This window comes from Rosa chinensis, chromosome 7 (assembly GCF_002994745.2).
Source record: "Rosa chinensis cultivar Old Blush chromosome 7, RchiOBHm-V2, whole genome shotgun sequence".
Taxonomy (NCBI): Eukaryota; Viridiplantae; Streptophyta; class Magnoliopsida; order Rosales; family Rosaceae; genus Rosa; species Rosa chinensis.
In genome coordinates this window covers 43344297-43488475 of record NC_037094.1, presented here as the reverse complement: position 1 = coordinate 43488475, position 144179 = coordinate 43344297, and the positions used below count along the sequence as shown (strand labels likewise).

Here is a 144179-nt window from a genome sequence, read left to right as displayed (position 1 = left end):
TTTTTTTTTTAAATTTGGGGTTATTTGGCCAGATTTTACATGATCTTCTGACAGGGTGGGTGACACGTGGGACTTGTTGATAGGGATGGCGTGCGTGGAAACGTTGCTGCGCAGCCGTTGTAGCTTCATCATAAATGTTGCATTTATGAACACGTCGTTTTTCCCGAAGCGTCGTCTCGGTTAGTGGGAGTACGTGTCGTGATCCTGGGGGGTGGTTATTTTGCGGCAACGGTCTTGATTTATCACAAGAGTTTGTATTTAAGGGGGAAATGAAGTTGAGTTTCTCCCTCTTTGCTCTATTTTGTGTATTCGCCTTCTTCGCAGAGTGAGAGAGAACCAGAGAGAAGAGATATGAAAATATCGTTGGTAGAGTAGAGGAAAGAAGGAAGAGAAGAATTCCGAGGGGATCAAAGATAATCGACTTCGTTTTGTGATTGGTCTGCCTTGCTGTTCTTTGGTGTTTGCTTCGGCGAGTTTAAGGTATGTTCCTGCTGCTTCTGTGATTGTGTTCTTGTTTTGGTCTATTCGTGTTATGAATGCATGTGCTTCATATGTGTCTTAGAGATATGCCTGGGATTTTGTGTCGTTTTGGTGTTTGAGGGTCTGAAGATATCTGGGTTTCTGGGATATTGGTGGATTTGATGTTTTCTGGGTTTTTTTGTTTGAATAGATGTTCTTGGATGAATTCCTGTGGTTAATTGTATAGGGTAGGTTTAGATCTAACTTGACTGCTAACCTCTAGGTTTAGAGTGTTTGTGGGGCATGCTGACCGTTATCGATATCTCAAGTATTGAAGAATAGGACGTGTCGTTGCTTAATTTGTCGGAGGGGGGTTTTATTGATTCGTTGCGTCGTCCTGCTTCTATAGGAGGTAGCTTGGAGGAACCGCTAGATATTATCCCTCTGCGAACCATTTCTCTGCCACCTATGGCATCACGCCGAAATGAGGACCATGAATTTGTTCGTCATACTAGAGAGGAGAAGGTGTCTGACAGTAGTGAAGAAAGTGTCGGCGCCTCTGGACAAAGTGATGACTGGGTTGAAATCGGGGAGGAAGGTCAGAGCTTTGGACCTACCAACTTTTTGTGGGTTCTTAGTGATAGTGTCGACGTAGATGAACCTTCCTCCATCATGTCGTGGTGAAAAATACAGCAGATGAAAGATAGGTTTCATCTGCCCGGCGTTGTGAAGTTGCGGCCGCTAGAGAAAGGCGAAAAAGCTACAGATTTAGCGGAAGGTCATGCCGCTATCCACGAAGCCAGACTACAACATGGTGTGAAACTGCCACTACTTCCGAGTCTGTAGTACTTGTTGCATGAGCTGAATGTTGCGGTAGGTCAAGTATCCATAAACATGTGGAAAATGTTAATCTTTTACGAGTTGACGTATAACGAGAGGAAAAAATGTGGCGGAACCGTCAAGTTGACTCGTCGACCTGGAGGCCCAAAACTTCTGGAACTTACCGCCGATTTCTCTACAACATGGCGGGCCACCGTGTGCGTTGCCACAGAAGGCTGGGAATACGATACCAGGCCAGAGGGGGCAAAGGCTCTGCGGTTCCGGGTTCCCTAGAAGTTTCAAGCAATAAAAGGTTGTTGTCTACGTGCTTGAGGCTTGATTTTTGTATTTAGTGTTATATTTGCTGCTTTGTTTATTTTCTATGCCGCCATGTTGTGTCATTGTGCCTGCTCCGTTATGTGATATCTTATCTCTATTTGCAGAGGGTTGGAGACTGAAATTGACGGATATCAAACGACAGCGGGTGTGTCGGGTGCATTACTGTTGGACGAACAAGAGCTGTTTGGATCTTTGCGTCCTGTCACACTGGTCGCTGCTTATTCACCTGCGCCTAACTTGCGAGCCTAGTAAGTGAAACTTGCTATGAGAACTGTGTGATATGTTGTTGTTGTCTGAAATGTGACGGTATATATATTTTGTAGCGGTAATTCTAACGAACAAGAGGACAAACGAAGTTCTGAAAAAGGTGATGGCGGATATTGGCAGCATCAAAGACTACATCAATTTTATGATTGATGAGGTGGCCAAGGTGCGGAAACAGACTGTTGATCCCCAAACAAAGGAGGTAACGACGGACGGAAAGGCAAAACTTCTGGCGGCTCCTCTGCACTCTAATCGTGCCAAATTGAAGAAGAAGAAGGCAGGTGGCAAAGAGAAAGATGCGGAGGACGAGGGTGAGCAGGAAAATGAAGAGACGGAGTTTGTTCTTGAGGTTCCTACTGATAAATCTCAGGAGAAATCTACACCCGTTGTTGGAGAGGCGGATGTGGCGGGGGAAGATGCTGAGAGGGAGAAGAGGAAAAAAACTGTGGCGGATAAAGGAGGAGCCAAGCATGGCGAGCAAAAGGGTGTCGACGATTCTGGTTTGGATACCGAGGGCCATCATGCTGAGCAGGCCGCTGCGCCGCAGAAAAGGAAAATTTTTGCCTCCGCCGTTTCTCCAGATCCTTTGAAGAAGATGAAGATTGTGGAGAAGAATGTGGCGGTTGGTCACAAGATGTTGGGGGAGGTAGGTTTGTCTCCGACAACCCTGTCGTCGGGCTGGTGCAAAGTGCGCCCACTTGTCAATAAGCCTTTTTAGGTGTGTAAGCGCTTGGGCTTTGGCGGCGAGGGGAGAATTTCCGGCCAGCAGCGACGTCAAAGTTGGAGACATCCCTCGACTTGATTTTGAAGGGTGCCCACGATCTTTATCTTCACCAAGGCTCGTCATAAGAGCGTAAGCTGAAGGAAGAACTTCTGTAAGCACAATGTGACTTGGCGGTAGAGAGGGAGAAGAGTAAGGTCACCGCGGGTGGACATTGCCAAGCTTGACGGTGCCCTTCTCAACGTGAAGGAGAAATTCAAGCGTGCGATGGATAAAAGTATCGCTGACACCACCACTATCAGCAACCTGAATGCCGAGTTGGCGGCCTAAGAAAGGAGAAGGCTGAGAGAGAAGATACCATCACCCAGTTGCAGGAGGCGCTTACCGCCAAAGAGAAAGAGTTGGTGGACTTCCAGTCTGCTAGGCAGGAAGAGATGGCGAAGATGGCTGAGGAGGAGAAGGCCAAGATTAGCTGGGAAACGGTGGAAGCTTTTAAGAAGTCTTCTGCTTTCTTGAAGCTTCTTACCAAGGCAAGTAGGTAAGGTGTTGCCGCCAACTTTGTGGAGCTCAAGAACAAAGGATAACTGAACTATGACAAGATCATTGCTGATCGAGCCCCGCTAAGTCCTAAGTTGGAAGATGCCAAGGAATCCGGGGATGATGAATTGTCAGGTGGCGGGTCCTCTGGAGAGGGTAGTTCTTCTGGAGAGGGTGATAGTCAATCAGATGGCAATCCTGAGACTCCAACGCCGACAAGTAAGGCTGAGAAGAAAAAAATAGGTACTCGTCAGCCTGTCAAAATGCGTCGTCGTGGTGATCGTACGTCGGGATCCTCCTCCCATGCTGGACAAGACTAGGATATGTTGACATTGAATTTTCATTGTCGTTGCTTTCTTTTGTATTGTGGCAGTTTAGGCACGTTTTTTGTAATCAGAATATTCAACTTTGGCTGGGGAGTCCTAACTTCTTAAATATGGCGTTTATTTCTTTTTCCTGTGTTGTGATGAATGTTTGCCTGCTAAGTCCTTTGGGATTTGTGGTGGAAAATATTTTTGTACGTCAATGAAACATGAAAGGGATTAAGATTGGCCCGTTAAATTAATGCACATATATCGCCTTTGTCTCTTACTGAGGAGCAAAGGTGTTGGCTTGGCCAGACTTGATATATTTGACTTGTTATTATGTTTTTTTTTTTTTTTTTTTTGTGCATGTGTGGGGCAATGGTTTGAATAATTCCTCATTTCATTGACGACTGGGCGGGACCCAGCTTCTTACAAAAAATTTGTACCCGTAGGGTAGCTTTTCTTAGCTAAGCTTTGCAAAAATTAGCTAAGTGAAGATGCTCGTGGGCATGTTGCGGCGCTACTTGTAGTAGTAGCGGAGATGTTGAGTATTCCATGGGTGAGTAGATGTGACGCCTTCCTTGTTTTTCAAGTAAAATGTGCCGGGGCTCGCTACTTTTACAATTTGATAAGGTCATTCCCAAGTTGGGCGAAATGCTTTTGGCTGTGATATGATTTCTTTCATTACCCAGTCGCCAAGTTGGAGGTTTCTGGCTTTCACACGGTTGTTGTAAAAACGGGACACCCGCTGCTTGTTTTGCAAGTTGTGTAGGTGTGCCTTGTCTTGTTTTTCCTCCAGCAGGTCCTTGTCGAGATTGACGCCGGCGACATTTGTTGTGGCATCATGCCCTTCAATCCTAGCTGTTGGTTGGGTTACCTCAATGGGGAGGACTGCTTCTGTGCCAAACATCAGGCAGAATGGAGTTTCGCCGTTGGCGGATGTTGGTGTTATCCGGATGGCCCAAAGAACCTCCTGGAGTTTCTCAGCCCATAAGCCTTTTTTGTCTTCCAATTTCTTTTTGAGTAGCTTCTTGATGATTTTGTTGGCGGCTTCAACTTGGCTGTTGGTTTGGGGGTGTCCCACTGAAGCGAAACGCATCTTGGTGCCTAGTTTGGCGATGAAGCTGATGAGCTCTTTATTGTTAAATTGCATTCCGTTATCGGTAATGATTGTGTTGGGAACCCAATAACCACAGTAGATATTCTTCCATAGGAAGTGCTGGACCTTAGCGGTTGTGATGGCCGTTAATGGCTCAGCTTTGATCCATTTGCTGTATTTGAACTGACCCTTGGTGGTTGGGAGTTTTCCTACAATGTCCAACCCCTACATAGAGTGGATCTAGGGTGCAATAATGATGGATAGCGGTTCTGCTGGTGCATGTGGGAGGTCTGCATATTGCTGGCACTTGTGACATGATTATGATATCTCTTTGGCGTTATCTCTTAATGTCGGCCAAAAATAGCCTTGGCGCATGGTACGGTTGGCTAATAACCTAGGTCCTAAGTGATTGCCGCACTCTCCAGCGTGTATCTTTGTTAAGACTTGTTTTCCCTCCTCAGCGTTAAGCATTTCAAGTTGGGATGTGTGAACCCTTGGCGGTTGAGCCTGCCATTTTGGATGTTGTAACGTGTTGCCCTTTATACTAGTCGTCTTGCTTCGACTTTGTCAGATGGCAGTGTGTCGTCACGTTTGTACTTTAGTATCTCATCCATCCAATTTGGGCTTACTTCAATGGTGTAGATTTCCTCCAGAGTTTTTGTGATGCTGGGCTTGTCAAGGGTCTCCACCCTAGTGTCGGTAGGACTATGATGTGGTTGAGTTGTTGCCAGTTATGCTAGGGAGTTGGCTTTTGCATTCTTTTTCTGGGTATTTATGTAATGTTGAAGAAACTGAACTTGCCGAGCAGGGTCTTGCCGTACCCCAGGTATGCCGTAAGTTGCTTGTCTTTAACTTGGAAAGTACAGTTGACTTGATTAACCACTAACTATGAGTCACTGATATGTTGACACTTTCTGCTCCACAATCGATGGCCAACAATAATCCTGCGATAAGTGCTTCGTATTCCGCCATATTGTTGGAGGCCTTGAAGTCAAACTTGAGGGCATATTCTACGATAAGTCCCCCTAGTCCTGTGAGGATGATACCGGCACCGGAAGCCTTGGTGCGGAACCATCTACATAGAGATTCCTCTGTGATGGTGTCTTTGCTTGAGTGGTTTCAGGGTGCGGATTACTGCCCTCCGACATTGCATCGGTGGTATGTTCCGCCTGTGGTTCAGTTAGTTCTGCTATGAAATCAGCAATGGCATGTCCCCTGATGGCGGTTCTTGGCTTATATTCGATGTCGAATTCGCTGAGTTCTATTGCCCATTTGCTAAGGCGTGTATCCTGAGTGTTCCGGACTTTGAAGTACTTGCTTTAGCGGTTGATTTGTGAGAACATAGATTGTATGTGCTTGGAAATATTGACGCAACCTCATAGAGGCCATTATGATTGTTAGCGCAAGTTGCTCAAGTGGCGGTTACCTTGTTTCCTCTCCATTCATGCCTCTGCCGGGTAGAATACCGACAGCTCTTCTGATGCTTTCCTATGGACAATTGTGCAGCTGATGGCGGACTTGGATACAGCTAGGTAGATGTATAGTATTTCACCCTGTACTGGAGTTGAGAGTAGCGGAACGGAAGCCAAGTATTCCTTGAGGCCCTGAAATGCCGCTTCACAATCAGGCGTCCAGTCAACCACTTTGCAATAGGACCGCTTCATTACTTTGAAGAAGGGTAGGCATTTGTCAGTAAGCCTGGAGATGAACCGGGAAAGAGCCGTTAACTTTCCCAGTAGACTTTGCACCTCAACTTTTTTCTCCGGAGGTTTCATGTTTATGACCGCCTGTACTTTGTCGGGGTTAACCTCGATTCCTTGCTCACTAACTATGTATCCAAAGAACTTGTTGGTGGTGACGCTGAAGAAACACTTTTCCGGATTCAAGAGCATTCCATATGCCAGCAATATGGCAAATATGATATGGAGGTTGGCTATGTGACCGCCAGCTTTTACCCTTTTGACGAGCATGTCATCGACATATACTTCAAATGATCTTACCCAAGTGTTTAGCAAACATTGCGTTCATCAACCGTTGGTACATGACACCTGCATTCTTGAGGCCAAATGGCATGACATTATAGCAGTATAAACCCTTGTCGGTGGTAACTGTTGTGCACTCCTGATCATCGGGGTGCATCTTTATCTGGTTGTAGCCAGAAAAGGCATCCATCATGCTGAGTAGCTCATGTCCTGTTGTCGCGTCAACTAACTGGTCGATGTGGGGTAGCGGGAAACTATCCTTGGGGCATGCCTTATTCAAACCTTTGAAGTCGACACACATCCATCATTTCCCATTAGGTTTTTACCATTACCACGTTGGAGATCCATTGTGGATAATGTACATGGCGGATTAAGTCTATGTCCCACAACCTGGTTACTTCTTTCCTGATGGCTCGATATCTTTCTTCGTCAAATGCCCGTCGCTTCTATTTGACAGGGTAAAAGGATGGCCTGATGCTGAGCTTATGCTGAATTATGTCGGGAGAGATTCCTGGCATGTCGGCATACGACCATGCAAAGACTGCAGCGTTTTCTTTTAGAAACTTGGTGAGTTCAGCTCTAGCTCAAGGGAGAGTTGGGCTCCGATATGCACAGTCCTTTCTGGGTGCTCGTCAGAGATGCTTACAATGCGGAGGGATGATTATGGGTTGACGGGCTCCTTTTTATAGTATTTTTCCTCGTCATCTCTGGGGTTGTCAATTTTGTCCGTCAACTATGGTGTATTGGCTACTGTTAAAATTTCATGGCGGCCTCTTGACCTCAACACCGTTGTTGAATAACACTCTCGTGCAATTGATTAGATTCCCCTGACGGAACCAGTGCCATTAGGTGTTGGGAACTTTATGAGTAGCATGTACCCGACATGCACTTGAGTTTGTTGAGAGCTGGGCGACCGATAATGGCATTGTATGAGCTAAAGCAATCTACCACAATGAATTCAGTATGTATTTTTGCCGTACAAGGTACTGTCCCAATGGATAAGGGCATATAATCTGACCCCAGAGGGGTAGCGATAGTCTTGTCCTGGGGCTCGATACCCTTGGAAAGGTAGTCGATAAATGGGTCCATCTATGAAGGCGGACGCTCGCTCTCGGTCAAGAATATTTCCAAGAATGGCTTATCGATACTTGGCTTGTCTAAGATTTCCAGCTTGAGGTCTCCCATATCGGTGTTTAGGGGCGATGTTGCCAACCTGGCGACAGCGTCTGCCTTGCTGTTCTGTGCTCGGGGGATCAGGGAGATTGTATGGTTGGTGAGACATCGCTGGAGTAAAGCCTTGGCGAGGGATTAGTAGTGGGATAAATGTGGCTCCTTGGCTTGGAAATCGCCGTCGACTTGGTTAACGACGAGTTGGGCATCACAAAAGATTGCCAGTCTCGTGACTCCTAACTCCTTGACCAACTGGATGCCAGCAATCAGCGATTCGTACTCGGCTGTGTTGTTTGAGGCCTTGAACTTGAATTGTAGTGCATACTCGTATCTGTTCCTTTCTGGGTCAGACAAGACTACCCCGGCGCCACTGAGCTTACTGTTGGAGTATCCGTCGACATGAAGAGTCCATGTGGGGGTAGTATGGGGTTCCGAGACAATCTTGTCTGAGGGTTCGGCATCTTCTTGGGGTATGAACTCAGCAATGAAAACTGCAGCGGCTTGCTCTTTAATGGCCGTACGTAGCGTGTAATGAATGTCGAACTCGCCGAGTTCGATGGACCATTTTATCAACCTTCTTGAAGATTCCGGTTTCTGGAGAACTTGTTTCAAAGGCTAGTTGGTCAAAACATGTATGGTGTGTTCTTGGAAATATTGTCGTAATCGTCGGGCGGCTGTGAGGAGTACGAGGATGAATTTCTCAATATCAGAGTACCTGGATTCGGCATCGTTGAACCCCTTGCCGGTGTAATAGACTGGAAGTTCATTGTTGTCCTCTCGTTTGACCAAGGCAGCGCTGATCGCGGTGATTGATACTGTGAAGTAGATATACAGGACCTCTCCTGGGATAGGTTTGGAAAGAGTGGGTACTGATGCCAGATAGTCTCGGAGGCCTTGGAAAGCTTTGTCATGGGGAGCACTTGTTGGTTAAGAGCAATATGAATCGGGCGAGAGCGATAACCTTCCCAGTGAGGGACTGGACTTCATTCCTTGTCTTTGGTGGTGCCATATCGAGGATTGCCTGCACCTTCTCGGGATTGTCCTCAATGCCCCCCTCGCTGACTACAAAACCCAAGAATTTGCCGCCCAGTACTCCAAACACTCACTTGTCTGGGTTGAGTCGCATACCGTATTGGAGTAGGATGTCAAAAACGATGCCCAGATTCTTGATGTGATCTTCAATTGTGACGCTTTTGACGAGCATGGGGTCCACATATACCTCCATTATCTTTCCGATACGATCTGCGAACATGGTGTTAACCAATCTCTGGTACGTGGCCCCGACGTTCTTTAGACCAAATGACATTACCTTATAATAGTACAAACCCTTATCGGTGGTGAAAGATGTGTGCTCTTGATCGGGGGGTTCAATGGCGATTTGGTTGTAACCCGAGAAGGCGTCCATGAAGCTTAGGAGCTTGTGGCCTACAGTGGAGTCGACCAACTGGTCGATTCCCGGTAGGGGAAAGTTGTCCTTTGGGCAGGCCTTGTTCAAGTTGGTGTAATCGAGACACATGCTCCATTTTTCGTTGGGCTTCTTTACCATTACAACATTGGAGAGCCATGTCGGGTAGGAGACTTCCCTGACAAACCCGATGTCTTGGAGTTTCTTAACCTCAGCCTGGATGGCTTTGTATTTTTCTTCTGTGAACGCCCTTATTTTCTGTCAGATTGAGGAAACATCTGGTGAGATGGTGAGTTTGTGGGTCAGCAGGTCTGGCGATATTCCTGGCATATCGGTGTACGACCATGCGAACACTTCATGTCGGGTCTTGAGGAAGGAGATTAACTTCACTTGGAACTGTGGATCTATTCTGGACCCGATCTTAACTTTTCTTTCTGGGTGTGTATCGAATATGGAGATTGTTAATGTTTAAAGTTCAACGGTAGCTAAACCTTTGCTAACGTTGGTCCGGTGGGCGGACCGCTACCTATGATACTCTCAGAGCTGCCGCTACCTGTCAAATGACATACAGAGGGCGTCAGAGGGAGACCGCGCTGGGCGGTCTTCTCTTCTCCGATGCCTAAGTTAGGCGATGTGTTTATGTTGACAAAGTAACAGTAGGTAAGTATTAAATGCGTAATTAATGAGGAGAGAAAAGAGAATGTACCTACATGTGCATTTGCAAGCATAATTAGCTATAATGAGCCACGCTCATTGTACCGCCAGAGGTACCAACTCCCACCATAGGAGTGACCTACCAAAGCACGGCTAGGTGGGCTACCGCCTGAGCCCCGGATCATCCCCAGGTCACTGTTGACACGCCTCCACGCGCCGCGCCAAGATAACATCAGAAGCTCAAGACGCTCGGAATCAAAGCACATCAGTCCCACATCGAAAACAAGAAGAAGATCAGTCTTCTCCTCACCTATAAAAGGTCCTCTCCTCTCTCCTAATTAATTACGCATTTACTACTCATTTATTGTTATGCTGCCTGTGTGCATTGACTGACTTAGGCATCGGAGAAGTGAAGACCGCCCAACGCGGTCTCCCTCTGACGCCCTGTCTCTCGTGTGACAGCTAGTGAAGGCCATCAAGTCCTCAGAGTAGCAGTCCACCAACCGGACCCTCGTTAAACGAAAGATCGGCTACCGCCAGACTTTGAACATTAACATTGGCACTGTCTATGGGAACCCTTGAATAAAAGGTCATCCCGCCACAATCACTATGACTAACGGTAGCGGGGGAAACGCTGAAGAGCAGGCAGACCAGTCAACCATTCCCCAACCCACCAACCCGGCGGTAAACATCAACCGCACACTATTCAGCACCTCGGTAAACCCCGGCGGTGAGACAAACCCAGGTAGCAGCCGCCTACCAGGCCAAGAGCTCACCTCTCTATATGAGCTGGCACTGGCGGATCTTCATAAGGCAAACAGAGAACGTGAACAAGAGCGCAAAGAAAAAGCCGAGGCCCAAAAGCAGGTGGCCACGCTGGTGTCACGTTTTGATGAACTAAAAAGAACGCTGGAGGCAACCGCCAACCCGGCACGGAGCGAACAATCACGGAGCACCAGGCACAGCCGGCCTGGTACCGGCGCATTGGTACCGATACCAGTCATGCATTTGTAGGTCCCGCTGGACCCACCAGAGCTATTGGGAGCGGGGCCACCCCCCGTGCCCCAATTAATGTTGGAACAGGAAGCAGAATCATCGCTGCACACCCACCGCTCGAGGGCTAGGACAAGAACCGAGGGAAATCCACCTGCCCCCAGGCGAGGGTCGGTCTAGCGGAGTGGCCGGCCAGGCCCCGCTGGCGACGCAACGGCTCAAATACTGGAAAGGATGCTGCAGTTGGAATGAAGGTTAGTCCAGGCGGAATCAGGCGCCTCGGCGCCAATTTCAAATCCACTTTTCGAGTCTAGGCCAGGACCATTCACCGCGGTGATCCTGCAGGCTGTCAGACTGGCATACGCAAAGACTCCAAAAATGTCACATTATAGCGGTAAGACTGATCCCTTTGTCCATATGGACACCTTCAAGAAGGTCACCAACAACAAGGGATTCGATGACGCCACCCCGTGCCACTTGTTCAGCGAAACGCTGGACAATGAGGCAATGAACTGGTTCTTCGAGTGCCCGCCAGGATCCATTGACTCATTCCAGGCATTATCACATGCTTTCCTTTCTCGGTTCATCCTACTGTCCGCCGGACACCACAATACAAACCAGCTGTTCAACGTCAAACAGGGTACGGAAGAAACACTAAAGGCATTCGTCACGAGGTGGCAGGCGACAGCATCTCAATGCCGTGGTCTTGATAAAACAATGGCTTCGGCGGCTTTCAAGCAGGGACTCCTGAAGGGGCCATTCCTCTATCACCTCAACTACAATCATCCAAATGCGGTGTACGACCACCTCATGAGTGAAGCGGTCATTCATGCCCAGGAAGAATTCATCACATATGGAGCAACCCCACCGCCACCAGCAACACCAACAAAATCAGCACAACCCTCCTCCAGTCATCAGGAGACCGCTAACAAAACATCCGCCACACCGCAAACTGACAAGAAGAGGGAGTGGCAACAGGGCCATTACCAGAACAAGCGACTGAAGGACCAACACTACAAGGGAAACCGCCCATCCCATGGGGACAACCACAACAAACCAACGGAGTCCTCTCAGTGGTATGCGGTATTTACAGTCCTCACAGCTTCGCGTGAGGAAATATACAATCAGTGCAAGGATCAGATCCCAAAGCTACCCTAGGAAGATACCCAAAAAGGGGAAAACCAAGAAACACCAGTAGGTGGTACAAATACCAGGAGGACAGCGGTCACAATACCAACAGCTGCAATGCTCTCAAAACGGCCATTGAAACCTTGTACCGTGATGGCAAGATGGAACAATTCAAGGTGCGCCAACCGCCACCTGTGATCGCCAACATCGAGCCCTTGGGCCGCATCAACACTATCGACGGCGGTGCTCCAATCACCAACATGTCTCACAGGGCAAGAAAGCGTTATGCACGGGTAAATCACCCAAAGGAGATCTGCAATATCCGCTACGAAAGATCCGCCAAACTTCCAAAGTCTGGTTGGGAGCCCATTACCTTCTCAGAGGAGGAGGAACGCGGAGTACATCTGCCCCATGACAACCCGTTCTTGATCGACGCCATTCTCGACAAATAGTTAGTGGGAAGAATCCTGGTGGACAGCGGGTCTGCTGTCAATGTCATATTCAGCGATTGTTACAACAACCTTAAGCAGAACAGAAAACTACTCCAAGATCATGAGCCACTGCTTAGCTTCTCTGGTGACATCACACAACCGCTGGATTCTGACTATATGCGACTAGTTATTGGTGCTAGTCCATGTATGGCGAAGGTACATACAGAGTTCATAATTGTCGATTGCTTCAGCTCATATAACGCCATCATTGGCCGGCCAGCACTCAACAAGCTCAAGTGCATCATCGCCGGATACATGCTTCTCATGAAGTTCCCCACACCCAACGGCACAGGCTGTGTCAAGGGAAGTCAGCAGTTGGCACGAGAATGTTATTCAACTACCATAGCACGGTCAACCCACAGCCGTGAGATCCTAGCAGTTGGCGGTCAGGCACCGCCACCTAATATCTTTGAGGATCCTAGGGATGACGAGAAGAAGTATGTAAAAAAGGAACCAGTCAATCCTGAAACGTCATTAAAGGTTGTCAGCATTTCTGACGAGCACCCTGGGCGGACATTCCGCATAGGCGCTAAACTAGACCCAGAGGTAGCGGCGGAACTCATTCAGTTCTTACGTGACAACGCTGCGGTCTTTGCCTGGTCATACGCAGACACGTCGGGTATCTCCCCTGAAATCATCACACACAAGTTGAGCATCAAACCATCCTTCTATCCTATCAAACAGAAGCGGAGAGCCTTCGACGAAGAGAAATACCATGCAATAGGAGAGGAGGTGGCCAAGCTCCAGGGCATTGGGTTCATCCGCCAGGTCATCTATCCCCAGTGGATTTCCAATCTGGTTATGGTCAAGAAGCCTACCGGCAAGTGGCGGATGTGTGTCGACTTCAAAAATCTTAACAAGGCATGCCCAAAAGACAGTTTCCCGCTACCCCGCATTGATCAACTGGTTGATGCAACCGCCGGACATGAGCTCCTCAGCATGATGGACGCTTTCTCCAACTATAATCAAATCAAGATGCATCCCGACGACCAGGAGTGCACCACCGACAAGGGCTTATATTGCTACAATGTTATGCCTTTCGGTCTGAAGAACGCAGGCGCTACCTATCAGCGACTGATGAACGCCATGTTCGCGGAACACCTGGGCAAGATAATCGAGGTCTACGTAGACGACATGTTGGTCAAGAGTAAAGGCCAGCGGACACGTGGCAAACCTCAAAATCATAGTAACAATCCTCTTGGCCTATGGTATGCGCCTCAACCTAGAAAAATGCTTCTTTGGCGTCACCGCCAGCAAATTTCTAGGTTATATTGTCAGTGAATGAGGCATCGAGGCTAACCCTGACAAGGTGCAAGCCATCCTCGACCTGAAGGACCCGGAATGGAAGGTACACGTCCAATGCCTCCAGGGCAAGCTAACCCGGAGTGCCAGGCGGCTTTCCAGGGCTTAAAGGAGTACCTGGTGGCAGTTCCACTCCTTTCCATTCCTGTGCAAGGAGAAACTTTATACATATACCTAGCGGTATCACAATCAGCAGTGAGCTGCGCCATCGTCCTGCAGGAAGGCCAGGATGAGCTCCCAGTGTTTTATGCCAGCAGGGGCATGAACGGAGCAGAAACTAGGTACCCTCCCTTAGAACAACTTGCTCTCGCACTGATCGTTGCCGCCAGACGCCTCTGCCAATACTTCCAAGCCCACACAATCCATGTGTTAACCAATCAACTGCTGAGATAAGTAATGCAGAACCCTGAACATTCGGGGCACCTCAGCAAGTAGGCCATTGAGCTCAGCGAATTTGACATTGATTACAAACCAAGAACCGCCATGAAGGGCCAGGCGGTGGCAGACTTCATTGCTGAGCTCACTGAGCGTTAGCCAGAATCCAAAGTCGGAGCACAACCAGGAATGGAGATGGTGGTATCTGAGGAACAATCTCCCCGACAGTCAGACTGGAACCTGTATGTGGACGGCTCCTCTTGTCCCAAGGCCAGCGGTGCCGGAATCATCTTAACAGGTCCTGGGGGCTGAACGCGGAGTACGCGTTGAAATTCAACTTCAAGGCTTCCAACAACATGGCAGAGTATGAAGCACTCATTGCCGGCCTACTCCTTGCCATCGATTCAGGGGCCGACAGTGTCAACATCTTCAGCGACTCTCAATTAGTCATTAACCAGGTCAACGACAGCTTTCAGGCCAAGCACCAGCAATTGGCAGCATACTTAGGGTACGTCAAGACACTGCTTAAAAAATTCAAATTTCACACCATCACATAGATCCCCAGGGAAAAGAACGCCAAGGCTGATTCACTAGCAAGACTGGCAACCGCCCAGCCACACTAGAGTCCAGCGGACACAAGGGTAGAGTGTCTCGACAAGCCAAGTATCACAAAAACCCTGGCGGAGATCTTCAACATTGAGGTTAATCCTAGCTGGATGGACGAGATTATTAAGTACAAGCGCAACGGGGCATTGCCAAAGGACAAGGTCAAGGCGCGACAGCTCCAGCGGAGAGCAACCCGCTACAACATCCAGAACTGCAAACTTTACCGTCAGGGATTCACTCACCCCAACCTCCGCTGTCTAACCCCAGAGGAGGGAAAGGTCGTGCTGGCAACGATACACGGCGGAGAATGTGGAAACCACTCGGGCGCTAGATCCTTGGCCAATCGCATAATGCGACAGGGTTAGTTTTGGCCCACACTCGGTGACGACACCCGGCAGATATCAAGATCTTGTCACAAATGCCAACAATATGCCGATCTCCCACATGCCCCAGCGGAACCACTGTTGGTCATCATCGGTACATGGATTCACTCAACATGGGGCCTGGACTTGATGGGAAAATTCCAAACCGCAAAGGGTCAGTTCAAATACATCATCATTACTATTGACTACAACAACAAATGGATTGAGGCGGAGCCCCTGATGGCAATAACTACCGCCAAGGTAATTCACTGCCTCTGGAAGAACATCTACTGTCGCTACGGTGTCCTGCACACAATCATCACAGACAACGGCACACAGTTTAATAACAAGGAACTCATCTCTTTTACCGCCAACCTGGGTACCAAGTTGCGTTTTGCATCTGTCACTCACCCCCAAACCAACGGCCAGGTCGAAGCAGCAAACAAGATAATCAAGAAGCTGCTAAAGAAGAAGCTCGACAAGGCCAAGGGTTTGTGGGCGGAGAAACTCCCGGAAGTTCTATGGGCCATCAGAACGACCCCAACTTCCGCCACTAGTGAAACTCCCTTTTGTATGATGTTCGGAACTGAGGCCGTCCTGCCTATCGAGGTAACTCAACCAACCGCTAGGGTCGAAGGCTACTGCCCAGAGACCAACAGCGACGGCGTCAACCTTGACAAGGATCTCCTAGAGGAAAAACGACATAAAGCCCATCTGCACAACCTGCAAAACAAGCAGCGGGTATCGCGTTTCTACAACGCCAGGGTCAAAGCCTGCAACCTCCAACTGGGGGACTGGGTAATGAGGGAAGTCATACCACCACCAACAAAACTCCGCCCAACTTGGGAAGGCTCGTACAAAATTGTAGAAGTCGTTAGCCCAGGCACCTTCTACTTAATGGACAAGGATGGCGTCATAATGACCCACCCTTGGAATACCGAGCACCTTCGGTATTACTACAAATAGTCATGCCGCTACCCAAGAGCATCTTGACTTAGCTAAATTTTTGTTCAATATTTAGCTAAGGGAAGCTACCCAATGGGTACGACCCCGCTTTTGTAAAACGCTGATCAGTCAGCTATCAATGAAACGAGGAATTATTCAAACCATTGTTACCAAGTCTAGCACTAAGGGCAACTGGCAACGCCAGTCAGCGGACCACGTCCGCTACATTGTGCACTTGGACCAATTTTAATTCCTTTAATGTTTCATTCGTTGGCAAAAACAAAATTGTCAAAACTCTAGCGGTATAGACATAAAAAAAAACAAATTCTGAAATTTCATGTATTTAGGGCTGGGACTCCCTACCCAAAAGAGTTCATTACATCAAACAATTACGCCTCAGCGGCTACAAAAAAAAAAGACTTCTATTTTTCAAGGGTTGGCTGGGTTGGCTCGGCTTCCTTCGACATCTCCACCTTCGGCATGTAGCGGTGGATGGAGGTGGCTTGTTTGGTCAGACCCGCGGGCAGTAGTACTTGGGGTCTCTATTGTACCATCCGCCCTGGTATGGGCCGCCAAGAACCCAGCAAGGGTTTCCTCCGACTGGGTAGGATTCTGCTGGGAGTCATCGGCCAGGTATGCGCCACTTTCCCCACTACCCGAGCGGGCACCATCAACCTGAGAGGGGGCAGTACCCTTTGCCGGCGGAGCATCCTTAGCTAGCGGCACGAGAGGCATGGATGCCTTCGCCCAGTCAATGGCGCCTTTCTGCTTCAACATCTCCACATTGGCTAGGGCACCAGCCTTCGTCGCCTCAGTCAGCCCCTTCTTATATTCTGCCGACTGCTTGAATGACTCCACAGCGGCGGCCACAGCACGGCTCCCCTCAGCCCCCAGGCGAGCGACTTCACCCTCCAATCGTTTCACCTCGGCCAGCCTAGCGGCAGACTTCCGCTGAAGGATCTCAACCTTCTTATCCTTGGCGGCCACCCGATCTTGCAGCAGGGACATATCTTGCTCCAACTTGGAGATTTGATCTTTCTGCTCCAGGTCCCGCTCAATGGCGATGGCCAACTTGCCACGGGTATCCGCTGCATCACAGTCGGCCTTTGTCAGGCATTGCTCCACGTTCGCCAACCTGTCCTGGGCCTCCCCTAATTCCCTCTGCAGGCCCGTCACCTCCTCCCTGAGCTCCCGCTCAACCCGAGGCTGTTTCGACGCCGCCAAAAACATCTCGTGCAGCCCAACAGAGAAGTGCCCAAACGTCGTGCTGAAGGGCGATTGGTCAACGGCGGTCGAGCGTACAATCCCCTCCAGGCCGCCAAACCCCAGCCGCTGGCAGAAGTGGTAAAGAAACTCTCACTCACCGTCATTTAGGAACTCGGCGTACGTGGCAAAGGAGTCTAGGTCACTCTCGGGAACCTCTTTCGCCACGTCCGCAGGAGCCTTGGGCGGAACCTGTCGTGCCTTCTTCTGCTGGCGGGCCCCAGTGATCTCCACAGCATCCTCCTCATCCCCGTCAGAGTCATTTTGACGGCGTTTTAGCTGAAGCACCAGTGTGCTTCCAGCGGGAGCAGGCCTCGATCCCCTCATCGGCGGCTCCAACCCCGCAATGGTGACTGCCTCCGCCGGGGGCACTGTTTTCTCCTTGTGCACCCTGCGTCGGGTGGCAGGTGCTCTCTCTTTCTGCGGTACCGCCTCACTAACCACACCAGTCCCCGCCTGAAATGCAAGCAGCCCGTCACTGCTAAGATGGGAGTGGTGCGGCATAGGTAGCACCACGGGAACCTCGGACGGGCTTATCGCCAGCGTTTTCGGGTTCACAACAGTCTGCTGAGCCACCAGCCCGGAAGCGTACATGGTCTCCAAGAAGTTGTCGATCTCGACATGGTCCATGGCTTTGGCAAAGGCGTCACGGCTTGCTTTGTTACCCGACGGAGTTTCTACAAAAAAAATAGCAAACCAGTAAGCCTGGGACAATTTCATCAAAGGTGCGGTATGGCGGAGATTGCTTACCAACAACACGAGTCAGTTGTTGATCGACCAACAACTCCCAGCTAGTAAGGAGACGAAAATCCAGCAAGTTGCGATTCCGCCAGCAACCTCTGATACGTGCCATGCGGCACTCTTCTTCGCGAGTCAGGTTATAGCGCAACCCCGCTGCACAAAAAAGGTAATTGTCAATACAAAGTACAAGGCTATATATAAAAAAAAAAACCCACCAGTCATGTTCAGAGGAGACCGACAAACAACCTCGGATAGGCTGAAACTCCGACTTAATCCTAAACGTCGGCTCCCCCTCGTTTGACCCCGCTTGATATTCCCACCCCATCGTGGCAACACAGAAGGTCCCCCGCCAGTAAGACATGGAATCTCGCAAGTTCTCGATCAGCTTGGGCCCTCCCTGGAGGCGGCTGAAGTTTACCTGCCCTCTGCAACCTTGGCGCTTAACGTACACCAGTTCGTAGAAGTACAGCACCTCCGCCACAGTTGGTCCCTCGCAACCAGACAACCACCATAGTGAGTTCAGCGCCAGCATCAACCGCCACATGTTGGGGCAGATTTGCCCAAAGGCAACGCCAAACTCACACACCAAAATTTGAAGTTTGTACCAGTGGGAAAGTCACTCCCTAGCAGAATGTCGCCTCGTGCACAGCGGTAAACCCCGCTGGAAGAATCGAGGCCTTCTCGTCCACCGTCGGCGGATGCAGCTTCACCACGCCTGGCAACCGAAACATCCGCTTCAGCCGATTGACGGCGATAACAGTCATCCTACCTCTCGCCTCATCAATAGGGGTGCCGTCATGGAGGACCCACGTTGACTCAGCATCCTCCCCCGCCACCTCTCCCCCGTCAGTAGAACCACTGGTAGCACTATTACTCGCTAACCGCTCATCACGCATATTTTGGGCAGCGGCAGCCTCCCCTGCCCTAGAACTCTCTGGATGCGAAGCATGACCCATAGCTATGTCCCAAGGTATAGTTTTTAGCGGCTCAACCTCTAACGGTTCTGGCAGTGAGGTTCCTGCACGAGTAGACGGACGCAACGAGTCAATAAAAATTCTATCCGCCACGCTGAACGACACTTTGGACCCGGAACCCTCACTGCTTGAAATCTCTATGACGTCGGCCATCCCAAACCCTAAAACCCTAATCAGTCAGCTCACACAAGATCTAACTTATCCCTATATCAGTTATACCCAAGAACGTCAAGAACAGTCACCCAGAAAATGCCAAAACAAGAACAAACACACTCAACCCAGATTCGACCATCTACCAAATCCCTAAGCCCTAACTCTGTCAAACACCATAACCCAACCCCAAGACACACTTTACACCCTCAGAACACATCGGGGAAGAACATATCACACAAAAATACCCAAAACCCAGAAACTGGCAATAGCAAAGATCCATTGAAACAGGGATGAGGTTCAGGGTACCTACCTCAAAGGTGAAGTCTCGGGTGAGATCGTGAGCACCTCTCTTCGATGCAGGAAATCGTCGTCTTTCCAGATGTGATAACTCCACGAAATCGCCGCAATTTTCTTCTCGAATCTCAGACAAGCAGAGCTTGAAGACGAAGAGTGGAGTTTGAAGCTTTAGCCAAGTGTCAAATCTCGCTAACTTCCCCCCCCCCCCCTTTTATGTCAACGTCAAACAATTCCAGGCCGTCCACTAAAAAACGACATCACGTACAAACCGTACACGTGTCCCACAACTCCACTTACTCTCCGGACGCCTCGGTTACAAAATCCATCATTTCTCACATTAATGGCGAAGAGACGGCTACGCTGAGGAGACACGCCTCCACACGCTAACCCTCTAGAGGTTACCCATGTGTCGACCACCATCAGATGAAGCGTCTAGAGAAGGTAACCGCTGGGAAGAGATTGCCAATCGTTGGAAGTCCCCGCTGAGTGAAAACTCGCCAGCGGAACTTCTCACTTGTCACCTTCCAAGTGGGGAAGTCCCCGCTAAGCGAAACCTTCTAGCGGAACTTCTCACTTGTCACCTTCCAAGTGAGGAAGTCCCCACTTAGCGAAACCCCGCCAGTGGAACTTCTCACTTGTCACCCTCCAAGTGAGGAAGTCCCCGCTGAGTGAAACCCCGCTAGCGGAACTTCTCACTTGTCACCCTCCTAGTGACGAGGTCCCCGCTGAGTTAAACCCCGCGAGCGAAACTTCCGCTCGTCAACTAGCAGGAAAGGCAACCTCTGCAACACGCAACACCGCCGGCAGAGCTCCCTTTCCATCTTGCAAACAGCGTACTTTGCCGAGCGCAACAGCGCTCAGTAAAATACCGCCAGCCACGTCTACGTGACGCTGGTTCCTGCTACAACCAGGGGGAATATTCACCAGCGGCGAATCCCGAGGCTATGCCTCACTCTGACAACGACCGCCACTCGGCGTTACGGTCAGATCATCCCTACGGGACACGGGGACTTGTCAACAGTCTACGACGGCCCTGATCAGGTACGTTGACCCCCGTCACCTGGGTACTAAAGATTGGGCTCGTTACCTAACACCCTCTACTCCGAGCAGCTCCCGCTTAACAAACAATTTGCCAACCATCCGGAGGACCGTCTTGGCTAGGGAGTGGGGGACTCCCTGGCGGGCCTAGCAGGGGCCCACCCTAAAGGGTATAAAGCGTTCGCTCAATAAATTTATGGTGGACAACGCACTGATGCTAATTATGCTTTTGCAAGTCTAGCGGAGGTAACGCTTCACACTGCCGATCAACTCCCCAACCAAGATTGCCCTCCTTGACTGGGCACTTGGGGGACTTGTACCTACATGTGCATTTGCAAGCATAATTAGCTATAATGAGCAACGTTCATTGTACCGCCAGAGGTACCAACTCCCACCAGAGGAGTGACCTACCAAAGCACAGCCAGGCGGGCTACCACCTGAGGCCCGGATCACCCCCAGGTCACTGCTGACGGGCCGCCACGTGCCGCGCCAAGATAGCATCAGAGGCTCAAGACGCTAGGAATCAAAGCACATCAGTCCCACATCAAAAACAAGAAGAAGATCAGTCTTCTCCTCACCTATAAAAGGTCCTCTCCTCTCTCCTCATTAATTACACATTTACTACTCATTTATTGTTATGCTGCCTGTGTGCATTGACTGACTTAGGCATCGGAGAAGTGAAGACCGCCCAACGTAGTCTCCCTCTGACGCCCTGTCTCTCGTGTGACAGCTAGTGAAGGCCATCAAGTCCTCAGAGTAGCGGTCCGCCCACCGGACCTTCGTTAAACAAAAGATCGGCTATCGCCGGACTTTGAGCATTAACAGAAAACTTTTTATAGGTGAGGAAGGAGCTGATCTTGTTCATGTTTTCGATGTGGGACTGATATGCTTCATTCCCCAGCTTCTAGAGCTTCTGATACTGTCTCGGAGCGGCGCGTGGCGGAGCGTCAGCGGTGATTTGGGGGCAAGCCGGGGTTCAGGCGGTAGCCTGCTTGGCTGTGTTCCCGAATGTCACTCCTTTGGCTGGAGTCGGTACCGCTGACGGTAGCATAAGCGTGGCTCATTATAGCTAATTATGCTTGCAAATTCCTATGTAAGTACAAGTCCCCCAAGTCCCCAGTCAAGGAGGGCAATCTTGGTTGGGGAGTTGCCTAGTGGTTGGAAGCGTTGCTTCCGCCAGTCTTGCAAAAGCATAATTAGCGTCAGTGCATTGTCAACCATGGACTTACTGAACAAAACTTTATACCCTTTCGGGTGGGCCCCTGCTAGGCCCCCTAGGGAGTCCCCCACTCCTCGGCTAAGATAGACCTCTGTTTGGCTGGTGTATTGTTTGTTGAGGGGAGCTACGCTGAGCAGAGGCTGTTGGGTAGCGAACCCACTCTTTGATACCCAAGTGGCGGGGGTCAACATGCCTGATCAGGGCCGTCGAAGACTGTGTTAATGTGTCCCCCATCTGTCCCGGAGGACCATGTTTTGATTGCAACGCCGCGTTGCAGTCGTTGTGAAAGTGAGGCGTTGCCTCGGGAATTGTCGTTGGCCGGAGTCCCTCCGCTGACTATCAGTGACAGGCCATATTGGGAGGACCGGCTTGGCGGCAGCCTGGTGAATGGCGTTGAGGTCAGCGGTGACAGTCTTACGTCCAAGGTGCCGAGGGAGAAGTCTCGCTAGCGGCATTGCGCTTAGCGGAAACTAGCTCGCTTGCAAGATGGAAAGAGAAGTTCCGCTAGCGGATTTGCGCTTAGCGTAGACTAGCTCGCTTGCAAGATGGAAAGAGAGAAGTTCCGCTAGCGGAGTTGCACTTAGCGGAGACTAGCTCTCTTGCAAGATGGAAAGAGAGAAGTTCCGCTAGCGGAGTTGCGCTTAGCGGAGACTCTGTCGATTCGTAGTCTTCCTCGTCAGTGGTTACTTCGGGTAGATGCTTCGTTTAACAATGCCTGACACGTGGCCGTCATAGATTGGGTTAGCGTGTGTGATAACGTCTTTTTAGTACGCCCGTCGCCTCATCATTAATGCGAGTAATTATTGATTTTGTAAGTGCATTTGTGGGGCACGTGTACGATTGTGGTACGATGTCGTTTTTTTAGCAGACGGCGTAGATTAGTTTGATGTTGACTTAAAAGAGAGGGAAACCTGGAGGTTTGACACTTCGTACATTTTACCTAGTGTCATCGTCTTCAAGCTTCGCCCTGCGTTCAGAGAAGAAGATTGCTATGATTCCGTGAAGTTGTCGATTTTTGAAGCACGAAGATCTTCTGCAGTGAAGAGAAGTGTCTTCGATTGCACTAAAGCTTTCACCTTTAAGGTTTGTACTTTGAATCCCATCCCTGTTTTATTGGAATTCTGTGTTTACTTTTGTCAGTTTCTGGGTTTTAGGATTTTGGGGTACTATCCGTTCCTCCCCGGTGTGCTCTGAGGGTGTAAAGTGAGTTTTGGGGATGGCTTTTGATGTTGGATAGAGAATTGGGGTTTTGGGATTTGCTGGATGGTCGAATCTGGGTCGAGTATATGGGTGCGTTTTGTTTTTGTTTTGGTATTTTCTAGGCAATTGTTCTTGATGCTCCTGGATGCAACCGATAAAGGGATAGCTTAGATCTTGTGCGAACTGACTGGTTTGGGTTTTAGGGTTGTGGGATGGCTAGCGTCGTAGATATCTCGAGCGGTGAGGATTCCGGGTCTGACGAGTCGCTCAACGTGGCGGATAGGGTGTTTATTGACTCGTTGCGTCCGTCTACCCCTGCAGGAACCTCCTGGTCTGAACTGCTAGACATTGCACCGCTACAGACCATACCATGGGAAGTTCCATAGGTCGTGCTGGTCGTCCTGAGAGTTCTAGGGCAGGAGAGGATGCCGGTACTCGCAAAAGGAGGGAGGATAGGCTGGCGAGCAATAGCGCCGCTAGCGGCTCCGCTGATGGGGTGAGAGAGGCAGGCGAGGAAGAGGTTGAGTCCGCCTGGGTTCTCTGTGACGGTACAGCGGTTGACGAGGCGGGAGGGCCGATGACGATGGCTGCGGACGACAGTGTGAAGTGGGTGTTCCGCCTGCCAGGCGTTGTGAAGCTGTGACCGCCGCTTAAGGATGAGAGAGATCAGTCTTGCCAGCCGCTCATGCTGCCGTGCACGAGGCTATTTTCCGCCAGGGAGTGACATTCCCGCTACTGCCAAATCTCCAGATTTTGGTTTGCGAATTTGGCCTCACTTTTGGGCAGATTTGCCCTAACATGTGGTGGTTGCTCATGGCGCTCAACTAGCTATGGCGCCTATCTGGTTGCGAGGGTCCAACCGTGGCGGAGGTGCTGCACTTCTACGAGTTGGTGTACGTGAAGCGCCAAGGATGCGGCGGGCAAGTGAATCTGAGTCGGCGCCAGGGGGCACCCAAGCTAATAGAGAATTTGAAGGATTCCATGTCACCTTGGCGGGGAACCTTCTGTGTTGCCACCGCCGGATGGGAATATCAGGTGGGGTCTAATGATGGAGAGCCGACCTTCAAGATTAAGTCGAAATTCCAACCTATCCAATGTTATCAGTCTGCCGCCGTTTAGAGTTGATTTTCGTTGCGTAATAATTCCCTGTTGTAATGACCGCTTCGTTGTTGTTTGTTTGTTTGTTTTTTTTTTTTTTTTCTAGTGGGCCTGCACTATAACCTGACGCGCGAAGAAGAGTGTCGCTTGGCAAGGATCCGCAGCTGCTGGCAGAACCGTAATTTCCTAGATCTCTGCCTACTTACTGGCTGGGAGTTGTTGGTCGATCAACAGTTGACACGAGCCCTTGGTAAGTATCTTCTGTTGATGTGTGCTTTAGTTCGATTATCGTCAAGCTAACCCGTTGTTTTTGTATAGACTCTCCGCCGGGTAACAAAGCGAGCCGCGAGGCATTTGATAAAGCCATGGACCGTGCTAAGATCAACAACTTCTTAGAGTTTATTCCATCGGTACGTAGCATGAAACGAGCCACAAATTTGTCTACAAGTTCCTTGAAACTCCCTACAGAACTAGCTGGTAGCTTGTAAAACCAACTCAAAGCCTCACCGGACAATGTCTCATGGAACATGTTGCAATAGACCTCATCTGTGTACCCTTTGGGGCTCGTCTTCTAGCGAAAGGCCTGCAAATGTTGATATGGGTCCCTGATACCCATGTAATCAATCTTGAGCAATCTTGAAGCATTTGAATGTACTGCGCCTCGGACCTCCTGGTGAAGGGCCCCGGTCGGTCTTCAAAAGTTGTCAGAGGACTCCACGTGTCCCGGTTCTCTGCTGCCTCCACCCTTGCTTAAAGGGCACTCAGCGAGTTACCTATTTGTATGAGTAGTGCCGTGTTTGCGTCGACCACTGGCCGCTCAATTTGCGGCAGTCTGGGTAGAGGTGGGGGTCTCATATACCTCAGGCTTTCTGGGTACAGATCGACAGGTATTTGATTGACCCGCTGGCCGGTACCGCTGACCGTAGAGGGCCCGGTACTAGTTAGGCCTACCATTATTGTTACCGGGGCAGCTGTCAATTCCATCGTAGTGATTTGAGAAGCCCTAGAGAGAGCTTGAGTAAAAGCTTCATTATGTTGGTGTCGTCTATCTAACGCCCGGGCGAGCGCGGTGTTCTCGTCTTCTAACTCTTGTAGTCTCTACTGCGAGAGAAGGTTAGTTTCTCTATCGATTCTCTGCTGTTCCCAGTCGATCCTGCTTTGTTCATTGAAGGCTGCAATCTCCGCTTCCATGGCTTCCAACTCTGAAGCCGGGGCCAGAGGGTCAGGGACGACTGGCGGGTTGTTTGCTCCTAGTAGGTCCAAAGATCCTGAACCGTGTGTTTCAATCCCGGTGCTCGATGCCTCCAGTGCCGAAGTGCCGAGAGTGAATATTATTGCCCGGGCAACATTCCTGCCCGCACTAGCCGCTTCTTCCAGTTCTACCATGATTATGATCCCTTATCTGGCACGACAATGTTCCTGGTGGATTTCTCCGGGTACGTCACACAGAATGCTATACCACGGCCGGGTACCGATATAACTCCGAGACCCTGTTTGAATAGAACACACAACGTTAGAGGAATAAACCATACCAGACTGTTCATGACTCTCCAATGCACGAGTAAGGTTCTATATATATTTGGACAGTAATAGTAAGGGAAAGAAGTTATTACCCTCTTGAAGGTGGTTGGGTTTGACTTAAATACTTGCACATGGGAAAGGTGTTTCCCATCTCTTCGATGTGGGATGCAATTCATCCCTGTGGTTATAACAGTTTTTGGTGTATTCTTCAATGAGCTCCAGTAGGTAGGCCCCATGCCTTAGTTACCCAAGGTGTCGCCCTTTGTGAAGACCGACCTGGTGGTTACTGAACTCGGCCCCTGATATGGCATCTGGGAAGCCCTGCAGGATCTGGTGATGGTACCAAACCTTGTGGCAGTCAAGTAACTGCTGGTATGTACAACATGATCTATGCTTGACTATATGTGTGCACATAGCCTATGTTTAGGTTGGTTTATCATAATTAGAGAAGCATGTAGATGATTTGATTGACTTGCATGCCCTTATTTGTGAGCTTTTGTGCTATATCAATAGTGTATACATCGTTCATTCACTTATTCTTTCATGTGTGTACAATTTCATGATATTGCATATCTAGAACTTGCTTGAGACCTCTCGAGGCTATTTGTTAGCTTACGACGGGATGGAAAGGATTGAGGCATTAGGGTTAATTACCACCACGGTCAAAGAAGCATTTACCTAAAAATATTTACCACCAGATTGCCACTTTGATCTTATTTATATTTTTAGCCTTTTTGTTCATTTGCACCACAAATTCTTAGCTAGCCTATACACTTTTATCCAACCCTACCATGGTAGTTGATGAAGCGATTTGAAAGAATGACTTTATGTTTGAGTGCTTCAACAGAAAAGAAAAAAAGTCAAAAGTGTGAGGTTACAAAAGAATAAGTGTGGGGGTGAGTGATGTGCTTAGAAAAAAGTTCGCAAAAAAAAAAAAAAAAAAAAAAGAGTAAGTGTTGAAAAAGAAAAGAAAAGGAAAAAAAAAGTATTACATAGTTTAGTTAGGTTTAGAGTAAGTGAGTTAGCATTCGAAAGCAGAAGTCAAATATCTCTACATGCAAGTTAGAGTTGCTTCACGGGTTTCCATGGACTTTGTATTTCCCTATCCTTCATTTCTATTAGCCACTTTCCCATAACCCCATTACAACCAAATAAAGACCTCTTGATCTTGAATGTTGTGGGCTACCTAACGGAGATGAGATATAAGACCAAGCACATCGCAGCGCATGTTGTGAAATTGCTTTGAGTGAAACACATATAGCCCCTAAACACTTAAGCGGTAATATTTAGTGAACCTATTTGAGTTTAGTGGGTTATATTGGGTCTTCTGATTACACATATTTCTATGCACGTAATTACATTCTAAATACTAGAATTAAGCTACTCTTCAAGTCAATTAAATATCTAATTAATCTATTTTTATTTATTTTGTAGGAAATAAGCAGAGTTGCAGAAACGAGAAAAAATGGTGCGAAAATGAAGCAACTTCAGATTTTTGACAAAAGAAGAGTTAGTGGATATTTTAATTAAACAATTAAGCTTAATTGCTTAATTGTTTAATTAGCAAAAACGTGCTGCAACTATTGTTGTTTAATTGACCAATCTCACACTCAAGCCACCTGCACGTGACCTGATCATTTTTCAATTTTTATTTAAGTTAAATTCTTTTATTTTCTCTCTTGAGCCTCTCACATGCTGCCATTTCACCCATTGTTTTTTATCTTTTCCTATCTCTCACCACACCACTGAGGCCACATGATTGATTGGCATATATATATATATATATATATATATATATATAGGAATTTTCTCAGCTGCTGCATCGACGTCTGCACTTTAGCGATGGTGCGGACGTTCGTCTGTGATCCAGCCTATATATATATCACCTATCCCATCAATTCGAGAACATCAACCTACAGCGCCGCACCAAAAATAGGGTAGCCCTTTGTCTCTTCTCCACCTTCCTCCTCTATTTTTTTCATATTTTCTTTAGTTTTATTTTAGGAATTTGAAGGATTCAATCACCCAAAGCTTCAAGGATTCATCAAAAGTTTCAATCTCTACAAGATTCAAGATTTGAGTAATTGTGGGAGTTGTAATTCAAGACTAGTCATGCTAGCTTTTTAGCTATTTGTGACTATTCTCGTTTCTTCTACAGTTCTCTTCTCTTTTGTAATTTTGATGTTTATGATTATGGGTTGTGAGAAATTTCCTTGTCGGGGGTTAGGGTTGTGTGCCCTAGCCCAAATTTTGTATAAAAGATGTTTAATTTAATGTAGTGATGCAATTTTCATATAATGGATGCTTATTTTAATTATTGTTGGGTTAAAATGTATGTCTAGGAGCCTAGTCAACTCTAGGGTGTATTTTTTTAGCATGTTTAGGACGGAGTTAGAGGCTTGACCCCCTTTAATTCCAAAGCTAGAAACCTTCAATTTGGTATTCGAGAGGTTATAAGCATGGTGATTTACACCCGTTGCGTGATTGCTCGGGCGGGTCGCTTATATAACGTCCCGAACCTGAATATACCAATTTACTAGTCATTTGGACGGTAAACGACCCTTACTTTCACTTTTACTGTCGTTTTAGTACTTTTAGTGGCCCTAAAAGTTGACTTTTTATTTGGGTCAAAATTTGAGAAAATGTTCTTCATGAAAGTTGTAGAGGACGTTAAATCGAGCGCGTGGATATGTGGTACGTAAAAATCGGAGTTCGTATACGAAAGTTATAAGCAAAAGACGAAAGTTACTGTTCATGTAGTAAGTTTCTATAAATAGCCGAGTTACTGTGGTAAGTTGCCATTTTTGGAAACTTGCCCAGTTTTTCTCTCTCTTCTCCCCGACCTTTTCTTCCTCTTCAGCCCGATTCTTCCTCCTTCGATTTCTTCCTCCTCCGGCCACCCCACGATGGAATCTGGACATCAGCTGGCTCGTCTCCTCACCCTGGTCACGTCTGTGGTGGTGTTTTGTAGCAATTTGGCCGGAAGAGCTCGATTGGGAGCTGTGAAGGTTACTGTAGCAGATCGGGATTTCAGTCGATTTCCGGCGATTCCGGCCGTCTCCGGCCACCAAACCGGCGTCGAAGGTTCGGTTTTTGACATAGATCATTTCCCCTAAGGTCTTTCGTTTCAATTTGCAGTGTAGAGGTCGAATTAACGATTTGCAATTTCTAGGGTTCTTGGAGTTTTCTGGAAAAATTTCACTGCCCAATTTGGAGCCCTTCAAGGTAAAATTGGAACTTGTTGTAGTTATGAAAAATGTTGGATCTGTTGTGTAGGTGGTGCTGCCAAAATTTGGTGGCCATTGGTGGTGGTTGCCGGTGGCGCGTGTGGCCCACGTGCCGCCACTGTGGACGGCGTATGGTGGCGCGTAGAGTGGAGCTTTAAGCCCAAATTTAGTTGTTTTAAATAGCATTTGAATTATAGAGGCTATAATTGTGATTTTGGTGAAAATTGGAAGAGTTGGGATTGGGTTTTGAATTGTTGGAAAACTATAATACCAGTTATTGAATATCGAGAATCCGACGATCGGATTTCTCTTGTATAATACCTAGAAATTATATATCCACGAATTGGACTCTATGGTAGTTTGGAGGGAATCCGAGAGGGATTGAAAGAGTTCGGTTTAAGGGGATGATTAGGATTTTTCATTAACTAATTATCGTAAATTTAATTTCCGTCCTGTAATTACGTTTTTACGAGTATTATTAGTACATGACGAGAGGAGTCTTCATACGAGGAGGATACCGATCGTCGACTGGACTAGCTAAATACTGTGAGTGGACTTTTTTTTTTAAGTAAATGATGCATGCATTTATTTCTTTGAATATGTTCTATTTAGTTATCAATTTACATTTCGAGCGTGTGATTTAGTCTCAGAGATTGATTTCGCTTTATCTCATATAAGTGCTTTCGATAATGATTTGTTTCCGAAGTTGATTATGATTTATAATCTTATTTGACGAATTATATATTTCCGAGGTGATTTCCGGAATTATACTTTTAATTATATTCTATTTCGATTTGAGACTTTTAAAGGATTTTCGAAATGGGATTTCGATGGAGTTATATTCCTTATTTATTTATCGACTTCGGTTTTGGCATTGGGAATGCCTTGATGATGATTTTGAAATTGGTTTTGTTTCGGTTTACGGAAAACATGTTTATTTTTATTTCTTCCTATTTATTTTAAACTCGAGATTATCTTGGCGTGTGGGACACGTCATTGGAAATTCTTTTATGAGAGATGGGGAAGCCTTATGTTTTATGGATTTATGAGGTTTTCGGATTTTCTTTTGCCATACTTTGGGTGACTTATCATTGCTAGCATTGATCTTCCACCTTTGTGGCGAGGTGATGGGATCACCGAAGCCCTCCGCCTTTGTGGCGTTGGTTACTGTCTCTGTGACAGTAATTCTCAAGCCCAGTATCCTATCGCTACACATAGTGGCGTAAGGGTATATTACGGGAGTAATGGGAGTACTTTAGCCTGGGAGGCTATCACCCGAGCCTGGGAGGCTCACTTAAATGGCTATTGTCTTCCCCTACTCATTATACTATTTTCGACTAGCGGGGCTGGTTTTATTTCCTTCAGTATCAGAGTTTCAACATTTTTTTTTAATCGTTTGTGACTAGCGGGGCTAGTCGGTTTTCATGAGCGGACCTCCTCATGTTTTATTTTCGTTAATCTTTGCATGCATCGGGAATTTTTTTAAGAAATAAATGTGGGAAAGTATAAAATCCCTTTTGTTTGAAATTGTTTATTTTTGTCCACTGACACTAACGTTTTTATGTACTTTCTCCTGGGCTCTTCAGTTTCAAATGCCCAGTTTGCAGGCGAATTAGTGGAGGTCGGGCGTACATGACATTTGAGGCATAATTGTCACCACTTTCGCATTGTAGGATCCCTTGATCCTTTACTCTACTTTTTATTTCCTTGTGTATTAGTATTGCTCTGATAACCTTTGGGATTGGTATTGTTAAGTTGAGTTTTGTGTTTTGCGAGTTGGGGAATGTTGTGAAATGGGGAGCAGGGTGGGTCCAGGAGTATAAGGTTGGTTTGCTTGAAGTGCTTTGTGTGTTTCTACAGGTTTTGGGTAGTCCATTTTTAAGGGATTGCCAAATTTTTGGTAGAATTTCTTCTAAGGTGGGCCCCGCAGGACTACTTCGGATTTTGGGGTGAAATTCGGGACGGGTCCTGTCAGTTGGTATCAGAGCATTAGGTTGTCAGATTCTGTAGACTTGTTCATATCTTGTTACCGTATATGCTTGACGTTACTCAGTACCTCCCGAGTGATGGCCCGACTGCAGCGGTTCCCCATCATATACTCTTCGGGAAAAGAAATAAATTGAAAGAAAGGAAAATTACAACCTTAATTAACCATTAGTTTTAATTAATTAAGGCCAATCGTGTGTTGCATGCTTAGCTTAATTAAATGGGCTTAAAACTGAATGTCTTCTTTTAGGCTTAATTATGTGCTGCACGTGATGGCATGGTGGTTTAAATAAGATGGCTTCCAACTCCTTTCATTTCCAAAACGCACAGCAGCAACTGTGGGAACACGTGCCCATTACTTGGAGGAGCTCCAATCTCTTGACCTCATCCTAGCTCTTCTTTTTCTCGTGAAGATATCCAGCCACCCATTTCTTGATGACTCTCATATATACCACTGCCACCACATTCATTAAATGGGTACAGAGACCAACGCCACACAGCAGCTTTTGGGGGGGGGGGGAGGGGGGGGGGCTAAAGGTGGGTTCGGTTCCAAACGGTTCGGTTTTGAGCCTAAACCGAAAATCGAACCGTACTAAGACTCGGTTTGGCTCGGTTTTGTTTCGGTCCTGTCCAATTTGGTTTTTTTTTTTTTTTTTTTTAAGGATTACAAATTTCTTACCGCTTCTACCTCCTTAGACCATAAACCTACTCTGTTGAATCTTCTTTAGTCTTTTTTTTTTTTGACACAACAATTGCAGACTGTTAAGGTATAACTTATAACTAGCATAATTCAACACAAACCACCAACAGCCAGCAACACCTAAATCCAAAATCTAGCAAAAATGATTATCTACAATGACCAACATATATAGATTACAATTAATCAAATGAATGCTTGGAAGTTAAAAATCCATTAACACCACTTCATTGATCATATCTTAGAGCTCAGCCTCCGTTGGGTTCTGTCCCATTGCTGCTGAACCGTAATCTATCAACAGAGTTAGCAAAGGCCTGCATCGCAAGATTACATCAGATTGAACTTGAGTGGATAATGAGTTGAGATTAGATAAGTTGAGCAAACTGATTGAATACTAAACAACTTACCAGTAACAAAAACAAAAACCATTAGTGGTTGCATCATTTTTCACCTGCAAAAGCATAAAGATTTACAGAAGAAAAGCCTAAATTAGCATAGATGTGTTTTTGCTTCAGATTGAGTACACTAAAACATTATCTTGTGGATCAATATTTGATGCAACTTTTTGAGGCATGAGGTTGTCTTTCTATCACAGTTTAGTTTATGAGTTAAAAGAACGTATTAGATTAGTAAAATATTATCTTTTTCCCTACCCCCTCTTTCTGTCCTATTTTATTTTTCGTTAACATGGCATGCAAGACGTTACTTCATCTCTCTATGAGTACATTCACATTTTCTTTTTGTAGATATCTTTTTACTTTTGGCCAAAAGAAAATATGATTTCTTTTGAGCATTATGATCTGATGAATGATGATGCTAGATGAGATCTCATTATGATGACATATCTGCCTTGGCAAATGAACTTTGAATGCTAAATATGCTGGATGGCACTACAAAGGTACTGATAGTAGTTAATTAGTTTTCACAATTGTAGGATTTGCAAGTTAAGTCTCCCACACCTGCAGAAAGAGAAGAACAGATTCACAATGATGATCCTGCCATTATACATGTATTGAATACTCATGTAAAAGTATTAGGGGTTCTATAAGATCAGGAGTTAACATAAGCCATAATTTTAACATAAACAAATGCACCTTCCATAGATTTAAAAATGAACCGACACAACATCTAGTAATATATTCACCAATATAGATACAAATAAATATAAACACATTTTTCTGCATAGATATGCTATTGAATTAATGTAAACATGCACAGGAAGACTGAGGAATTAATACATATTCTTATATCAGATCATATCATCGGTAAGAAAATGAGTAAAGGCCAGGGAGGATTCTCACTTTTTCTCAGGTACAAGAGAATCCATCTGTTTGTACTAAAAAGATCTCTGCTTTCTTTCTTGACTGCACCTTTACAACCCCAGATTCCCTGCCATTAAGTTCATACCAGCAAAAAATCAAAACGAACCCAGAAGAAAATTGAAACCAAATATTCATCAAAAGCAAATACCCAAAATTACAGAATAGAAAAAACTGTTGTTAAGATTCAAAATTCGAAAGCCACGTGGTAAAGCAGAAATACAGAGCATGAATTTACAGATCAATAGCAGTAATCGATTATAAACCCACAAACTTTGGCCATATGTTCACCCACACAATAAGCAAATTAATCATAGAAAGCAAAACGTACCGGGGCTGCTTGATGTTTTCAGCAGTAAAGCTGGATCTGCAGCAAACACCTTCATCTCAATTTTTACTAATTACAAAACTATTAATATCAATTAGAATCAAATAGAGGTAGAAAGATCTATAGATATATACAGATATAGAGATAGAGAGAGAGAGGCTCTGGATCTGCAGAAGTGCAGAGTATGAAGAAGAATAAAGGTGCGGGTAAAGCGGCGGTCCCGCTCAGGTCCTCATTGTCAGCTTGCCGCTGTGCTTGATGTTCTAGACCTTGAGGTCGCGATCTAGCTCTTTGAGGGCCTAGATGACCAGAGCAGCGGCGGAGACTAGAGACGACGAGAAAACTGAGAGGACTGACGACCCTTCCAGTCCTTGGCAGTCTTCTTGACAATCTCGAATTCTCGATGACGAAGAGAAAACTGAGAAGATTGACGAAGAGAAGAAAGAGAGAGACTGAAATGATAGGTATTAGGTCGAGAGAAGAAAAGAGAGGCGATAGGCTGAAGTCGTGGAACCCCTTTAGGGTTTCTGACTTTCAAAATGAAGTAAAACGACGTCGTTTTTGACAGATTCGATTTTTTCGGTTCAGTTCGGTGGTTGACACCCGAAAACCTAACCGAACCGGTTCGGTTCAGTTCGGTTTTTACATTTCGGTGCGGTTTTTGTTCGGTTCGGTGTTTTTCGGCTTCGGTTCAACTTTCGGCTCGGTTTTTTTCGGTTTCCGGTTTCGCGAACCCACCCCTAGGGAGGGTTGCTGCCCTTTCCGTTCTCCCCTTTCACTTTTTCTCATTTCTTTACTTTTCTTTTGGGCATTTGGAGAACTATTCACACAAACTTCAAGAAATCCATCAAAGTCTACAAAATTCAAGATTTAGGTATTTGTGGAAATTGTAATTCAAGGATAGTCATGTTAGCTTTCTAGCTAATTGTAGCTACCCTTATTTTCTCCTACACTTCTATACTCTTTTCTCTTTGAATTTTGTATATTTGATGTTCATAATTATGGATTGTGAGTAATTTCCTTGTTGGGGGTTAGGGTTGTGTGTCCTAGCCCAAATTTTGTGTAAAAGATGCTTTTTTAATGTAATGATGCAATTTTCATATGATGGATACTTATATATATTTTTGTTGGGTTAAAATGCATGTTTAGGAGCCTAGTGAACTCTAGGGTGTGAATTTTTAAACATGTCTAGGACGGAGTTAGAGGCTTGACCCCCTCTTCATCCTAAGCTAGAAACCTTCAATTTCATATTCGATGGGTTATAAGCATGGTGATTTACACCTGTTGTGTGATTGAGCGGGCGAGTCACTTAGTAGTCTAATTCCTCGATCTCTAGGCCTCTTGATGTGATTTAGAGATCCTTGATCTGGCTTTAATTCATGTCAAGTGAGTTCCTACGGCCCTTGAAACAGAGTAAGAATACCATGAAAGGGAATTTCGTTTCTTAAGCCTTGAACCACCTTGGATACGACTACTGCCAAAGTAGGAAATTTGTATCTACATTAGATTAACTTCCGACACATATGATTTGGGTGAAGGAGTCTCTCTAGCACCCGACATTCCTATTTACTTGGTTACACTTTTATTCATTTCTTTGCATTTTTATTAATTGCTTTACATCTCATTACATTTTGTTAATCTAAAATCCTCTCTCAAAATATTGAACGTTGACTCATTGTAAATAATCATCACTAGACTCTTAGTTTTTTATTAGGCTTTGGTGAAAACCAAAGCCGAGCATTGCTAGGTTTGGTGCCTTAGATTAGCTTTTTTATTTGTTTTATTTCCTTTGTTTTCTTAGTGACTTTAGATCCAACTACCCAAGAATTGTGGATTAGCCACTAATCCCCGAGGTACGATAATTTTGGGCTTAATACTTCCCTATCTTGACTACGATACGTACGCTTGCAAGATTTTATACATCAAGTCAGTGGATTTGGTCTATTGCAATATTGAAGACCAGGTTGTAGATATCTTCATCAAAGCACTGCCAAGAGAGAGGTTTGAATAACTTATAGGCCTACTTGGAATGAAGAAGCAAAGCATTAAGAGAAAGCATTGAAATTAATGCTTTCTTAGTCCAACTAGGAAACTTTTGAAGACTTTGAAGCAGCCACTTTCATTATTGTTTTCTTCACTATTTTGTAGCTAGATATTTTGTGTAAATTATATTATAATGTAGTTAATTATCTCTTTCATTTCATCCATAATTTTTTGAAAGAGGGCCAGAAACGGCTGCCTTTAAGCCTTGATCATTAATGAAACTTCAGAATACATGGGGGGAACATGACACCTGAACCCCAACTGACAATAAGTATAAAGAGAACATCCCGAGATAATAACAGGAGTCTCAACAAAAAGTATGTATTCCAACATGCACCAATTAGCGAAAAATGTACTTTTGGCTACTCTATTCGCTTTACAAAGGTGGTGATATACTGAAAAGTAAATGCTTACTCGAAGCCACAATTTACTAATAAAATCAGGTTTCCCACTATGTTGCCACCGGAAAACAAACTCGATGACACTTAGTTTCATCCTGCCACTAGAAGGTTGCGACCATTTGGCAAAGCAAGGAACTCGTAGCCGAACTAGCGCAAATCAGGCACACAAGGTGTGTAGTCCGGAACAGAGCCCACGTCGCCCTACTGTAAAACGGTAGGGACTTATTACTGGCAAAAAGCCATATTTAATTATACAAACAAAACCATATAAATAAAAGATAAGAGAAACTAGGCCTAAAGCAGAAGCCCAGACCCACTTAATTATTGAGGAAAATAGAAAATAAGCCCACCATAGCAGGCTTAGAAGAAGCCCAGGACCGATCCAAAATAAGCCCACCATCAGCACCAACAAGGTTGCCGCGCACAGCTGAGCACCACCAGTGTTGCCGGAACAGCACCTCCACCTCCCACAGAATGCATTGCTTCATCCAGGCACGGAACCAGGAATTAAATTTGAGGTGTGCTAAATTTACCTTATGCTGGCAAGAAAAATTATTCTTAAAAATTTGGCAGATTCTACTTTGTTTTTATGGTATATCTCAATTGCATAACACTTGTCAAATGATCTAAGAGCTTTAGAAGCACCCAAACCTCTCCACATATTTTTTCCATTGAGTCCATTATCTATCATGTTTTTCAAGACTGAACAAGTTGAGTTGTACAATTTCATCAAGTTCTTGATAGAATAATACCTTGAACTCCACTGATTAGCTCCAGCTCTTTGCAAATTGCATGTCTGGTTAGCTCACTTTCCAGTTTCAAGTTCCCCAATAGCAATTTGTTCCACAACTTCAACTTCTTGAATAGATTTTAACTCAGAAACATGCTTAGAAGATGAGTCAACAATATTAATGATCCCTTACATCAACAAAACTAGAAATACCTAAATTCTAACCTAAATTGTAAGACCCCATACCTTAACATCTTTATGAAGTGCGTTTTTATCGGTTTTGACCGAGGAGTTGACTTTCTATTGTTGTCTGTTACGTCGGAATATTCCTTGAGTACGTCGTAGGTTACGAAAAATTTAGTTCGTGGACACGCAATTTGTATCGATCGGAGTTTTTACGGGAAAGTGTGATTTAAGTGTTGGAAGGCACTATTCCTTATTAAAATATTGGTTTGTTTGTTTTTTTTTTTTTAAAAAAAAAAGGGAATTTAGTTAATTAAAAGGGAGAGAGAGAGAGAATCGGACAGAGCCGACCTCCCGAGCCCTCCTCCTTGCGTTTTCTTCTTCTCCCCGAACAGGACTCGTTTTCCGGCGATTCACCTCGGCCGGACCTCGTTGGACTCGCCTCCGGCCACCACAGCTTCCTCTCTTCACTCTCTTTCATCTCAGGTACGTAATTTTAGCCGGGTAGCTTTGATTTGAACGATTTTGGGGGAAGATTGCCGATCGGGTTTGAGAACCTCTGGCTGGGTTTTCGATTTCCGGCGGTCTTCGGCCAAAAATCCTTGTGATTTTGGTTCTCTGTGAAGGTTGAACACTTTTCCAACCTCCTTGTAGCTTGATTTGGCCGGAGGAAGTGGTAGTGATGATGAACAGTGGTGTTGAACAGTGGCTGTCGGATTTTTCCGATTTTGGGTTGAATTTTCGACCACTTCTGCTTAGTTTTAGCTGTTATTGCAGGTTTAAAGACTGTTGGGTTTACTGTAGTGACGCATTTAGGCTAGTTGGGTTGGCCGGAGATGGGGTTTGGTGTGATGGCACGTGAAACCACGCGCCGCCACTGGTGGTGGCATGTTGAGTTATTATCAGGCTAGTTAACTGCTTTGTGAGGTGTTGTTGTTGTTGGAAATTGTTGGCTGTTGCAGGTATATTTTTGATTCTTGGCTGGTTTTGGAGGTTGTTTTGTAAAAAATAGCTTGACCGGTTGTGGTGGTTTGTGCGGTTGTGGTGGTTTGTGCGGTTGTGGTGGTTTGGGGCGCCGGCAGCTCTATGAAAACATCTATTTTGTGTGTTATTGGAGAAGTTCAATTCATTTTTATGATTTGGATATTAAGTTGAGCTTTTGGAAATTGTGGTAATTAGTTATAGTGGTTGGTTTTGGTTAAGTTGGTCATGGCAATCGGTGTTGTGATTTTGTGGTAGCTGCGATTGTGGGAACATTCGGAAAATGAAATGGATCAAAGGAAGTTAAGAGAGAATTTGAGGAACTTGATAGGGAGAATTTATTCTTTATTTATTGGTTAAAATTGTAGTTGGGATATTGAAAGTTATTGTTTGAGAAGTTACAAAGGCTAAAAAGAAATTAGAGGATGTTGAGTTTTAATTCTTTACTGATTTCCTTTGTGAGGTTAATTTTATCATGCCCAACTATTACAGGACGTACTGAGCCCTCGAGCGAGGAGGACACGGGCAGGCAGCAGGATTAGCTACGGGACTTACTTGTGAGTGGACTTTTATTTTGTTTAAATAATGCATGCAGCATGGTATTAAGTTTTCAGTTGGTTTAGTATTTGAGTAAATGCGACTCTGTGGAAAGTGAAGGTTTTAAAAAAAAAAAAAAAAAGCAGTTGACAAGGAGGCCAGTTTTGGCGCATGCGTATCTTACCTAGTTGGCAGTCCCTTCTAGGTAATAGTCTGGTTGGCAGTCCCTTCCAGACTACAGGCCGGTTGGCAGTCCTATCTGATGCGTCATTTGGTTGGCAGTCCTTTCCAGATGACATGAGGAAGTTAGTTGGCAGTCCCTTCTAACTACCTGTGGCTAGTTGGCAGTCCCAACTAACTACCGCCTCCTATTCCTGTTGGCAGTCCCTTCCGATGCGTCATCTGGGTGGCAGTCCCTCCCAGATGGCATGAGATGCCTATGAAGCAGTCCTTCCTAGTCATCAAATGAGTTTTCTTGGAAAAGGATTGAGTTGGAATTATTATGGAGTCTCGCTGCATGTTGGTTTTGTTGAAAAGAGAAAAGGGGAAGCATTCCATTAATTGTTTCAGATTTTGTTTCGGTTTTGTCCACTCACTCTAATAGATTTTAAACGTTTTCCCCTGGGCCCTTCGTTTTCAAATGCCCAGATTTCAGATTTGCCTAGATCGCGTCCAGGCTCTAGAGACTTTGGAATCAGCGCTTCCGTTTTGTCCGTAGGTTATTACTTAACCTACCTTGTATGGTATCGGCTTAGTTATTAGTGTTGCTCTGATAACTCTTTTTAATTTGGTGGATGTTTTTGTTCGAATTGATGTTATTTACGGAGAATGCGTTGGGATATGAACTTTCCGAATGTAATATATATGCTTGGAATGTAAATATGGTATTGTGGGTTGAGTAGAAGTTAAAGTTTTAATCATGTCCAGGTTTGTGAACTTTTTGGGTAGCCCATATTTAGGGGAGGTTCTGCCAATTTTTCGGTAGGATTTCACTTAACGTGGGCCCCGCAGACTCGTATCCAGGAATACGGGGTGTTTCTTGGGTCGGGTCCTGTCATAAATCACATTCTAATTTCATCAATTCGTACCTCAATAAAGTGGAGAGAATGAGAGCAGAGTGCTAAGGAGAGGAGTGAGTGACTTGGTAGAGAGAGGTGAGAGACCGACGCTGATGTGCAGAGAGAGGTGAGGAGAGGACGACAAAAAAGAGGAGAAAAAGGGGAGAAAAGACAGAAAGGAGGAGAAAATGGGAGAAAAGGTGAGGAGGGGAGTCACATAAGAGGGGAGAAAAGACAGAAAAGAGGAGAGAAGGGGAGAAAAGGTGAGGAGGGGACAACAGACAAGGAGAAAAAGGGAGAAAAAAAGAGAGTTTTTGGCTTGTTGCAGCATATATATATATAATCATTTTTTTCTCTCCAAATGGTTGAGGTGTGCTGCAGCATACCTCAGCCCACCCCTGGTTCCGTGCCTGGCTTCATCGAAACCTTATCACTGACTAACAGCGTCGGCCAGATCGCCCAAGATCCCGATTTCAATCCTAAACCAGATCGAAACAAGGAATGATCCCTACGACCTCCATTAGTTTTCCACAATCTCGACACCGGGGAACAAGCCGCGACCGCCTCTCTGGGAACCTGAGACCGTCCCCATCTGACGCCAAATCCACTCCATCGTCCCTCGACCCTTCCTCTCGTCCTCCGCCTTTGTACAGATCGGAGGTGCAGCACCGCCTACCGAACTCTCCTAGTAGGCGTTCTCAAGCGCTTGATCTGGCCCCAAAACCACTGTCCCGATCCGGTGGACTCACAAAACCAAGTTGCCTATCCGACGATGACGTCGCAAATACAGGGCATTGAAATGCGACGTCATCGTCGGACAGGGCATTGAAATTAGTCAGCCTTTGCACTAGGGTTTTATGCTCTGACTTTCTTGGAGCTAGAGATCGAGAGGTTTTTTTGGGACGAAACAAGAGTGGTGATTTCCTAGCAAAGCCTTTTCAGCCACAAATTTGGTTAACTAGATTTTCTCTTGTACCCTATATAGGGGTTAAGTTTGTTGATGTAATGTAAGAATTGTAAATATGAGTTTCTAAGCACTCAAGTTTGTAGTAAACTTTGCTACTGTTCTTGCTTCATTTGCCACTGCAAATTCAATCTAAAACATTCAAGTTGTGTTTACGATTGTTGGTGTGTTATAAATAATACATATCAGAAACTCAAATTCTAACATTAGAGACGACAAATGTACAAATGTTATCCAAACACCATCAATTCTCTATTTCCTGCTCACTACGTGAAGGAAGAGAGGGACAAGGGAAAGAATTAAGTTGATGAGTTGTCAATAGTGCAATACTCATGGTATCAAATTGCCTTCCCCAGGCAAGGCGCTCTGAACAATTGATTTCACAGTTTCCAATTATTATAAGGTGGAGAAACGTTTTTACAATTAACCTTAATGTTTTTACTCTCCGAACAAAACAAAAAACTTGAGTGGAAGTAGAAATGGTTTGTAAATGTCTTTTTGAAGCAATGGTTTAGCTACACTGACAACCCATGAGGACAGTTTGCTAAGGTCGTTAATTTCTGTTCTCCCAGTAATCTGAATGAGGATTGATTGGACAGTGATCTTGAAAAGATGTTGGTGAAGTGCATCCCCCTTCGATTGACATCGCTTGTCTCTGAGAACTCTCACCGATGGTTTCCGATGAGTAAATGGATTCAAAATGTTTCCTCATTTCACTGATCTCATCAGATGAGTCACATGAATCTAAGACTAACACCTCAACAGGAGCCCTGCCTTCAAGCATGCTCACCACTGAAGACATGGCAGGCCTAAGTGCTGCAGAGACATTACAGCAAAGGAGAGCCACATTGATGGTAATCATTACGTCTTCCTTGTTAAAATCTGATTCCAACCTTGGATCGACTAGGTCTAGCAAACTTCCTTTCTCTTTCAGAAGAAGTGCCTAGAAACAGAAAAGCACGAACAACAGTATATAATTAAGTTTTCTATGTGATTATGTTAAAAAAAATTCACTGATTAAACGTGGTAGGGGACAGAGAGCCTCTTTTTTTCCGAGGAGAAGATATAACAAGTAAGATCTTTTGGTTTTGTTGAGGTTGTATACAAACATCTCCAAGAGTGAAATTGGTAACTAAGATCTGATTATGAAAGATGGATGGCAATTAAGCTGCAGACACGTTTAAAACTAATAAGTAGAAAATGAAGCTGGAGTATTAGATATTGGTTCCTGATGAAAATAAAAAAGCAAATGTGTAGAATATAATCTAAATGGTAATAAATAGCGTACCAATAAAATTCGAGTTAAATAAGGAGCTAGCCAGAACATTAATTTATGTTACGTACCCAATCAAGAATGTAAAAGCACTCTCCCTTGGAACAGTAAGTTGTGTTGCATCTTCCACTGACCATTTCCAATACAAGAATTCCGAAACTATACACATCTGCTTTATTAGTTAGATGACCTCGCATTGCATATTCAGGTGCCATATATCCACTGTCAAATCATGAAATCACACATGAATTGAACTCATCGCCTCAAGCTTTTTTTTTTGAAAGAATTCCTCACCACGGGTTTAAAGTAATCGTAAAAGTTTCTTTAAAAAATAATAATAATTAAAAAAAAAAACCGTAAAAGTTGTAAGCATGTGAGAGTAGGATTTTCTAATGGAATGCTTAAGATGAAATGTAGCAACAAAGAGAACTCTCACCTTGTTTTTTTTTTTTTTTTTTTTTTTTTGCATATATTGGGGTGGATTAAAGACCAGAAGGAACTTAATATTTATATTTTGATCTGAATAAGAAAATAAGTTGAAGAAAGGGACTCACTAAGTTCCAGCAATCCTAGTGCTTATATGGGTACTATCATCTTCATTAAGCTTGGCTAGGCCAAAGTCAGATATCTTCGGGAAAAGATTTTTATCAAGCAGCACATTAGCAGCTTTGATGTCTCTATGAACGATCTTCAACCGTGATTCTTCATGGAGGTAAGCCAAACCTTTTGCAATACCAACACAAATCCTGTGCCTTGTTGGCCAATTTAACTTCAACTGACTTTCTTTTGCACCTTCAATATAACAAATGAATAAAATGTAGTTATAAGAAACTACTAGATCTATCTTACTATAAAATCTTTGAATAATGACTTGCATGAGGAGGAAATAAAAATAAAAAATTTAAGTTTGGAAAAGATTATGCTAGAGAAATACTAACCAAACAAAGCGCGTCCAACATTGTTATTTTCCATGTACTCGTAGACAAGCAACAACTGATTTCCTTCAATGCAGCATCCATAGAGCTTGACAAGATGAGGGTGTTGCAGAGCAGAAATCATGCCAATCTCATTCAGAAATTCGCGATTTCCTTGCTTTGATTTGGCAGAAAGCTGCTTAACAGCAATTGCGGTGCCATCTGATAGTTGCCCCTGCATTCATAAAACATGGTCAAAAGTCCCTTGACTAGGAGAAAAGAAGCTTCAATAATCAAACAAGCTTAGATGTAATAAAATAATAGAAATTATTGGTTCAGAGGTATACCTTGAAAACAGGACCAAAACCACCTTCTCCAATCTTGTTGGCTCTATCAAAGTTGTTTGTGGCATCTTTGATTTGCCTCAAGCTAAATTTACCCGTTTGCAGGTCAAGACCTTTTAAATCTGTGTAAGAAGAAATTTCTTAGAAATTGTTCCCAAAAACTTTAGGACGATGGCGTTCTTAGATTTTGATATCTTGGTTGATTTTGGCCATAAAGTTCACTAAATTCTTAACAAGATCATAGCATAAAATATGTAAGATTTTAATTGTTTACATATTGAAAGATCAATATCTACACCATTACAGTGCACGGGTTATGTCTGATGTATAGCCATACAGACCAATGTATATAATCATCTCATCAATGAAAAAGTAGCATTTATAACCATTATAACAAAATCAACCGCAGATACCTTGCTCCAAAGTCCTTTCTCGTCTTAGCTAGCCTCTCAACCAAAGAATACCGAAAATCAGTAATACAAGGAATATTCCCCCAGCCATAATTCCAACTACTTCGCCTATAGATAAACTCCTTGACATGGGTTCTGACGAGGTTTCTGCCGGGGGTTCAAAGTCTGGAAGAAATAGCAAAGAACTTTAGGACCGGATACCCTTTGGAGTCTTTGGTGGAACCTTGATATAAGTAGGTAATGAGTAAAATGTAATGAAGGATGGGAGAAAATCACCTGGATCTACACTAATAGCGGAGACAAGAGGACCATAGATTGCTCTTACTGGGATACCTGTGGTTCCTTTCCCAGCCCAAAAGAAACGGATTTCCAAATTATTAGTAGTTACAGCAGCAGTAAAGTTTTTTATGACTGCCTTAGCAGCCCCACCTGCTTCCTTGGCAATATTGAAATCCTGCAGCACTCGAATCCCCTGCAATATTCTGTGTACAGTTACTAACATTTCAGATACTTATACCGTTGATTTAAATAAAAAATAAAGAGAGAGAGAGCTTAGAATAAGTGTGTGTAAGTAGCAACCTGAATATAAACATCAAATATACGCCTTCCCAAGCTTTTATATGTTGGACCATTTGTAAACATTATCTCTGCAAAATGGAGGTTTACTGTGTAGTTTCCATTTAGCAGGCAAAACCCATAATAAGTTAGAGAGATGGGAGAAAGGCGCGCAGTCGTGTATAGTTGACGATTGGCCATAGAGAGTGTAGATGAATCAGCAGACCAAGTAAAGTGGTCTGTAGAACTATCATCATCAAGGAAGTAACCAGTGCTGCTTAACGCCCAATTTGTGCTGCTGAGATAATATGATGAAGGTCCATTTGCAACTGTATCCTCATCATATGTTGTTCCATTAATTGTCACTCCACTACCGCCGCAATTTATATTGAGAGAGTGCCAACCTGTACAACAAGCAATTAGAGCCAAACATGAGAACTTTAATTCCACCTCCCTCGTGCATTATGAATTTATAATAGGAAAATGATTCCTAAGATTTATGGCCTCAATATTAGGTGTCATGCCATGTCACCTACACACATCACCTATTTGTCAAATCATGCAATGTAATTATTGAGAAAAATACAATTTTAGCCTTCCAAAATCTAATAACTCCAAGTTATTTTGATTTTTTTTCTAAAAGAAAAAATTATTTTGTCTTTTTTTTTTTCTTTTCATTACACTCATGCTTAGATTTAAATAACAATGTCAAGAATAGAAAAAATTTCATGTAATTCAATCAATAGATTTGCACATACATTTGATCAATAGATTTGCATAATACATGTATATGAGTTCAACCTTTATTGCATTTTTGTAAATTTTGAAAATATAATGTGAAAAATGCATAGTTATATCATTATATATGTTCTTATGTTCATTCTTTTCTCTTTATGTAGCTAGGGTTTAAACGTTATATTTTAGTTTATTATTTTCTGTTTGTTTATTTTTCTTATATTTAGATTGTAGATGATAATTAATGAATGCTACTAACATGAATTTTTTTTTCTTACCTCTTAATTTAGACATATGTATTTTCCAAATTCAATTTCTTAATGCTATTTTTTTTGGATGAAATTAATCAATAAAGTTATTACCTATTTCTTGACACCTAATTCAATATATTTATGCTATTTGGAAAGAAAAATTATAGGAAAGAATTTAAATAAATGAAGAAAAATATTGGTTAAAGAATTTGTTGACATATCTCTTAAATTAATGCATAATTAATAGCTGAATTTTTTTTTCGTCACCTAATTAAATTCATTAATGTAATTCATTCACCCCTAACATCTAAAAGGAAATATAAAAGGGTAACGTTGGTGTTGCAATAGTATGATGTGGCAAGATATATTATGTGAAATTGAAAATAAAATTAGTATTTGCTTACATGGCATGACACCTAGGATTTGAGGCCATAAATCTTAGGTCTCATTGAGGCCCTATATCATTGCCCGCCCTTTATAATATTATCCCGAAGGTAGCATTAAGATATCATCTATCTATCTTCTATCTATAAAGCTAAGGCAAGAGTTTTGGTGTCAAAAACTTCACTAAAATTTGAGTTGTCTATAATATCCTTTTGTAACATATGTCAAAAACAATTTAATGAAAACATAAAGGGATAAAAGTGTAAAATAGAAATAGAAACCAAAAATGACATTATCCACTTACTTCATCTCAATTTGGAACTGGTTTTGTAAATCCTAAAAGCGGTGTTCAAATTTGGCAAGTGTTTTTAAACGAGAAATAACTCGTCAAGTGCTTCTCAAAACCACTTGACAATTGCTTTTTTTTTTTTTTTTTGACTTGTCAAGGGGAACCCAAAGTCTTTCTAGGCCCAAGATAAACCCCTTCGGTGCATGTGAAATGCTCCAACTGTGCATTGCAGCACAATGCCTGGCCACTTTGACAGCTTCGGGGTTTGAACTTAGGTTAGGGAGCACACCCAATTAGGCAAGAACCACTAGGCCACTTGACAATTGTTTTTAAAACAACCCAAGACACATCTATATATTTTTATATTTATAACTAATTTTCTTTATTAATTCAACACCGCTTCTGGCCATTTGATAAGCAATCCCAAATAGAACGAACATAGACCCACGAAAAATGAGGGCACGATTGCTATTGATTTAAAATCAAGTCCCTTACAACTGTAACTTACTAAAAGTTGGACGCACACTTTCCCTCAATGTAAACAGTTACACCATACTACAACCGTCATCATCAAGTAACAGTCACACCAATTTATCCACAACAAAAGCCCAAATCATAAATCTACTAATCGCTTGCAACCCTATAATGAACCTCATAGAGTACAAAGAACATATTTTCAAAAAAAAAAAAAAAAGGTTTAAAAACACAAATTTATATTTGAAAAAACTTTCGGATTAGCTCAAATGGTGAGAGAGTGTTGAGAATTAGATTAGGACATGCTAGTTCAAGGATTTGATTCCCTTCTAAGGCTCTAATGTAACCAAAATTAAATTTATATTTGAAAGTTTGTACCAACCTCTGAGCACGTGTAATGGCCTAGAACCAAGGGTTCGCAAATTTTAATATGCCAAAATTGATAAATAAAATGTAAAAATCTATGATACATAATTCTAGGCAGAAAAGAAAATTTCCAAGGAGGTAGGGATGGAAGTCAATTCTATGTACTATTCCTTCTTGGCATGGGAAGTTTCGAGGGAGCATTGATGAGCAATTGCAAATTCTAGTCGATGGAATTTCTAATTCAATCATAAAGAGGAAAGGTACTCTTTGAAGTATACAGTAAAAAGCACTGAAAAGAGATTGCCAAAAATACTCTGCATAAACCGATAGGAGCATTTTAATGCTAATAGTTATTTCCTCATATTTTACTTAGTTATTTCGTTAAAAAAAATCAATTTCAATCAAGTTTCTATTTTTAGGTACCAAGCAAATGGAGAAGAAATGAGCTTAAAGGCAAAGAAAAAGCAAGGGAACGTTGAAAATAACAAAAGCAAGGCACGAGGGCTGCATAAATGAGCTGAAATGAAGAAATAAAGTTTTCTTGGTCTAGCCAGGAAATCTTGATCCAACCAGGAAATCCTAGTCCGACTAGGAAACCCAGTCAAAGTAGGTGTCTTGGGTCAACTAGGAAACATGATAAGAGAAATGAAGAAAAATGGCGAAAAATGCGGAGTCCTAGTATGACTAGGAAACCTACTCCTGCCAGGAAAAGGAAACCTAATGACACAAGGAGTCTCAGTTGAACTAGGAAAGTAACAGAAGATTCCAGAAAGATCAAGAACGTTTCATATGAAGAATCCTTGTTTGACTAGGAGCCCCGAAGACATGAGGAGTCCTAATAGGGCTAGGATACCTGAAGGCACTAGGAGACCATGTGGCTTCAAGAAGACTCAAGAAAGCTCAAAATCCTTCTAGATATTTTGTGAATTTGGCAAAAGCAAAAAACCTAGTCTTTTTGGGTTTCTTTGACGTCAAAAGAGAAATCCTAGCTAAATATTTAGATGTTTTTCCGTTCTATATAGAAGGATCTAGAGAATAATGATGCCATGGAGAGTTTTAAGGAATTGCAAAGTGTGTGCAACAAGAAAAAGGTGAAAATAGGTCCAGATACATTTCTGATTTCACTTAAGCTTCTTTGGCCTCAAATTGGAGAGAAAAATCATATTATTTCTTTATTAATTCGGCAAATATATCTCTTTGAAGTTTCATGGTCTCTCTTTACTTAAATTTGGAGGCTTCTCATTGGTTGGATGACATAGCAAAGCTGACGTAGAATTAATTGATTGGTTGAAGCTATGTGGCGCAAGCAGATAATTCTTAAGAAATAAAAAGAAGGATCCAGAACCTTGGAGACTAAGAAGCCGTCCCCTATATATAGCCTTACTCCTTGGACGTCATTCACACCTCTTCTCCCATAAAATTCCAACGCCAAAATTCTCTCCATTCGCTAGTTTTCAAGGTTCTACGTTCTCAAGCAAAGAGAAGAAGAAGAAGAAGCCAGGAAGCCTTCTTGGCCACCATATCTCCACCTTGTGCCCTGATAGTGAAGCGTTGCTTTCAAGATTCAAGATCAACATCACAAGCTCTTCATCATTCATTCCATTCACAGTGTAATTACATCTTATCCCTTGTAACCTATTTTGGTTTTCTTTGTTTGATTTCGAATGAACCATGAATTCTAGTTAACACATACGTTAAGGGGAAAGTTTAAAACCCGTCTTTATGATTTGAATAAATTTTGATTTCTATTGTTGTGATTTCTAAGTTTCTTTTGTGAGTTTGTTCAATTGGTTTTGCATGATTGAAATCTTTTATGTGTTAATCTTGATTGGTTCGAAACTTTTAGGATTTGCATGTAATTGGTGCTAGATTTAGATTAACAATTCACCTAATAGTTTTGTAACCTTAAAGCAAAAGTAGTAAAGGCTTTGGACAAAAGTCGAAACCAATTGAGGAGGATTGCAAGTTGATGAACTTATTCATACTTGGTTGTGCACTCAAGTTGACATCCTTTCTTTGTACTTCATGCATTGAACATGTTTTGATTAGCTAACTTTTTAGACTATGATTGCATGTTTGATAGGATTAATTTAGGTGCTTTCTCTTACATTAATTATCAAGGAAAGTAAAATATGGGAAATTGTTTGCTTTTAACATTTCACATGGTCAACTTCTCTCTCATGACTTAGGTAATCAACTATAGGAATTGTAATTGAATTCAATCATATGAGTTTGGTTTTAATCTTTGTACCTAACGTCCACCTTATCATGTATATGTATATTTTCATTTTATTTCTTTTTAATTTCTGATTTTCTAATACCAAAGTCTCCTTTTTGATTCTTTATTTATTTTGTACAAATTTCGTAAAGGGTAGCTGTTTCAGTCCCATTACACATCAAGACTCCCTGTTCCCGTACCTAAGTGTTGAAAATAAATTGAACTCTCGTCTCTAAATAAAAATAAATTAATAAATCTTTTCTTGTGTAAATAATTGTCGTGTACATTGTATGAGTAAATTGTTATGGATAATAATGGTCTATGAGAGTTTGAGTTTGATTATGAGTCTTTAACCATAACGGAATAGGTGAAGGACTCTATCTTTAACGTTAGTCATCCAACCCTTCTCTCTCATCTGGTGCACCTTAGTAGCACTGGGTGTCTAATGTCTAGTTTGGATCTGAGAAGTGCAATCAACTGGGTCTTGAGCCCCGCCAAAATCGGTCATCTCTTCACCTGGCTTGGTGTGAAAAGAGTTACCAAAAGATTGAGAAGGGCGACTAGTGTTAAGGATAGAACCCTTGGGCTGTACTTCTAAATCTTGGTTGGAGGCTTATAATTGAATTTAAGCTTTTGTTGACTATTTGTTCCAAGTTTTACATTACCATACAAAAACTATACAATATATACTTGTAAAACATTGTTACATTTTATATTTGTACACTTGTGACTTGTGTGAAAATAATGTACAATATACTTAACATTATACTTGTTATTCATTAATTTATTGTAAATACTAACTTTTATTTAATTACTGTTTTTAGATCCTCCATGAATGACCAAGTCTTCTAGTCATACTCCATTCTCTGTGATTGCTGCAAGAATCGAAAGACTTAAGAATCCGAATTACTGGGACCCTCCAACAAGTCCTTTGAAATCATTGCAACTCGATCCACAAGAAGTGGAATCTGAAGGATCATCATCACCACCATCACAAGCATTTTCTGAAGAAGATGATGACATGGCAGGAAACGAAAATCAATCCATTAGGCAACTTTCTACATCCGTGGTTCAAGGAGGGATCCCTACGAGCATTGTGTACCCTACTGCTACTGAAGGCAGGTCTGCAGAACTTGCCCTTCTTGTGAAGCAAGTTGTGAGCACCAAAGGACAAGGTACAATGTTGGCTTGTGGGATGTGCTCTATGCAAGGGCACATGACTGACCAATGTCCCCAACTCATAGACAATGGAGGATGGGAGTCCCTGAATGCCATAGGAGGATACCAATGGGGTCCCCAACGTCCAAGGTATGACCCATACTCAAATATATATAACCCTGGATGGAGGGACCACCCCAACTTCAAGTGGACCAATAATGACAACATTCAGAACCCTCTTGGTGGTAACTTCCAACGTCCTCAAGGGATCTTTCAAAGGCCCTACCAAACTCCTCAACAAGCCTCAGGTAATTCATATTCCAATTATGATAAGACGTTTGAGGCACTAACCAGTTCCATGCATGCCTTGATCTAAGGACAACAGACCCATACAAAGGACAGTCCAAACCTTAAGAAGTAAATGGGTCAAGTTGTGGATTTCATGAGCAAGATCCATGAGACTAGGAAACTCCCTAGTAACACTATACCAAACCCAAAAGGTAATGTTGAGAATGCATCTGTTGTGACTACTAGGAGTGGAAGAGTTTTTGTGGATCAACCTAAGAGATCCAAGGAAGCCCACATGGACATTGAGGCTGAGAAGGAGCAAGAGCCCACCAAATTGGGACTTGAGAAAGACCCTGCAACTTCTAGGGTATAGGCAAAGACGTTCCCACCTTCTAAGGCAATTTCGGAAAACAAAGGTAAACATTTTGACTTGTCCAATTCGGTTATTGCTAACCCTTCTTCCTCTTGCATGCCCTTTCCACACAGATTTGCAAAATCAAAGAAGGATGAGAGCGACCAAGTTATCTTGGAAACTTTCAAAAAGATGCAAGTGAACCTACCCCTCCTTGAGGCCATCAAGCAAGTACCCAAGTATGCCAAGCTTCTAAAAGAGCTTCGTACCACAAGGAGGTGGTAAAGATAAGTGAGAACATCTCTGCCCTTATTCAGAGGAAGCTCCCTCCCAAATGCAAGGATCCTGGCAGCTTCACTATTCCCTACATCATTGGTAACTCTAGATTTAAGAATGCTATGCTTAACCTAGGAGCATCTGTTAATGTTATGCCTTATTTTATGTATGAAACCTTAGGTCTAGGAGAACTTAAATCTGACAATGTTGTCATTCAATTAGCTGACAGATCTAACGCATACCCTAGAGGTCTGTTGGAAGATGTGCTTATGCAGGTTAACCATCTTACATTTCTAGCTGACTTCTATGTGTTGGAGATGGAAGACTCTCCTATGAGTTCAACGCCATTGCTTTTGGGCCGCCCTTTCCTAAGGACGGGTAGGACAAAGATAGACGTGTACGCCGAATCTCTCACCATGGAATTTGATGGTGACGTTATTGGCTTCAATATTTTTGAAGCCATGAGGTATCCTCTTGATGTTCATGATTGTTTTTCTATTGATATTCTAGATGACCTTGGGCAGAAAATGTTTGACATCATGAATGAGGACACTTTGGTCACTACACTCGAGCAAGGAGTGGGCTACACCAAGAATGGTGCCACCATTCAAGAGGACAAGCTTAGGGACACTTGAGAGGACAAGATTATTGCAAATATTTTCTTCCTCAAGGCATCACCCTTTATAGGTAAGTCTACTCCACCCTTGTCCATTCAGTCATCTGCTAATAAGCCTCTTCCTTCAGTGGTCCAGGCCCCAGTACTTGAGCTAAAACCTCTTTCAGACCATTTGAAGTATGTCTACTTAGGGGACAAGGAGACTTTGCCAGTAATTGTGTCATCCGCACTTACGTCTTCACAAGAGGAAAGATTGGTGGAGATGCTTAAGGAGCACAAGACTGCCATAGAATGGACATTGGTGGATATCAATGGAATCAGCCCTACTACCTGCATCCATAGGATACTTCTAGAGGAGGGGTCCAAACCCACTAGAGAGGCTCAACGCTGTCTCAACCCTCCAATGATGGAGGTTGTGAAGAAGGAGGTCATCAAACTCCTAGATTGTGGCGTGATCTACCCCATTTCAGACTCCAAATGGGTGTCCTCAGTTCAAGTCGTACCCAAGAAGTCTGGAGTGTGATGACCTGGATTTTCGTTATGTAATTTTGGTAATTAATAATGGACCAGTTGTACAAATAATTGTTATTATGCTTTATTCGTAGGTTGTTTGTGAAGTGGTATGGTTTTCGTACCTATAATTATTCGAATTTCACAGTTTAGGGGGTGGTGTGATGTTTGACTTTTTATACGTTTTGATTTTCGGAAAACTTCCTTCACGAAAGTTGTAGAGCGTGTCGATACGAGTTTGTGGACATGCGGAACGCGTCAATCGGAGTTTGTGTGAGGAAGTTATGGCTATTGGAAGATGTTTCCATTTTAGTATAAATAGGGAAAATCTGAAATTTATTTTCATTTTTCCCTTTCCTTTGGCGGAAACCCTCTCCTCTCTCTCTCTTCTCTCTCGGTCGATACCTTCAGTATCAAACATTTTAGACTGACCCGACCTGGACCCGGCCGACCCGGACCCGGCTTTTCCGACGACCTCTAGCCGTGAAACCTACACAGAACGACTCATCTCCTCCTTCTGGTCGTCTCTATGGCATCCTCTTGTGGCGATAACCACCGTGTACGGCGCAGAAAGGTGGTGCAGCTTGGTGTTTTCGGACCCGACCGGAAAACACAGTTCTGGCGACGTCAAGGCTTCAGGCTTCCATCTTTGGGTTCGTGGGAGGCTCCTTGATCGATCTATGGTGTTTGTTTCGATCGGTTCACGTAAAACTTGGTTAAACTCAATCTGGATTAATGTTCACGGTTTGTGAGGTAGTTTTCGACCCTTTATGCTTGTTTTCTGACTTCGAGCTAGTTATGAAAGTTCACAAGCATGCTTAGATGAAGAACTTTGATGTTGGGAGTTTTGTGAAATATTGAGTTTTGGCCGCCGGCGGTGCGCCACCGCCTATGGAGGCGTTCCGGCAGTGTTCCGGCCATATAAGGGACTGTTTGTGGTATTATATATGTTCTAGTCGTTGATACGAGCGTTTCGATATATAATATACAAATTTTGGAGTTCGTATGAAATTGTTATGATTTTTACAGTTTCATACCGATCGATTTATTCGATCCGTGAGGATTCGAGCGTCCGATCGACTTGTGGTTTGGTCACATCGATCGTGGATGTATTCCAGAGACTTTGGGAGGTCTCAGATGTGGTTTTGCCTCGATTGGCGCCACTTTGGGGTTTTTAGTTCAAAACAGAGGTTTCGAACTTGAATCAAATGTGAATCGTCACTAAGTTGGAACCGTATGTGATTAGGTACTTGACGAAATACAGTGGGTTTTTATTTGTGAATTGGCGGCTTTGTGCTTTATTGAAGACACAGCAGGAGTTCGAGGTGAGTAATCTCACAAGGTTCTTTATGAACAGAATTACCATTATTGTTTTGGCGTTAATCATTTAACTGCAAACTATAGTTGGTATTAGTAGGCATTCCTGAGCGAATGGCTACGTATATATATATTTACGTGAAATATATATATCCTTGTGGATGATTGTGATGAATAATAATATGCATGATGATGTTCATATTATTGTTGAATGTGACTTTTCAGGAAACAATATTGTGGAAAAAGATGTTTTCTATTGTTTGAAAAGTATTAAGCTTGATGTTACATTTTTGAGTCAAGCGTGACTCATTTTAGATGTATTGGTCTTTGTACCAAGAGTCACAGATGGTGAGCAGGGATTAGGAAAGCCGAAACTAGATGTTTGTGACTTTTTTAGGTAGGATGCGACTTACTTAACGTCGACCTTAAGACCAGATAGGGTCTAAGAAGATCTTATGTCACAGATGGTGATGGATCACAGATAGTAACAGGTTGCAGACGGTGACCTTGATGTTTGATTTCATGACCAGATGGGGTCTGAAGATCATGTGTCACAGATGGTGACAAGGCACAGATGGTGACCTTAATGTTGATTTTGAGACCAAACGGGGTCTGAAACCACATGTCACAGATGGTGATAGGTCGCAGATGGTGACCAAGGCAGGAAATAGGTAATCACGTCCGTAGCCGGACGAGTGGTTACGATTTCAATAGAGCTATAGTCTGTCTGCCATGATAGCTTATGGGAGTAACGGTCGAGGTTGCTGGAGACTCATAGGTATGTAGTTTAAAGGAGAGTTCCGATGGTATTCTTCTTTAATTGTCTAGATGAGACTTGAATTGCTACTTTATGGTTAAGTTAGCAAATAGAACATTGTCACAGCGGTGACTCATGTTGTCCTTCAGTGGAAAGGATATAGCATGTTAGAAGGAATCATGGTTGCATGTGTTCATTAAGTAGATTGATGTGAGTTGTTGATTGATGTTCATGAGTTACTCATACGGGCTTGCAAAAGCTTACCGGGTTTGTTGTTTGGCAACCCCGGTGCACCATTCAAACTGTGTAGGGGTTAATCCTGCAGGTCAGGAAAATCGTGGCTGAAGCTGAGGTAGCTTATTAGCAGTAGAACGGATAGGAAACAAATTTTGTTGGCTTTGCCATTGTTATGACTTCCGCTATGTAGTAGGCTCTGAGGAGAATTTACGTTTTATTTTGTGATGACAATTTAATTCGTAAGTTTTGTAATATATTACTCTGTGGAGCGGGTCAATATTTGAAATTGTGGGTTCAGGGCATCAATATGTACTTGCTGTAAAGGGAAGATGTCTCCATGTACCTTGTATTGATGACTGAACAATCGCGCATGTATAATTATGGGATTATATATCTATTTTCATGTGTGTAAAATCAGGGGCATGACACGGAGTGACTGTTGTGAAAAATGCTGAGAACGAACTGGTGCCCTAGAGGACAGTTATAGGCCACAGGGTTTGTATTGACTACCGAAAGCTCAATGCTACCACCAGAAAGACCAGTTTCCCCTTCCATTCATTGACCAGATGCTTGAGCGACTAGCTGGATGATTATTACTGCTTCTTGGATGGCTACTCTAGCTACAATCAGATTGCCATAGCAAATGAGGATCAAGGGAAGATGACATTCACCTACCCCTTTGGAACATTTGCATATCGTCGCATGCCTTTTGGACTCTGCAACGCACCAGGTACCTTTCAGAGGTGTATGGTAAGTATTTTTTCAGATTATATTGAGAAAATCATTGAGGTATTCATGGATGATTTTTTAGTTTTTGGAAAAAGTTTTGATGATTGTCTCAATAATATGGAATTAATTTTAAAACATTGCATGGAAACTAACCTTGTATTAAACTGGGAAAAATGTCATTTTATGGTTAGGCAAGGTATAGTTCTAGGACACATTGTCTCTTCTAGGGGTATAGAGGTAGATAAAGCTAAGGTAGACCTTGTACGTTACTTACCCTCTCCCACTTTTGTGAGAGAGGTTCGATCTTTCCTTGGTCATGCAGGTTTCTAAAGGCGTTTTATCAAGGACTTCTCAAAGATATCAAGACCTCTATACCGCCTACTCCAAAAGGATGAGACGTTTGACTTTGACAATGAGTGCCAGGGAGCTTTTGAGCAGCTCAAGGAGCTTTTGACGTAAGCCCCTATCATGTTACCTCTAGATTGGTCCTTGCCTTTTGAGCTAATGTGTGATGCCTCTGACTACACAGTTGGAGCTGTTTTAGGGCAATGCAAGGACAAGAGACCTTATGCCATTTATTATGCCTCAAGAACTCTTAATGACGCACAATTGAATTACTCAACTACTGAAAATGAGCTTCTTGCAGTTGTTTTTGCACTTAAAAAATTTCATTCTTACTTACTTGGCACTAAAGTTATTATTTATACTGATCATGCAGCTCTCAAGTACTTGATGTCCAAGAAGGAGGCGAAACCAAAGCTGATTACATCGGTCCTACTTTTACAAGAATTCAATGTGGAGATCAAGGATAAGAAGGGTAGTGAGAACATGGTACCTGACCACTTGAGTCGTTTGGTGTACGCAGAAGACCCTCTCCCTCTGGTAGAGACATTTCCTGATGAGCAGCTCTTTAGACTCCAGGTAAGTGAACCATGGTATGCAGACATTGTTAATTATATTGTTTCTAAAAAGATTTCTGATACCATGTCACGTGCTCATAAGGATAGGCTTAAGAAAAATGTGAAACAATATGTTTGGGATGAACCTTATCTGTTCAGATCAATTGATTAGGAGATGCATACCTGAACATGAACAACATGCTATACTTCATTTTTGCCATTCTAAAGCATGTGGGGGTCACTTTGGGTCAAAGAAAACTGTGTTTAAGGTGTTGGAATCAAGGTTCTATTGGCCAACGTTATTTAGGGATGCATATGCCTACTGTTTGACTTGTAATAGGTGCCAGAGAACCAGGAATCTAGGTCCTAGAGATCAAATGCCATTGTCTAATATCATAACTGTTGAAATATTTGATATCTGGGGTATTGATTTCATGGGTCCTTTTCCTTCATCTTTTGGATTACTTTATATCTTACTTGTTCTGGATTATGTCTATAAATGGGTGGATGCAAAGGCCACCCGAACTAATGACTCTAAGGTTGTTGCAGATTTTATCAAGTCTAACATCTTTAGCAGGTTTGGAATGCCAAGAGCCATTATTAGTGATGGTGGATCTGACTTCTGCAATCGGACGATTGAGGCTTTGTTGAGGAAATATGACATCACACATAAGGTCTCATCGCCTTACCACCCCTAGACAAGTAGGCAAGCTGAAGTCTCTAATCGTGAGATCAAGAGGATATTAGAGAAGACCATGAACCCAAACAGAAAGATTGGTCCCAACGTTTGGAGGATGCTTTATGGGCCTATAGGACTGCTTACAAGACTCCCATTGGAATGTCACCTTATCGGGATAATGTATGGCAAGCCTTGCCATTTGCCCGTGGAGTTGGAACACAAAGCTTGGTGGGCCGTGAAGCAGTTTAACATGGACCATGATGAAGCCAGGCTTCATAAGAAGTTGTAATTGCAAGAGCTTGAGGAGATAAGGAATGATGCATTCGAAAGTGCAAGGATATATAAGGAGAAAACAAAGTCTTCCATGATAAAATGATTCGTGGAAAGACTTTTGTTGTGGCCAGAAAGTTCTTCTATTCCCTTCTCGTCTCAAACTCTTCCTAGGTAAGCTTAGAACTCGTTGGATTGGGCCTTTCACTATTACACATGTGTTTTCTCATGGAGCTATATAGATCAAAAGTGAAAAGACCGGAACGAGTTCAAGGTAAATGGCCACCGCCTAAAGCCCTATTATGAAGCGTATGTGGAGCATGAAGTGGAGGCTGTACCCCTCCAAAGCGCCCCACAACCGGAGGATTGAAAGGAAGTAGCGTCTAGCTAAAAGACGTTAAATACAAGCGGTGCTTGGGAGGCAACCCAATTCAGAAGTAGCTGTGAAGGAGTCTACAAACACATATTTGCTTTCTCTTTCCCTATTTCTTTTATTTTTCAATTTTTCTCTTTGTTTTTATTTTAGAATTTATTTTCATAAATGCCTTCTATTTATGCTTACTTGTTTCGTTGCATGCTTTTAATTGATTACATTGAGGACAATGCAATATTTAAGTGTGGGGGAAGGGATTTATATTTTTACCTTTTGTTTTGAGTCATGTATATTGAAAAATACAAAAAAAAAGTCCAAAAAAAAAAATTTGTTTTTGTTTCTAGTTTTTTGAGTCTTAGGATGCCCTTTCAACAGTCTAGAATGAGCTTATATCTCTGAAATTATGTCTAAAAGATGATCACAATATTGAGATGATTTTAAATGTTATTCTTTGGCCAATTGAGATGTATGAAAAGCATATGCATGTGTAGTGGATATGGATTTCGTGACCATGTTAAGTTGAGTTTTGATTCATAAAAGCCCATGTGAGATATTTGAGCCTATGTCCCTTTTTCTTGGAGTGATAAATGAAAAATATATTCTTATTTTCTTGGCAATGTTTTGATGATCTCATTATTCTTTCATTTGATTGATTGCTTGGCATAGATTAAGTTTAATGGACTAGAGAATGCTAGAATTCATTCTTATGCTTGTTGAGACTTTTATCAATACATGTCCCTGATTCTAGAAAGGATAAAATCACCCTAGGAATTACCACCATTGCCAAATAAGCCTATGTCCATAATTGTGTATACGAGATGTGCAACCCCCTAGATAAAACCCTTTGAGCCTAAATTATAAGCATTTTCTTTCATCACCCTTAAAATCCTTAACCCTGAACCTTAGTATAGTTACAATCATACCCTTTGTTCTAAAAACTTAGTGGAGCTATCTTTTGGGACTTACTATATGATGGCGGCAAGGATGGAGATTGAGAAGAGGTGAAAGTTCAAGTGTAAGGGTAGACTTGTCTATGAAAAGAAAATATTATGTGAATGACGAAATATATATATATATATATATATATATATTGTATACGGCAAAAGAAAAGAAAAAGAAAAATGTTTATGGATTTTAGTCCCCCATACTTTGTGTATTTGAAGTTTACTTTGAATTGAAGGCTCATTTTGGTCTTTGTCCAATTCACGAGAGTTCAAAGGAAGTTTACAATGAAGGTTGGGCCCAACATGAAGACACTAGGCCCTTTTATAAAGCCTCTATGAGTTGTGACCTTTTGTATGCCTTGGTGGATTTCTAGAAGTCTCTCTACATCAACATGAGCTCTACTAGGTTTTTAGGATACCTTGTTAAATTCCTTACCTTTCATTTCTTAAAACCTTGAGCCATGACCCTATTACAACCCTTTATAAGACCTTTTTTATCCTTAAGATGGGACAGCCTTTGACCTGTGGAGATGAGTTATAAGAGCTGAACCTATGGCTTAGGTCCATTTGTGCAAGTAGTTGATATCTTTCATGAGATCTTTGAAAAAAATTATATTCACAAAGTGCCTTTCGTTTCTTATATATATGAGCTATTTGATTGCCTCAAAATATTATCTCTCACATATAATTGAGTGATTATAAGCTTTTAAGCATTGGCATAAATCTGAGAGAAGAAAGAGTGGATATACCATGTGAAGATATGAATCATACTTGTCTAAAACATGCTGAGCTCCACCCCATCACCATTGTTGCAACCAAGTCATATGTATCTATATGTGGATTATATATTTGAATTAACTCTCGAATATCTAAATATGGATTCTTGGTTGAGTGTTAATCTTAATGTTATGAAAGTAAGAGATTTCTGAGACAAAATGTTGAAGGGCAATAGAGTCATTGTATGTGTAGCATCTTTGTCTTTTATTTCTTTAAGTTTTCGTTGAGTCTAAGTTGTGTCTTTGTTTTGATTTTGCTAAGGGACTAGCAAAAGCTAAGTGTGGAGGAATTTGATAGGAACATTTTAATGCGATGTTTTAATAGTTATTTCCTCATATTTTACTTAGTTATTTCCTTTAAAAAATCAATTTTAACAAAATTTCTATTTTTAGGTTCCTTGGAGCAAAAGAAATGAGCTTAAAGGCAAAGAAGAAACAAGGGAACGTTGAAAATGACAAAGGCAAGGCACGAGAGCTGCAGAAATGAGCTGAAATGAAGAAATGAAGTTTTCCTGGTCCAACCAGGAAATCCTGATCCAACCAAAAAATCCTGGTTCGACTAGGAAACCCAGTCAAAGCAGGAATCTTGGGTCAACTAGGAAACATGATCGGCAAAAAATGCAGAGCCCTAGTTGGACTAGGAAACCTACTTATGCCAGGAAAAGGAATCCTAATGACACAAGGAGTCCCAATTGAACTAGGAAAGCAACAAAAGATTCCAGGAAGATCAAAAACATTTCATATTGTTTGACTAAGAGTCCTGAAGACATGAGGAGTCCTTATGGGGTTAGGATACCTAAAGGCACTAGGAGACCATGTGGGTTCAAGAAGACTCAAGAAAGCTCAAGATCCTTCTAGATATATTGTGAATTTCGGCAAAAGGAAGAAACCTAGTCTTTTTGGGTTTCTTTGACATCAAAAGAGAAATCCTAGCTAAATATTTGGATGTTGCCGCTCTACATAGAAGGATCTAGAGGATAATGACACCATGGACAGTTTTAAAGGATTGCAAAGTGTGTGCAACAAGAAAAAGGTGAAAATAGGTCCAGATACATTTCTGATTTCACTTAAGCTTCTTTGGCCTCAAATTGGAGAGAAAAATCATATTATTTCTTTATTAATTCGGCAAATATATCTCTTTGAAGTTTCATGGTCTCTCTTTACTTAAATTTGGAGGCTTCTCATTGGTTGGATGACATAGCAAAGCTGACCTGGAATTAATTGATTGGTTGAAGCTATGTAGCGCAAGCAGATAATTCCTAGGAAATAAAAAGAAGGATCCAAAACCTTGGAGACTAAGAAGCCATCCCCTATATATAGCCTCACTCCTTGGACGCCATTCACACCTCTTCCCCCATAAAATTCCAACACCAAAATTCTCTTCATTCTCTAGTTTTCAAGATTCTGCGTTCTCAAGCAAAGAGAAGAAGAAGAAGAAGAAGCCGTGAAGCCTTCCAAGCCGCCATATTTCCACCTTGTGCTCAAGATTCAAGATCAACGTCTCAAGTTCTTCATCATTCATTTCATTCACAATGTAATTTGATCTTATTCCTTGTAACCTACTTTGGTTTTCTTTGTTTGATTTCATATGAACCATGAATTCTAGTTAACACATACGTTATGGGCAAAGTTTAAAGCCCGTCTTTATGATTTGAATAAATTTCGATTTCTATAGCTGTGATTTCTAAGTTGCTTCTGTGAGTTCGCTCAATTGGTTTTGCATGATTGAAATCTTTTTGGTGTTAATCTTGATTGGTTCGAAACTTTTAGGATTTGCATGTAAATGGTGCTAGATTTAGGTTAACAATTCACCTAATAGTTTTGTAACCCTAAATCAAAAGTAGTAAAGGTTTTGGACAAAAGTCGAAACCAATAGAGGAGGATTGCAAGTATATGAACTTATTCGTACTTGGTTGTGCACTCAAGTTGACATCCTTTCTTTGTACTTCATGCATTGAACATGTTTTGATTAGCTAACTTTTTAGACTATGATTGTATGTTTGATAGGATTGATTTAGGTGCTTTCACTTAGATTAATTATCAAGGAAAGTAAAATATGGAAAATCGTTTGCTTTTAACTTTTCACATAGTCAACTTCTCTCTCATGACTTAGGTAATCAACTATAGGAGCTGTAATTGATTTCAATCATATGAGTTTGGTTTTAATTTTTGTACCTAACGTCCACCTAATCATGTATATGTATATTTTCATTTTATTTCTTTTAAATTTCCGATTTTCTAATACCAAAATCTCCTATTTGATTCTTTATTTATTTTGTACAAATTTCGTAAATATCATACCTTATACTCATAATAATTCTTTATTTGTTTTTACAATTATAGGTGTACTCTCAATCCCCAGCTTGAAGAATCCTTATTTACCATATACTAACGATGACATTTTTCCGGATTAAATTGCGTGCTACTTTTAGCATATCATAAACAAAATCACCAATCACATTAAGTGTGATTAAGGTGGTTTAACATAAAGAATAGATGACTGATAATGAAAACTACTAGATGAAAGTCACTCTATATGTCTGTCTCAAGGATATGTATGTAGAAACCAAACTTACTTTTCAAACATGTTGCAGTTAAACTGTTAAAACACGAAACTGCAGCTCTGCAGATCAAATCATGGAAGGTCCAAAAAATTTCAGCAAGATACCATCATAAATGAAAATCAGCTATAAAATATGAATTAAGAAATACAATGAAAAATAATTAAATATATGATGCATCAATTTAGAAGATTAATTTCAAACTTACGAATCGTTTCGCTTTGAAGCGCTTGCAAAGAAGTTCCTATAGAGATTAGCATAAACTGAAAAGTTAGGCATGCTTTGAAAATACAAAAGGACATGAATTGAGGATAATAAATGCTTTCTTACCGGCCGGCTTGTGGCTGACAATTCTCAATCCCTTCAGTTAAATTGTTATATGAAAGATCACTGCACAAAAACGACTTTAGTTTAGAAAATAAAAGTACAAGATACTCGGCCAAACGATATGAGCAATTTTCTACACTGGATCATGATGTAGCCTGAGCACCACTAAAATCTTCATAAACACATTTGCAAGGTCCCTAATTTCCTATTTGATAGAAGAATAATGCTAGGTGAACCACATTTTTAGGTATTACATGCATCTCATCTTATATGGTAGCTGATGTGGCATTGTCACGTCATTTAATGAAACTCTGTGATAGGTTAGTCTTTCAGCTACATCAGCTACCACATGAGTAGTACCCAAAATTTGGTTCACCTAGCATTACTCTTGTTAGAATAAATTTGTGGGTATGGATAATAAGAGAATTTACGCTTCTAAGACGCATTGTAGCAATGTTTTCCTTAAGATATTATTTGCCCCACTATCAAGTGTGTAAAGGCAAATAATCAAACATTCCTTTAAGATACAATGAAGTCCAGCACAATGCTGTTGTTGATCTTCTTTTTGCACTCACGAAAACCAACCTAAACACTCAAAAGAATGTTAATTTTCGTAGTTTCGTGATTTTCTCTTCCCCATATCCTATTGTTACTTGACTAGCGGGGCTAGTTCGATTTCTTTTAACCAGCGGGGCTGATATGTTTTCACGAGATTGTGAGTTTAAAGAAATACGTTTTATAAACGTTGCATGCATCGAGGTTTTATAAGTTTAAATATGTGGGAAAGTATTCAAGTTTGCTTCATTTAAATTATCTTGATTATTTATTTTTGCCCACTCACACTAACGTGTTTTTCAATATTTTTCCCCTGAGCCCTTCAGTTTCAAATGCCCAATTTTCAGGCTAGATTAGTTAAGATCGGGCATACATGGAGTTGAGGCATAGTTGTCACTGCTTCCGTATTATAGGATCTATCGATCCTTTACTCTATTTACTTTTTATTCTAGCATACCTTTTGTTTTAGAATTGCTCTGATAACCTTTGGGATTAATGTTATTAAGTTGAGATTTGTGTAATGTGAATTGGAAGATGTTGTTATTTGGGGAACAGGGTGGCTCCAGGAGTTGAGGATAGTGTTTGAAATTAGAAATGTAAATGTCTTTCTACAGGTTTTTGGGTAGTTCATATTTAGGGGAAGTTCTGCCAAATTTTTAGTACAATTTCTTCTAAGGTGGGCCCCGCAGGCCCACTTCTGATTTCAAGGTGAAATCTGGGGCGGGTCCTATCAGCTGAGGTGCTGAGATTTTGAGACTCCTTAAATGATTCTAAAATGCTGGTATTTTAAATGAATTGATTTCTAAAACTCAGCTGCCCAAGCCGCTTATGCGCAGCCTAGGCGTTGGGCGGTGGGTGACTGCTGTGAGGAACACCAACTCAGTGAGATGGGTGGCCGATTAGTTGGCCTGGGCCAGTGATTAGTCGGCCTGGGCGGCCTAGGCGGACGTTCTTTACTTCATTTTGTGTCGAACATGAGAGACATGGAAATTAAGAACACAGAGATATATACACAATCTTATAACCAAAGATGAGAGAGAGTGCATCATTCCTGCTGCTGCATTTGAGAAAGAAGCCATATATGCATAGGATTGAGAAACAAAAGAAATTGAAATTCAAGAATCAAAATTTTTGATCCAAGATCCAAACTTAGATAAAACTTAAAAGAAGCTGAGATTTTTCTTTCATAAGTAAAAAATGATGAGATGCCACCTCTTTGAGTTGAAGAAATTAGAAAGGGCATATGGGTTTTAAGAAGAAGAAAATCCAGACGCTTGATGAGAGAGAGAGTAGAGAGGTATGGTTTTTCTTTTTAAGAAAATGAAGGCACGGTTTGCGAAATGGTGAAAAAAAAAGTATTTTAATTCTATGGATGTCAGATGCAATAGCTACATAATCATATTTCGTGCCACCACTGCCACTACGGACGTCATTGATGAGAGTAATTGACTGTGTCAAAGGTGGGGTGATGAATATGGCATAGATTTTATCACAGTTCGTGTCAATATGTGCCAATATTTTTAGTGTATCTCAAATATTTTGAGCATCAATTAATTTTTATTATTCTTATTTATATAATTATATGATATAAAATAAAATTTAAAAAAATAAAAATCGCCTAGACGCTAGTTCTCTAACCACCGCTCAACTAGCGCCTAGCGATTTTTAGAACCTTGTTAGTACCAGAGACTGAAAGTTACAAAAACTTACTACATGCTTTGATTTTTTATTTGAGAATAAAATTGGGAAAGCATTAAATTTTATTTTATTTTCTTTAAAATATTTATTTTTTCTGTCCACTCACTCTAATAGTTTTCAATATTTTTCCCTGGGTTTTTCTTTGGCAGTCTGCAGACTAGTTGAAATCGGGTGTGCATAGGAGTCGAGGCATAGTATCCACCACTTTCATCTTCGTTGTAGGTTACTATTTAACTTATGTAATATATCGTCATCTTCATTGTAGGTTACTGTTTAACTTACTTATGTAATATATCGGTTTAATCCTTAAATTGCTCTGATCACTAGACTATTGAATTGTTTTGTAAAGTTCAGTGTTTGGAAATTAAATTTGGTTGTTGCAATCTTTGGGTTAAGAATCTTGTTTAAAGGTTTGGCTAGTCCATTTTAGGGGTAATTCTATCAAATTTTTGGTAGAATTTCTCGCAAGGCCTCGCATGACCAATTCAAATTTCATGATGAAATTTGGGCGGGTCTTGTCAACCTCTCTACTAGCTACTCCCAAAATACCCATAGCAATAAATTCTAAATTTTAATTTTATCATATTAACAATTAGTTTTTTATGAGTCGAACTCACGATTTCTCACTTACAAATGAAAGATTTATGCTAGTAGACCAAATGGTACTTAGGGTTCTTGATAAAAGCTCAAAACTAAGCAGTTGCCTCATCATACGGGCAATATTCGAATAAAAATTTGCAATTGTTGCAGTGAGTACGTGGGTTTTGGCTTGCCCCGCAGCCATATCAAATTCAAATGGAAAGTCATATTGATGTGTGCATGAGATAGTGCTCCATCATATATGTATCTAATATATATTATTCATGCGTTGTACGGTAACATGTTCTTCGATTTCTATAATATAGCAGACTGCATAGAGCCTGAAATCATTCTAAATTTTCATAGAGGTTAGAATCAAACAAAAAATTGAAGGCCAGGAAATGTTGGACTTTCTTCAAACTTATTATATGAAGAAAGCACATGCTTCAACATTGGTAAGCATTAAGATTGATCGAGTAAAAGTTTTGTTTGTTTTTAATAACTAGTGATTTGCATTCAGCAAACATGAACAAAGATCACTGATAGGTTCATAATTTCATATATTTTTATATCCTTAAATGTAGGATTCTAGGCTTAGAACTTGTCATCTTTGAGTCATTTACTTTGTTTTTGTGTTTTGTAGGTTAAATTGGAGAAAAGAAGGATTTGGAGCTTAAGTCAAATGCAGGATTGAAAGGATGCCGGCCATTCTGATCTTCCAGAATTGTCTCTGTTTTGCGTCAACTTCAAAGATTAAACTGTACCTTCTCAGAATGAATTAGCAGGCAAGCCTTATACCATTGGAAAGATACGGCTGTTAGCTTTCTGAGGAATTTTACGGAAGTGGATTCGCATTCTTGTGGAGGAAGTTATGATGATTTAAGTGAACCTAGTTCAGGAAGGCAGATTCTGACGGATTTTGCATATATTTTCGGAATCTGACTTGTGAGGCCCAAGTCCGTTGATCTTAGCACCCAAATAGAATAAGACTGAACGTGTTTGACATACTTGGAGTAATTACTTGCATTGACTATAGTAACCTTGCGTTTTCTTTGGAGAGAAGAAAGCAATTCCAAGTTGGACTAGAAGACCCAAGAAGCCCAAGTCAAATAGGAATTAAAAAGAGATATACAAGGAGAAACCTAGGATGTTTTTGGAGACACAAGGTGTGGCCTGGAGAGCAGATTGAGAGGCAACAAGAGCAAGAGGAGTCACCTCCATCTTTATTCCTCCTTCACTATATTTTTCTTAGTTATTGTTATCGTTTCTTTTTGCTAAACTTCTAAGCTAGGGCTGAGATGAAGCCCCTAGTATGACTATTCTATTTGTTTAGTTGGTTTGCTATTGAATTTCTGGATTTCTATGTTAAACTCTTAATCACCGTTTCAATAGAACTTTTATTTAAAATCTTTGCTCGGGATCAATAAGACCTAGGTTTTGTTTATGAGTTATTTGGTTGGAGAACATGATGCTTGATCAAAGAGTAGATGTTTTCTAGGGTGCCTAAAGATAATTCAATCTTGTGATTAAAGAGTTGTGAATTGAGAATACAAGTGCTTGATCATAGTCGATATTCTTGTTTGCATGATTTCCTAGTTCTTTTGTGCCTAATGGAGTTGAACATGTTTGCTTGAACCTGATCATTAAGTGAAGTAAATTATAGTTTGGCTACTTGAGTTCTATATGGGATCAATAAGTTAGAATTCATAAGTTAGAAGAACTTTGGCATATGTCCGGTATCAATAAGGCTTATGTACGGGAATCATTAGCATAAAATCTAGGGAATTCAATGGTTGTCAGCTAGCAATAGAGTAGAAGTACGAGGTGGTGGATTCAAAGTCTTAGCATTCAACTCTCATATTCACCTCTCAATTCTTTTGTTTCTATTCTTAGTTGTTTAGTTATAATTTCAATCATCACAATCTTCCCAAATGTTTGTTTATTTGTGTGTTCAATTGGTTATTTGAGTTAGAATCAATTTGAGTTTCAATCCTTGTTGGAACGACCTCGTGCTTGCACTAACTATACTAGAATCGATTTGTGCACTTGCGAGTAATCATTTAAAACACAACAATCACTACAAAGGAGAAACTAAATTGCAGCTCTCCCGAACAAGAACAAAAAGTTTTTTTTTTTTTGTCCTTATTAGTCATGCCTTTGCATTCAGCAAACATGAACAAAGATCACTACAGAGGAGAAACTAAATTGCAGCTCTCCCGAACAAGAACAAAAAGTTTATTTTTTTTGTCCTTATTAGTCATACCTTATGAGTTGCTAAAGTCAACCATCACTTGAAAACAGATAGAGAGGTTCAAATGCTAATTTTGAATGTATGAATTGAAGCATTCTAATTTATAATTAATGTGTACGAGGTTTTCATTTGAAATTAATATGAGGAAAACATTAAGTTTAGGATGAATAAAGATCCTTTAGGATACTGTTAAAACATCCAAATATTGAACAAAAGGATCATCTAAGTATGCAACAAACACTCTAATGCCAGTTATCATGAGATATCTTAATACAGAAACAGTTCATTCCTATCTCATGTGTATATAGCAAAATAAAGCTCCAAAACTCTCATGTCAAACCATATATGCATCTACTAATCTATAATATATACTATTCCAGCACGAAATAGATAGAATAAATTCCATTATAAAGTGACAAAATATTAGCATTGAAAAGAGAAACTTACATGTTGTCTGCTACCAATTCAGGCTCGGATCCATTCAGCAAATTTCCAGTTAAGAATCTAAATAATTAGTACCAATAAAATTCAGTAAAGTACGTGATGTTCGTAATTAAGATTTTTTTTTTTTTTTGATGCGTAATTAAAAATTTTATGCTTAAAGGATTTGCTTACATGTTTTTACCAATTATGAGTGCATGAAAATATGTGTGCGTGTGTGTGTTTGTGACTGGATGCAGTGTAATCATTATTTTCCATCTTGAATGCCTGCCTCAAATGGAAGGGAGTCTAAATCTGTTATCAAATTGCGCGCTTACATGTAATCCAACTTATTTGGAGCAACAAAGTTGCTTGGGACTCTTCCAGTTAGCTTGTTGAAGCTGAGGTCTCTGCAAACAAATCAATGTCAGATGCATTCTAAATATGCTCTTCAGATAAAAATGTAATTTAAAAACAAAAAAGAGTCTGGATAAATATGACGCCAGACAACCAAATATTTTCCGAACAGCTTAAAGAAACGGGGCCTTAAATGAAACACATGCACAACACAAAACCACATTACTGTGTAAAGCAAAGCCCCAAAAGTATGATGTCATCAACTGATAAAGCCTTTCCACCATTATAATCTCCACTCAAAGGACAATTATAAGGTCGTCTGAACTTCAATCGAAGTAATTAATTGTTCATCTGAAAAGGTAATCCATCCGATCACGGAAGCCCCAAAACATGATTAGCATATGTGGTTGTGTAATTAACATGTGATGCAAAGAAATCAGAGATGAAGCACACAGTTTCTACAATTAAGGAAATCCGCTTTTTCAGCATACCAATTCTCCAGCGACGTAAGGATGGGAAAGATTTAACTAGATTCTATGCATAAGAGAAAGATGTACAGTTAGACACACGGAAAAACAGTAGAAATACATGTAAAATATAAGCAACGAAACGTATGATAGTCCTGAAGGATGCCAATTCGGGGGTCAAAATCTACAGCACCCTAAACTTATGTTTCTTTATCTTCTTCTCCTTGTTTCCTCTTCCATTTCCCTCTTTCTATTTAACTTTCTGTGTCCATGCATCAAAAAGAGACCCATTGCTCTCTTTCGCATACATAAGGCTCCTCGATTAAACACCGTACGTGCAGTCCGCACAGGCATATTACGTACCTCTAACATCATCTAAGCCATGCATTAATGCCAAGATCGTCCTTTAATTAGTAGAAGAACAAAATCCAGAAAGAACATAGTGAATAAGACAGAGAAAGTAAAAAAAGGAACAAGACATCTGTACTAACAAAGTTGCCAACTCTGTCATGTCCGAAAAATATACTGGTAGCTGTCCATTAATATTGCAAGTTCTCAATATCCTGTAACAGAATGAAAATTTTGAGTTTGCATGGAGTTCTGGTACCAGTAATGTTTGTCATGTAAGCATTAACTCACAGTGTCCTCAGATATTTCATATTCTCAAGTAGAGGAAAGGATGATTCAGGTCCATTCAAGTCAGCAATTCTCCTGCAAGTTAAACTTGATGAATGAGTTATTCATAATCTCTTTGAATTTATAACCTGCAACTCTGCAAGACATCAAGAGCCGAACTAACAGGTCGATTAAATTTGTCAAAAGAGAAATGCCAGAAGGAATTGGCCCCGTCAAACCGCTAGCCTGAATCCATCTGTATAAAGTATAAACAAATCACAAGTTAGTAAAATATTTAGAATCAAGCAATAGCAAAGATGACATGCATGAAAGACGTATATATACTCACAGTTTCTCAATATTTGTCCAGTTTTGAATAAAATTAGGTATCTCCCCAGAAAAGGAATTGTCCATAATCCTACTGCATAATGATGAGAAAAAGAAAAAGCATACCAATTTATTCTCGGAATGGAAGAAATAATGACCGAGTCGGGGATTAGGGGAAAAAGAAAATAAGAGCTTACAACTCCTTTAATGTGGCAAGCCTTGCAAAAGTACTCGGCAACTCTCCAGTAAAATTGTTCGAGGTAAGACCCCTAATAAATTAAGGGAGGAAGCAATTGTATATAATTAAAGATAAAGCTGTGATAACCCGATATTTTTTATGAAATTAATGAATTATTTAATATCACAAGAAGTAATTGTTTTGAGAAGGCAAAAAAAAAATTAAATTAAATTTGGAAGGGACTTTGCTTCTATTTACCCCTTCCAAATTTAATTTAATTTTTTTTTTGGAAGGGGCTTTATCAGTTGCCTGAGGGAAAACGTGTCATCTAAAAAAAGGGTATAAATATCACCGTGAGTAGTTTTAGTAGGACCTCCAACTTTTACATGTGGACCTACATCTTTTTTCAATTATTATTAGACTTTATCGATTAATATGAAAATGAGCATAAAGAGAGAGAGAGAGAGAGAGAGAGAGAACAAAGACTCTTCTTAACTGATCCCCATTAATACAAGTTACCTAAAATAATTAATTTTTACGCATAGCTTCCCTCATTTAATAAAAAAGTACGTTTCAAAACAATCTAATTTGAAATTTTATCATATTCTCAAAGATGGCTTCCGTGCTAAATCCTAGCGCCGCCGTTGATAGGTGGCTTTTCTGGAGGCTTCATGCGCCTCCTCTCCAGCGTCCGCTCAAGCGCACAAGCCTTCCTCTCCATGGCTGCAAGCCACTCATCTTTCGACGGAACTTTCTTCCAACGGTGAGTGATCTGATAGGGTGGGTTTTCTTTGCGCTATGGCTTCAGGTTTGAGGCTGTCTGAGGCTGTGGGATCCCGGCGGTACTCTGATCGATGTGCTGCCAATCCTAGTCGGTGATTGGTGGAAGAGAGATCGGGTGCAGGCACGATGGGGATTGCTGCTGCTGGGTTTAACTTGGATCTGGTTCGGGCGGCGACATCGACATTGGGCAAGGCTGGCTTCTGCTTCCTTGCACGGTGAAGGTTGGGCTTTAATTTGGTTGCGGTCATTGCCGGGATCGGAGATGGCAGAGCTTCTTGGTGCCCTGCGTTGGGTGCCCAGAGTAATCCGGGTGTTCCTAGTAGGCTGGTATTGGGCCCACGCCAATATGTTGGGCCAACCTTTCCTATGGGTTTGGATTTAGGACCCGGGTGACCCTTTGCCTAGCTCTATGTTACGTTGGATTATCTCTCTAAGTGTACTGCGGTTATTTTCAAGTGGATCGAGCCTTCCTAGATTCTATAAAAAGTCTTAGTATAGTCACGCTGTGAGTACCACAATTGCATTCATTGGCGAGCAGTGTCCCTTATGCTGAGTCGAGTTTAGGTTTGATTGGTTTGCTGATCTTTTGCATGCCCGGATCGCAAATTCTGATTGTTGGGTCTACAATTTTCAAGGTCATGACAATGGTTCCGTTGTTGGTAATTGTCCTGAGGATGATGAGGATTTACCTTCTGAATTTGCTAGTTTTTCTAGAAAAGTTTCAGAGCAGAGTTTTATTGTACAAGAACAACCGGGTGATGTAGTACATCTTTTAGTTTGTTCTATCTTAGCTCTAACACCTAGGCTTTTCTGGCCTTTGTATGCTCCCCATTGGGATGCACTCTTAAGCAATTTCAATCGCTAATTCAATGAACTTTTCTTTCAAAAAAAATCTAATTTGAAATTTTCTAAAACTAAATTCATTAATATTTTGGTGTAGTTATTACTGATTAAGATTTAAGGTGAACTCCTTTTAATTAGATTTAATCAATATATGTTTAAGGACACTTAGTTTCTGTGTCTGGTCCAAACTCTAATTACTTGCTAGAGTTGTAATACGGTTGCTAGAGTTGTAATACAGTTAGTCTTACGGATATATATTAAGATATTTCAATCATTGTACGATTTAATTTCCTTGTAAGATGCAGATGAAAAAGAGTCTCATATTATCAATGAAAGTACAGATCATTCTCTCCCAAATTTTTGATCTCTTAAAACACGTTATCAGCATGAAACTCTAATCCTGAAACCAAGAAACCAAAACCCCAACTACCAAAACCTTGAAACCCTAACTGCCTCCGTCGCACACCTTGAAACCCTTGATCCCAGAAGCCCAGAACCGGTGGCAGAACCACTAGAACCAACCGGAAAACCACCGGACCAACCACGGAAAATCTTGCAAACCAATGAACGGGTCGGGTTAGCCTCGCCAGTGCATCTGCCTCTTTTTGCTAGCATTACCTTGCCTCTGCACCTGCATTAGCGCGCCTCTGCACCTGCATTAGCCTCGCTAGCGCCTCTTTTCGTCCACGTTAGCCTCACCCGGCACTGCTCGAACTAGCCTTGCTTCACCTATCCTTCACGGATAGCCGCTCCTACATAGAAGTTTAGCCTCACTCCCCTCAAGGACAGACTAATAACCTCACCTGCATTGGTTAGCCTCACTCCTAGCAAGCTCCAGTCAAGTTCAGGCCAACTACCATCCACCACCGGCTACCAGCGACCAGACGGGCCTCCGACAAGCCTTTTTCGACGAGATTCCTGCCAATTTTCCAGCGACCCTATTTCGAGGTAAATTTTACAAAAAGTTCACATTTTTTATTTTTTTTCAATTTCTCTTCTTTTTCTCAAGGACTTCCAACATCCATTCTTCTACCTCCCACTGCTTCTTTTATGGGAAGATTAAGCCGAACTGTGGGGTTTCATGCTATCTCCAAACTTATAGTTTGTTAAGATCTCCAAACTTAGAGTTTGTAGAGAATATACGATCGACCACACACATCATTGCTTCGATCTAATCTAAGATCTCTTGGAACTAAATTTCTTGGGAGCGATTACGCTCAGAAATTTCTTTTGTTTTCGTAGTAGCCTTTTTGCTCCAAAACTAACCCCTTTTTCTTGTTCTTTTCAAGATGAATAACCTGAACACACTGGAATTTGGTCCATTGGGGACAACTGGCACTGAATATCATAAGTGGGTTTGTGATGTCCGCCAACATCTCAAGGCTTAAGGGATTCTATCAACAATTCTTGAGCCCTCTCCAGACGTGCCTATTGTAGCCCAGGCTCAAGCTTCGAAAGCAAATACAGCAGCTATGGATGCAAGGCAAAAGCCGTCATCCTAATGACTAGTCATATGGATGATTCACTCCAATACAAGTACTTGAATGAAGAAGATCCCAAAAGACTGTGGGTCTTACTCGAAGAGCGCTTTGGCAACGTTCGTGACTCCCTGCTTCCTGACCTAGTAGCGAGATGGCATAATTTCCACCTCTATGATTTCAAGATAGTTCTTGATTATAACTTGGAAGCACTTCGTATCAAATCCTTGACGGAATTCTATGGAAAAGATATCATAGATGCGATGATGATCGAGAGGACTCTCTCTACCTTCCCCGTCTCTGCATTGATGGTTGCTAAGAACTATCGTATAGATGTAACTGCAGGACGTATCACAAGGTTTTATGAGCAAATTGGAGCCATGAATGAAGCTGAGAAGCATGACAATATCCTTGTGAAAAACTATAATTCGAGACCCGTGGGAACCAAGTCTAATCTGGAGTCCAATTATAGTCGCGCCCTTAAGGGAGGGAGCCAAGAGTGAAACCCTAATTATAGAACAATTCTGGACGTTCTGGTCTATATTCTTGCTCTATTGAGGAAGGTAACCGCCTAGATAAGCGAACATGGAACCATGGTGGTGGCACCACCAACCATAAGAGACATCCAAATCGCGCCCCAAAAGCGCCTACATTAAGGGAGCCTAACCATAGAGATGTTTGTCTTTGATGTGGAGCGTTGGGACATTGGACAAAGGCATATAATGCGTTCCAGAATTTTACAAACTCATATAGGATGTATCGTGAAGCAAAGGAAGCAAACTACATGGAACAAGAGGATCAAGAAGGTGATCTTGAGCTAAGGGTGGAAGACTTCAAATCAGGCCAATATCAAGAGACTGGCCATTTTGATTTTCCAAGAGATGTAATAAGGTAATTGTCGCAGTATTATTAGCAGATGTCATTGGTTTAGTTTTTCTTCAATTAGCCTCATCCAAAGTGAGTATGATGTCTAGCAAAATTTTGAGATAAGTGGTACTTAAGCAAACTTTGCTCCACTGACATCTCTCTACTTCCGTGATCATATTTATTTTGAAGTTACTGAAAGAAGTCAAACGACTACCTTTGTTTAGCATTAGCTAGTTTCAGTTTAGATTTCTTTATGGTTTAGAAACAATGATGTACACCGTTGGCTTATGAATAAAATTTCGAGTTCTTTTCATTATGACTCCATTTTAAATTCTGAGCATATTCCTCTGTGACTACTATGGCTGGGCCATCAAGATTAGTTCGAGGACGTGAAATGACCCAATTTCTCTTGCCAAATTGGCACCTTTATTACTATCACAGAAGCTCTCTACGCTCTCAGGACAAATCAAACACTATTGAGCTATTCGAGCCAACAGATGCCATGCAGAAATGCATCTTGAGAACAGAAAAGAGTTCTTTTGCATTACCTCTAATAAGTGATAACAAAGGCGCATCTTAGAGAAACTTATGTGTCTGTCTAGTGGATTATATGTCACCACTATTCGAGCTATTAAATCCAAAAAGTTATGAGAGAAGATCTCTTGCGTTTGGACACATGACAGGATAGGTTATCCTAGTCATGATATGAAGATCCATATATTAAAGACTTCACATGGACATCCATTCGAGCAAAACAAAGCAAGAATCAAAGGTTGATTCCTGGACCACCGCCGTTGTCAACCGCCGGCCTAGGGTTGGCGCCATCCCTATCCATGACACCATGTATGGAGTCCATCATGGTGATGACGCCATTGGTGATGTTGTAGTCACCAACTTTGTTTCTAATAGTGTTTAAGACTCTCAGACCTAACCAAAATCCTCATTGCTTGCTTCTAAGGCCCCTCGCTCATTTTGCAAAGCTTGTTCCTTAGTGAAATTAGGACTGAGATCGTCCTACGCAAAGGATACGAAAATACTCATTCCGTTCTTACATAGAATCTAAGGGGATTCTATGGACTGAGTCAACCAACTTGCAGACCGTTTAAATACTAAATGATGTTGGTTAACACGCAAACACGCTGGTCACGTGGGTCGTGCCATTATCCATTTGTAATGCTGCTTATGCTACACTCCTAGCACAAATCATATGGAGACGGGCTCACTACTCGGATCATCCCATTTAGTCAATTCGACTTGACAATGGTGGAGAGTTTACATTGAAGACTTTCGATGATTATTGGATATCATTGGGACTGATGTTTAACATCATATTCCTATATACACACCTAAATGGTTTCGAGGAAATGACTACGATGGTAGCCCGAACATTGGTAACGCGCACCAATTTCCCTATATCCTCTTGGGGCTATGCAATATTGCATGCAGCTATGCTAATTCGAATACAAGCTACCGCCACCCAACCTTTCTCTACGTTATAGCCAGTGACTGGGTACGAGTCTGACATCTCATACTTACTCATATTTGAGTGCGCGATTTATGAGCCAATTACGCCGCTACAGTGCACCAGGATGGGTCGTCACAGACTAATGGACATATACGTTGGGTTCAAAGCTAAAACGATCATACGCCACTTAAACCCTTGTCAAGCGATTTCTTTACCGCATGTCTTGTGGAATTGTCACTTTAATGAGACAGTCTTCCTATTCTTAGGGGAAGATAAGAACGTCAACATTCAACAAGAACGACAGGAATTGTCATGGTTTCTCCCCACTATGTTTCATCTCGATCCATGTTGAATTGGCCAGATCACACATATCTGCTGCAACGTGACTGCAACGATGGACATCCCTATAAGAGGATGTAGCGCCACCCTACACGGAGGTACGCATGGCACCAACGCGATAGAGAATGGCACTCTGCTGTCACAGGCCATGGCCCCAGCTAGAAAGAGTGGGAGGCCGGTGGGTTCAAATGATACTTTGGCACAACCCAATCCTTTGATCATCGACACTCAAAATCCGTCTCATGAGGATGTTCTGGATTATGGTTATCATTGGAGGATGCCTCAACGTCAAAGCCTATTCCTGAAAATATAGTGATCTTTGAAAATTATATTAGTATACATGAGACGTGGGATAGAAACTCCATCATTATTGATGATGTATTGGAGCATTTCATTGCGCATGAATTTATTGAGTCTGATGATATCAAATCATGCTCTGTTGATGAATGATGGATGGCAACATAGAGAAAATTGGCCTAAATGGAAATATGCAATTCAGGTTGAATTAGATTCTCTAACGAAGAGGAAGGTTTTTCGAGCCAGTGATGCTGACTCCTCCTAACATAAAATCTTTTGACTAGTGGGTCTTCATTAGAAGCATGATGAGAAAAAGAAATTGTAGACTCGCCTCATGGCGCAAAGCTTCTCACAAACGCCATGAAATCGACTATGAGGAGACATGTTCTCCCATAATGGATGTCATTACTCTCCACTACCTTGTCAGTTTGGTAGTTTCTGAATAACTGAACATGCAGCTTACAAATGTGGTCACTACATATCTTTATGGGGATCTAGATACGGAATATACATGAAGGTTCCTTATGGGCTTCACTTACCCAAGTCAAGTGGCTCAAGACAACGGAGAGCATTTGCAATGAGGTTGAAACACTCACTTAGTGATTACTTGATTGGGAAGGGATATGTCAATGCCCACGCATTTCTATGTCAAGTTTTCAGATTTTGTCACAGTTTATGTTGAAGACATGAACTTCATTGGAAGCCTTTAAAGAGTTAAAGGAAACCGCCGAACAATTGAAATCCGAGTTTGAGATAAAGGATCTTGAGAGAACACGGTTTTGTCCTGGTTTGAAACTTGAGCACTGTATTGATGGATGCTTAGGCGTTTTGACAATTTCAAGCCTTCAAGCACCCCCGTGGTCGTCAGTAGTCTTGATCCTAAAAATGATCATTTTTTGTCCTAAGGATGATGACGAAGATGTGCTAGAGGCAGAAGTGCCCTACTTAAGTGCAATAGACGCATTATTGTACTTAGCTCAATAGACAAGTCCGGATATCTCATTTTCAGTAAACATGTTAGCTAGATATAACTCTACTCCAACGCAACGCCATTGGACTGGTGTTAAAGATATCTTTTGATACTTGAGTGGTACGATTGATATGAGTTTTTCTATCGCTACAGAAATATGATGGATTCGGACCCATCACATGTCAGGATCGCTGCAGATAGTGGCCTACGTCCCCTATCCCCATACCAAAACAACATTAGAGTTTTGGAAGGTTTTTCTGATGCTAGGTACCTCTCTAACCAAAGTAAATGTCGTCCTCAAACTGGTTATGTGTTTACCATGGGTAGGATCGCGATATCTTTAAGGTCTATAAAACAAACCCTAGTCGCTACTTCTTCAAATCATGCAAAGATTATTGCTCTGCACGAAGCAGTTATTGAATGTATATGGCTTAGATCCATAATTAGCATGTTCGAAGTAATTGTGGTTTGAAGTTTACCACAGATGAGCCTACAAGCATTTATGGGGATAATATTGCTTGTATTGAACAAATGAAGTAAGGCTACATCAAAGGCGACAACACCAAGCATATATCGCCCAAGTTTTCTATAATCAGCAACAATAGACTCTCCTCAAGATCAAAATGAACCAGGTTCAATCTTAGAACAATGTGGCAAACTTGTTCACTAAATCATTTTCTAAATCCACTTTCGAGAAACATGTTGTTAGCATTGGTTTGAGGAAGTTATCAGAACCCCCGCGATCATAGTCATCAGGGGGAGAGGTCTACATGTATGGTCTCGAAACGTGAAGGGTGTGTTGTACTCTTTTTTTTTCTTCAACCGAGGTTATATTTGTCCCACTAGGTTTTTGTTACTAGGCAAGATTTTTGACGAGGCAACGAAAGGAGCACCACCTTTGGGAGACAAAAAATGGAGTGTTTAAGGACACCTAGTTTGTGTGTCTGGCCCAAACTCTAATTACTTGCTAGAGTTGAAATACAGTTAGTCTTACGAATATCTATTGAGATATTTCAATCATTGTACGATTCAGTTTTCTTGTAAGACGCAGATTATTTGATCGTAATTCTGTATATAAAGAGCCCCTATTATCAATGAAAGTACAGATTATTCTCTCCCAATTTCTTGTTTTTTGATCGGGGGAAGTAACATTAGCAAGTTAGTTACACACGCACCCATGGAGGGTATCCCAGCACAGCCGGACTAATCCCTCCACCGTGGGACTTTAGCAACAGGCCCAACTGCCTCCACTGGCCACTAGGTGTAGGAGAGGGGATTCGAAAGCCAGACCTAGGAGTTCCAGACTGAGACCTTCGACCACTCCACCATAACCCCGTGGTTATTCTCTCCCAATTTCTGATTCTCTAAAATAATATATTATTTATTATTTACTTGAGAATCAAAGTCTTTTTACAGCCATCCATATATCAAGTCTTAGGGTATTTTGATTACGGGTAGCTAAAGTATAAAATGAGTTGATAAAACTTGTTGAAATCTGGATTGTGTGAATTGAAAACTATTTCGGTTAGGCCCGAGATATAATTAAGTAGGGATTGTGCTCCTAGGGTGAAAGACTCAAAACCTAATAGGGAATCTGCTTGATATTGGGTGTTCTCGATGGCCTTAATTTGAGAGATATAAGGCCTAACCGGGAAAAAGAGGAAATATGATAAAAAATTTGAGGTCAACTTCTTTATGAATTAAACAAGTCTGTTTCAGTTGAGCAAATTTTTTGAATTCGTTATACTGAAGTTTATTGGATAATTCTTTTAGTCATATACCAAGGGTCAGGGGTGTGACAAACACAGTAGTTGATTTGCTGGGAAAACAAAAAATCTGAATCGGTTTAATGCAAAGAGACTTCAAATAAACTAATTACTGGGAAATTTTCTAATAGGGTATCTTACAGTAATTCTATGTGAGGCAATTTTCCAAGTTCCCAAGGAAGACCTCCAGAAAAATAATTGACATCGATCGTCCTTCACAAACAAGATCAGTTTCATTAATTGAAAAAAATATGTTCAAAAACTTCATATATGAAGTAAGGGAAAAAAGAAACCATGGTTTCACCAAGACTCACAAAATTTTCATGGTGGTAATATTTGCAAGCTCAACGGGGATGGAACCTGTCAAGCGGTTTCCACCAAGGGAACTGCAACATTACTCAAATGTTAGAAGCACCTCAATAAAAGAAATGGCTAGCTGACATATAAACTGGCCAAGATTGAATACGATTTATATGAACTGCACAACGTATACTCAAATACTTATGATCCAAATGGCTCGTGAATGCTCAAGGCCAACAAATGAACAACTAGGTCTCAGAGTTGTAGATGTCTAGGGGACAATATATATAATGGCCGAAGAACATGACATGAATATCACACACAAAAAAAAAACATATATATACACACACAGATCATATCTAGAGCGAAGTTTCGCTTTGAAATTAAAGTGTGCATTTCGAGTTTATGGTCACTTTTTGGTCGCATATCCACATCTCGACCGTTCAAAGTTTTAGGTACTAATGCATATATAAATCATCTCTGCAAATTTTCAGCCAAATTGACAATCGTTAAGGCATTGAGCCTTAAAGCTAGTACGATTCAGGTTGGATAGATTTAGTTCGTCCACTGGTTTAAGCGAGTTAGATACCTTAAAGATCATCAAATTGACTGAAAATTTGCAGTACTAGTTTTAAAAACTAAACGGTCACGATGTGGATATGCGACCGAAAAGTTACCCTAAACTCTAAATGCATACTTTAATTTCAAAGCGAACCTTCGCTCTGGATATGATATATATATATATATATATATATATATCAAGGTCCTTTTAGTGAGGGATCCCTTTTTTTTTGCCATTTTAAGAGATCACTCATTAGACCAACTTTTCGATCACATATTCACATCTTAACCGTTCAGTTTCCTACTTATAAATGAGTAGATCATCTCTGAAATTTTTCAGCCAAATTGATAACCATTAAGGCATTTAAAACTGCAATTTACAATTATGAACATGAACGGTTCAGGTTGGATAGATTCTATTCGTTCATTGATTTAATCTAGTTCAATACCTAGCCGCTGATCAATTTGGCTGAAAATTTGCAAAAATGATCTATACATTAGGATATAGAAAGTGAATGGTCGCGATGCTGAAATACGATTAAACATGGGTCCCACAAGGGATCCCTTAAAATGGCAAAAAAAAAAAAGTATCCCTTAGTGGAAGGACCCTCTTTATATGCGTATATGTGTGCGCGCGCGCAAAGAGAGAAAAGAGAATACATACATGTGAACTAGTGGCAGGGTGCCCCATTGTGGAGGGATGGTTCCGTTCAGAAAGTTACGGGTAAGATCACTAAAGAAGAATGAAAGAAAGAATATTTAATGTTAAGAGAAATTTAAAATAAATATTAAATATGACCAAATTAAAGTCCTCTTTTGCTTACATTGTTTGGAGATAGTGGAGCCTCACCAACTCTAACGGAAGTGTTCCTTGCAAATCTTGAGATTTCAGAAGTCTGCATTCCATCGCAAAAAAGAGCTTAAATGTAATTCAACAAACACATGTTCCGCAGTTATATATATATATATATATATATATATATAGCCGTTTAGAAGCGGACGTCCCTCTTCCGGCCTCGATCAGGTGGCCATGGCTGCGCTGCTGTTGCGAGACCTAAACCAGGCCTCCATGTCGAGCCTCTGCTTACTTACAAACAGTTGGGAGTGCATTTATTTTCGAAATCACATTGCTCTAGTTTAGCTTCAATCATTATTTAGTACACTGTTGTATAATAAGTATTGATGAGAGCAATATTTGCTATGTTTTTAATGCTATTTTCTCTACATTTTACTTAGTTATTCTCTTAACATTATCATTTCTAACTTAATTTTTGTTTTTAGGTACTTTTGAGTCTAAAATGAAGGCAAGGAGGAAATGGCGCAGAAATGATCAAGAAATGGAATAATTAAGTTTTTTTTTTCAGTTCTACTAGAAAAAGGAATCTCAGCTGAAATAGGAATCCTGAGTCAACTAGGAGTCAAGCTCATGGAAATGATGAGAAATGGCGAAAATGCAAGAGTCCTATTTGGACTATGAAACATGTTGGAGCTAGGAGTCCTGATGATACTAGGATACCTGAGTGGGCTAGGAGAGCATAAAGAACATTCATGAATCTTCTAGATGATGTCATGGACGACATGTCAAGGCATGTGGCGGAAAAGCAATCAAGATTAGACAAGGAATCCTAATTGGACACAAGATACGCATCAAAATCAAATCCGATTCAATTTAGGAAATCTGCATGTGCAGATAAGCCCAACTTCGACATAGTCTTGAGAGCAGCTCAGAAGGATGCAGATTATGATATTTATATGTTTGGAAAGCTACAGATGTCTAGCTTCCAATGCTTTTTACGGTTTGTCAATATCAATTTTCTAGAAGAAGTTATGGCTGATTTAGTACACGAAGATCAATCTGCCTATGAATCTGTTTTGCGCAAATAAGGAGAGTGTTGGACGAGTTTGGGAAAGTCTCTACTCTATATTTGATTTGATTTTGAGGATATATTGCAGCCATGATGATCTGGACCAATGAGAAAATTCAAGAGAAAATCTGCATCAACACAATGAAGGAAATTGAATCAGATTTGAAGAACGAGATCTAGGGTTGACGTCTAAAGCTTCCTCTATATATACACACACACCTATGTTGGACGTCCTACACATCTTCCTTCACCTGATTCATACCATCACTCTTCCTCCATACACGTCCACCCCTTCCACAACTCTTAAATCTCTCAACCCTGAATCAAATAACACCATCCTCCCCTTTACTCTCTAAATTTCGGATCCTCTCCATTGTTCAAACATTGAAGCCAAGAAGCAAGCTCCATCATCTCCATCTCCTTCCGTATTTCTCATCAACGTCTACTACCTTTGAAGACCTTCTTGCGTCCTTAAATCTCTTCAAAAGTACTGTAACCATGTCTTTCTGTCTTTTATTTTTGGTTTCTTATGTTTTGTAACGTTAAAAACAGTTTCACTAGCGTTCTAGGTTTTTGTTTTAAATGGATGTTTCAATATTTTTTTTAGAATAAAGAGTATGTATTGATGTTTAGTTTTCTATAACCATGAAGCATGATAAACGTTTTAGGATTTTCAAATTGTTAATTGCAATTTCATGATATATATGTTGATGATTTTTTGTTAATTTTGTTCTTCAATCCCACCTTTTATGTGTTTATCTTAGTTGGTTCGAAACAATTAGGATTTTCATATATCTGATTCCAAAGTAAGATTTGCTAGCGTTCTAGGTCTTAACACATAGTTCCTTAGGTAAATCAACAATGAGTCTTACATGCTTAATTAGTGTTCTAACTTGTGTTCTTGGCTTAAATCAATCAAACTTTCATTGATCTTAATGCATTAAATATGTTTTGTTAGTGAGTAGCGTTCTATGACTAGCATTGCATATTTAATAGGGTTAACTATAGTGCGTTCATCTAGTTAATTTAATTAAGGGAAGTAATAAGAACTTTATATGTGTTTAACTCTATTCTTGATTGATTTCTATCTTCAACATATGTTGATTCGTGATTTATAATTTGATATTCAGTTTTTCTGTTAATGGTTGATAACTATATCTTACATCTTCTTCATTCATCTACTTCTATTTTGATTCAAATTTGTTTGATCACTTGTATCACTTAGGTTAGATAATTATATTATAATACAAACTCTTATAAATACCCCCTTATTTTGTAATTTCCGTAAATATATACTTTGTTTTATTTTTATTTCATACTTTGTCAATAATACTAATTTGTTTAACGTTTTTGACAGAATTGTATAATCTTCGGCTTAAAACGATACTCTACTTACTCTTAACTACAATCTGATGCAGAATTTAAATTGACATTCACTTTGAGCGTATCAAGTATCGTAATCTTCTTTCATTTCTCATTCAAATACAGTGCATGCAAGGCCGCAATCCGCATGGGAGTGTTCTAGCTTTCTGCGTTTCATTTTTTACCCGCAAATTTCGAAGCTCTATGGATGGGGCCAGACTGTAGCTTCCTTCACGAGTCGCTTGGGGCCTTGGGCTGGGTCTTTATCAAAGATGGGACGAGCTCACCGAAAAGGATGACTTAGATCAAGTCAAGATATGTCGACTCGCTGCCATTATTGTCAAGGTAGCTAGCCGTGATTGTTATACTATACTACATAATTTTCATATATAATAAATATAGATAAGTCCATGAAGACTAGAAGAGAAGACTTCGATGGACGACCTCCCAGTCCAAGACTTATCAATCATAGCTTGTCTGGACTCTGGACCATTGTCCTTGATGGATATCAAGTGTTTGTGTCTGTCGGTCTGTAAGGTTTGATTTTTCTTCTGAAAAGAATGCTAAATTTATCACTCTGGATTCATTTTGTTTTTTAACCCTAGGAGCTACCCCTTCATTGGCCTAATTTTCCCTCTAAGTTTGCCATATTAATTTAAATAATTTTTAAACTTTTCCAGTAAGGACGTTTATTCTAAAACTTTTTCCAATAAGGACAAAAGAGGTTTTGGAGGGTTGATAAACTCATTAAAGTGTTTATTAAGGGTTCTTAGGTCTTGATCATTATTTTTTTTTTCTTTGAGATCTGGACCTTGATCATTAATGAAACTACAAAAAATCTAAACTCCCAGATTACAATAAGTATGAGGAGAACGTCTCAAAATAATACCGAGTCTTTACAAAAGACTCTAGCAAGCAAAAAAAAAAAGTGTTTAGTGAGGATTTATAAAAAACGAAAAGACATCTAAAAATTTAAGTACCGACAAAAAAAGAATAATAAGAGACAAGCACATTTTTGGTTTAGAACGCGCCTCACGCGCCTAGTGTCTTTGAGAGAGAGTGATGCTCCATTCGGCGGCGCGTCGTCGTCGGACGGGTCTGTGATGGTTCTGGGCACTCTGGCGGGGGTTTCTGTCTTAGGCGTGGCCCAGAAAAGGTGGATGAGAGGTGGAGGGTGGGTTGGGTGGATCTGTTCCTGTCTGACTTTCTCCGGTCATGGGCGATCACAAGGGTTAAGCGCATGGGGGTGTTGTTGGTCGATGGCGAGATCAGGGGTCACTGTCTCCTGCGGTGATCGGGTTGGGCATGAGGTTATTGGGTTGAGTAGATCGGGGCTTCGATCTCTTGGCAGAGGCGATCCCAAAAGGGATCTGTCACGCCCTGAGGTTCGGTCTCAGATGTTGGCCGAGATCAATAGGCGGCGATGTGATTATGCAGGGTTGATGGTGCCGGTTCGTTGGCAGAGGAATTGGTGGCGGGGTTGGACGCTTGGAGCTCGTTGGAGGCAGAGTTGGTGGCCGGATTGGGTGACTACTGCCCTAGCATCCTTTGGGGAGATTGGAGGTTGGGCCAAGCCCAAGGATTTGGGCCCTTGCTGGTGGGCTGCTGCTGTTAGTTGTTTAATTAATAGTTGTATTTTGATAGTATGTTTGTTGTTTCTAATAAGTTTCTGCCATAGTTCAGTAGGAAGGAATGGGCTTCGTGCTGGTTTATGCACTCTATGTGCCTTGTCTGCTCTAGGTAGGCTGCGAGTTCCCTGCATTTGCAAATGGTCGCAACCTCTTCGTGGCAATGACATGTCTGCTCTAGGTAGGCGGCGAGTTTCTTGCTTGGTCAAATGGTCGCTGCCTCCTAGTGGTAGGGTGAAACTTAGTGTCACTGGATGTATTTTCCAGTGGCAACATGATGGGAAAACTGTGCGTATGGAAATTATGCTATGATGTAATGAGTTGCAGATCGAGTTATCTTTCCGTTGTGTCACCGCTGTATGACCTGTGTCAAAGCAAATAGAGTCACCAGTAGAGCGCTCTTTGCTAGTTGGTGATTAGTTGAATATAGTTGTTTAGTAGAGACTCATGATAGTATTTCAGAATGTTCTCTAAGTGCGTATTGTAATCAGGGGTTTAGGCTCAATGTCCCCCCTTATATTCGACAGTTTCATTAATTAAGGCTTGAGGGCAGCTGGGCAGCCGCACCACCCTTTATTCAAAAAAAATAAAAAACGAAAAGACAATTCATAGATGACTGTTTTAAATAGACCGATGGAAAAACTTGAGACAAAAAAGAAAAAGGGATCAAGAACATTTATCGTCTTTCCAAAACTTTAAAGCCGCTATGTTGTACGGATGAGGGTACTATTTGAAATAAAAAAAATTGATAGAAATTTGTGGTCCACCATTACTACTTCTAACTTAATGCCAAGTGTAGCTTTTGTTAACCAAAGCTAAAACATATGAAACAAATAAATAATTTAATAATAATAACTAAATTCAGTTAGTGAGATAAGAACAAGTCTGAAAAAACTGAAGACCGATCCCACACCCAAACACCTCCCATCTCCCTTTCTTCTTCAGTTCTTCCTCTAATAGTTCACCAAATTTTATTTTTTTGGAGCTTTCAAGTTCTTGAAGCTTAGTGCTGAGTTCAAACTAATGGGTTCTGGAAATTTGAGATTTGCACATTAAAGTAGGTTTATGGTTTAACTATTGAGAGAGAGACAGAGAGAGAGAGCATGTACTTTCAGAGGTTAGATGCTGAAATACCATTGAAAGAGACGGCCCAAGTTAGAAAATTTAAGTTCTTTCAAGCTCATATTGTTGGTGATTGCAACAGGGTCTGTTATTTAGTTTGGAAATTATTGAACTGATTGAATACAAACCGATATTTTAGGTCTTGAGGAACTGATTTTTTTGTAATCAATATTGATAAAACTAAAATAAAAAATTATTGAAAAAGTTAGTTTTTTTTTAAATTTTTTATAAAGAGGATCAAATGATTTCACTCCTACCCTCATGGTGACTTTGCACATTAACGATTCTTTTCAGAGAGAGAGAGAGAGAGAGAGAGTAACGTTAACGTACATGCTAACAACATGGCAGATCTGATCAGTACTGGTGGCATTAGCCGCATCGGAAGTCGTACAATTGCCGCAAGTGACGTTATTCGCAAAATATTTGTCCGGTTTATGAGTAATCCAGCCATATTGTCCGCTGCATGGATCAGCACTGAAATTCCAATCTGTCTTACCCAGTGTCTTTGCTATGTCCTTCAAAGCTTGCACTACGTACAAATACACAGTAAAAGGTAATAATTAAACACATGCATATATCCAACTCAGTAAGATATTCTCACAAGTCATATATACTCTTATTCAGTTATACCTTCATCGGCTAATAGTCGATTTGCTCCAAAAGCTAAGGTTGCAAAGCAAAGTAGCAGCAGAGAATGAACCAGAAGCCGATTGATGAACAACATGTAGTTGTTCATCTTCCTCAGGGAAAAACTTTTTAGTAAAGATGTAGGGGAGAGAGTTGTAGTGTTGAGAGCTCTGGAGTCGCTTAATATTGTGAGGGACAACCTTTACTACATTTGCTTCAGAGTGAGATGGATGATGGTGATTGGATGCAAGCTGGAACCACGATTTGACATTTGGGAGGCCACATAATTTTTCTGTCTTTCTTTAAAAATATTTTAATAAAGGGAAAACTTCACAAACTAGGCACTAAATATAGGCATTTCTACACTTTAATATACCAACTTTCATAACTATCACATAAGTATATTAAGTTTGCTTCAGACTTTCATTTTGATGTATACCGTTAAATTTTCTATTATCTTTCCATTACAAAAAAAAAAAAAAGGGCTGACAAAGAGTAGTGGGCCTATATTTATGAGTTTATTCGTTTAAGCATATTGCAGATATAAACCTATCTTCTATACTCGAAGGTAAAACAGTTAAATTTTATCATTCATAATTTCAATCCTTACCAGACTAGCTAGATTTTATTGCTATTTATAATAGGGAGAATTCTTGGGTAGCTTAGTGTTTGCCATACCCTCATTTTGTTAAATATTTTGGACTATTGGATTAGTAATATATCCAATGGTTCAAAATATTTAACAAATTGGTAACTTGTTTAGCCCTTAGCCTTTCTAATTATGCTACTCATTTCCAATAAGCAAAAATGTTAACACAAACTACTAATTGAATTGAAAACAATAAAGATAGTGAAAACAATAAAACCAATTAATATTTACTTATCAATTCACAATTATGATTTTTCCTTTTTTAAAAAAAATTAAAAGAACCTTCTATCCTAAGTTCACCGAATTACTATTAGTTAAATAGTCTATATTACTAATTAATTTTATTATTAGTGAATTAATGTTTGATTAATGCTTGTTATTAATGGACAATTACACAATTGAAAATTATGTTTTTTCCTTATTAAAAACAAAACCTTCTAACCTAAGTTTGCAAAATTAGTATTAGTTAAGTAGTCTTTATTACCAATTAATTATATCATTAGTAGTTTCCTTAACCAAATATAATTCTTTTTACATGCATTTTATGACAACCACAACAATTAGTGTAAAAATAAATAATATTTGTTTTAAATGTAGTCAAATGAGAACCTACTTTAGGACTTATTTACTCAAATGAGAATCAACTTTACTCTAATGAGAACCTATTACAATTACCACTTCTAGGACTTAATTACTCAAATGAGAACCTATTTTACTCTAACGAAGACCTTATTTACTTTAATGAGGATTTTTTTTTTCTAATTATCACATGTGTCCTCAAAGTGGTTACATGAGTCCTTAGAGTGGTAAATATTATATAAAATATAACATGTATGAGAAATGTTAATGTCCATAGCTTTACCCATCCTCATTTGTGTAATAAAGTTCTCCCTTGCGTAATGAAAGTAATATATTGTGTAATGTCCATCGTAGAATTAGTAATTACTCTTAATCGACGTAATTTACCACAAATTCCAACAATTGACGAAAAAAAGAAAAGTTTTGTTCTAATTATAGTAATTACTGCACCTGAACTAATGTACTAATTTATGGACAATTTAACAAGTATGACAACAAATTTGTTGTCAGAGTGGTAAATCTTTATGTTTTTATCATTAATGAAATGATTACTATAATGGCTACACATTTTACCACAATCACAACAATTGATGTAAAAGCAGTAACTTTTGTCCTATTTATAGTAATTACTCAACCTAAACTAATGTACTAATTTATGGACAATTTAACAAGTGCAACAACAAATTTGTTGTCAAAGGAGTAAATCGTTATATTTTTATCATTAATGGAATAATTACTCAATGACTATATATTTTACCATAACTCGCAACTATTCGTGTAAAAGCGGTAACTTTTGTTCTGATTGTAGTAATTACTTCAAAAACTATACCATTTACAAGATTACCAACCATTTTACAATTCCGACAACATTTGTGTTGTGAACATGGTAAAATTAAAATTAGACCAAAAAATATGTAACAACTCAGTATTGTAAGGAGCTTCTCCACTTGATAATCACGGTTCTAAATTAGATAAAAATTGTCCAAATATGATATTTACATCTTTGACCACTCAATTACAAGAACCACAACAACTGTTGTCATAAGTCGTAATTGTAGTTCAACTATGTGTAATTTATTATTTTGACAATACTTGTTACATGATTTTTAACAATGTTATATATCAAGAAAGAGTGTGTTGTTAATATGGTAAATTTTATTTTTAAAAATGACACATGTTGATATTTAATTGGGTAACCTGTTGACCAGTTCAGTAGGTTTTTACTATATTAATTTACTAAAAGTAAAAAAAAATTAAAAAATAAGGGTATGACATACATCAAAGTACCCAAAACGACCCCTTTATAATAGAACCAGAAAAGAATTAACAGAGGAGGAAGAAAAGTTGAGAAAGCTTAAAGATTTTAAATCAAGGCTTAAAAGAGAAACCCCAGATTACTGGGATATAATCTTTATAGTCCAGAAAAGAATTTATAAAGCTGAGAAAAATATTAAAGAAATTATAGAAACTCTTGAAGAGGATCAAAAACCTCTTGATTATTTGAGCATCAGTTAGATCCGTCTGAACTGGCATCAAAGCTAGAACAAAAAGCTCAAAGGGAATCAATCCCCAATAGGGACAATGTTTGAAATAATTATAAAGAAGTTGAATTCTCTATTAAAATCTTATGAGAGTCAGAATCTGATAAAAGAATTATTTAGATGTCAAGATCATCTAGAAAAATTACCAGATATAATCTCCCAATTAGAAAAATTGGAAGACAAACTAGATTATATCAAAGAACTTCCTAAAATGAAAGAAGAACAGCTAACAAGTGTTAGTAGAAAAATCAATAAACAAAAAGAAATATTAGATTCTATGAAACATTTACTGAAAGAAAAAAAAAGAAAAGATTCCAGTACAATCCAAGAAATCTAATGGATTCAAACCATTAGAAAAACCTAAAAATAATCCTATTCCAAATATGATTTTTCTAGAACCATGATCAATTAGTCTGACTAGTATCAAATATGAAAAACCAAAACGCTTGGTAGCAAGAGATGTCAAAATGATGAGCATCTTTGGAAAAAAGAAAGAAGTACAACTCCTAAATGCAGAAGAATTCGAATACAATGAAATAGAACAAGTGGTGAAAAACTCCTCAATTCCAAAACTAGATTTCAAACAAATTTATAAAAAAGGAAAATTTGAATTGATGGATAGGCACCACTTCATATTATTGGAATTTACAACTCCCTCTACAACAGGAGAAACAGATCTCTTAATAATTACTCCTCAAGAAGTTGCTAGAGCTAAAGCAAAAAATTATCAATTTATGCATATTGGAGCAATCCAAGTAGACATAAAACTACTTGCTCGAGAAGGCATAAACCGTAGTTCAATCCTATGTGTCTTACAAGACAATAGATTAACAAATTTCCAAGCTAGTCTGTTGGGAACACTTGAAGCATCTTTATGCAATCAAGTGGCCTATTTCAACTCTTTCCCAAATTTCTCAACACGCTTGGAAGATGCTGCTCACTGTTTTAGACTGAGAGTCAAGACATACGGCATAACAATGAAAGAAAATATGCAAGAACTTGGAATAGTATACAGAATATACTATAAACTGATGAGCACCACAGTAGAACCAGACGCTTCGTTGTCTCTTTTAATCTTCTTTAGAGGTCTAGTTTTTCTTTTTTTGGGCTTAATACTAAAAGGTGGGAGTATTAAGGGTGTGCTAGGTAATTTGCTATTTTGTTAGGCATGAGTTTTGTAATATACTCTATGTAACGATTCTTATTATCGACTCTTAAAATGAGTCGTAATTATACTGCTTGCTGAGTTTTATATAATGGTTAACCTTTTTGACCTTAAAAAAAAAAAAAAAACCTATCTGTAATTTCACGTTGAAAACTATAATATTCTTTTTGAAATGAAATCTTTGAGGTACGTGCATGCATGTTTGGTAAAATTTACAACCCTAGTCATTCAATGGACTAACCTTTTCTTGTGAAAGATTCATACACTTTAATTTTACTTCCAAAAAATTAAAGAAAATATGAAATTTTATGTTGTTGACCATCCATATATATTTAATTGATTCCCACTTTTGCGTGCAGAGACGTAAGCAGAAATTTGGTTGGTTGTGTGTTGAGACCAACAAGTCAAAACCAACAAGTCAAATTCAAGTTTGACAGCTTACCTAGCAGACTCTCAATTTGCAAATCATCCCATCCATCCCTTATTTCATTTCATTCCGTCATCCTCTCCTTTTTTTATTATTTTCAACAAAAGTTATTATTAAATGTAATAAACAAATTATAAAGAATGCCTAAAGAGTTTGAATGTGTGTGGGTCCTATTTATAAACAATTCAAGAAAATAAATGACAGATGCTACACTGTCATGTCAAATATAACAAATCTCCTTCATCTGTTATTTCCACCTCAGCTTTAACATATGGGTTGAACTTTCATTTCTGTCAAAACTTACCGTTAGAAATTGTCATATGTCAATTGACACATCCATTGCAGATGGTCTAAGAGCATCTCCAACAAGAGATGTCAAAAAAATTTGTCAAATTAAAATTTGACAGCTGACTTGGCAAATAACATTTTGTGGACTTCACCTCCAACCCATCTGCCAAATCCAACCCACTAACCCAACCCCTTGTTTTTTTAACTTCCCCTTCTTGTTGTTGCTTTGTTCATCGTTTTGGCTGGGTTTGCAAACAAAACTCAACCCATCATCAATTATTCATCAATCAATCTTTCTCCTTCTCACTTCAGCAACCTGCCGCACCTCTTCTTTTTTATTTGTCTTCCAACGACTCCTCTTCATCTTTTCCGTCTGTTTCATATTGAGATCATGAACAAGTTTTTTAGTTTGAGTTTTTGGGAAACAGATCAAGATCAGAAAGATCGGCATGGCTGGTGAGTTCTTGTTCATTTATTTTCCAACAAATGTTTCTTTGAGATCGACATACAACATCAATGTAGAGAAAAGAGAGAATTTCATATACATATCAACATGTGGGATTTTAGATCGATATCGAGAGTGAGAATTTCATATCGAAATCGAGAGAAAGCTTTGGATCTTGTCATGATAATAACGAATCTGGCCATCTGGGATTTCAAATTGAGATCGTGAAGAAGTTTTTCGGTTTGGGTTTTTGGGAACAGACCAATTCCTTTCTGATTCTGGCAAAAAAAAGAAGCAATCTTTGAAGACGATGAACGGATGAAGATGAGCTATTTGAGGCATTTGACAGTTTTGAGAGATCTTTCAAATTTGACAGATTGGGTTGATATGTCAAATACACGTAGGCTTTGACAGATTTGTTGGAGTTGGTTTCACAGGCCTTATGTCACCGTTGGAGCTCCACGGTGGATTTTGACACCACCGTTGGAGATGGTCTAAGAAGTTTGTTTCTCAAAAGCATATTCCATGATCGCCTAAAAGTGCAAAGGCCCCATTCGGAGGCCCGTATATACTACAGTTTTTGGAATTGATATTCATAATCGACTTGGATGCCATCGTTTCCAAGTAGTGGATTACTTTTAGACCGCAAATTAATCAAAGTTTGCGTGTTTGGAAACTGCCATGCAAGGACCAAAATATCGAGTTTCGAGGAAATATCCATGGTCCCGGAAATGAAAATTTCAACGAAAATATCAAGGATATATCGATTTTGGTAAATAATCAAGAAAAATTATGAAGAAAAACATGGAAATTTTAAATGAAACTTTTAGATATGTTTATTTAATCAATTGTCTACTATATATGAAAAGAAAACCTTGAATAAACATTGTTATATAGTAATTTTTAATAATCTAAGATGAAATGGTAAATGCTGAATCGCCGACAACTCTGAAAATTTTAGAAATAAACATTTATACTTAAGCTATACTTACCAAAATTTTAGAGTGAAAAAGTAGTAGGGGAAAGAAGTAAAGAAAGAAACTTGTAGTTTCCTTTGGTGCAAAGAGTTAATGGAATTTTGAACTATTTATAAGATTAAAATTTGAAATGTTGGTGTAAATTTTTATGAACATTTGGTAAAATATATTCAATATGTAAATGATTATTCAAAGTTAGTTATTAATTGGACATGTACCAAAGTTTCAGATTCGTAGCGAAAATGAAGTATATATTACAATGTCGGAACCATTATGCATATAAGTGTGCAGCATAGTTGGCTAAGGCTCTCAAATGGCAACTTGGTGACCAAGGTTCGAACCTTGGTGACTTTGTGGCTTTTTTATTGAATTTTAGGCCAACTAATAGTCCGGAATCATGTCTGATTTCGCCAAAATGTTTCGTCCATATTTTTGAAATTTTAGTCCTTGCTCCCATGCATGTCACTCATCAATTCATTTAGATAGCTTTTCCTTGCATTCTCTGGTTTCGTGCATAACTTAATTTGCCATCCATAAGACAAACCAGATGTCAATATCGCAACAACCTTGTTTCAGATTTGTGGTTGAAAATGTGAACTACAGATTTTCCTATCAAGACTGCTAGTTAGAATAAAACATGGTCATCAATAATGCAAGTACTATTAACTTCGTTGTCTGCCCAAGTTGCTGCTACAGTCCAAGTGAAATGTGAAAAGTTTGGATGAGAGCTTGACACAAGCAAACTTTGTCTTCGATTAACTGTATTCAACTCATGGCAACCAAGACAACGTCATAGAGCAACGTCTTAGCTTGAAAGGAGAAACTGAATTGAAACCTTCATTGTAAAAGCATAAGTACCCTTTCTTAGTATCTTGGAAAATCCAGATGCAGGGTGAAATCAAGAAGACAGAAATGAAATTTAAGAAAGCTGAATCATCAGGAAAAACTTAGATGAATGTTATCAAAACCTTGCAGAATTAACATTGTATAGCATGACATAGTATGCTCATCCATTTCAATAACCAAGCATAAATTAATCCACATTCTTTTAAGATCTATACCTGAATCTGAACTCTGAAGCAATTAGAAAATCTGACAGGGCACTGTTCCTAAAATCTACAGAATAATAAAAAAAATTAATAAAATAAAAAGCGATCAAAAAATTTGGCATAACTATAGCTCTGTAAAATGCAACCTTAGTATATTTCATTTTCGAACCTACAGTTTCTAAACAACCAAAAGAAATAAAATTAAGTTCTGGAATCCATAACAAAAAGAGGCCAAACAATGAAACCAACTGAAACACTATAGAAAAGAAAATAATGAAAGCAAACAGGAGTGACTAATCAAAAACTCCAGCATTTATAAACATAGCACATAAAACAATCAATCCACAAACAGAAAATAAAAGGATAGAGATCTAATCGGTCACAACAGCAGGAATAATAACACTCATTTAGAATAATTCAAAAAACTTATTCACAACAATCACAAATCATAAACTGATTCAGTGATACCAATACATTAAATTAACCCTAATGTGTTCTATCTGCAAGTTTATGATAATATTTATAATATTAATTCGAATTTCTCACATTGTAAAAACCTTTCTAACTAAAATTAAAAAAAAAATGACTATGATTTATAGCAAAGAATGCCAATATCGCAACAACACAATTCAATTCAGTCAAGCAATGAAGAAAACTCATCCGTGTCCAATTCATTGTAAGAACAACTATTTCACATGAGTTCAAGCAATAGTTTTTCATTGATAACCCATAAGTAATAGATGCACACTTGCATTTGACCATTTTATATAAGCCTAAACCCCTATCTCTTTCTGTCTATATGTATGAATGTCTGAAAACAATATAAAACGATATCGACGACAACCCCTAAATAATTAAGTTCCAGAAATACAACCCCACGTAAAAAATAAATAAATAAATAAATAAAATAAAAATTAGCGTGCTTGTGATCTTCACTCATATCCAATAACACAAAAAGCACAAACAGATAAGCTCTATATGAAAGTAAACCACAGAATAATAAAGAATGCATACCTGAATACCACAGAATAATAAAGAATGCATACCTGAATAAAAATAGTGCAACACAAACATAGAAAGGAACAAAGCCAAAACAATCAGGTGCACACTTTTTCACATCAAATCTGCAAAAGGTAAACAGAACAACAATGAAATTATGATCTTCATTAAACGTTTCTTGACGAATGACTACAAAAACCAACCATCTAAAATTATGTATGATGTTCTAATTAAGCATCTCAATCTAAACAAATATCATTGCTAATTTAATTCTCTGTTAACCAGCCAAGAGAAGAACAACATTTAACCCCCCATAACCAAAACTCAACAAAACAAAGCAGAAGAAGCTTAAAAAGCAAAAACCCATGTCTAATATTGTTTCCTTCATTTTCCAATAAAGCCTCCACTGTTAACCTAGTATTATAACTATTTCAACTATGTAAAGCAACCACGAACAGAGTGCTCTGCTCTGGGTTTTGCATTTCGAATTCATCCATCTCCAATCTCAATCAAAATTCGAGCTCATCTCTATCAAAAACCACCAAAGATTCAAACTTTCACACACATACATAAGCAATAGCCAAGAAAACTAAAACCCAGAACGTTTTTTTCCAAAGAAAACAAACCAAATCAAAACCCTGAGCCGAAGACGGTGAGGAATGAAAGCTTACCAAGTGAGTTCCGATTTTATTGATGCTTGAGCTATAGCTTGAAGCAGTAGTGAAACTCTTGCTGTGTGGTAAGGGGAGGGTGAGATTCGTGAGATTGGAGGTGGGATTCTGTTGTTGGTGACTGAAATAGACCGGCCTGTGGAGACAAAACCCGACCTGGAATTGAAATGTCCGATGAAGAAACGGTTGAAGAAGGTGGCATTGGAGGAAGAGCAGCAGTTGAGTAGGTAGTCGTCTGGGGAGAGAGTCAAGAAGGCGGTTTAGGAAGCAGGAGGAAGAAGAGGCAGAAGGGAGGAAAAGAGAGGAAAAAATAGGTCAATGGCGTAGGCGTAAAAAAAATTCAAATGAGGGTAGAATCATCATTTCACCCACGAATGAACAGTTAACTCATCTTTTATATCTCTACTACTATAAAGCCAGGCCATCCTTTTGGTGTCAAAAGCTTCACCAATTTTTTAAGTACCAAAAATATCCATAACTAGAATGAAGTTGGATCATAGAGAAAAATATTTGAAAGGGTTAATAAAGTAAAACACTCTATAGAAAATAAAAAATAAAAGTTAGAAAACTTGGAAAACTTTTCACGCACGTTCGATTTCAAGTTTTCAACTGCCCGTAGCAGTTTGCACGATATAAGTATAAGTAACTGGAGGCCCCCTAAATAGAAGAGAAATCAGGCAATTGAAGAAGGAAACAAGTCAAGTAGGTTTATGTACGTGAATTCCAACTTACTTTTGCTTAGAGCATCTCTAACAGTAAAAGCTATTTTTTTAGCTAAATCATCTAAAAGTTAAATTTAGATAGTAAATTTCTAGTTTTTCCTCCAGCAGTGTTAGCTAAACTAAAAAAATTGAACGTGGACTCGTGGAGTGTTTAGCTTTTTTTTATTTTCTCTCTCCTCCCTAGCTAAATTTAGCTAGAGATTTTAGCAAAAGCCAAATTTGACTTTCATATAGCTATTCTGCTGGAGTGCTAAACTATCTCAAATTAGCCAAATTTTTAACTTTTTGTTGAAATAGCTAGTCTGTTGGAGATGCCCTTAGTCTATAACTCCCATTTTTCTGTTGCTGTTACTTTTTAATTGGGTTTTTACTTTTTTCGTGTGGTATTGCAAATGTATAGTGTAGAGTGTTTCGGATTGCTTCTAAACCAAACAGTCATGCATGCATGAAGAGATTTAAGGTGGACGTATTTGACTTTGAATTGAATTCATGAAATTGAGAATTCTCAACTAGTAAAAAGCAAGGTTCTACTTGTACATATCAACCCATCAAAGTAACCTACTTCTCGCAGTCTCCCTCTTCAATTTGGGGCAATTAATCAATTGATTCAATTCAATGTAAGTATGATTTCAATTTTGGCCCGATTTTTAATCAATCCAATTTGGGGCGATTTTTAGGGTTAAGGATTCATCCTAAATTCAATTTCATGGGTTGTAGTGGATTGAAGATTTCGTGGATTGAAGATTGCAGTGAAGGATATGTGATGTGGGTTTAATTGATGTGAAAAATTATCAAGGTCAATAGCACTAGCATTGGCGGATGCTTCTTTCTGTACTGGCGGATGAGTTCTTTCTGTACTGGCGGATGAGTTCTTTCTGAAAAATTATCAAGGTCAGTAGCACTAGCACTGGCAGTACCACTACCATCTTTAATTCACTAGCACTGGCGGATGCTTATTGAGTTCTTTCTGTACCATCTTTAATTGCTTATCTTTAGAGACTTTAGATTTTTTCAAGTATCATTGTTGGTGAAAAATTGTACTAAAACAAATATTTTTGGGTGTTTATTAGGTTGTTCCTCAACTTTGACCTTTTTCTCTTTTGGTTTTGCACATATGAGTGGACTTCATCCGTAGCCACATTAACCTATTTGGCTGTTTCATTTCTTAAAAAGAAGGGTTATTTATACATTTGTTTCAAAGATAGTGTGAATACAATGTTTCTTAAGAAGAAGGGTTCTTTTGACTACACATAAACCCCTGCATTTGAACTAGAAGTCTGGAACAATGAACTAGAACACAACGTTTGTTTTCTATATTTGTTTATATGAATATGTGATTATACTTAAATTATCTCAAATGTTATAGGAATGGTTCAAATATGTGACTATGGCTAGTGGGACTCGTAGAGTTAGTTTTAGTATGTTTATGCTCTTGTATTGCATTGCACGTTTATTTATTTATTTATTTATTTTTTTAATAGTTTTGTATAGATATGCATTTGAGGGGTAAGGCTCACTATGTTCCCCCCTTCCCCCGGGGCGGGGGGGCGATGCAACATTGTGTCTTTTTTTTTAATTAATAAAATTCTCTCACACGGTCGAGATTCTCCATAATCTTTATTTATTTTTTTATTTAAGAAATCCAAGCCCACCCAAGATTTCAATCCTGAATCCGCCACTGTTCTCACCTATCAACTCCCAACTTCCTAACAAGATCTGTATTGAAATCCTCTTCAATATTTGCGGAAAGCCATGCATGCATATCACTAGCTCTATCTTTAACTGAGCCAATCGAACAAATAAACAAATTAGAACTAATAGGCTAATAGCTACATATACATCTAGTTTGCTATCTACTTTCTATCAACCATATCATTTTAATTTTGTGCCCCAAGACGAAATTATTTGGAATGATAATATATAAAAGGGATGATGAGAATCATATCACTACTACAAAAATCGAAACATACAACAGTCATCGATCAAACAACAAAACACAAATCTGCTATTGTGTGTTAACACAAACTCTGTCATACAACGGTACAAAATCCATTTCTGTTGTGTGAATGAAGCAAATTGAAAACCTTTTTTTTTTAGGAAGATATTTTAAACTGAGTTAAGAAGTTTCTATTATGTAAATGGGAGGCTTAGAATGGAAGGAAATGAGCATCTAATTCCCTCCCTGAACAAGCTCATCAAAATGGAATTTGAACTATCCACACAACAATATTTTTTATCAGTTATATAATGAAATGTTGCATGAATTTGGAGAAATCCTACAACGTACACCTAGTGCAAGATATACAAATTTGTATAACAGATTGTCTTACTTCTGTTGTCTGAGCATGGAAGCAAGTTGTACAGCGGGGCAAAGTTTCAATTTGATCAAACCTATGTAGGCACATGCAACAAATTTTCCCTCCCAGCGTGCTTTGTCATCGTACACTCACACAACGGTCATTTACTTATCTATTGTCAAAAACTCAAAATGTTTTTTTTTTCTTTCTTTTCTTTTTCTTTCTCTTCCCTTGTCTCCATTGTTTCATTTCTTCTTCTTTTCCGAATGCACTTCCGCAAAAACTATCAAAGATAATTGAATTCTGCTCCCTTGATGGCGTTGACCACAATTGACCTGCATTGACAATTTCGTCCTTTTGTCGGAGACTCCAATTTTACACCATTTTCTTTCGTTTCCGTAATTCTGCTTATTTCTACAAAATAATAAAAATGAATTAATTACATATTAATTGACAGGGGATTGGCTTATTTCTATTGTTTTAGATACAATTAGACGCATATAAATGCGTATAATCACACATTTAGAAGAGTCAAAACGGTCCCCCACTTGCTAAGGAAGGTATACGGAAAAACTGGTGGAATGAGAGTGTGTTAAGAAGCTTAATTGTAAAAATAAAAATTGTATTATTGCTAAGCGTGTCATACCCTTTACCACATAATCTAAACCTATTATTTAGTTACGGTCACATCCCCGGAGAAACTGAGTAGCAGCTCGTGGCTTGCAGAAGTTTATTGTTGCGCTGTAGTTGCTTGTAACAGCCGTTGAATATGACATTGACAGCGGACCCACTATCTACCAGTACCCTTCCAACGGACCACTTGTCGAGGACTGCATCTATCAATGGGTCGTCATGGGGTGAGTGAATACCTCTCTCCTCCTCCTTCTCCTCAGAGAAAGTGATTGGTTCCCAACCAGTTTTGGCCATTTTGGCGGATTGGTCATAGAGGATGTTGAATACTTATTTTGGGTGGTTAGCGCTCTCATAACGTTTTCTTGCTCTGTGCGATAAGCTGCCTATGAAAGCATCGCCTTTAATGGTGTTAATCCTCCGCATTGGTTCGATGTTGGCGACAATTGGCGGTGGTTGTCGGACTTTGTATTGCTCCAACTTTTTGTCGCGGTATAATGACTCAATTGCAGTCTTGAGGGCATTGCAGTCGTTGGTGTTATGACCGCTATCTTCATGGTGTTTGCACCATTTGCCGGTATTTCTAGGTTTTCCTACCCTGGGGTATTTTCTTAGGGGTGGTGGTGGGATTTGATCCTTGCTATGATCATATATTTGTTCATATGACACCGTCAAGACTATAAAAACCTCAAATTTTTGAGCATTTGTGGCGGTTGTCGCGATTGTTGTGGCGATCATTGTGAAAAGATATGTTGCCCCTTGTTGTGATACTGCTGATCCTTTTGCCGCTTGTCTTGGTAGTTGCTCTGCTGCCACTCCCTTTTTTTTGTCATTGGGCGATGTGGTGATGTTTGGAGTGGTGGTGGTGTTTCCTTGTTGGAATGGGGCAGGTTGGGGGGTTTTGAGTGGAGTTTGTGGTGGTGGTGGTGTGGCACCATAAGTGTTGTGCTCAGCTTGGGCGTGTAGGACTGCCTCATTCATGATGCAGTCATATGTGCCGTTTGGACAATTATAATTGATATGATATAGAAAACTTGCCTTGAGGAGTCCCTGCTTGAAAGCTGCCAGCGCCATTGTTTTGTCAAGATCCCGACATCTCGATGTGGCGATCATCCATCTTGTGATTAATGATTTTAACGACTCATCAGTACCTTGGTTGATGCTGAATAGCTGGCTGGAGTTGTGATACCCGTCTGTCATGAGGATGAATCTTGACAGAAATGCATTTGACAGCGCTGAGAATGAATCCATGGATCCTGGCGGGCACTCGAAAAACCAATTCATTGCCTCGCCATCCAACGTTTTGCTGAATAGGTGACAAAGAGTTGTGTCATCAAATCCCTTATTATTGGTTACTTTTTGAATGTATCCATGTGCACGAACGGATTTGTTGAGCCGCTAAATTGGGCTATCTTGGGGGTCTTTGCATATGTGGGTCTGATGGTTTGCAAAATTCTGGTGGTAAATGGACCTGCCGTGCCCAAAGAGTGGATTCTGCACTGGCGGTAGGGTGCCAGCCTCAGCTCTGAGAAACCTTTCCTTTAGTTCCCGCATTTTTTTTTTCAGTATCAGGGTGGTGGCGTTAACAGTCAGTCTAGGCATGCGTTGGGTTGGTGCCACTATCTGCTGTTGAGGTGCCGGTATGTTTCTGGCTCCCTTTTGCTGGGCGGCGCTGAATGAGTTATCGTATTGCGGTTGTGAGTCCGCTACCTGTTCTTATGCTAACTGTGGCGGTGGTGTCGGTTCTAATCCTGCTAGTTCAGTTGGGTTTAGAGCGACACCCATTAGGATTACAGGTATCGGTACTGCTCTTGTCCCTATGCTTGGACTGATCCTTGCGCTTTGGGAGTGTTCACTTTGGGTCAGTCTTGCATTTTTTCCTAGCACCTTCTTTAGCTCGTCAAATTTTGACAATAGCGTCGCCACCTAATTTTGAGCTTCTCCCTTTTCCCTTCGCTCTTTTTCTCGCTCTCTATTTGCGTTGTGCAAGTCTGCCAAGACTATTTCTAACATAGTGGCGAGATCCCGGCCTTGTGCCAGTCTGATTTTCCACGATAGATTGTGTTGGGAGTACCTCGGGGGTGTTGAGATTTTGACGGTCAAAGTCGATTGGTGTGGTGAACAATTCACAGTTGACGTTTGTTGGATTGGGAGGGTTGGGTTGAGGGTTGACGGGTCGACCTGCTTGATCTTCAACGCCATCGCTACTTCCGCTAGCCATGGTAGATTATGGGGATGACTCTTAGTTCAAGGCTGTTAATGTTCCGATAACGTGGACGAGGGTCCAATCTTTCGATATGTATAGAGTTCGTGAAATCTCGCTAATTTGTCAAGGGAAATACAACGACGTCAAGAGGGGAGACCATGGTTGGCTGTCTTCGCTCCTCCGATGCTAAAGTTAGATGGTGTACTTGTATTGACAAATGTAGCGGTAGATAGCTATTAAATGTGTAATGAATGAAGAGAGAGAAGTGGACCTTTTATAGGTGAAATAGTGAGTTACCTCACTCTTGTTTTCGATATGGGACTGATATGCTTCAGTTTGCTGAGTTTTGGTCACAGGGACAACTTTGGGTGGCGCGTGTCGGCGCGTCGAGGCATATTTCAGCCTAGAGATGGCTTTCCGGTGAAGGTTGTCTTGTTGTGTTTCCAGGGGTGACACCATTAAAGTCGTTGCGACAAGGTGACATGGTTAAGTATGAGTGCTGATTATGGCCGGCAGATGTCATGTATGTACAGTCATGATGCACTTTATGATGTCTTTCCTTCCCTTTAAATAGTCCCTTATTGGCTCACCGACTGCTTCAAGGAAAACATGCACCTGCTGGATCTATTGTTTGGAGTGCCTTAATCGTTGAAACATATTGATGCAAAATGTCATTTGTTGAGGCACCTGCAGTGAGCAAGCGATATTGTAGTGCCGAAATAAATGACTCCACAAGCTTAGAATGTTGTCCGGTGTACTCAAGACACTGTTTCAAATCTTCAATCGCAGGAGAGCTGGAAAACCACGAGAGGAGAAAAATGATCAAGGACAACCACGATCAAAATTGAGGTTGTTTAAGAGACACAATCATCATTACAACTCAGATCTCAAAAGCTATTATGTTCTCTTGAAAGGGCCATCTTCACACAAGCAATCATATTGAAGTGCAAATTTGAATACTCAATCATTTATCATATGGAAATAAAAACCAATGGAAAGACATGATTAAAGTACCTGTCAGGATAATCCACAATAATCTCAAATAATTTTGCTATTCTCAAATCCTGCAATGTTTCATAAGCAAAATTCAGATGGAGTATCGATTCCAGGATAGAATGAAGTAGGGCAGTTAGCCAGAGGTGACTTGAGACCGGATGATGCACTTTCATAACTAACAGAATCACCAAGATAAGCAAGTAGAGCCTGCAAGAACTGAAGAGGCACTGCTTGCACAATACACCTTCAAGAATCAGGAAGGAGTCATCAGTAATAAGAGAGTGTATGCCTCGGAAAGTAGCATGAGAAGAAAACAGATTTAAGTAAAATAAAGGCAATAGATGGCATTGAAACTCATACAGAGGTAGTACAGGAAGACAATTGGGCAATGCCACATAAATGGAAAAACCGAGTACAAGATATACTTTCATATCCATATACCCGCTTTAGGCAAATAAAAGTAAGCGCAAACGAACACTATTTAATAGCTTTTGTAGTGTTCCAGACAATCATCCATTTCCTTTCATAACACATAATCTATGCATTACAGTGCATCATACAACAAAATGGAATAGGAAACATAAAGCCTCAATTGGTTGGTTAAAAAATTTGGCAATTTTCAAAGGGCACATAAATCGAGAGGAAACACAAGCACAAGAAAGCAACCTGTATCCACCCCTTAATAGACTCCCAAACAGAAATCTGATAACCATCACCAGCAAGGTCATGAACTTTGTCCTGCATTCAAACATGAACTTTAATATAAGTTACCGAGACATGTGAGATAACAAGTAAAAGCAGGACACATATTAAAGGCAACAGAACAAGCAATGATCACCTTAAGAAACAAAAAGATAGCAGAGATGCATATGCATCTTCAGTCATAGATGTGAATCCAAGACTCCTCAAATCAGGTACGACCCGCCCTATGTTGTTGACCAATTTATTATTATCAAAGAACCTGAACCTCCCTTGGGGATAACATTCATCAATCTCCATTTGTCGACTCCTGTATGACACACTACATTTCTCATCCAATTCCATATCATCCCTATCATCTTCATCCTCATCGTCACGAGGTTCGTCTCCGGCCATTATAGTACTCAATTCCTCCAACGTTGCCTTGAAAAAATACCAGTTGAGTATCTCTAAGGTAAGAATCAACACCATAATACAAAAAGGATAACAATCACAAACTAAACTAGTCACAAAAATTCGAAACGAAGTAATCGAAAAGCTAAGATAGTGAATTTAGTAGAAAAGAATACTTTGATTTAGGGTTTTCAGTAATAATTCTATTCATCCCACAAAGGGGTATATATACAAGGACAAGAGGAGTAGTCTAATCCTAATAGGAAACAATCATTCCTATAATTACATGATAACCTAAATAAATAAGAATCATAATTACATAAGATTTACAGCTATTCTACACTCCCCCTCAAGTTGGTGCATAGATATCTATCATGCCCAACTTGTCAACTGAGCTGTCGAATATCTTCCTGGACACTCCTTTAGTAAGAACATCAGCTAACTGCTCTTCTGAGTTTACAAATGGAAAACGAATAACCTTTCTGTCAAGATTTTCTTTAATAAAATGACGGTCAACCTCCACATGCTTTGTCCTATCATGCTGAACTGGATTATGTGCAATCTCAATTGCAGCTTTATTATCACAATGCAAATCCATAGGTCGTCTAAGCTTGTAACCTAGATCTTTCAGGACATTACGAATCCATAACATTTCACAGACTCCATGTGCCATACCTCTAAATTCAGCTTCTGCACTTGATCTGGCCACAACTTTCTGTTTCTTGCTACGCCAAGTGACAAGGTTCCCTCCTACAAAAGTGAAGTACCCAGATGTAGAACGCCTGTCAGTTTTATCACCAGCCCAATCTGCATCTGTGTATCCCTCAACTTCCAATTCATCATTTTTCTCAAACAGTAATCCTTTACCTGGCGCCATCTTCAAATACCTCAAAATCCGAAAAACTGCATCCATATGTTCTTCACTAGGACAATGCATAAACTGACTGACAACACTCACAGCATAAGCAATATCAGGTCTAGTGTGTGAAAGATAAATCAACCTTCCTACAAGACGTTGATACCTTCCTTTATCAGTTGGAATTTGATCAGGATAAATGGTAAGTCTGTGATTCATCTCAATGGGTGTCTCAATTGGACTGCAGTCCAGCATCCCCGTTTCAGTAAGTAAGTCAAGAACATACTTCCTCTGTAATAGTGAAATTCCCTTCTTAGACCTCGCAACTTCAATACCCAGAAAATACTTCAGTTGCCCCAGATCCTTCATTTCAAACTCCTTTGACAGATACTTTTGTAACTCATTCATCTCTTTCGGATCATCCCCTGTAACAATCATGTCATCAACATACACAATAAGAGCTGTAATCTTACCATTCTTGCGCTTGATAAACAAGGTATGGTCAGAATTGCTCTGTCTGTACCCAAAGGTTCTCATGGACTTTGAAAATCTCCCAAACCAGGCTCTTGGAGATTGCTTCAGGCCATACAAAGACTTCTTCAATTTACACACCTTGCCAACTTCACTTGGGTAATTCTTAACACCTGGGGGCACATCCATGTACACTTCTTCTTCCAAATTCCCATTAAGAAACGCATTCTTCACATCAAACTAGTGTAAGGGCCAATCTTTGTTTGCTGCAAGTGAGATTAGAATCCGAACAGTATTGATCTTTGCCACAGGTGCAAAAGTCTCCTCATAATCAATCCCATAACGTTGTGTGTATCCGTTGGCAACCAACCTCGCCTTGTATCTATTAATAGTTCCATCTGCATTAAGCTTCACAGTAAATACCCAACGACACCCTACAGTCTTCTTTCCAACTGGCATAGGTACTAGCTCCCATGTTGCATTCTTTTGAAGAGCTTCCAATTCTTCATTCATCTCCTTGGTCCATTTTGGATCCGTCAATGCATCCTGCACGTTACTAGGAATAGATACAGTAGATAATTGATCAATAACAAGTGCATGTGACCCAGAAATCCTATGGTTAGACATAAAATTAGCTATAGGGTATTTAGCTTTGGCTTTGATATCTGGTTCATATTGTTTCTTAGGAATTCCCTTTGTAACCCTTTGTGATTTCCTAGGTTCGACACTTTCTAACCCAGAAGATTCATTAAAGTTTAGGGGTACCTGAGAAGGATCATTCTGACCAGGATCTTCAGTTGGTGATGCAGAAGGGGAAATATCTTGTGTGTGAGCTTCAGATACGTCTTGATTTTGATTCAAACTATCCAGAAAAGTCGTCTCTTCTGACTCAGAATTCACAACACTCTGTTCGGCAGTTACATTTTTTGTTTTGGAATTCACAACACTCTGTTTGGCAGTCGCATTTTCTGTTTCGGAATTCGCAACACTTCGTTCGGCAGTCGCATTGTCTGGTTCGGAATTCACAATGCTCTGTTCGGCAACTGCATTTTTTGTTTCCAAATTTCTACCCTCAAATGTATCCTCCAAATTTTCCAAGTCTTCAAAGACATCAAAATCAATAATAGAACAACGAGGGTTCCCTTCATAACCTCTCTCCCCCTGAAGGGAAGACTGAGAAGCTCCCCCTGAGTAATAAGGCTCGGATTCATGAAAAGCAACATCAAGAGAGACATGTAAAGTGCCAGTAAGGGGATCATAACATCGATAACCCTTCTGGAAGTCAGCATAACCAACAAAGATACACTTACGGGCACGGGGATCAAGCTTGCTGCGTTGAGGCTTGGGAATATGAACATAGGCTGTGCACCCAAACACCCGGGGCTCCAAATTAGGCATAGAAGGGATGGTCAAAAATGTATGAAGCTTCTGATGAGGATTCTGAAACTCAATCACCCATGAAGGAGTACGGTTGATAAGATATGCTGCAGATTTTACTGCCTCTCCCCAATAGGACCGAGGTACATTCATGCCAAATAAGGAAGCACGAACAACTTCCATCAACTGCCTGTTCTTCCGTTCTGCTAATCCATTCTGTTGAGGAGTATAAGAATTGGAGGTTTGATGACGAATTCCATGTGACCGACAAAACTCAAACATAGGGCCATTCACAAACTCTCCACCATTGTCAGACTGAAACACTCTGATGGATTGTTGATACTGAGTTGCCACCATGTTGTGAAATTCGATAAACATTCCAAATACATCACTCTTATTCTTCAGTAACGACACCCATGTCATGCGAGTGCAATCATCAATAAACGTTACAAAATATCGAGCTCCAGAAAGAGAAGGAATCTTTGCAGGACCCCAGACATCAGAGTGAATTTTCATAAAAGGAACAGGACTTTTATTAAGACTTGGTGAATATGAAATACGGTGGCTCTTGGCCAGTTCACAAATGTCACAATGGAAATCCAAATCACTGACAACCGAAAACAAATGAGGTTGCAGCTTCTTAAGATAACTAAAAGATAGATGACCTAAACGGCGATGCCATAACCATACTGCTTCCTTTGCATTCTCTACCCCATTAATCTGATTAGCTTGCCCCAAAAGATGCTTCTGGTTTTCTCCAGTCTCTGTCAGATCCAGGTAGTATAATTTTCCCCTTCTAACACCATAACCAAGAATCCGCCGAGTCAGAATGTCCTGAAACACACAGAAAGATGGATAGAAGGTCACAATACATGCCAGTGCTAAAATAATCTGACCAACAGATAGGAGATTATAAGCTAGTGACGGAACAACTAGGACAGATTTAAGGGTTAAGGTATCAGATACAACAATAGAACCTTCTCCGATGACCGGAGTTGGAGTACCATCAGCAGTAGAGACAATATTTTGAGAGGAACGTCTAAGGTTTTTCACAAGACTAGGGCCATTGGTCATATGATCAGATGCACCTGTATCAATTATCCATGTATTATTCAAAGTAGCCTTACCCTTCATACCTGACTGCGCTACATTAGCGGAGGCATTGTTGAGATGCACTTCCTCTGTAGTAGCAATAGCCGCCTTGCCCTGATTCTTTCGAGGTTTCCTGGTGAAGTCCCACCAATCAGGGTAGCCAATCACTTCATAGCACCGCTCCTTGGTATGACCTACTTCCCCACAGACAACACATTTTTTGTTTGCGTATGGGTTTGGTTTGTCATGAGGACAGCGTGGAGAAGGACCTGAGAAGCCTGGAGGAGGACCTGGTCGGCATTGAACGGCCATAACAGAAGATTCGGTAGGTACCGAACGCCCCATAGCTTGTTTCTCTGATTGCACCTTGCGAATGTAAGCATAGCTCTGCTCCAAGGAGAATTTAGGCTCCTTGCGTAGGATTTCTCCACGCACCTGATCATACTCTGGGTCAAGTCCACTCAAAAATAAGTGAACACGCATCCGGGACATTGCTGAAGTTTCTTGAACAACAGCTGCAACATTATCATGTTAAGAGGCCAACCTTTGATCAATCTCCTGGAACATTGCCACTAACTCATTGTAGTAGGTCGGAATGGGCCTTCCATTCTGCTTTGCTTCAAAACACTTTTTATTCAACTCAAAGATTCGGGTTTCATCAGAATCATCATAAAAGGTTTTCTCTACAGCTTCCCAAATATCTTTCGCAGTAGGAAGACGAATATACCTGTTCATGAGAGAGGATTCCATGGAGTCAATTAGCCAACTTTTCACCTTTTCATTGTCCGTGGCCCAAGCTTCATACTCTGCAGAATTCATGGCGGGTTCAGCCTTTACTCCGGTCAGATAACCAACCTTCCCTCGTGCTCCAATGCGCATTCTCATAAGAGGAGCCCATATGGTGTAGTTGGATTCATTCAAGACAACACTTGTGGGGAAAGCAGAGTTGTCTTGTTGGGTGGTGTAGTGGTGATGGATGATCGGTGAGGATGACACCATTGTCTTCTCGGGATTTGACTGTTCGCCTTCAATTGCAGGTCCGGCCATTGAGGAATTTGGGGTTTGTTTGATTTTTTTTCAGGTTTGGTTTTTCTAGGGTTTCAGAAAAATTCAGGGATGGCTTGATTTTAATGGTGGTGGTACGCAGCGGTTTGTGGTGTGCTTTGGGATTCAGGAGTCAGGATTCAGGATTCAAAGGATGCAGGCAAGTTCAAAGGATTGAACCTGCTCTGATACCAAGTAGAAAAGAATACTTTGATTTAGGGTTTTCAGTAATAATTCTATTCATCCCACAAAGGGGTATATATACAAGGACAAGAGGAGTAGTCTAACCCTAATAGGAAACAATCATTCCTATAATTACATGATAACCTAAATAAATAAGAATCATAATTACATAAGATTTACAGCTATTCTACAAATTTCCCAATGTACCTGGAAATTGCCGAGGAAGAGTGGCCATAAGAACCGAGGACACTGATAATTGATATGACGTCATCGGAATCATGGCCGTAATAAGTCTGTAAAGCATGAACCATCACTTGTCCTGCTACTGCTTTTCCAGTGAGATGGCGTTGTAGAAAACCTGGTCTCCGATCAAAACGTCGTCGTCGTTGTCATGTGCCCTGGAAATGGCGCCAGAATTTGACTTCCATATTCTTCAAAATCGCAAATCGCGATTCAAAAGGAGTTAACTTGGGGGGTTTAAGGTGTATCTCATCTTGCTAATTTAAATTATTTAGTTAGAGGAGCCTCATATTATTATTCATGAGGTACTTTATGATGACTCATGTAACTGTAATCGAGGTCAAGGCCCTATGTCTCTGTCGATGCATGATTCTAATTTTAATATAATAAGTCAGGTGTGAGGATGAGCCTCCTAGTTTGGCCCAAAAAAAAAAAAAAAAAAAAGGTCTATTTTTACAGTGAGGCTAAAATGGTAAAACAGACAAACTGACAATACAAAATGAAATGAAAAGAGAGCGCTGCGCTTCGGTTGGCTACAAAAAATTAAGGGAAAAAAAAAAAAAACCAAAGGAAAAGCTTGAAGAAAAAGTTGAGAAATTTATCTGCTACCGGTGGTGGTGAGAAATTTGTTCTATGTGTGATAATTGGTTCCACATAATTGAGATTTCGTTCTCTTACTGGGTCCTCAAGTGATACGAAGAAGAAGAAGGAACAAGTGTGAAATTCTGCTGGGAAATGCTTGGTTGACAACTTGGGAAGAAAGGTAAGGGGGAGATTAAATGTTGGGAATTAGTGTTATTTTCCATTCCCCATTTACTGTCAATCTCAATTTTCAGTTCATAATTCTGATATGCCCAAACTATTCGTTCGTTTTGCGGGCACAGTCTCCTGCTGCTTCTGCTCAACTGAATTTGGGTAGTTTATCAAGATTGCATTGTGTGAGACTTTGCCCAAGACTATAATAAATTAAATTGCATTATTGATTTGTTAAATTGTTGTTTAATTTACAATTATCATTATCTTCTCAGCTCGGACAAAATGGAGGTGTCGGCACTCGGTGTTGGTGTCCAACATGTCCTCTGCGGCAACTCCGTTCCATTTATTCCCTCAGTGACGCCATGGAGCACAAGACTGAAGACTTCTCATGTTTGTTGTGCCACAACTCTTGACAAAGAGCCCCTCCGCCGGCAGCCTCCCAATTCTGACACTAGGAGGGTCACAAGGCCTCACTCCAAGCAATATTTGGCTAGACAATCGGCAATTCTTCAAGTCCAACAGTCCTCTGACTTGGAATCTGCTCTTACACGGTAGTTTTTTTTTTTTTTTTTACTTTCATCTATCTAACATTTCTTCTTTTTATGTAATGAAATTTGTATTGAACATGAACATTATGCGTTTAGTTGACATTTGAGTTTTGTAATTGGTAGCAACATCTGTCTGGTGGCTTCTTCTGTTTGGATTGCAAGTAATGCATTGACTCTGTTGTTTTGTTATTTTTTTTTTTAAAGAAAAAAATACAAAGAATTGGACAAGATATGTTTTTATTTTATTATTTGATTATATATATATTTTTATATTTTTTAATAAGTTTTGTACTTGGTTGCATGTCTGAAATATAGGAATATATGATGAACTCAGATTATAACTTTATGGTCTCAGATTAGGTGGAAGTTTGAAGGTTCAAGACTTGAATGCCATAATACGCCATTTTGGGATGCTGAAAAGATGGCATGATCTTTCCCAGGTCTATGACTTGAAAAACTCTTTTTGATTGTTATTTTTGAATATTGGATTTATTCTGTTCTTCCAGTTGTTAATATGTTGATATGTTTCAATTGTTGCAGCTCTTTGAATGGATGCAACAGAATGGAAAAATTAGTGTGTCGTCATATAGCAGCTATATAAAATTCATGGGGAAGAGCCTCAATCCCGTAAAAGCACTAGAAATTTACAATAGCATTCAAGATGAATCAACCAAAAAGAACGTTCACATATGCAATTCGGTTCTTGGTAGTCTGGTCAGGAGTGGCAAGTTTGATGGCAGTATTAAGTTATTTCACCAGATGAAGCAGGATGGCTTAACACCAGATGCTGTTACCTATAGTACGGTACGCATTTCAGTATTCATGTCACATTGGTTTAAACAAAAATTTTGCTCCTTGAAAAATAGCAATGCAGAGCGACACTGATAAAAACAAACAAATATAAACTACCATTCACAGTGAAAATGGTGTCAAGTGACCAAATGATTGTGAACTTTTTTTTAACTATTAAAAGTAAGGAGTTAACAGTTTACATAATTGAAGGAAATAAAAACAATCTAACACTCACCGACATGATAGATGGTTAGTCTAAGAAGAGCTCCTTAGTTCTTCACGAAAGCTGTTATATATTAATATGAATATATATCATTTTTATTCATTGACTTACCTTCACTCTGAACTTCCCATTTTTCATCTGAGAAGTAAAAACTGTTTGAGACCTACATTTCTTATTTGTATATTCGACCTTCGTTGTTATTATCCACTACCATCCTTAGCTGCTTGCAGGTTGCATCAAATTCAAACACGGTTATTCGAAGGCATTAGAGCTAGTTCAAGAATTACAGAATAATGAGCTGCAGATGGACAGGGTAATATATGGTACACTTTTGGCTATCTGTGCTTCAAATAATAAATGGGAGGAAGCAGAAAGTTATTTTAAGCAGATGAAGGATGAAGGTCATATACCAAATGAATTCCATTACAGCTCTTTGCTCAATGCTTACTCTATCAGCGGGAACTACAAAAAGGCTAATGATGTGGTGCAAGATATGAAATCTGCAGGGTTAGTACCTAATAAGGTTTGTTCATGTTCAACTACCATAAATGTTTCCTCTATGGGAAACTTGCCTGTTAGTAATTGTTTCCATTTCTGATTTGCCATATTGAAAGAGTTGCACTGAGGGACATATAAACAGTAATTCATATAGGTAGTCACAAGATCATGGCTAAGATTTGGTAGCATAATATATAGAATCAGTAAATTTTTAGTCATTCACTCAAAGTCTAATCTTCTAAACTCCAAGAAAATGCTCATATTATTATATGTGGGACGGTGTAGAATCACACATTGGGAATGTAAGCCTTGTATAATATATAAAATCTTGGGAAGACTTTCCTCAGATACATATTATATACTCTAACGAGAGCCTTTTCTCTCACACTTGGAAAATAAGGTCAGAGTGAGGTTCTGGGAGGGTGGTTGGTTGGAGGAAGTTCCATTGCAACTATTGTTTCCCAGATTCTATAGGTTGCCTAAAACAACGGGAAAGTATTTCAAGATTTATTGATACTTCTCAGTAACCTTTTCAGCAGAAAGTTTAGTGATATGGAGGTGGATGACCACATTGTAATGTTAGGAAATTTGGAAGAGGATCGTTCGTGTCCTCCAAAAGCGGATTGAAGGAGCTGGAAGTTAGAAGGCTGAGGGATGTTTTCTTGCAAATCTTGCAAAAATATTTTTGTGAAAAAGAGTCTTTCTTATTTCTCACCTTCTTCTGAGATCTGAAACTCATGGTCCCTCCAACAGTAAATGTTTTGGCCTGATCGGTGGCTATTGGTAGGATTGTCACCTGTGATCTTGTCATGAGGCCTTTTCTTTGCTTTTCGTGCTGAGCATTTTATGTACAGCTCGGGAGGAGCGTTTGGATCATGCTTTCCTTCACTGCCCTTTTTGTTAAAAATTGTGGAGGCTATCCTGTCTAGGGAAATTAGAATCTGTTGGGTCATTTCAAAGGGGTACTCTGATTTGCTGAGTATTAGTTTTCCAGGCATTGAGAAAATGAAAGAGAGCTAAACCCCTATGTGGCTGCTAATCAATGGCATTTTTTGGGGTTCTATCATGCAACATAACAGATGGACTTTCGAGGATTATAGGCCAGGGCGGGAGTGGAAGAGCTTTGGGATTGGGTGTGGTTCTCTTCTGTTCTGTGGGCATCCATTACTACTGACTGTAGCTACTATATCTTTTTGTATTGTTATGCTTTTGTTAGCTGTAGTAGTGAGGATGTTCTTTGGGGTTATTTTCTTTTTCTCTGAGATTTTGTAGGTTCTTTCTGTTATTGTTTGGATTCCTTGTTAGTTGTAGTGTCAAGGATGTTCTGTCAGCTGTTTTGTTTTAGTAAAATGTCTCAGTTCTTGTTAACAAAAATAATAATAAAAAACAATGAAAGCTTACAGAACTAATCATCACTCAGCAAAGCTCATTGTGCATTTGTGTTGATATGTGTCTATTCTGAAGGACATGATCTAGTGGGTTCAACTGGTTCTTCTATTGGCAATTGGGCACTATGTTGGCATGAGGCACTTAGACTTATGTAAATGTATCCATCTGTATTGGCTGTAAAGTAAAGTTGACAAACACAGAGCACAAGTTATATACTTGGTAGGGTGGCCTTCAGTTTAAGATATCAAATGATTAAGAATTCAGTCCACAGCATACTGTACATTATGATCTAAGATCAAAATGATCCTTGAGGTAAGAAATGCTTTGATAACAATCCACAAAACCATACCTTCAGTATAGTTTTGTCAGTAAGACATAAGAGAATAGTTCCCATGTGCACTTTTGTATTCTTGTTTTTTAAGACTGCAGACATGAGATACTAGAGCGTATGTCATGTAAGTAGGTCGGGGTTGTTGTGAAATTTGGTAGCTAAATCTCCCCTCTGAAAGAGATGATTTGCATCAGATCTCTTCCACTTTAAATGACGTGAGTTTTGACTGCTTAACAAGACTTCCGAGATAGGTTTTACCAAACAATAAATCCCCTGTACTCTTGTGTGGTAGGTCTCTTAAGTTTCATATCAAGATAATACTAATGATAAAGTTTGTTGCATCACCAATATTTCTGAAAGCGTAAGCTACAAGGGCAAACAGTAATTTATATCTAAATAGTTCTCTCCACATGAGAGCCCACCATGTGGAATGCAACTTATATTGGGAGGTTGCAACTATAATGATTTGAACTCAGTTATTGCTTTGACACGACACTTTGTTGGTTTACCGATATTCCCAATAGATTAAACATGTTAAGACGTGCAAGCGAACATTATTGTTTATGCTAAGTTTCCAACAATGTGGATTACTACGATCTGATAGCATCATTTACCTGTTCATTTGTTGATTGATAAAATCTTGCTTGTGTTTTAGGTGCAAAGGTAAATGTAGAGGAATTAGTCTGTGTGATCGATATTTTATTTAGATGTTTTTTCGGCATCTGGTGTACAAGTGGTTAAGTAAAGCTTACGTTATAAATAATACAATGGGCCACCATATTGGTGTTTCAGTTTGAACTACAAATATCCTGGTATCCTGATCTAGTCATAGTGTTCACCTATTTATTCTTGCTAAATTTTTTTATGTAGATTTTATCAATTTGGTAATATGTTTCCTGTTCATACTGCAAATCCTTGCAGGTTATTTTGACAACTTTATTGAAGGCTTATGTCAGAGGTGGGTTGTTTGAAAAATCAAGAGAATTATTAGCCGAACTGGAAGCTTTGGGATATGCTGAAGATGAGGTATAGTAAAACCTTTGCCTCATAATTATTAGCTTGAAATCCAGGACATATCCACTTTTCCATGATTTCTATGGTTTTGTGCTATTTTGGTAATAATTTCTCATTGGAAGGAGTGATTCAGAGACAAATAGGATTTGCTTTTTTTTTTTTTTTCTTTTCCTTTGGGTAGTAACCAAAATTATGAATTATTCAATCTCTTCTAGATAACATCTGCAAAAGGTCCAGTGCACATCCTTGTGAAACTATTTTTGTTTGCTTTCACAGATGGTATTAACTTTTGTCTCATTTCCTGAAGTTATCTATCAAAATAATTGGTAAAGTTACATTAGATAAATTCTTCTGGCATTCTCTTTAAGTATTTCTGTACCTTAAATCCCAATGATCCTTTGTTTTCTAAATTATGTGGTATTAGCTTGTAATCTTTATCTTGTTGAAGTTTTAGCTACTGTAATGTTTGCTTGTGAACTATTGGACCACCATGCTGCTATCATATGTTTAGGAACTTCATTTGTTTATATATTTCCTCTGTAACATTTGCACCTGCGACTTATCATGAGCTAATCCCATTAACTTGACCCAAAGATTGGTGGAAAACTTTTAAAAGTGATCACCATGATTATTGAGGCTTTTGTAAGGTTGTTGTTCTTTTTTGATAAGAATACTTTTGCTTTTCTTGGAAAATTGATTGAAGGTTTTCTATGCATCCATGATTAGGTGCATTGTTTTAGTTCGCTATTGTAAATTGTTTTTTTTTTCTTTCTTCTTTAGCTCATCCAATTACATTTATTTGTAGATGCCATACTGTCTATTGATGGATGCCCTTGCTAAGGCTGGGCGTATACAAGATGCTAAATTGGTTTTTGATGAAATGAAGGAGAAATCCGTACGATCAGGTATCTTTCAACTTTTACCAGAGACGAACCCTCAGAGCAAGCTATCTGTTATTTTGATATGCATATGATTATTACTTTTAACACACAATACACTGAAAGCCATAGGACTAATGGAATTGTTGTCTTCAAAACTATGTATGGTTATGAACCATGTGAAAGATGATGTGTATTTGTGTCTTCTTCTATTCCTGGTGTTAATTCATACCCTGAAGAAGAAATCCTTGATTATTTGTATGGTCTTTACAGATGCTCTGCACAAATTACTTGCTCTTACATAGCCTTGTTAACAGATATTTACTTGCTGTTAAATAGCCTCGTTAACAGATACCTAATCCTTATTCTGTAACAATAAGTGGCATCCACAAGTAGTATAAATATATATGGAGCTTTAAGAAATAAAGTTGATTTTTTCCTGCAGAACCTTCCTTCCTGTGCAGAAGTTTATTTTTGTACATAGTGCTGCAACTTTATTATTTTTCCCCACTTGCAGATGGATATTCCTACAGTATCATGATTTCTGCTTTCTGCCGAGGTGGGCTTGTAGATGATGCAAAGCAGTTGGCTAAGGATTTTGAAAGAACTTATGACAAATATGATTTGGTTATGTTGAATACAATGATCTGTGCCTATTGCAGAGCAGGTGAAATGGATAGTGTAATGGAAATGCTGAGAAAAATGGATGAATTAAAAATCATACCTGATAATAATACCTTCCATATTCTAATAAAGTACTTCTGTAAGGAGAAGTTATACATGCTTGCTTATAAGACCATGGAGGACATGCACAACAAAGGCTACCCACCAGATGAGGTATTATATTCTCTCGAGATGCATCTTGTTGATAATACCTGTTGAACAGTGCCGTTTTGTTATTGTTCATTTTAATAAATGAAGGAAAAACAAAAGAATGGCCTTCAGAAAAACTAGGGATGATGAAACCATTGATATAATGTTACAAAGCCATTTGTTTATATAAAAATGAAATATCAGAATCCTTTGTGGTGTAAAGATGATGCAAGAACTTTTATTTTTCAAGTATATGATTTGGTCCGAAAACACCAGACTAAATACTATGTTGTACTGCAGGAACTTTGTTCCTCCTTAATGTTTCATCTTGGTAAGATAAGAGCATATTCAGAAGCATACTCTATTTACAATATGCTAAGGTATAGTAAGCGAACCATGTGCAAGGCCCTTCATGAGAAGATTCTACACATTCTAGTAGCAGGAAGGCTTCTCAAAGATGCTTATGTAGTAGTCAAGGTTAGCTACTGTTTTAAATCAAGTTTCTTCTTGTCTAACCTATAATTGTTTGTCTCGACCTTTTTAACTTTTTATTTTTTAAATTTTAGTCTAATTTTTTTTTCTTCTTTTGGTCAGGATAATCCAGGGTTGATTTCTAAGCCTGCTACAATGAAATTTGCAACTGCATTTATGAAATTGGGAAATATCAACTTGATAAATGATGTTTTGAAGGCAATTGATGGTTCTGGTTTCAAGATTGATCAGGTAAACTATTACGGGTGTTAATAAATTGGAGCATTATTTTTCTCTTGAACAAACTTGCATGCATATTTAGAACAATTATTAGGGATGGACACATTTGTGGTAGTTTGAGTGACAAACTTCAAGCCTGCCTTGCTGCCTTGTTGACAGTTTAGGGGGAACCATGGAACCTATTGCTAATCCAAATTAACAGATACATTGAGAGAGTAAGGTTAAAATAGCCTCACCTTTCAGAAAAAAGGAAGTCTTTTCCTTGCTTAAACTAAGGAACAAATAAAAGGCTAAAAATGGCAAGAGAGAACTGTTGGATTTTCGTAAATTGTCTTCCTAGAAATAAGAGGAGCAAAAAACTAAAGAAATTCCCTTCTTGAGTGTAGTCCTTTTGCAGGTGCAATTCTAGAAATGATTTCAAATATGAGGTTTGGGCATATACCTCACAGTCTCACACTGTTACTCGCATGTGCCCTAGGCACGTTCAAACTAATCATGGGTTCTGTCAAAGTACAGCGAGAATTACAGATATTAAAAATAATGTGACAACTGATATCACCCTCCACATAGTAGGATCCGTGGAGGGAAGAAAAATTAGCCTTTCCTAATTTCCACTTGTTTGAATTAACAGGCTAACTGGTGAGGGTTTGTCTTGGACTTATTTATTCATGTCATTTTCTGGGCTATCTTTGTGGGCGTGTGACTATCTTTGCGCTCTTCTGGTATCTTATTCAATGGAAGATTTCTCTTACTACCTCTCTTTTGTTTTGTTTTGTTTTTTTGTTTTTTTTGTGTTGTTGTTGTCCTATTGATGAGAAAGGAAAATATTTCTTGAAGAGAAATAGTTGAGCCTGACTGCTGAGATCAAGGGCTGTAGAAAAGTACACCTTGTAGAAACTCTACGTTTCATCCTCAATGGAAGCTTTTCATCTACCTCTTTTGTTTCTGTTTTCACTTTGGCAACTCATATAGCTACGAATCCTTCCTGCATCCCACAGGGAATATTTCAGATGGCCATATCACGTTATATTTCGGACCCTGACAAGAAGGACCTGCTTCTTCAGTTACTACAGTGGATGCCGGGACAAGGTTATACTGTGGATTCATCTACAAGAAACCTAATACTGAAAAACTCTCACTTATTTGGTCGCCATCACATTGCCGAGATGCTGTCAAAGCAGCATATGATATCAAAAGCTTCAAAATCTACTAAAGATAAGTGAGTTGGAAACTGTGCAATTCCAGGTACCTTACACCATGGTTGGTTCAGCACTCCGTGAAAAAAATTTGTTGTTGGATGCTTATAGTGGTTCACACTACCAGTATAATCGGTCTGCTGCTTGGCTTATTGAAACCTAAGCTTCCTTAACTGGTTTAGGGCATACTAACCCATGTATAGTGCTAGATTGTATTATTTTAGATTATATAACCCTGCATGCATGTAATCAGAGACTGGAACTAATTGCTAATTCTTTTGCTATACAAAATGGCGCATCTTTATCTTCTTTTGTTAAGACAATTTTGCACATTTGACTTTAGCAGGTTTTCAAATTTGAAGAATTGAAAGTGTCGTTGATTACCATACTCGATGGAAGGGTTTGCTTAAGTATAAGTTGGAATGGCATTTTGGTTCACAACAATTGTCCTCTGAATGGTATTTGGTACTGGAAATGTGAAAGATCACTCGCTCATAAAATCTAATATCATTCGAATCATTTCCCCCTTTTTCTTTGCTCTATTCACACATCCTCGTTTTTTTTTTTTTTTTTTTTTTTTTTTTTTTTTTTTTTTCTAAAAAAAATTAATTACTACCATGCGCTCGTGATCGTCAATTTGTTATAATTTGATTTTGCCTCAAATCACCTCAGTATGCTGACATAGTTTGATGGAAGCACTGAAAAATTTCTCGATGTAGATGAAAGAATAATAAATGTTATGAGAAGCTTATGTTAATTGTCGAACGTAGAGAAAATTAAAGAACATCCTTATTGGTACATTGTATATATTGAGTTACCTTACTAAATCTCAGTGGACTGGTGCTATTAGTTTGGGATCTCATCATCAATAATAGGATACAAATTGATGCTGTCTGACCATGCATTTCTTTTTGTTGGATCAACATCTGAAATGCATCTCCAAACTGCAGTGTTACACTTGAAGCCACTTCCAAATGCAATTTGCCAAACTTTGTTTCCTTTCTTCACCCTTCCTTTTGTTTCCAAATAGCAAAGCTCATACCAGATTGAAGAAGATGATGTGTTTCCAAATCTATGTAATGTCATTCTTGAAGCCTCTCCATCTTCCTTCTGCAGTTTCAGACTTTGCTCTATGCCATCGATCACTGCTCTTCCACCAGCATGTATACAGAAATGTTGGATCGCCTTCTTGAAATTTGGCACATAAGCTCCCTTCTGTCATGACAAAAACAAGAGTTTCTTACGGATCATGGACCATGCGAACCGAAGCTGCTCGGAGTGTGGTAGCACAAGTGGCCCCAGAGATGATATGTTTGTTTTTAGAGCTTTTGTTGCCACATTTAGTAGGGCTCTTGATAGTGAGACCCCTTCAACTCCATCTTCATCTGATTTCTGGAAAACAGATTGATATGCTTCGTCATCCGAACCAATGTGGGTTTGAACAAGATGCTCAAGCTTATACTTTGCCATTCCCTTGTCTTGCTTCCTATTCGATAGTAGAATAGCAGCTCCTCCCATCCGAAACAAGATGTTTGGAAGAAGCATTGATTTTTTCTTACCCGCATAGCCATTGGGAGTTACAGCTTCCATGCTGAGGACTAATGCCAATGAGTTTTTATGAACTTTGAGAAGATCTTTGGCCAAATAAATTGACAAGATTCCAGCACTGCAGCCCATTCCACTGAGGTTGACGCTCTTTATGTTGCTTCGAAATCCAAACTTGTTTATGATCATAGAACTAATGGATGGTGTTGAGCAGAAAATGCTGCAGTTTGACTGTTTGACACAAGAATGTCAATGCTTTTAGGATCTACTTTGTGCCTGGAAAGAAGGTCTTCAACAACAGTGAAGAGAACCATTTCAACTTCTTTTCGAGTATCATCCAAAGACCCACAAGGCGGGATCTCGTGCAATGAAGTAGGCGTGCAAGTCTCTGATCCAATGCCTGATCTTTCCAATACCTTGACTTGGAAGTCGATACCCTCTCTGCCATTGACGTTAGACAGCTCCACATGTTCGATGAAGTGCGACTTTGGAACCCGCAATCTACCAGGAGGCAGATAGCAGGTGAAATCAATTAGATATATCCTCTTGGATGTGAATTTTAAAAGGAGAACTGCAATGATCAAAGTGGTTCCAGCTAACAAATGAGTGAAGGAAATAGGAAATGATTCTGTAGTGACAGATCAGAATGGTCTAAGCAGCCAAGTCTCCATGTCAACTTTTGGATGCTTTTGTTTTCATATTTTTGTTCATGTATATATACAGTTACACACGGCTGCATTCCAATTTTACAGGTAAAGGCAATCTTTAGTTTGTTTGTCTGTTTGATCACAAAATATTCATGCGCAGATCAACCTGATAACATCCAGTTTGCGTGATATACTGCGATTTCGTCTTCTGTTTAGCTAGCTATATATAAATGTTGTTCTATTAATTGTTTTAGCATATATAGATACATTTGTATAATAAACTACTAACCAAAAAAAAAAAAAAAAGTAATTTCCTGGAGTTATTCAAAAATCTTCAGGGCTTGAACGGATACCACAAGTTCATCACCTCGAACAATGGCCAAGGCCTGTAAAAAATAACACGATCCATTAGTTCAGTACTATAGAAATATATAGAAGCAATTTACTGGCTCAACGTTCCATTCATACTGTTGTTTTCCTTTTCATTTGTGTTATAAAGAATCTAAAGTAATTTCAGGTAAATTAAATACTGTAGAAAAGCTTATGTAACTTAAAAATCATATGAATAATTGAAAAAGTCTAAACTAGCTAAAGGAAATTGTTCGCTCACAGAGGCTTAGAGTCCAATTACAGTTGTGTTCGTGAGAGTAACTTGAGCTTGTAAACACTTTTAACAAATTCATTAATTTCCATTTTTTATGTGGCTCACTTTGAGATCATGAATTCATGATCAGTTCATTATGGTAATTTGTCTGAACACATTTGTTTTTCACATTTCATTCTTGGGAAGAAGAATTTGAATATCAACTGGGATTGGAAAATGTTTAAATAAAGCGGTATGATGAATATGAGAAGTAAAAGCTAGATAACAACTGTATTTTATTTTCATTACCTCGCTTATTGAAAGTTTGTGATCTGAATCAACATTTAGGCAGCGCAATGCAGCATGGGCCATCTGACGTACCAATCTACGGTCACCAGCACTTTCTGTCACTCGGCAGTCCATTAGGTTCCTAAGCGCACCATTTTCTAGAAGTGGCAATGCCTGTTATGGAAAAGACCAAATACTTGCTCTGTTAGAAGAAGCAAATTTGTACTTTAAGTTGCTCCAGGACAAATGAGAGGAACCACTAGCTTTACATTGTCCCAGAGATCTTACCCAGTCAATCATGGACTGATCCTTCCCTTGGTTTGGAAAGCTACATGCACTTTTTCCTGTAATAAGCTCCAGGAGGAATTTCCCATATCCGCGTACATCTACAAAAAGGCTCTCGTCTTCTTCGAAATTTGAGCATCTTTTAAACATCACACAGCAGATAAAATGATAAGCCATCATACCAGCATGATCAAGTGTTTTGTTTTTTAGTTTTGGCAGAAAGAAAAAGGATTACACTTGTATTACAATCATAACATTTAAGTTCTCTTACCTGGCAATCAAATCTTCATCATGGGGAACACATTCAGCAAGCCATTCAGCAGTTGTGAATCTGGAAAGCTTCAGTAACAGACAAAGCCAATTATTCAGTGACAGGAGAGAAACAACAAATATCAATAAATTATGGAGAATCCCAGATAGATTTTTCAATTGGCTTCAATAAGCATCAGATCAATCTGGTGTAACGTCTTCTCTTATAGCAGTGCAAGTCTTTCCATAGGCATAATTCCAAATAGCAACAAATTGATGGTGGATGGTGAGTAGTAAGAAATTGAATTGTTCGTGATGCTATCACGAAATTTTTAGTTGCTGTGATTCTTTGAACTGTTACTTAAGAAAGAAAAAAGAGTGCAGTGCACAATTTGTTTTGAACAAAAAAGAAAAAGGGAAGTATGAAGTCTTTGGAGTTCAATCTGACTGCAATTTATATAAGTTCATAATTTACCCATATTGTTGTTCTCATATAGGTATGTGGAGCATCAGAACTCACCATTGCAGAGTAATCATGAGAAAGTGAAACACTACATGAACAAACAGATTTGTGAACAATAGAACCATCAGCACATTCCTCATGAAGATAGCGCAAGCTTCCGCCTATCTCTAGAGCAATATACCACCTTGTTTTCCACCCCAGCTTCTGAGCCAATTCCTCATCTACAAATGATAGACCTCAGTTAAATACTAACAAAACTGAAATTTTAGTCCAGAGACTCCAGACTGAAAAACATGAGGATGAAGCCTTTAAATATTTTACGTTCGAGTAATAATTATAGCATTAAGAAAGCAAGGCCCATATAGCTTCACTTGCTCTCACCAAAAAAATAAAAAATAAAAACTATCGAGATATGGTTTCATGTTGAAGACAACACTCATTGATTATGTGAGAGTAGTCGATGGGGCATGGACATTATGTTAATACTTCAGACAAATAGGAGGCACAAGGAATATAGGATGAGGTAATTTCATGACTCAGGTTCATCAGAATGAAGCTGTATGACACGGATGCCTTGCCTGCAAGATCAAGCTACCTAGTACCGCCAGTCGTCTCTTAGGTTTTCACAGGGGTCCATAATTTCTTATACAGAAACATTATTGCCTCGTGAATGCAATGTATTCGTTAACCAACATGGGTATGTGTAAGTTCATCTTTGCAAAATACTAATATACTGTCGTAATTAAACTAAATCTTTTAAAAGCAGTATGCATTAGAAATTATCTTTTGCAGATAGTGGTAACTCAATTAGAAAAGTGGTCGTTCTTACTTCGCAAGTTGTATTCCATGTTACCCAAACATGGAAAGTCAAAGATCAAGTATGCAGCAGCCCCAGTGTAGCAGTACCCTACAAGGTTCATGATATTGCGGTGACATACCCGAGAAAGGATCACTAGCATCGACCGGAAGCATTTATTTACTTCTTCATAAGACTTGACTAAAACAGTTGTGTCTTGCAATATTCCTAGGTAAACTTTCAAGCCCTCAATGTCTTTTGAGATATAGTCATCGGCAAAGCCATTTGTTATCACTTCAATTTCATTGTGCGAAAATACTCGAGGGAAGCCAGTTCTCCAAGACATTGGGTAGCAACAAGGATTTTGACGATGAGATGCGGGTGCATGTGACTTTGTTAATTGATCAGGACTTAAACTTTTAGTAGACACTTCCATAGGATTGTCTGTAGGAGCTGAATTGTAACTTTCTTCAGAATTTCCAGGAAAGATGTCAGGTGGGGTAGCTTCTGACAGCATCAAGGTAGCGAAATCTTTACCCTTCATTACTGCAATGCTGCAGCTTACATGTCCCCGTAGAAAAAGTTGGGATTTCCTAAAGTGACTGGCAAGCCAAAATACAATAGTCAAAAAAATGAGCACAATGTGAATAAGGAAAACTGAGAATACATGAAGTTTCAAAATCACTGCAAACCTTCTATATATGTAGAGCACAATATGTAACCCAGTTTATTACATGAGAGACAGAGAGACTTGAACTCAATTAAAATCCTAAGAGATTTTTGAAGACTGCAAGTAAATAAGATTTGACCCAAATTATGCGGGACTTGCAAAAACATCATTACTCTGTTCCATACCTCTCCCTTATCATGATCTATATTCAATGCTATAATCTCTCTCTGATTCTTAATTTGCCATTTTAAACTATGATAGAATGGCAGTTCATTGGTTCCACTTTTACTGATTCCACTTAGTAGTGAAGAGTAGAAGCATATGAAGCAACTGATTTTCATTGGCTCTGTGAAATGCTTGCCCAACTTTGTTATATAGCGTGGAGTGCCGTGAGATTATACCTGTCCAATACGATCCACCGGGTATTAAGGTTTTGTGCTTCCTCAATTGCCAATCTCGCAGGACAATACCCTGCCGCAAATTTAAGTTGCAACTTCACCTGCACACCACAACAGGTACTTAAAAAGTATGCATTACACTGACAAAACTTATACTGGCTTGTAGTAGTTACAATCACCAACATCATTGCTTTGGCATTGGCGGCTTATAGTTTGGAGGCTAATCTGGTACTCTCTTCTCCTTTTCTCGTATGTCTCTTTAAGCTCGATAGAATCCAGTTCCTCGTGGTCAACCATTCCTGATCTCTCGCCTGCAAAACAGACGCTCTATTAGAAATTACAACAAACACATTGGGGTGTCACATTAGGTAACAAAAATGCTTTTGGAGCTCGTGAAAACGAGGAAATTACAATGGCTGGTGGCTAAGAGAAAATTGAAGGAGGGAAAGCAGGAGTGCTTCTTGGGTTGTCCGAGTTGGTCATCATGCAAAACCCCCAAGACAAGGAGGATGTCTCCTGGACGAACCAAGTATCTGAAGGCCCATTCCACTGTTTCCAAATTTTCCTTGCTCCTTTTTGCGTCCACCGCCACAATCACAGCCTCTCTTGACACCTCCCTCTCAGTTCTCATTTCTGTGGTACTCTGCTACTTGGAAGTCTTGTTGTAATGAAGATGATGATGATGATTCTGGGTGGAGCCAAAATGTGATAAAGACGAGGGTTTTGGGTGGGTTTGTGAATGGTGTAGAGTTTCTTGGGGTTGTTTCATAGCCGATACCGCCATGAACAAGGGGAGTGTAGTTATTATCGATCGTTACGTTGATGTGAGCTTTTTGTTTGTTTGAGATGATGATTCATCGAAGAAAACAAATTATACCTTTTACTTTGTTGCACGACTCTTTGGGTGACCAATTGCAACTGCCTATGTTTGTTGTTTGACTCATCATTCTCAAAAACAGAAGTTGCTCATCAAATGCCCCAAGTGCTAGTGTCACCACAACAGGCCGCGGGGGGAGCGTCCCTGTCTTTGATGAGATCAAAGCGCCAATTCATTTTATATATATATATATATATATATATATATATATATTTTGAAAAGGAAAAGTTCATTGAATTAGCGATAAAAATCGCTCAAAGGGGCATCCCAATGGGGAGCATACAAAGACCAAACCTCGCTTGATCCTAGAGCTAAGATAGCACAAATCATAAGGTGTACTACACCAACAATTTGTGCATTTACAATAAAACCCTGCTCTGAAACACTTGTAGAAAAACTAGCAAAAACTGAAGGTAAATCAAGATAATTACCAACAATAGGACCATTGTCATGACCTTGAGATTTGTAGATCAAACCATCAGAATCTGCAATCCGGGCATGCAAGAAGTTGGCAAACCAATCATATCTAAACTCGTCCCAGCCTAAAACACATTGCTCGCCAAGGCACGCAATTGTGGTACTCACATCGCGATTATACTGAGACTCTTTATAGAGTGTAGAAGTAAATAATCTACCTGAAATTAGAATCAGCACACCCAAAGAAGAGATAATTGAACAATCGAACAGAATGTCAACGAACATATCCCCAGGATCCCAAATCCAGCCCCCTGGAGAAGTTAAGCCCAATAGAGGGGTCCTGATTTGGGCCCGAAGGCAGCCCAAGAAGGTGGTCCGATTTGATCTGGACACCCAACCCCTATTACGCACCCAAAAGCGGCGTCTCCACGCTAGCACCAGCCATGACCGTTGCCACTTCAGAAGGATTCTGCCATTGCCGTCGCGGCTGTCGATCTTCGCCCACTCAAGCAACATCAACGATCTGAACACCCAAGCCCAGAACATCCAGATCCCACGTCTGACCGCCTCCTATTCTGGAGACATCTGCAATTCCAGCAAAGACGCCAACAATAGCGAAACTCCAGATTCCCCGCCCGACATCACCACTGATACCAGTATTAAAAAGGCAATCCTAGTACTACCAGTGAAAGTCACCGCAAGATTACTTGGACCTGGATCCCACAAGCCTCTTGGAGCAATCACCAACATGATCTGCATCCACATTTCGGCAAGTATCACCGAAATCAGGTGGAAGCAAAGTGAAATTGTCAAGGAGAGGTACAGGATTGCTTTCGCCGCAAAACGACGATCACCTCCAGAGATAAGGAAGCCATGAGGCCTCCACCTATGCGCCACCAACAAAGGCAAGCAAATACGCGTGCGGTGATGGAGGGTAGAGGAGCGGCGGCCATGGCTGTGCTCGTAAGACTTGACGCTCTGCATAGCGCCGCTAGGGTTTCAAGTCAAGTCCCATTTCCCTTAATTATTATATTTTTATTGCCAATTCATTTTATATATACGCTTTTAATTTTGTTTTAAAACATGATTTAACACTTTGTTTTTATGAGAAAAATGACTATTTAACTTCAACTCTTATCTCCATTAAAAAAAGTCGAAAACTTATGGTTTCTGTCAGGACCCACCCCGGAATTACCCTCCTAACTCCAAGATGGACCTGCGGGGCCCACTTTTCTGGAAAATTCGACAGAACTTCCCCTAAAAGTGGACAACCCTAAACCTGCTGAAAACACTTCTAAGTAATATAAATTTCAATGCTTGAAGCCACCCTGCTTCCTAGCAACAATCCGCAAATATCCAAATATAAACACCGTACTACACAAACATATCCACTTATATAAATTACAACCCAGCAAATCAAATCTTCCAACTTCCTCCAATATTATACAACTCCCAAACACCCATAATTACACAAATGTATAAATCCAACCTTTTAAGGTAATCAGAGCAATCTATAGAACACACTCAAAATATAATACATATGGTAGGTTAATAAATAACCTACTGAGGATAGATGGCAAAGGTGGTGCTAGCCTCCACTCCTAAGCCGGTCAGCAACGCTGCGATCTGGGCAATTGAAACCAAAGGGCCCAGGGGAAAGTACATAAAAACGTTAGCGTGAGTGAACAAAATAAATAAGCATAACGGAAGAAAAGTTTATACTTTCCCACAGATTTAAATTTATTAAATAAAACTCGATGCATGCAACGTTTATAAAACGTATTTCTTTAAACTCAAAAACTCGTGAAAAACATACCAGCCCCGCTGGTTAAAAGAAATCGGACTAGCCCCGCTAGTCAAGTAACGATAAAATATGGGGAAGAAATTTCACCATACGAAAGAAGGGAGCCTCCCAGGCTCGGGTCAGAGTGTCCCACACTCTGGAGCATTCCATGCTCTGCTCTTACTCACCCACAAACACATAGTAAGCAGGGAGGAGTACTAATAGGCTAGCTAGCAATAAAATATAGCGACCCAGGTATGGTGGGTAAAAACTATTAAAATCCAATCAATCCTTAAGGCTTCCCCATGTCCCACGAATAAAGAAAACACGGGTACGACTCCCAACCGTACCCTGATATTCTCGTAAAAAGTCGTATAAATCAACAGCGTGTCCCACACGCTAAAAGAATAATTAGGTTATCATTAAGGCATTCCCAATGCCAAATTCGAAAGTCGATAAATAAATATGGAGATTTACTCCACCGAAATCTCATTCCGAAAATAAAATCTCAAATCGACGAATATAAATATAACATAAATAGTATAAATTCGGAAATCACATCGAAAACAATTCGTCGAAAATCAACATCAATTATAAATTCGAATCCGAGCATAACAACTTAATAACCGAAACTCACAACCGGTATAAATCATAATTACTTCACAAAAATCATTATTGGAAGCAAATCCACCAGATAAATCGCAATCAAATTCCGAAATCAATTCATATGCTCGGAAAGTAATATGTTAATTAAATAGAACATACTTTAATAAATAAATGCATGCATCACTTATTTGAAAACAAAAGTCCACTCACAGTGTACGGCTAAGCCTGCCGTCGATCCGAACCCTCCTCACGTCTTGTACAATATAAGGTTCATAAACCCTTAATTACTGGATGAAAAACTAAATTACAATAAGTAAAACCAACCCTAACATTGTCTTTATATGTCCAAAACCTCCCAATCTTCTTCACTAATGTCAATCCCTTAATGTATAGGCTTTAGGGCCGAATCAAGGAAATCCGATGGATAGATTCCTCGTAATTCAATTAACAATTTCCACCTTTGAACAAACATCAAAATCCCTACTCACTCCATCTCCAACTCTATCCCAAAGCTGCAATTATGAAACTAAATGTATAATTGACTAATTATCTCAACAACAGAAGTTAAAGATCGGCCAAACACTGTCTCACGCGCCACCAACAGTGGCGGCGTGTGGCACCCACGCGCCGGTACCAACCTCCACCACCGGCTACCAAATTCCATGTACAGCAACAACTCAACCCACTGATTAATTTTCTCAACTACAACACATCCAAATTTTACCTAGAAATGGTCGAATCCGGCCGGTGAAGATAACCCAGAAATTCAAGAACCCTAGGTTGTCGATTCGGCCTCTACACAGAAAATTGGAATGCAAGACCTTAGGGGAAAAGATATCTGTCGAAAACCAAGCCTTCGACGTCGGTTTGGTGACCGGAGATGGCCGGAATCGCCGGAAATCGGCAAAAATCACGAACTGCTACAGTCACCTTCCCAGCTCAAAATCGAGCTCCTCCGGTCAAATCTCCACAAAATACCACCACAGATGCTACAAGGGGGAGGAGACGAGCTTGGGGATAGCCGGATTTCGTCGTGGGTCGGTTGGAGGGGGAAGAAATCGAAGGGAGAAGATCGGGCCGAAAGGGAGGAAGGGTCGGGGAAGGAGAAGAGAGAGTTACCGGGGGGCTAGGTAGAATTTCCGAAAATGGAAATCTACCAACAGTAATTTCCATATATATATTAATTATCATGAACAGTAACTTTTACAATTTTGGCCATAACTCTCACATACTAAGTCCAATTTTTACGCACCACATATGCACGCGCTCGGTTTAAAGTCCTCTACAACTTTCATGAAGAACATTTCCTCAAATTTTGGCCCGAACAAAAAGTCAACTTTTAGGGCCACTAAAATATCGATAAAAAGTAAAAATTGAAAGTATTCGACAATTACCGTCCAAATAGTGAGTAAATCGTTAATCCTAGGTTCGGGACGTAACAGTTTCTCTTGCAAACCCTAGGAGTTTGTGGCTGGGAGGTATCGACGACGAGTTTTAGAGCTAGCCCATCATGTAGGGCGGGTCGACTACCTTGCTACACGGGTCGCAATCTTGTCCATGCATGTTGGTTTCCCAATCGTGAAGGTCGTGGCCATGGTTGAGAGTATTGACAACTGAGGAATCATGCTTGAGTTCTACGTAGATGGTGGTGATGGGAGCATAAAATGCAACATTTATATTGTTTGTTTTCGACATGACCCGTCCCTGATTTCACTCTGAAATCTGAAGTAGGCTAGCACACATTAGAAGAAGTTTTACTCAAAATTTGGCAGAATTTCCTTTAAAAGTGGTCTACCCAGACCTGTCAAACAAACTCAACACTCCTATTACACATTCCAACCTCCAAGAGTCTTGGAGCCACCTGCTCCCATAATATCAACCATCTCCAAACAAAATACATATGGGTCACTGCCCTTAAATCTTGACTATTAAATTTTCGATACAAAAAGAAATAATATCAATTAAAGTAATCTATTTTAAACCAAAAATCGATAATACGAAGTAAATATCAAGCACTTCATCCATCACTGTCACCAAGTGGTCACTAGCTGAGTTACCTTACTTGCAGCACTCACCAGATGACCACTAGGATTATGTCACTAGTAGTACTCATCAGACGACCACTAGGATCATATCACCAGAAGCATTCATCAGACGGTCGCTAGGATCATGTCATCAGTAGCACTCACCAAATTGCTACTAAGATCAGTTCCCACGAAATAGAAGATGCCTGAATGACGAATTACACTGTACACTACTCACTTTAGTTGGAATATCTATATTTTACTGCTGACTGACATCTCATGCCATTTGGAGATACTACCAACCAAATGACGCATCGGAGGGTACTATAGACCGGAATACACTTGTCATGGCCCGAATTTTGAATAAAGAAATTCAAATCCGAAACACACGATAACTTAACCAATTGCCCGAAATACATGGGAAACTTTTTCAATAACAACATAACCAAAAACATGATGTCAATAAAGACTCACTCACTCGAGTCGAATATTATATCAACAAGTGTTTACAAAACTCAAGGGAAAAGAAATACAAATGTAAACTCTAGCTACGAGCGTACCACATACAGCAGTGTGATAACAAAATAAGTTATGAACCTAAAACTGCTGCAACTATGCCTCGAACTCAGCCCTGGTAGTCTTGACCTGCAGGAATAACCGCTACACCATGGAATAGTACACCGGGTTGTAAATAACAAACCCGGTAAGCTTTTGAAACTCATATGAGTAAACACAATTTAAAAGACACAAGCCCGCATGCTTGACCGTTTCACCACACTAGAGAAATCAAAGCAATCCAAAAACAACTCCATAATTAATAAGATCCCAAGTCCCCCCATGGATGATAAAAGAAAGAAACCACACGAACTCTCTTTTAAAATGCGTACTCATGGGTCTCATGTAACCCACGTGTTACTCCCATGCAATACAATGGCAGAGAGACTAGAGCTCTAACTGAATCGTAGCCTGTCACCTCGGCCGAAGTTCAAACCTACGATAATAATTGTCTCTGTCACTACTTGTGACCCGGATCCACAAATCCGAAAACATTTAAAGTTCCACGTGACTCAACACATCACTGAACTCGACTACTTATTCAACACAATAAGTAACAGTTCAAAAATGATATTCTGAATAAATCACAATTCACTCATATCACAATGTCACGCCATCAACATATATATTCCACGTACACACACACACAGTCATCCACTAAGGAATGTCTACTAATATCAACTATAGTTCGCATGCACTAAAAACCGAGAAATTCATTTTCATAATAACAATCCATTTTCCATACTTGTGAACCGCAGTCCTATGAACCGTAGACGATCGAGTTCATATTATTTAAAACAAATATTTATTTTTGAAAACGATTTACAATTATCAATCAATTCCGATGATTAAATAACTCGGTTCGTAAATGAACCGCGTGAGATTTACTCACCTCAAAATCCCGTTGCGTCTTCTCTTACCGTAGAGATAAGGTATCAACTATTCTCCGTCAATCACCTAAGGAATGTACGTCACAACTTAGTACATGAATAAAAAATGATTAAGTTTCGAACTCCCGTTTGCACTAAAATCCCGAAAGTAATGTCAATCGAGGCGAAACTTGATGCAGCTGAAATAGCCTCACAATTTAACCCTGTAAAATGTAGTTATCAGTATAGGATAAGCAGGGATCGTTCAGTTCAGGGATTGTAGGGTGCACCTACACAAAAAGGTCAATTAACAAATAAAAGAATAAAATGGGGGTTTTTAAATTTGGTTCCTAATCTACTTAAAAAAAAAAAAAAACAAATAAAACTATATACAATAATCGACTTCCCTAACCTAGACCAATACCACTCGGAAATTACTAAGTGTAAAAACAGAAAATTCATTTCAACATGCTACAAAAATGTGCCATCTTAAATGCCTAGATAAGAGCCCAAATGAAAAGCCTCAGCGGATCAATCCATTTATCTAATTCGCTCTAATGTAGGATTGGATCGGAAAAGTCCTTACCAAGCCTAATACTACTAATTTTCAAAAACACTTGGCGTAATTCTCTTAACTAGTAGTATTTTATAACCCTCGAATCAACTCACACGTGCAAATTAACCATTACACATATAATTTAACACGTAATTTTCAGAATCGTTTAATCATTAAAGCATGATTTTTACCACCTGTTAGAACTAATTGCTACTTGTTTAACTCAGCGTCTTAACAAATAACAATTACTCTCGGCAAATTAAGCAAACACACAAGAACTCTCACCGTAATTCTAGGATGCAAACTTATTAACTGAAAATTACCTAAACACGTAAAAGGGCACAAGATTGTAATATGCATCATAAAAGAATTCTCGAAATTAACTCAATAATAAACTGAAAATCTCAAAAATATTAATAAAAATATTCTGAAAATTTCGTGTCTCCAATTACACAACTCGTAAATCCAAACCCACAAAACCGAAACAAAAGTTGTAAGTAGAGTCATAGTTACACTTTGAAGCTTTCCTCAGTGGCTTGGCAACAAGGTGATGAACTTGTCTCTACTATGGTGGTGGAGCGTCCTTAACTCAGCGCCTAAGAGCTTCGTAGATTGATGGATGGATGGTGGTCACGGTCTTGTAGGTGTTGGAGGTTTGAGAAGTGAATTGGGCAGTCTTGGAATGGTTTTTGGCCAGGAAGTGATAGGCAAGGAAGTGATCTTGGCTGGGAAGTGATCAAAATTCTGTTCTGGACGTTGCCTATTTATAGGGGAACATTGGTTGGCTTTTGTCGATCATACCCTTCATCATTGGACGGATGGGATTGCATCATAATTCCTTTAATTTCCCAACTGAAACATCTCCTTTATGGCCTTAACTCCTCTCATAATGGGGCAATTCCTTTCTCTTATTTATTTTCCAGTTGAAACATCTTTCTCTTTTATTCCTCAACTGAAAACGCCTTTCTCCTTTATTCTCCAACTGAAAACGTCTTTCTCCTTTATTTCCCTTCTTCATTGCTTGGTCAAATATCTTAAATGCTTTATTTTACAACTCCATCATTGCTGTTTCCAAGAGTTCCACTAGGCAAGGTTTCCTACAACAAGCAGGAGAATATCAGAAATTTTTAGAGAAAATAAAAGGGAATCAAATGTAAAGACCAGAAAAATATCAACAGTGAGGAATCCTGATCCTGCTAAGATTTTTCATGAATTTTGCAATTTCCGCCTATTTCACGCCAAACACTCAACAAGACTCTCAAAATGACTTAATGACTCAAAACACTAAACTAAGGGAGAAACAAGGCTAAAATGGGGCACATATTCAATAATATCGTCACACTTTTTGCTCCTATCAACTACCCCACACTTAGCTTTTTCTAGTCCCTTAGCAAAACAAAAATACAAAACAAAACAAAGACTCAACGAAAAGCAAGTAAATGACTCTATTGCTCCTAACTGTTATCTCAGAGACTCCAAACTCATGGCTTTCACGTTAAACACTTAATCAAAATCGCATAGTTAATTCCACGGTTAATAAACAAGTGACAATCATATGACTAAGCAAGATATGGAGAACTTAAGTTATACAGTGAATGATAGCATGTTTCGAACAAGTCCAATCCAAACTCATAGGGCATACTCGATTTTTCTCTCAGAAATGGCTATGCTCAAAAGCTTCACACTCAAGTATATGCAAGAGAATAAATTGTAAGGCAACAAACAGCTTGCATATTTCATCAATAAACGCATTTTGTGAAGAATTTTTAAAGACCTCAAGAAATGACTAGGTGCACAAATGGACCTAAACCATAAGCTCGACTGCATAACTGACTCCACTAACCAAAGGCTGCCCATCACAAGAATCAAGTAAGCACTTAAAACAGGTTGTAATGGGGCTAAGCTAGGGTTTTCGAAATGAAGATTAAGGATTCAAAAATCCTAAGGACCTAGCAGAGCATATATGGACCACCTTATGTCACCATTTTTGTGGGCCAATTATCATTTTTTTGGGCCAACCGTCACTCTAACGAACATGGAAACGGACAAAGGCCTAATTTTCAACTTTGAGCCTTCTACAAATTTGAAAGTCCAAAACCACACTTAAACAATTTCCCAAGAGTTTTCTTTTCAATTTTTCTTCTCTTTTGCCGTTTTTCTTTCTTTCTTTCTTTGTTTTTTTTTTACGGCAATCTTTTTTTTTTTTTTTTCTTCTTCTTTTTGGAGTCTGGGAGACCCCCTCAATTAAGCTGCCGCAAAGATTAAGAAAACTGGTCGGGAACTGCGGGCTTGGCAACAACCGGCCTCCATGTTTAAGAAAGTAGAGATGAGAGCGGTGCAGAGTCGATTGAATGAATTGTTGAGTATGCCATTCTATCCTGCACACAATGTCGAGAAACAGAGCTTAAATGCTCGATTCCAGGAATTGCTCACTCAAAAAGAGACATACTGGATTCAACGATCCAAAGCGCTATGTTTAAAAGCAGGAGATCGTAACACTGCCTTTTCCCATAAAGGCATCAAACCGGCAAGCATGTAATACAATTAAAGGTTTATTTAACTCTGTTGGGGTGTGGGTGTCTGAGATGAAGGACATTGAGCGGGTGGTTACGGGATATTATCAAGATTTATTTACTTCTGAGGGTATCCACAAGGTAGCGTTGGATATTATTATGAATACCATTTGCCCGCGAGTAATTGCGGGGATGAATCAAGCTCTCATGCATCCGTATTCAGATGAGGAGGTAAAGATAGCTCTTTTTCAAATGCATCATTCAAAGGCTCCGGGACCGGATGGTATATCCCCCCCGTCTTCTTTCAGAAGTATTGGGATGTAGTAGGCCCGGATGTGTGTACGGCGGTGAAATCCTTTCTCTCTTTAGGTGTTTTACCTACTGAAATGAATTTCACACATGTCACATTGATTCCCAAGGTTTCGGATCCTAAACAGATGACGGATTTGTGTCTTATCGCTCTACGTAATGTGCTATACAGGATATGTTCGAAAGTTTTGGCAAACAGGTTGAAGCGTATATTGCCGGATGTTGTATCTCCCTTACAAAGTGCTTTTGTCCCGGGAAGGTTGATTTCGGACAATACTCTGATAGCAATGGAGGTTGCTCATTTTCTGCATACTAATCGCAGAGGAGAGGATGCACATTTATCTCTTAAGCTTGACATTAGTAAAGCTTACGATAGATTGGAATGGGACTTCATATGTAGCATCTTATTGAAGTTAGGGTTTGCCACTTCATGGGTTGACCTAGTGATGACCAGTGTGAATATGGTAAGTTATTTTTTCTTGGTAAATGGTGAAATCTGTGGATACGTGAAACCGACTAGGGGAGTTCGTCAGGGGGATCCATTGTCTCCGTATTTATTTATCTTGTGTGTAGAAGGATTGTCTTCTCTCATTCAGTAGTTTGTTCGACAACATTGGGTTAAAGGTATGAAACTTACTCCTACAGCCCCAGTCTTACATCACCTGTTGTTTGCTAACAACAGTTTTATTTTTGGGACGGCTGATGAGAATGAATGTCAGCAATTTCGAAATATATTATACACTTATGAAATTGCCTTGGGGCAACGGGGTCAATTTATAGAAGAGTAGTGTGGCTTTTAGTCGCCATCTAGATATGGACAGGCAGCTAGTTCTAGCAAGTATATTGGGGGTTCAGCGAGTTGATAAGCATGATCGCTATTTGGGTCTTCCCACACATGTAGGGCGAAGCAAAACTGCGGCTTTTGGGTATTTGAAGGAGAAATTGTCCAAGAAGTTGATTAGTTGGCGTGCTAAACTGTTGAGTGGAGCGAGCAAAGAAATTTTAATTAAAGCAATGGCTCAGACAGTATCTAGTTATGTGATGAATTGTTACATGCTACTGGTGGGTTTGTGTGATAACCTGCAACAATTATGTGTAGGTTTTTAGTGGGGAGATACAGATGCAAAGAGTAAAATTCACTGGCGTTCGTGGGAGAGACTCTATATACCGAAGCATGAAGGGGGTATGGGCTTCAAGAACTTACATTGGTTTAATATGGCTATGCTGGCAAAGCAGGGCTGGTGTTTATTGCAGAACCCAAGTTCTTTGATTTCTCAATTATATAAAGCTATTTATTTTCCTGAGTGTGATTTTATACATGCTCAGCTGGGTTCTGGGCCTCTTTTTCCTGGCGGAGTATCATGGAGGCTTGGGAAGTGTTAAGTCAGGGACTTAGGTGGCGGGTTGGTAATGGATCTCAGATTAACATTTGGACGAATAGATGGATCCCGGATACCTACCCTAGATGTCCTTCTTCTCCTCCACCGCGGGGAGCGCCAACACTTGTAGCTGAATTGATTGATCCTATACTACATTGTTGGGATAGAAACAAATTGGCAGAGTGGTTTTCACCAGTGGATGTGGATCTGATCTTGTCTATACCTTTGGGACGCAAGGGAGTACAAGATCGGTTTATTTGACATTTTCATAAGCATGGCTTATTCACCACCAACAATGCATATTTTGTAGCTAGGGATGTGGCCCTTGGGAATGTACTCGCTCCTCCTGCACCAGCTGATCCTTTTCGGCCTCTATGGAAGGCAATATGGAGTGCAAAGGTTCCGGGCAAAGTGGCATTGCATGCTTGGAGATGTTGTTCGATTGTGTTGCCTACACGAATTGCATTAAGTTGTAAAGGATATACAACTACTATGGGGTGTATGTTATGTCTGAGTATATTGGAGTCTGCAGAACATCTTTTTATGCAATGTCAGTATGCATAAGAGTTATGGAGGGCAGCCAATATTAATGTGGTAGTTCTTGGCAATCGAGATATAAAGGAGTGGGTCTTAAACTTGGCTGAGACGCAATCAAAAGATCAGTTTGCAAAGTGTCTTGTTGTACTGTGGACTATCTGGAAGAATAGGAATTTGCAGCTTTGGGAAGGGACGCAGCAGCGCCCAAGTGAGGCTGCCTTACTTAGCATGGGGTGGTTGGAGGACTATAGGAAGGTTCATGTTATGGAGAAACAATCCCAGGCCAGAATAGTACAACGCTGGACCAAGCCAGCGTCGGGTTGGATCAAATGCAACGTGGATGGGGCGTATCTGGAAGCGACGAGGGTAGCAGCGGCGGGGATTGTGCTCTGCAGTGAGGATGGAACCTTTGTAGCTGGGGCAGCAAAGCCTCTGGGACAGATTACATCTCCTTTCCATGCGGAGCTGATGGTGTTAATGGAAGGGCTGAAGCTCACAGAAACGCTGCATTATGAGAAGGTTGTTTTTGAGTCGGACTGTTCATTGCTAGTTCAAGCTCTTGGTGATCAAGTGGTTGATATTTCCTGTATGGGGGTTTTATTGGAAGAGGCCAGGGACACTTTGCAGCGTCATCCGGACTTCCAGACGTGCTATGTACCTAGAGAAGCTAATGTAGTAGCTCATACGCTTGCTAAATGTGCTTCGACCTCCCGTGATGGTTAAGTATTGTTTGTTGTTGCTCCTGGGTTTGTCAGGGATGCCATTCTCAGTGATTGTAATCACTATTGAATTTAATGAACTTCCTTTTCAAAAAAAAAAAAAGTAAATATATATCAGACTTAAAATAACATGATTCAACGACTTTGTTTACCTTGATTATAATCATCATTTGCATCTCTATTCATTTTTAGAGAAGGGAAAATTTTAAGAACAGTACTTGAAAGTAGGCCCACAATGCATTTCTGTACATAAAGTTACAAATTCTAAATTTTAGTACATGAACTTATAATCCTGAGCAAATATATGTACACGTCGTGACTAACGCCATTAGTTAGTGAGCCACTTGGCATAATTTGAAGGGTAATCCGGTCTCTTCAGAGTTTTTACTCTGAGCACCCCTCTCTTTTACTCTAGGCACCCAAGATCATAGTCATTGCTTCCTCAGTTGCAGATGCAACAGCCATCCTTCACAATCAAACACTTCGTCCTCCTTATAAATAATAACACTCACCATCATCATCATCAACACCATTATCATCTTTTTCCTCAACAGCATCTTCTCCCTTCACAATTTTGCCTAACACAAAACCATATGTTTTGGTGACTAATTTCTCCAATGATCTCGATGGTTTAGATTTGCAAGACATGGCCTTTGAAGCACAACCTCAATATAAAAACCTAGATAATTTTGGACAAACTCAAGAACAACAGAACAACAAACAAGAAAAAAGAAACAAGTAAAACTGAACCAACCAAACTCTGCATCTGGTTTAATCAGCTTCACCTTATCTGACACTCTTGAAAATAATCAATCCACCCAACCTTGTTATACTCCTAACTAATTCTTGTGGGCAGAAACGCGTGGGACTTGGGTCAGAATCGGGCCTAGAACATCGGCTCAATGATCATCAGCAATACCCCCTACCAAAGCCCCAATACAAACCTCTCAACAAGAAACTGAATCACCTCCCCAACGCTGCGCCTCCGCTTCGCCAGGTTCTAAACCCTATACTCCCCGCTACTACTCGCCAGCTCCCAGAACCCAATTCTCTCCACTCTCTACCAAGGCATCCCAATCGTCAATTCCCCACCACCATTCTTTGATTTCACGGCTCTGGTGATGCTTCTGTACTCGGCTTTGAGGGTTTGGAAATGCATTTCTTTGGAAATGGCTTGGCTTTGGGACTCGGAGAGAGGTGGGTCTTGTTCATTGAGGCGGTTGAGTTTGCGATTGTGTTTCTGGATTTCTTTCTTGCAGAGAGTGTAGACGATTTTGGGAGTTGGGTGCACACCTTTGTTGGTGATCGAGGTTGTGTTTAATTATCAGTGTTTGGTTTGAATTGGGGATTTGGGATTTGAGGGAGAGCTCCTTGCAGAGCTTCCATGGATGAAAGTTGTGAGCTATTGAGCGTCAAAAGTTTGAAGTGGGATTTTGTTGGGGTTCAAGTACTAGAGGAAAATTTTGAGTTTGAGTTTTCTTGGTCTGAGTTCGGGTTCATCTTTTCAAGTAAAAACCCCATTCTACCATTCATTATATAGATAATGGCATACAGGCTGACAGGGTTATTGATGTCATGTACAAATAGTTGGTCAGGATTATAAATTCGTGTACTAAAGTTTCGAATTTGTAACTTTATGTACAAAAATGCATAGTGGGTCTATTTTCAGGTACTGTTCTTAAAATTTTCCCTTTAGAGAAAGGAAGTTCAGTCTCTATAGAAAAACAACAATTGTAGCAGTGAATTCTCTGGGTGATGAGATAAACAAAATTCTCTAGGGTTTCTTTGATAACGTTTGTATAGTTAACGATAGCTGCTAACTTGACAATTAGGATTTTTTTTTTTTTCACTTTGTGTAGTTTTACTGCAGTAGGATATTTACTATGATATGAGGTGTCAAAAAAATCGATGTGGTGTTATCCTATTGGGGCGTCAGACCATGTGACAATTTGACAAGGATCTACGGTAGGACAAATTTTTTTTTGTTGGAGAAACTCATGGATAAAAAGTCAACCATTTGACCCCTAAAAAATAAAACGTTTCGAGTAATTATTCATCCGAAACAATTTCGCTCTACCCTTGAACCACGAAATTGTACAACGACCAACATAGTAATTTTTGAAAAATCATCATAAATTAATAATGAATTTCTAGGGTATTACAGGACTAGTGATCTCGATTAGTGGCGCTAGAAGAGAGGAGATGCACTGATGGCCGAGATTGTTGTTGTGGCACTAGAAGAGAGGGGATAAACTGCTGGCCAGTGACATTGTGACACCAGAAGAGAAGGGATGAACAGGTGGTCATGATTGTTATTGTGGCACCAATAGAGAGGGGATGAATATGTGGCTGTGATGATTATTGATCTGTGACTTGTAGGTTACGATTGCATGTTTGTACATGCTTTGAATTGTCTAAATCAATAAATGCCATGACACGATGAGAACTATAAATTTACGAAATTATTGGTTGATGTGTGAGTTCATATTTTATTTGATACATTTTATGTGTGTTACGATGTTATGATTTATTATGTTTAGGTTTAATGGAGATCTGAAAGGCTATGACCCCTGTTGTATTTGAGTGGGTGGGTGGTTAAGGCTATGGACAGCAGGTAAGCGCCAGGGGTTGAAAAATGATTTGTATGATTAGAAGTGTTCAATTGTTTCCGCAGGGTTGGGTAGTCCATTTTTAGGGGAAGTTCTGTTGAATTTTCAGTAGGATTTCTCCTAACGTAGGCCCCACAAGTCTACTTCAGATTTTGGGGAAGAATTCAAGGCCGTTCCTGTCATCTAATGGTTAAGGTTGACGGAGAAGTAGGGCGATGGCAAAGGTCAGTGACGTTGATCGATTTTGAAATTCAAGAGCGGCTAGGGTTTTTAGAATCCATTGATATGATATATGTGTTCCCTTATGTAATACCCCAGAAATTCGTCATTATTTTCCAGAATTAATTTCAGTGGGTTTTGGTACGGGAACATAGTTCGAGGATGATGTTGAAGTATTTCGGACGAATAGTTACTCGAAACATTTTATTTTCGAGGGGTCAATAGGTTGACTTTTTATTCATTGGGTTTCTTCAAACACTTCCTTCACTAAAGTCGTAGAGCGTATCGATACGAGTTCGTGGATATGTATAACTCAAAAATCGGATTTCGTATGAGAAAGTTATGGCTATCGGAAGTTTAAGATATTTTTGAAAATTACTATAAATAGTTTTTTCTATTTAAGGAAAATCATAATTTACATTTTTGGAAACTTCCAAAAACAAAAACTCGGAAGCTCTATTCTCTCTCCACTTTGCGACTGACCCGACTCGGACTAGGTATTCTAACCCGATCGGTGTTTCATTTTCTGGCAACCTCTAGCGGTGAGACCAACCCAGATCACTTCGTCTCCTCCGTGCGGTCCTCCATACGGTGGTCACTAGCAGCAACTCTCATCCACGGCAGCGCAGAAAGGAGGCGAAGGTGAGTATTCAGACCCAATCGGTTCTCTGATATCCGATGATGGTGGGGCTTCAAACCAATCTTGTTGAGCTCGCAGCAGCCTCCTCTGTCGATCCTTGGTGATGGTTTTGATCCATTCTCACCGGAAGGATCAACTCGAGGTGAACGGTGGATTCTAACTTGTGAGCTTGATTCCGGCCAATCTAGGCCGAGTTGGCCCAAGTCTCAGGTATTATAGTTGCTCCACTTGGTATTATCTCCATCTTGGACAGTTGAATTAGGGTGGTTTTGAGTATGGTCGGCGACTGTGTGCCACCTCGTGTGGCGGTGCTTGGCAGCTTTTTTAGCCATGTAAGGGACAATTTCTTGCTTCATTTATCATCTACTCATCGATACGAGCATTTCGATATATGATTTGTAACTTTTGGAGATCGTATGAAATTGTTAGGATTTTTACCGTTTTCGATTATCTTGGTTTTCGATCCGTGAGGATCCGGCCGTTCGATCGACTTGTACCTTTGACATTTCGATCATAGAAGTATTCCGGAGACTTTGGGTAGTTTTGGATGAGGTTCTGTCTCAATTGGCGTTAGTTTCAGGGTTTTAGTTCAAACGGAGGTTTGAACTTTAATTGCTTTGCGTTTCGTGGCCTGAGATGAGACTGTATGTGATTAGGTACTTGACGAAGTATTAGTGGACGGATATTTTGTGATTGTGTTATCTTTGTTCTGTATAGAAGATGCAGCAGGATTTAGAGGTGAGTAGTAATCTCACAATATTCATTTACGAACGGATTTACCTTATCATTTTAGGAGTTATTTATTTAACTGCAAACTATAGTTGACATTAGTGGTATTCCTGAGTGAATGACTACGTATATATATATATATTTATGTAAAATATATATGTTTTGATGGTTTTGTTGGAATACTAACAATATGGATTGATGGGTTTCATTCTATTATTTTGGGATGTGACTTTTCGGGAAACAATGTTTTGGGAATTGGGAATTGGGAATTTCTATTGTTTGAAAAGTATCAAGATTTGGTGTGAGTTACTTTAACGAGATTTGAAATGTTTTGATCAGACGACCGAGGGTCTGAAGATCTGAGAGTCACAGGTTGTGATTGCTCCTTTTGATTTGATTTAACATTTTGGGTCTAGAGTAACTTGCTTAATATTTTAATCTGACGACCGGGGGTCTGAGGATTGAGAGTCACAGGTCGTCTCCTTTGAGAGTTGAGTAACATTTTGGTCCTGAGTGACCGGTTTTAAATGTTTTGATATGAAGGTCAGGGACCTGAGGAATTGGGGTCGCTGGGAGTGACCTCAGGCATATATATCATGACTCCATGCCTTTGGCCGGGTGTGGGGATACAATCAGTTGGAGCTCTAGTTTGTTGCCATTGTACTCATGAGTATGTGTTTTAAAAAGGAGTTTCAGGGATTCTTTCTTTTAATGTCCAGGGTGGACTTGTTTTCCATATTTAATTGTTGGGCCAACAATTTATATGATTTGGTCACTGAGTTGACTTTTATTGTCCAGATTGGACTGAAGTATCATATTCAATTTGTTAGGTTAACAATAGATATGATTTGTGGTGTGTTGACTATTTTTATCCAGGTTGGATTGATTTATGATTTTTAATCGTCAGAATTTCAATTTGTTAGGTTAATAATAGATATGATTTGCGGGTTAACTTGTATTGTTTGTTTTGGAAAAAGAATATTGTTTTTGAGAAGCATGGTATGTGTTTCCTTTTTCTCGAGTTGAAAGGTTTTCCTCGTTTAGGTGTTAGTTGTGTGTTTTTCTATTGAAGTTATTCATACGAGCTTTCATAAGCTTACCGGGTTTGTTATGTGGCAACCCGGTGCACTATTCGATGGTGTAGGGATTGATCCTGCAGGTCAGGATAATCGTGGCTGACCCTGAGTTCCGATAGTTGCAGCTTTACGATAGAAAGCCAATTTTGTGACTTTACCGATGTTAAGACTTCCGCTATGTAGTAAGCTCTGAGGAGCATTTACTTATTATTTTGTTGTGGCAATTTAATTCATAAACTTATGTAATATATGACTCTATGGAGCAAGTTTGTATTGACATAGTGGGTTTAGGGCATCAGTATGTATTTGGTTTAAAAGGAAAAAAAATTTCAGGTATTTTGTATTCATGGCTGAACCATTCAGGCATGTATAATTATGAGATTATATTGATTTTTAAATGTTGTTTAAAAATCGAGGCGTGATACCTTATTTGCATCTTATGTGTTCTCTTATTAGCATTACATACTCTTGAATTATATGTTTGCTAATAATCAAACTACAGAAGTACAAAGAGCTCATTACAAAGAAACACAACAATGTATAAGTATCATCTCTCGTATAAACAACTTTATTAATATTGATGTTCTATATTGCTATTGCTTTCTCAATTCCTTCCAGAGAAAAAGAAGGGAGCAGGTTTAGGAGCACATCCAATTATACAACAATTCTTTTCACAGCTTACAGCTACAGTCTCTTTTCCAGTTTGACACCTAAACCTTGGAAGTGCATAGCAGTCTTTAAATTCGTTACATGGCCAACTAGAGGGAGGACATCTTGTATCAGCGCCTTTTGGGGCCGCAGTAGGCGTTGGAGTAGGACAAGAAACCTCCTTCATTTTTGGATTACACAAATGAAGAATAAAAATAAGAGTTAGTGCATATATTTTTCTTTAGTAGCTAGTTTTATTGATTTGAAGTGATGCAGTTGATTTGAAATGTCGTGCCCCAAATTTCGAATAAAAAAATTAAAATCCGAAATGCGATAACTTAACCAATTTCCCGAAATTGCGAAGAAACTTTTCAATTCCATCTAAGCAATAACATAGCCCAAAGCGTAATATCAATAAGGACTCAAACACTCGAGTAAATTAATCGTCATAACAACAAGTGTTAACAAAGCCCAAATGAAATGAAACTCGAATGCAAAACGCTCACTAAGAGCATAATACAACCAGCAGTTAATAACAAAAATAGGTTAAAAACCTAAACTGCTGCAACTACGCCTCGAACTCTGCCCTGGTGGTTCTGACCTGCAGGAATAACGGCTACACCATGGAATAGTGCACCGGAATTGCAAACAACAAAGCTGGTAAGCTTTTGAAGCTCGTATGAGTAAACTCAAATTAATTGACACCACCTACATGCTTGACAATTCATAATCAAGAATAAATTAACACGAACCGAAATCAACTCTACACTCTAGAAAGAACTCGAGTCCCTCAATGGACAATAAAAGAAAGAACCCACCAGAACTCTCTTTTAAAAACACGTGTACTTATGGGTCTCAAGTAACCCAACACGTCACTCCCATGTAGTACAATGACAGACAGACTAGAGTTCTAACTGATCGTAACCACTAACCCGACCAAAAGTGTGGTTCACGATATAATTGCCTTAGTCACCACTGTGACACCAGATCCGTAGACCCGAAAATATTTAAAAAGTCCCGCAAGACTCAAAATGTTACACTAACACTCAATTACTCTTTCAACACAATATATCAACCATTCCATGATATAATGTATTGCCACGAAGAGTAAATATTTGAAATGACAATCAATCAACTCTCAATCATTACATCACCAATGTCACACCATCAAATATATATATTCCATGTATATATATATATATATATACACGTAGTCATTTATGCAGGAATAACCACTAATACCAACTATAGTTCATACGTATTAAAACCAAGAACTTCATTTTATACTTAAATTCATTTTTTTACCTGTGAGCCATAACCCTATGAACCGTAGTCGATCGAGTTCATATTATTTCAAACAAATCTTTATTTTTGAAAACGATTTACAATAATCAATCAATTCCGACTCTTAAATAACTAGGTTCGTAAATGAACCACGTGAGATTTACTCACCTCAAAATCCTGCTGCGTCTTCTCTTACAGCAAGGATAAGGTACTGACTAGTCTCCGTCAATCACCTAAGGAATGTATGACACAATTTAGTACACGAATCGAAAACAATTAAGGTCGAACTCCCAATTGCACTAAAATCTTTAAAGTAATGCCCATTGAGGTGAAACTTCATCCGAGACCACCTAAGATCTTTGGAATACTTATATGTTTAATCTATAAAAATTACAAGTCGATCGGAAGGTTGAATCATCTCGGATCGAAAACCGATCTAACCGAAAACCAATCGAACCGAAAACCCTTAAACTTTGATAACTTGCTCATACGATTACCAAAAATTACAAATTATATATTGAAATGATCGTATCGATGTGTAGAATAATAAAAGGAACATAAACTATTCCTAGGGTGGCCAGAAGTGGTCGGAAACCACCGCCACAGACGGCAGCAGCGCTACTGCCAACCACCGTGAATGATGGTGAAACCTATATGCATCTCTTCTTGTCAACATGGTGAAAAACTTTCATAACTAGCTCAAGATCTGAATCAAAGTAAAAAGGGTCGAAAACCTACCCCAAAAGTTGGTGAGATCGGAAAATTCCCAGTTTTCCAGCAAGCTTGGTTTCTCCGTCCACGGCTCATTTCAGCTCGGACCCTTCACAGAACATGATCAGCATCTTCAGGAGGTTCCAGAAGCCAAGTGGTTTGAGCTATGGTGGCCGGAGATGGAAGATATTGGCGTTGACAAAAAAATGGGTTTTGGATCGGCTTTTTCTGGCAATCGCGTTTAGAGGCGGACAGGCGGAAATGCTTCTACTGGAAGGTGGAGGAGGACAAGGCGAAGCCAGCAAGCTAGGTGTCGAAGCCTGGGGTGGCCGGACGGCGGAGATATCGCCGTGAGAAAGTGAGAGGCGATTTCCGGCTTCAGGAGGAAGAGAGAGAGAGAAAAAGGGATCCAGATTTTCCTTTTTTGGAAAATTAGGGTTTTCTGAAATTTTTCCCAACATTTTCTATTTAACCCAAAATGGAATCTTTTTCTGAAGGCCATAACTCTTTCATATGAACTCCGATTTTTGCGTTCCACATGTCCTCGAAGTCGTATCGACGAGCTCTACAACTTTCATGAAGGAAATTTTCATAAAATCAAAACGTACAAAAAGTCAACTCTTGAATCAAAACATTTCAAGCGAATAATAGTTCAAAAAATTTCTAATTCACGATAAACCAAAAGAATTATCGAAACCTTAATTTGTACTAACTGAAACATTTATTAATTTCAAGAAAAATACGAGAAATTAATACGAAAATCTAGGTCATTACATAAAAACAAAAAGTTGAGAGAAATTTACCGATGCATTCAGCAACGAGCATAAGAGAAAGAAAAATAAGCATAACAATTGAAAACCTGGACACTGCCATGATTATCTTTTGGGTTGCAACCAAACAAGATGTATGCTATCTTATACAATATGTGTGAGAAAAAGTGATTGATATGCAACTTATATACTGATGAAGATGACGATGATGATAATTGTGAAAATGGAAAATTTTAAGGTACTTGGCTGTTTGGCATACAACCATTTTTTTTTAATATTGATGATTAGATTGATGATGTATCTAATGGTTATGAATATTTAAAATGTGGGTTAACCAAATTAATCTTTAACCAAATCATTAATA

At 40.0% G+C, this 144179-nt stretch overlaps 5 protein-coding genes, 1 long non-coding RNA gene and 1 pseudogene across 9 annotated transcripts; 3 read left to right on the top strand and 4 right to left on the bottom strand.

Moving 5' to 3' along the window:
• Positions 1-1987: 1987 nt before the first annotated feature.
• Positions 1988-3459, top strand: LOC112177952 (DNA ligase 1-like). Its single transcript, XM_024316186.1, has 3 exons — positions 1988-2527; positions 2905-3136; positions 3218-3459. Exons 1-3 carry the CDS (start codon positions 1988-1990, stop codon positions 3457-3459), a joined length of 1014 nt encoding a protein of 337 aa, XP_024171954.1.
• Positions 3460-31425: 27966 nt separating this feature from the next.
• Positions 31426-33534, bottom strand: LOC112175611. The gene is made up of 4 exons (XR_002926546.2): positions 33021-33534; positions 32672-32759; positions 31778-32329; positions 31426-31684 (listed from the first exon to the last, which is right to left on the bottom strand). It is a non-coding gene; the product is annotated as an uncharacterized LOC112175611 (long non-coding RNA).
• A 6679-nt stretch (positions 33535-40213) lies between these two features.
• On the bottom strand, positions 40214-85074 carry LOC112175859 (probable leucine-rich repeat receptor-like serine/threonine-protein kinase At3g14840). The gene is given in 24 exon segments (XM_040510170.1): positions 40214-40857; positions 41259-41409; positions 41742-41979; positions 42126-42336; positions 42449-42567; positions 42859-43020; positions 43132-43327; positions 43435-43814; positions 60885-60931; positions 61078-61113; positions 61200-61259; positions 66727-66783; positions 67038-67109; positions 68015-68086; positions 68163-68234; positions 68323-68394; positions 68488-68559; positions 68663-68734; positions 77593-77664; positions 77766-77837; positions 78977-79045; positions 79137-79208; positions 84620-84818; positions 84920-85074. Coding segments are annotated over 24 exon segments (3069 nt in total). The 5' UTR covers positions 85026-85074; the 3' UTR covers positions 40214-40467.
• Positions 47331-50601, top strand: LOC121050402. Its single transcript, XM_040510171.1, has 2 exons — positions 47331-47519; positions 48952-50601. Exon 2 carries the CDS (start codon positions 48963-48965, stop codon positions 49659-49661), a length of 699 nt encoding a protein of 232 aa, XP_040366105.1. The 5' UTR covers positions 47331-47519; positions 48952-48962; the 3' UTR covers positions 49662-50601.
• A 22380-nt stretch (positions 85075-107454) lies between the features above and the next one.
• Positions 107455-116600, top strand: LOC112179381 (pentatricopeptide repeat-containing protein At1g10910, chloroplastic). 4 transcript variants are annotated; one of them, XM_024317778.2, is made up of 12 exons: positions 107455-107675; positions 107941-108219; positions 108572-108656; positions 108757-109020; positions 109452-109754; positions 112371-112475; positions 113269-113368; positions 113859-114178; positions 114455-114631; positions 114749-114877; positions 115864-116110; positions 116408-116600. In XM_024317778.2, the coding sequence occupies exons 2-11, from the start codon at positions 107951-107953 to the stop codon at positions 116086-116088; spliced, it is 1977 nt and encodes a 658-aa protein (XP_024173546.1). In that variant the 5' UTR covers positions 107455-107675; positions 107941-107950; the 3' UTR covers positions 116089-116110; positions 116408-116600. The 4 variants fall into 4 exon arrangements, with proteins under 4 accessions (XP_024173546.1, XP_024173545.1, XP_024173548.1 ...); XM_024317777.2 differs by lacking the exon at positions 116408-116600 and having other exon boundaries at positions 115864-116384; XM_024317780.2 differs by lacking the exons at positions 115864-116110; positions 116408-116600 and adding an exon at positions 115497-115798.
• A 307-nt stretch (positions 116601-116907) lies between these two features.
• Positions 116908-118429, bottom strand: LOC112177950 (annotated as a pseudogene).
• Positions 118430-118505: 76 nt separating this feature from the next.
• Positions 118506-122685, bottom strand: LOC112179990 (serine/threonine-protein kinase CDG1). Its single transcript, XM_024318471.2, has 9 exons — positions 122397-122685; positions 122169-122296; positions 121989-122086; positions 120951-121519; positions 120179-120342; positions 119681-119748; positions 119413-119548; positions 119146-119298; positions 118506-118639 (listed from the first exon to the last, which is right to left on the bottom strand). Exons 1-9 carry the CDS (start codon positions 122614-122616, stop codon positions 118574-118576), a joined length of 1602 nt encoding a protein of 533 aa, XP_024174239.1. The 5' UTR covers positions 122617-122685; the 3' UTR covers positions 118506-118573.
• Between the last annotated feature and the right edge of the window lie 21494 nt (positions 122686-144179).

What these genes read in the sequence shown, in the direction of transcription:
- LOC121050402 (XM_040510171.1), top strand. Translation starts at nt 48,963, where the DNA reads ATGACCAAGTCTTCTAGTCATACTCCATTCTCTGTGATTGCTGCAAGA.
- LOC112179990 (XM_024318471.2), bottom strand. Translation starts at nt 122,616, where the DNA reads ATGAGAACTGAGAGGGAGGTGTCAAGAGAGGCTGTGATTGTGGCGGTG. An exon ending in CGGTGGATCGTATTGGACAG is followed by an intron (nt 121,520 to 121,988) that starts GTATAATCTCAC and finishes TTGGCTTGCCAG; the next exon opens with TCACTTTAGGAAATCCCAAC. An exon ending in ATCAGTCCATGATTGACTGG is followed by an intron (nt 119,299 to 119,412) that starts GTAAGATCTCTG and finishes TTTCCATAACAG; the next exon opens with GCATTGCCACTTCTAGAAAA.
- LOC112179381 (XM_024317778.2), top strand. Translation starts at nt 107,951, where the DNA reads ATGGAGGTGTCGGCACTCGGTGTTGGTGTCCAACATGTCCTCTGCGGC. An exon ending in CAGGGTTAGTACCTAATAAG is followed by an intron (nt 109,755 to 112,370) that starts GTTTGTTCATGT and finishes AAATCCTTGCAG; the next exon opens with GTTATTTTGACAACTTTATT. An exon ending in TGGGATATGCTGAAGATGAG is followed by an intron (nt 112,476 to 113,268) that starts GTATAGTAAAAC and finishes ATTTATTTGTAG; the next exon opens with ATGCCATACTGTCTATTGAT.
- LOC112177952 (XM_024316186.1), top strand. Translation starts at nt 1,988, where the DNA reads ATGGCGGATATTGGCAGCATCAAAGACTACATCAATTTTATGATTGAT. An exon ending in GTCACAAGATGTTGGGGGAG is followed by an intron (nt 2,528 to 2,904) that starts GTAGGTTTGTCT and finishes CACCACTATCAG; the next exon opens with CAACCTGAATGCCGAGTTGG. An exon ending in GAAGCTTCTTACCAAGGCAA is followed by an intron (nt 3,137 to 3,217) that starts GTAGGTAAGGTG and finishes TTGCTGATCGAG; the next exon opens with CCCCGCTAAGTCCTAAGTTG.